Source organism: Uranotaenia lowii, chromosome 2 (genome assembly GCF_029784155.1).
Source record: "Uranotaenia lowii strain MFRU-FL chromosome 2, ASM2978415v1, whole genome shotgun sequence".
In the NCBI taxonomy this organism is placed as follows: Eukaryota; Metazoa; Arthropoda; class Insecta; order Diptera; family Culicidae; genus Uranotaenia; species Uranotaenia lowii.
This window is the reverse complement of record NC_073692.1, coordinates 316,828,933-316,973,111: the sequence shown is the minus strand read 5'-3', so window position 1 is coordinate 316,973,111 and position 144,179 is coordinate 316,828,933. Positions and strand designations below refer to the sequence as shown.

Sequence of the window (144,179 nt, the reverse complement as noted above, 5' to 3'; positions counted from 1 at the left end):
ACGAATCCGACGCATCTTACTACTATTCTCAGGTTGAGACTAGCGAAGCAGATGTGTCCGAAAACGAAGTTGGTGACGTGATAATTATGGCGCTCCCCCCACAATAATCTTCAAATCCACCCGAGTCACAGGTGTTGAGGCGCAGTGGTCGGGAGCGCGCATTGCCAGGCGAGTTGCGGGATTACATTCTTCCAAGAAAAGTTTTTCCTTCCATAACTTCCACAGGTGCATCCCGAATTCCGGTCAAAAACGACGGTCAACCCAGCAAGGCAACGTGTGCTGAGCCAGGCACAGGTGACGTTCAACAGGGATTGAAAGCTAGTCGGTGTTCCAATCCAACTCAAGCTGCTGATCCGCGAAGTCCATCCGAGGCGTTGCGTGGGCCAGACGCAGACGAGTAGCGTGCAGCCATGAACGAGGAGTACCGATCGCAGATGGACAACCAAACGTGGGAGCTCGTTTAATTACCACCGGGGAAGAAGGCCATTGGTTGTAAATGGATATTCAAAACCAAAACGGACGAGAAGGGCAACGTTGTGCGGCACAAGGCTAGGATCGTCGCTCAAGGTTTCACCCAGAAATTTGGACTCGACTACGATGAGGTGTTCGCGCCGGTGGCGAAACAAGCTACATTCCGTACGCTTCTAACCGTGGCTCATCGTCGAAATGCAATCGTTAAGCATGTCGATGTCAAGACAGCCTATCTCAACGGCGAACTCGAGGAGACCATCTACATGCGCCAACCCGAATGTTTTTCCAGCGGCGATGCTGGGACGGTGCGTCGTTTGAGGAGGAGCCTTTACGGATAGAAACAATCCGCCCGTGTTTGGAACCGGAAGGTGGATTCTGTTTCCAAGTCCATGGGATTCCAGCAATCGAAAGCTGATTCCTGCTTGTACCTGCGACAGAAAGAAAAATCATTAACTTATATTCTTATTTATGTTGATGACATGATAATTGTAACGCCCGACGAGCTCGAATTCATGTCCATTTTCAAGCTGTTGGAAGAAAATTTTGCGGTGACTAGCCTCGGCGACATTCACCACTTCTTGGGCATTGAAATCGAGAGAGGAGAAAGCGGATACAAGTTGAACCAAGGTACCTACATCCGCAAGCTGGCCGAACGATTCAACTTGGTGAACCCAAGCGAGACGAAGCGAGTTCTGCGGTATCTTCAATCAACATCCGACTACGAGCTGAATCTGGGTTCTACAGCAGGCGATTTGACAATGTTCGTGGATGGAGACTGGGCAGGTGATACCCGGGACCGAAAATCCAATTTTGGCCATGCGATACTTTTCGGTGGAGGCGTTATTACCTGGGGATCCCGGAAACAAATCTGTGTGTCTCTCAGCTCTACCGAAGCAGTATTTGTCGCACTTGCTGAAGGCTGCCAGGAATTGATTTGGGTACGTAAACTGATAGCTGAAATCGGAGAAGACGGTTCACGACCAACCACGGTTTTTGAGGACAACCAAAGCTGTCTCAAGATGGTGCAGAGTGACCGGATTGAACGACGAAGCAAACACATCGAAACACGGTACTTCTTTGTTCGAGATTTGCATCAAAAAGGTGTTATCGATCTGAAGTATTGTCCAACGGAGGAAATGCTCGCTGACGTCCTGACGAAACCACTTCAGCGAGTACGACTTGAAAAGTTGCAAACTATGATGGGCTTACTTCCAGGATAATTCGAGGAGGGGTGTTAGACGCAGTAGGCGAATTACCTTATAAGCGATCATAGCAATCTGTATAATTAGTTTGAAATAAATCTCTCTCTTTAACTGTAACTTCCAAGCTGACAAGACGTGTTCTTTTTACGGCTCCCAATATCCAATAGAGACAAAAGTAATTTTGATTAAAAAGGTTTAAAATACAACTCAAGCTACATTTTCAAAATTTTATCCGAAAAACCTTTCGTTATTATTTATTGGCCTTAAATACGTTGAGTCACAAAAATGGTGTTAAATATATAGTGTTTTACCCTATATCTTCAAAAATATCATAAATACATTCTCATGAATAAAAGAATATTCAAAAACTAATGCAAATTTAAACAAATTCTTTTATCTGTAACTCACGATGTGTAAAAATAGAGAAATTCAAAAAGTTATCAATTGCTTGAATAAAATTTAATCCACTTTCAGCAGTTTGCGGAAATTTCTTTAGTTACCAAGTCCTGCTAACCCTCATCTGTCCCTGAAAGTTTAACTAGTCACAGTCCCTGAAGTGTCAATTTGACACTCCTGACTAAAACCAATTCACCTACAACACTTCAGTTTTCCGTTATTCAAAGTCTAAGAGAAAAAAATCCGAAAAACATGCTTCCAAAAGGGTATATTTTTATGAATTTTTTTAAGATCATGACCACGAAAAATGTAAAGTATAAAAACTGTACTTTTCAATCAATGAACCGTCAAAATCGTTTAAATCACACCAGATAAATTTTCAAATGAGAATTACACAGATAGTTGACGTAATTTGGCAGATTTTTGCATTTTTAGATTGTCAAAATAAGAAACACAGAATTTTTAACGAATTTTCAAAACTAGCTGAACTTTTTGTCAATTTGCAATTTCACAGATTGTCTTGCACTAAAATTCAACTTTGCACTGGATTTTGAGTATATTAACTCAAATTTTCCGAGAAATTCAATTTCATACCGATTCTAGTGGTGTAATTACATAAGCGCTGCAATACTATACAAAAATATGAAAAAAAAAAATGAAATTTATGCATAAGCTTATGTAATTGAAAAAATGAATGGATACTGCAATCTTTTCGGTTTTAAGTAACTCTTGAAATTCAGTCGTCTAACATTTCATCCAAATTTTTAGATCTGAATACTGAACTCTGAAGAGGAGAAAACACCGTGAATTTGCCACTTAAAAATGTCTAATTCTGAATTCTGAATCTGAGTTTTAGTTTCATTACTTAGTATGTTCGACATAATTTTCTTTCAAATAAATCAAACTGACATTCCCCTATGCTGAAAGGGTCCCTAGCTAGCTTAACGGGGTCAACGAAACTTCAACTATCACTCTTTTCAAGCAAGCTTAGACAGCTTAGCCAAAAGGAGTTCCGAAAACACTCATGCAAAGATGAGTTGCGGGGTAATTCCTTTTTAAGCGTTTTTTTTTTTAGTTCCTTCCTTTTATTTCTCTGGTCTTGTAGCTATCCCTTTGTAAGCGATTCATAACGAACCATCTGACTCGTTTAAGCCGACTAAATTGTAAGATTAGGTATTTCGCAGTATAAACATTTGGTATTTGGACAGTATAAACACAATTTAAGAGCAAATTCAAATTTTATTTAGCTTTTATTTATGCTCTGTAGGGGAGAACGAGGATACTTTATCCCTGAAGATACTTGATTCCTTCGCTATATTTCAAAACCGAAATGACTTACAAATATCAAATATTCTAGAAAAATGTGCCAAATAGAACAAAACAACAATGCTGTAATCTCAACAAATTTTTAAAATATTATTTTTCGTGTTATTGAACTTTGTTTGAAAAATTTAACAAAATGAGTTATGTAGATCTTCTTTATCACTTTAAAATGTTTCCCACACGAAAAACTTATAATAAAAGTATTTATTCCAGTATGTCAATTTTTAGAATATAATATAAACTTCTTAATGCCATATTTTCAAAGCAATTGTATACTCTCGTTTAAAAAAAAAAAGTTTTCCAAAATGTTTGTCCTGGGTTTAATTGATTCCTAAAGCATAACTAATATTTATCTAATGAATTATGTTAATCCGGTAAATACCTGTTAAATAGGTCTCAAAATAGTATATAGGCAATAGGGTAGTAGAAATACTTTTAGAATTTACTTTGTCTGATACTTACAAACTGTGAAATGAGAACTTATTTGGCAAAAAATAGTCAACGGACCTTTTATCTTTGGATTTTGTTAGATTTTTGCCTAGGGTCAGGCAGGGTTTCCTGAATTAAGGATCAAGTCTCCTTTATGTATGTATGTATGTATGTATGGGTCCCCCATCGGTAGCAAGGTCCAGCCTATGTCTGTGTGGCTTGGCCTTCGAATTACTTCTAGGGCTTCCACGGCCGATGGTTCGTCGAGAGAAGGCATCCAACTTTCAGAGACCTACAATGGTTGGCAATCCACTCCGCTTGCAATAGTCTCTTCAGATTAACCCCAGATGCATTCCCTCTGAAATATTTAGTGCATTTAGTTATTTATACAATTAAACACATCTTACCTGTCGGTAGCTTAAGGGGGGGTAGGGTCTAACGGGTATAAAAAAAACACCATTTTCACGATTTTTTTCTAGAGCTATCGTTTAAACAAATGTATTCAACATTTTTGCATTATACAAAGCATTGTGTAACTAATAAAAATCCCGTCAAGCTAGCTCAGTAGCAAGAAACTCCTCGAACTGGGTCTCAGAGTCGGCTTACTACTGGGTAATCGGAGGACCTACGCGAACAAACTTTACACAAAATACTATCACAGTTCTTTCACATAAATTAATACAAAAAGCTGAACTTTACTAGGGAAAAACTTTATTAAATTAATTGCAAAAGAACTAGACTTTAAACTTGCAAATTTTATTTTTAGCGATTTGTGTTTGATTCTAGTGTGGGTGTGGGTGTGGGAACAGAATTCTTGGGTAACGTACCGGTACTATTATTTTGCTGGTGCTGCTGTTGAAGTCGTCTGCGTTGTCCGCTCGTAGCGAACCCTCGGTGTGTCTGTTGCAACTGGTAGGTGACCTCAGGTGGGTATTCTTGGGTGATGATAGGTCCGCAGCCTCAATACCTTGCTGGGACACGTGGCTGAAGCTGATCCTTCGAGTTTCGCTACCTGGCTCTATTGGTGGTTGGAGCAGAATCAGGTAACTACAGGCGTCTTCTCTCGTTGGCACAATCGGTTCGGTCCAGGATCTGGCCAGAGTGACCGAACCGAGAGAGGAATGTTCTCCTTAATGCTTATGGCCCGCAGGCCAGAGAACTCGATGCTCCTTTTACTGTGAGACGTAGCAGATACAAGTATCTACTAGGCCGAAGCGTGTGTTGTCCTCAGAAAATCCAAGGATAAAATACTAGGGATTTTTACAGGTTTTCCCTCAAAAAGCCACTTCCGGTTTCACAATTAACTCGGTAAATGCTCCTGTGATGTTCAACACACGCACGCCTGCACTCGAATCCTCTTTCCGGACACAGCGCTCTTTTTCGCCTTCTTTCTGGCTTTTCGCCTTTTCGCATCTGGGGCGAGGCGAGATGTCCAGTCGGTAGTCGACTTTACGCCGAAGGCGAGATGTTTCATCGATAGTCGACATCACGGCGAAGGCGAGGCGAATACCCACTAAGAATGGACTGTTATCTTACCCCACCCCCATCATAAGTGTTATACATTTATAGATTTACATAATTTAAACAACAAAATTAAAATATACAAAAATAATTAAAAGAAAAACAAAATAAGAATCGTGACAGTAAGCACAAACAATTAAAGCAAATTGCACCCGTTAAAAAAAACAAAGAGATTTTGTAACTGAACGGTTACAATTGTTAAAAGAACATTTAGTAATTTTTTCGTAGAAAAATATTGAAAAATGAGCCGGTGACGGAGCACTTTTGAGGATGCCTTTAGAAAACAGGATTTGCGGTGGACACTGTATCTCAGCACAGAATCATCTGAAGTAAAAAAATCAGAGCAAAATATTTTGAATAGATGTTTTCTGGACCCCAACGTTTTTATTTAACTTAAAAAAAATTTATGAAATTTTTGTGGCTGTTTGAAGTAAAAACTACGATTTTTCACGAAAAAATCCGCCATTTTTTACCTGTAAAATCTCCCCAAAGTAAAAAAAACGAAGAAGAAAAACGTTGGGGTCTGGTATTTTATATGTAGAAAATATGTTCCAAATTTGAAAAGAATCGGATAAGTAGTTTTCAAATGACGTCCACGGACTTTTAAAATGTGCTTTCGAGAAAAACGCGTTTGAAGTTTCTGCTCTTGCTTTCTTGCAGTATTAGATAGGAGGAGATAAAGGCCTACAATTTTGTAAAAATGTAAAAATGTCCCGATTTTCAAAGAGTAGGTAGTATAACATGTTTTGTATCCGCTGCAATAGATAAATAATATCCGTTCGGTCTGGTCGAATCCCGACCATATAATTATCAGAACAGTCTACTATTCCTCTGTTTCATGTGTACCTTTATTGACAGATTGTTAAATTAAAAATTTGTATGAAATAAATAAATGAAAAAATGTATGCCTACTAATTTTGCCATTTCCTCCCAGTGTACTTAATTTCTAAATCTGCCAGCATTGCATGCAAGACATTTTAGTAAAGACTCAAACCACAATCTTGAATGACGCGCGAACTCTACAAGCTCAACGTGCTTTGCTATTTGCATTCAAGCAGGCGGTTTTCCTCTCTCAAGCAAACTCTCCACACGTATTCAACAGCTGGCTGTCTGTCATCGTTCTGGGTTCCATCTTCTTATCGCCGACTTTTGAACCATGTCGTAGCGTATTAAATCTTTAATTTTACATTATTGTTAGCTAATTTACTTAACTAGTGCTAGCACAAAGTTCCTAAGGTAGTGATATTAAACTTAATTTTCATATTGGTAAGTTAGAACACTATATAAAAACCAGCCTTTGAAGGCTCCAGAATAACCATCATTTACCTGTTTTCAACGTTCTTTTATTGTTTTCTTCCAGTGATTTTCCCAACGTTTGTTCGTTTAGATCCAGAAAGATAAGTAGCATTGTTTTGGATACCGAAATATCTGACTGATACAAAATGGTGCGTGGAAAGTCATCGCGGAACGGTAACACCAAAAGAAACCGAACCAGCTTCCAGGAGGAGAAAATCAATGTCAAAATTCGGGAACTGGACATATTGGGTAACGTATGCATATCAATTTGTTTTTTTTTTAATAGTCCTGTTCTAATTTAAAATCCTTTAAAATAAAGTTTTCTGTGAAGTTTATTTTACAGTTAAATTAAAAAAAATACGATCTTAAAATAAACTTGTTGCATATAACCGCTCAATGGCAATTTCAAATAGTAGTTTGCTAACTACTCCTAAAAAGAATAATAACTGACTATTTGCCGAAGGAAGTTATATGCATGCTCATTAGACTAGTTCACTTTTCGGCTTTTTTCGCTGATCGCAACGCCACTTACAGGGTTTGATCCTCATTCATTTTCAAGTACTCTGGCCAAATTTCAGCTCATTTGAGTAAGTTTCCAGCGTGCGCTAGGAGTTTTATTGAAAAAAGTCCATTTTTCAGGAAAATTTTCGTAGATGTGTTCTAGCAAGCTGTTGTTAATATAAAATGATAATTTTATAGTGCTCGGTGATTGGTATGACAAGCATTCGTATGGACCTGTTTTAGATAATTGACTAAATCAAACCGAAAAAATTTAAAAATTCATAAACTACCAACTTTTACAGAAAATTTACTTACAAGTTGAGAGCTTAAAATCAGTAGTAAATAGAAAAAAAATATTTTCGATATAAACTTTTCATAAAAAGGTAGCCTTATTTATAACCTTTAATTTGATGTATAACACTTAATGATCGCAAAACTGCTAGCCAAGTTATTCAAATATCTATGCAACAAATTTGATTTGATAAAATATTTTTCATTCAAGTTTGCTCCACACCAACTTGTGCACAAGCAAGGATATTTTATTCAATCAAGTACCCCATGACGGGGCCAGGAGTTAAAAAAAGCGCGCGCTTTGATCAAGTTGTAAGCAAGTCCTCTTGATGCCACGTTTTGCAGGTTGCATGATGCTAAAACTTGAATGGAGACAACATTATGATTCAAAGAATGTGATGTGAATGTTTGAATATCTTTGCTTGTACTGTTGCGATAATTAAGTGTTATACATCAAATTAAAGGTTATAAATAAGGCTATCTTTTTATGAAAAGTTAATATCGAAAATATTTTTTTTCTATTTACTACTGATTTTAAGCTTTCAACTTGTAAGTAAATTTTCTGTAAAAGTTGGCAGTTTATGAATTTTTAAATTTTTTCGGTTTGATTTAGTCAATTATCTAAAACAGGTCCATACGAATGCTTGTCATACCAATCACCGAGCACTATAAAATTATCATTTTATATTAACAACAGCTTGCTAGAATACATCTACGAAAATTTTCCAGAAAAATGGACTTTTTTCAATAAAACTCCTAGCGCACGCTGGAAACTTACTCAAATGAGCTCAAATTCGGCCAGAGTTCTTGAAAATGAATGAGGATCAAACCCTGTAAGTGGCGTTGTGATCAGCGAAAAAAGCCGAAAAGTGAACTAGTCTAATGCTCATAGATTGGATTAACATAAAATTGAAATAAAAAAAAAATCGAAATTAAAATTAATATAGATCAAATCGCTCACAGATGTCGCTATTTAAGAAAACCGAGCAACAAAGACAATAAATCTCAAGATTTACAATTGCAAAGATGCGCGATTTCACTTAATATTTTATCCTTCTCATCATGACACAAAATAGTAATGTAATGCTTAATTCAACCTGATGAAAGTATATAAAAGCATGTAACAATTTAACCTAAATTTGAAATAAACGTTGATTTAAACCTGATTTCAAATCTCACGCAATCAGCCGACAGCTCATTGACTCGGCTGGAATCGGAACTGACGGATATGATGGACAGCCTTACCCAGTCGATTCGAACCACCATAAATCGCATACCGAAACGTATACTACAGATGCGGATGTCCGATCTGCGTTTGATCGGGGTAAGCACGATCGAAGAATTGGAAAAATTGGGGTTGGCCGAAACCGCACCCCTAGATATGATGAACAGTTACCTTAGCCAAACAAGCCAATTTTCCAATAGTTTCGATCCAACAGCACCACCAGAGAAAAACAAAGGCAAAAAGTGGTCCAAAACGGATGAAGGTAATCTACGTTTAAATTCTATCTTAATTAAGAAAATGATTATTTCGATTATTTACAGGCTACAGCACCGAGGATAGCGCAATAAGCAGCATTCCTTCAGAAACCCTATCACTTGCCCCTAAACAAACTCGTCCATACGGTCCTTTAGCTTCGGCTATAAAGAATCGACGTCGCAGTAAATCGCTGGTTTCGTCACACACAACGCCGGCCAAAAACCAGTCCACGCTGTTGGGAATAAAGACCAAGAAAACCTTCGGCAATGCGGCGCAAAGTTTGTTTAGTGAAAATCTTCGTAGTTCTCGCTCCAAGCATCGCACCCCCAACCCGGCCGCGACAGCCAGTCGCCTTCAAACGGTGAGCACTGATCGTGGTCTCAGTATGATTACCCTCAAAGTTCAACCCAACACTCCGATGGCCATCATGCGTCGGGCTCGCATTGGCGAAAGTATCTATTCGGTTACGGGCAGCCCGGTCATCACCAGCGTCATGGCCGGAGACATGGCAAACGTCAACATTCCGATTGCTGATGGGTTCCTCTCGATTCGTCCCACCGAGATGGAATGCGTGGACACAGCCATGCTGAAGAAGATCGACTCCGACACGCTGGAGCATCTCAAGAAACTGCAGATGAATCTCAACAAAATAATGGAGGTTGCGGAGGCTCACAACTTTCAGAAGTTGTAGAAATATTGTGATTCTTTCACACTTGTTGCTTATACAAAATATGATGATTGCTCAATTTTAATTAGATTTATGAAATTTTTGTAAAAAAAGACTGAATGGTAATAAACACTGATCTTTTGAAAAAATAATGAAATTCGTTTCTTTGACTTATGGATGACGAAAATTGTTAACAATTTTCATATCACCTCGCCCTTAATCGAATTCGACCCGGTTTGTTAGGCGAAATAGTTGGATAGCCCTTTACTTTCTTCTTTCTTAGTTTCTTATTTTGCATTACCTTTTTCCTATTTCTGAGAACCTCTGGCTCTTACTTGACTTATCATATCTTTTCATGTCTTTTCGGATTATTCAAACGAACAGCACAGTTTTTATCAGGTGTGATTCAATCACGATAATATACTCGGTGTATTTCTTATACTCATTACAAATATTATGTCTTAGGGCGAAAGATCGAAAATTGTTTGCATGTCAACGACTTGTTGTAGGTACAATTTCTCTCAGTGTTCAGCTTAAATAGCAACACATGTGCTATTGGGTTTTTTGTGTTTTTTCACGTGATTTGTTCCATTCAGTTCGTGCTCTTCTTTATTACTAGGGTTTTGATTATGTCAGAAAATATAGAGAAAAAATGCCTGGTGTCCCTCCTAGCTAGACATTCAAACACACGAATCAGGAATTGTAAAACATACATACATCATACACGCCCAAGTATATACCTTCGATGTAACGACATTGAAATTGTTTCAAACAATCCACACTTCAGATTTTATCCGTTTTATTAACAATATAGTTGATTGTGAACCCAATTAATTGTTATTTCAATGAAAATATTTAATGCTCCAATCGCACATCACGATTAGAACCTTACTGCGGCAATACATTCTGAACAAGTTGTTTATTATTATTAATAAGTTTGTTTTTACTCTGTGTGAATGTAATGTATATCTGTAGATAGTTTATGTGCTAAAACCTAATAAAAACCATCAACTGCAAATCAAAATTAAACAACGATCTTAACTTTGTGGCATTAGTGAATCAGTAAAACCTTTCCACGGATAACGACGGCACGCGATATTGTCAAAGGAGCGTCGCTTAGAGAATTAGAACAAAATCGGACGCAACAAGAGTGTCTGGGTGGGACCGGTTTCAACAACAACAAACCGAAATACTTTCTCTCCTGAAACAGCACATTTTTACACATCCAACGGCTCTATGCCATGCTCGGCTTTCTGATGCCGTATTAGACCACTACCGCTAAGGAAAGTGGCATCACATAGATGACACTGCAAAACTCGAACGTCTCCATGCGTGTTCCGATGAGCCTTAAGACTGTCGGATCGTGTAAAGCTCTTCCCACAAACCTCACATTCGTACGGCCGCTCGCCGGTGTGCGTTCGCAGATGAATTTTAAGTGATTTTGGCCAGGCAAACTCTTTGCGACATATGTGGCAGCGATGCTTGGACTTGGGATCGCCGGAATCTGCCACGCTCGTTCCCCCTGCGCTTGCTCGAGATGTACCGTCTTCGTTTTCGTAGCTGTTGTTGTTTTCACCCTCCTCATCGCCGTCCTCGTTATCCTGATCGGATTCCTCCTTAATGTCTCGATGCTCTTTCTCTTGTTCATTGTCCTGATCCTCCTGGTCATCGTTATTCTGGTCTTCCTCGTTCCTGAATTTAAAAAAAATTTGATTACATATCAGTTTCTGTTTTTTAACAATTGTTCAATAAAAATAAGAATGATTTCAATATCATTAAAAAACATAAAATAGCATTAAGGGCGATACGAGTTTGCATGAAGCCGGCAGAAATCTTCGTTGCTGCCATTCCTACATCCACAGAGCCCTCAAGCAAGAAGGTATCGGTTATCGCAAAAAATCTTCCCAGAGAACACGGGAAGTCGGTGCAGCGAATAGTCATCTTTTTCCAACTTGTTGCGTAAATAACAACCTATTGTACTACTCATCACTTAAGTAAGGCCCATTTTATTGAATCTTCGTTAATTGACAATCTATTTCTTATTCTTCAATTTAGACTTACCCATCCTGTTCCTCCTCTTCTTCGTCCTCCTCTTCATCGTCGTCATCCGAATCTTCCTCTTTTACCATCACTTCAATGACCTTAAAACAAAACAACCAGTCGTCAATAAATTATAATTTTCCAATTTTAAGCAATCAATCGCAAGGAACAGAAAATTCCGGAAACGATTCCTTTACCACCACCGCTCACCTGTTCATCTCCACTTTCATCATCCTCCTCGTCTTCGTCATCGTCATCAACGTCTCCCGTTTGGTGTTTCGGTGGAGGTTCTTCGTCGTCTTCCTCTTCCTCATCCTCTTCTTCCGGACCAACATCTTCGATTTTCAACTCTTGTTCATGTTTCACAAATGGCAGTGGTCCGTTGACTTCGCCATCCGACTGCATATGTTGATAATCCCTTTCACCTTCCTCATCGGAATAAGCTTCTCCGGAATAATTGCCACCAACTCCCATAAATTGCTGCTGATAGCTGCTCATGAAAGCCTGCTGCCGGTGTATTTTTTCGTGTGTTTTAAGATAATCGGACCGAATAAAAGCCATACTGCACATGCTGCATTTATATGGCTTTTCACCAGTGTGCAATCGAAGATGCATCTTCAGAGTTACCGCCGTAACAAAGGTTTTGTCGCAATCTGTGCATTTGTATCGACCGTCGTCTGTCTTTTGGAAATCCATCCTCTCGATAATGGCATTCGTTAGTGGAGATATAGGGGATTTCGTTTTAGCTAGACGCGACGCGAGGCTCATATCTGTCGTTTCCTCCTCTTCCTCCACCGGGGGATCTCCATTGGCTTCAGCCAACGCTTGCCGGTGCCGTTTGGATTTGAAATGTTCCTTAAGATAATCGACTCGATTGAACGATCGATCACAAATGTCACAGAAGAAAGGTTTCTCCTCGGTATGGGTGAGGGCATGCTTCCGCAGAGAATCGCTTTGACTGAACACTTGTTCACAAATCTTACAAACGTACTGCCCGTCACCAGCTTCGACGAAATGATAATTTTCTGGCAAGAGACCTGCTCGACCAATCGTTGGCTTTTGTGGGCTCTGACTGGTCGAATCGCTACTGTCTGAAGTGGCCAAAGAAGGGGCTAGTGAATTTCTACCCACCCCCATGAAAGAACCACCGGGAAACATTGCCAACGGGGTATCCTTCCAGTGGATTTTCATATGTCGCTCTAGATAGTCTGACCGTATGAATGATTCAGGACAGTTTGGGCATTTGTAAGGTTTTTCATTGGTGTGTATTCGATAGTGAATCCGAACCGTTTGCTGATGTGAAAAGACACGCTCACAAGCTGTGCACATGAATTTACCATCATCGGTACGAATGCAATACTCTGGCGGTTGATCTGATGGTGGTTTGCGTTCTTCGGGTGGTTTGAGCAATGAGATTCCTGTCGACTGAGGCCTGGCGCTCAAGGGTTTCAACAGTGATATCGAGGAACCCTTGGCCGTCACCGAACTAGAGCTGCTGGTAGAAGCGATGGGAGCACTAGCGGCAACAAAGGACGGTGCGTTAAATGATAGATTGTTCACATCGATGGCTCCAGGAGCTTCCGGGTCTTCGCCATTTCCCTCGACGTGTTTTCTCAGATGGTTTTTCAGGTAATCCGAACGTATGAACGCTAGACTGCATAGCGGACATTTAAGCGGAGTTATTCCTTAAATAAAAATTATATTTCATTGATTTTCTCAGGTTTTTGTTTTTTTTAATAAACCATCTTAAGAGTAATAAAAACAACCCTATCTTACCTGCGTGCGTCCTCAAGTGCACCGTCAGGCTGGTCTCCTGCGAAAAGTTCATCTCACAACCAGGGCACTGCCAACGGCCTTCTTCGTTACGAGTTACCTCGGCCATGAGAGCCGCCAGCAAACCCCGCTGTTCGTCGCTATCTGGCTGACCCGAAGAAGATAACTGTGCCTTTCGTTGCTGGCCAGCAGTGGATCGTTGGCCAGCATCCGTATCACCGGACGATTGACTGCCAGCACCATCATCGTCTTCTTCATCGCTAGAATTCCGATGTGTATTTGGATTTGATGGTGTCAAATCTTGCAGGTTCTTGAGTGTGAGACGTGGTCTTTTGGGTTCCTCACCATCACCATTTTGGTGGAAGTCAAGATTTTTTAGGTGATTCGAACGATGGCATTGAAGGAAATCTTGACGAATGAATGACTTGGAACAGAGATCGCATTGGAATGGTTTCTCTCCAAGATGACGTTTCAAGTGGGCACGAAGCTGTTCTTGAGCCATGTAGGATTCGTCACAATATGTGCATGAATATTTGCCATTCTCGTCCGTGTCCTGGAATGAATCCGCATCCGAAGGGTATTCCAATTTTGGAATCAGCAGCGAACCTCTGGAATCAGCCTCGGTGCCGTGCTCCGATCGAATGTGGCGGAAAAGGCCACGATTGGTGGCAAAAACTCCCGAACAGGCAGTACAGGTGAATACTTGTTCTGTTGTCTGATGCGATTTGATAATATGATACTTGAGATAGTCGGAGCGCACGAATGACCTGTCGCATAGTTCACATTTGTACGGCTTATCGTTTGTGTGAGTTCGCAAGTGCACCGTCAACGATTTGAGCCAGGTGAACGTTTTGTTACAGTATTGGCATCGATACATTTGTTGCTGAGTTCGTTCCGCAGTTTTGGACAGAATGGATTCCGCTGCAGCCATAACGTCTTCGTCGTCGTCGTATCCATGTCCTAGATTGAAGAGAAAAAACCGGGCTGTTTATTGCGAATTTACTCTTTACTCTTTACTTTTTACTCTTTACTATTTACTCTCTACTCTCTTCTCTTTACTCCTTACTCTTTACTCTTACTTTTAACTCTTTACTCTTTGCTCTTTACTCTTTCTCTTTACTCTTTACTCTTTGCACTTTACTCTTTGCTCTGTACTATTTAGTCTTCACTCTTTACTCTGCACTATTTACTCTTTACTCTTTATTCTGTAGTCTTTAGTCTATAGTCTATAGTCTTTAGTCTTAAGTCTTAAGTCTTTAGTCTTTAGTCTTTAGTCTTTAGTCTTTAGTCTTCAGTCTTTAGTCTTTAGTCTCTAGTCTCTAGCCTTTATTCTTTAGTCTTTAGTCTTTATTCTTTAGTCTTTAGTCTTTACTCTTTACTCTTTACTCTTTACTCTGTACTCTTTAGTCTTCACTCTTTACTCTGTACTATTTACTCTTTACTCTATAGTCTTTAGTCTTTAGTCTTTAGTCTGTAGTCTGTAGTCTGTAGTCTTTAGTCTTAAGTCTTTAGTCTTTAGTCTTTAGTCTTTAGTCTTTTGTCTTCAGTCTTTAGTCTTTAGTCTTTAGTCTTTAGTTTTTAGCCTTCAGTCTTCACTCTTTACTCTTTACTTTTTGCTCTTTACTTTTTACTTTTTACTCTTCACTCTTTACTCTATAATCTTTACTCTATAATCTTTACTCTATAATCTTTACTCTTTACTCTTCACTCTTCACTCTCACTTTTTTGTCAAGTGTGGTTATTACTCTAATGTTGTCCGTTTTAATCAAAAACTTTTTACAATTATCGAGCACTCCTTACGTCATTTGTTTTACTTTTTTTTTAGTTTTTCATGTTTCAGCCAGGTAGTCGAATTAGCTAGCCTTACTTTTATTAATTTTTTTTTTTTATGTTCAGCTTTCAAAAATCTTGTATATTTTCCGTTTGTTTGGTTATTTTTATTCTAATTTGTACCCTTAGAGCCAAAGGGCTATTAATGCATAAAAGCTGATTTAGGAAAACACGCTTCAAACATTTCATTTTGCACGTTTTTACTTAAAAAAAAACATTAACACATCGATTTAATACGTTGGCTTTCTATGATGTTCCCCATTTTTTCCAAACGGTGGTTCGGAAATACCGTCGATAAGTATTTTTTTTTTATTAAAAATTATTCAAAAATATTAAACTTTGTATACCTATACAATTTTTAAAGTGCAGAAAGTTACCCTTACATCTCCCAGCTAAGTTAAATTATTTAAGATTTAGGAGAGAGTCATAGATGTTGTTCCAAATGAGTCTTCTTAAACATTCCTGATCCTGATTCAAGTTAAGGTTTGGAATTTTTTTGACGACACATTTGAAACAATAAGACGTTACAAGCTTGAGATTTATTTTTTTTATAATTTGGAATGGCGTTGCAAATACTTCTTTCAGATTAACGAGTGTAGTTTCCTTATTTTGTTGTCAATACTTTATGTTGATAAAAGTATTATTAACGTGAGCTATTGACTATACATTATGATTGGCTGAAGTGCGAGAACAAAAATACAAAAAGTCAAATCTTAATCGATTGAATTACATGCAACAAGATTATTTCACAAATCAAATTACCATCCAAAACTAACAAATTCATTTACTCTAATTATTTGTGGTATGAAGGCAGAGATTAATGTTCATGCAATATTTAATTGTAAATTTTGTGGTACGACCAGAAAAGTTTGCGTTTATAACTTATTTTACTTGTGCAAGAGTCATTTTAAGTAAAGTTTTTTTATTTAAATTATAAAGAGATGAACCAGCTGAAAGCTGAAAATCTCTATAATAGAAATAAAAAAAAAATTAAATTATAGATAACCTGATATTGAATCTTTGACTAATAATATACTCAACAAAAATCTTTACAGCAGTATGTTCTAATTAAGAATTCGATGCTCTTTTTCGCGGCTATTTATTTTATTTAAATTGACGTAGGAGTACGAAAGAAAATAAAATATTTAAGCAAAAATAACATTATCGTGCTCAATACAATAATTTAAGAAATGAATAAATTCCATAACTTTTAACATATTTTTGTAACATACATATTTAGAGACAATAACATGTGTTGCTTACAACAACAAAAAAATATAATTCAAAATTTCAAAAAAAATATTTGGATCAATAATTTAATGTTGTAAATTATGCTACCCAGCTATCCGAATGCCATAACAAAAGGAGAACTATTTATTTAACAGGTTGTATTTTGATTAGAAGTTGATAACTTCGCACCGAACTAGCCAAACACAAACGCAAACACAGAAAAACAAAAAAAAAAGCTCACCCGATACACCAGCCATCGCTCTTGCCCGACCGAGAACGCCAGCCATTTCCGGTGGGCAATCCATCGAATCGTCATCGTCATCATCGCCCGACGCCATACTGGTTAGGAAATTGATGTGATCCTCGTCGATTCCGACCACGATTTCCTGATCCGATGCGTTTCCGTCAGTGCCATTGTTTTCGTACGGCTGCTGATGGTCCGCCGATTCCATGTCGATTTTTTCACGTTTTATCTCCACTTCGTTCATTGTAGCTCGATTTTTCAAGTTCCGTTTGCTTCCTGCGATTACGTATTGCTGCCCGTAATTAACCACGACGAGTGAAAATTCCGTCCTCGGATGTCAGATTTTTTTCTCCTCCTTCCCTTTCGTGTCGCTGCTGCTGACGTTCTACACTCAAGAGGGCGTTCTCGATGACGGCTGCTCGTAAGATTGCTTAATCACTTGCCCCGTGACGACTTCCTCGGGGCAGAAAAATACCAAAAACCCTTATCGACACCAATATAAAGCTCGAAAGTAATCCTCGATTCGCCACTTCCGGTTTTGGCAGAACGCAGAATCCGGTTTTTCACCACGGGTAGATATCGATACTCTTCAAAATGGTTACTGCGATGATTCGCTCCAACTCGCTAACCCACAAAACCAAACCAGTAAACTGCGACGGACCGACCAGACCAATCGACCATCAACCAACAAGCAGCAGGCGAAAAATGTGGTCCACCGTGTTTGCTCGTCGTCGTGTCATTCCGCCTTCGTTCCGTCACTTCACGACGCGATACGAAACTCGTCTTTCTTGCTGGTTTTCTCGCTCTGTTACGGGTATACGGATTCTACTCAGATGGGTTGGTGTGCGGGGAATACGGCACACACCACCGCACGGACCACTTTCGTTGTTGATTTTGGCAGCATCGAAGACGGAACAAAAACAACCGATGCTGGATAAATATAGCGAAAGGACAGTGCAGAAATATATGCAATCATTGAATGGATACTTTTTTTTATCACAAAACGCTTTCGTTTAAACAAATTTGACACAGCCCTCACTTTCTTACAAGACTAATTCTCAATAATTATAAGAAGAAATGAGTTTCATTAAATATGTCATATTTTGTATTCAATATTTATCTATCGCAAATAATAGGGAAAAAAATTAAAATGAAAATTTAAATATTTAAATTTAAATTTAAATTTAAATTTAAATTTAAATTTAAATTTAAATTTAAATTTAAATTTAAATTTAAATTTAAATTTAAATATTTAATATTTAAGGGTTGGTACTGTATTTTAACAAAGCATAATTACACAGTTACCTATACATTCAAAAATGCAATTCGATCTGAGAAAAAAGATGCATTTTGTTGCGAATCTTGCTCATTTTAAAAGAACGAAAAAAAAAATTATACTCAGCCGAAAATCACAGAAGCAAAACTTAAAAGTTGCAATTAAAATCTTCAAGATAGTTTAACATACCAAACTTTAAATTCTAAAATAAATCACGCAGAGAACAAAAAATAAATAAGAATCTTATTTAATCTTGATTTAATCAAAAGTTATAAAAATATCTAAAAAAAAATATGCCCTTGCGTAGGATAATTCTATAAAAAATACGACTGCAAAAGAAGAAAGAAAACACAAACACCACGAAAGTGGAAGATGGAAAAAGGAAACAACGACGAATGAAGAGCACAAAACGAACGGATGAAAACATACTGTCAAAATACCAAAACAAATCGCAGACCAGGAGCCCGTCGCAAAATGTACCTTACTCACGGTAAATTTGGAAAACTCAAACACTTGCCAGTAAAATTCCAATTTGGGTTTCGGGATGATGGTTTCTGTTTTAATCGTTTTAATCATCAAAGACTGAAAATCTAGAGTTTGTTTTGATGAACCAATCGTTTGTTTCGTATGAACCAATATAAACAAAACAGAGTTATCGACTGCAAATGATTGATGAAAGCTTCGTTCAACGGTTGGTAAAAATCGGTTCAACTGGTTTCTGTAAACTGGTAAATGTTCAACGAGCCAATGTTTTGATCGAAACTAGTCGTTGTTCAATGGAGCAAGTAGAAACTAGTCGAAACCAATCCAGCTCGGCATTAGGATTCGTTTCGACCTGGTAGAAATCGATCGAAGTCAAGAGACAGGTGATCAAATGTCAATCCATTTCTACTTGTTTCGACCCGTTTCGACTAGACTTCATTGAACAGACATGAAGATTCATTCTACACAGCAAAAAATATCTGGTGTCTGCATGCGCTTTAGGTAATCTCCATGTTTACCTACTACCCATTTTTCAAAAATGTGTTCCAAAATAATTTTGGAAACACAAATTGTTATTTTATCGTTTTATCGTGTAACATATGTGAAAATTTATTCACACACACAAAGCAAGCGCTCGTAACCGCATAAAACGCACACTACTTCAACAGTGGAAAACTGTCAAAACGAAAAAATCCGCTTTATTTGCTGTTTGGTTTGAATCGGCGGAGGCGCAGCTTTTGTTCGCTGAAATTTGAAGAGTAACGGATTCCTGGTTTTTAAGAGCGTTTTTACAAAACGGTGGAAAAAACAATTATTATATCCCGAAAAAAGGTTCAGTATAATTGAAAAATGACTCGCACCAAAGCCAAACGAATGGTCAGTAAGAAACGCGGCTCTGCCGACGAGAAAATGCGCCTGGAAGGCAAGATCCGGGATTTCGACGTTACAGGTAAGCCTTTTAGTAGGGCGTGTTTAAATAGTCATCTCAAAATTTATTCAAACTTTGAACAATCTTATTTATTTTGAATATTTAATATCGATTCTTTTCAGCCGAATGTGAACTAACTAGCTTCGAATTGAAGTTTCGCGAGCAGATGGATAAAATTCAGCAGGTGATTGATGCGCTGAAGAATCGAATTCCTAAGAAAATCCTCGGAATGACCGTCAGTATGGTCAGAGAATATGTAAGTTAGATTTTTTCTTAATTGTTGAGTATTTATGGAACATACCCTTAGCACTGAACAATACTTTTATACCTATATCTTTCAAAAAAAATTTATGATACAGAAAAACGATTTTCAAAGCGTTAGGAGTAAGTTTAAAGAATGAAAATATTTTTTTAGAACGAAGAAGTCGAGAAAAACGAGACATCCTTCTGTGGAGATCGAACGGCTTTGTTGGCGCACAACTTCAGCGTTCTTTTGGAGAAATCGGCGCGCAAAAAGTCCAAAGATGATGGTAAGCTTATAAACATCTATCTTCTTTGATATCATTGTTTAAGTAACTACCAAGAAATCATTGAATCGTAATAACTACCCTACATTACAATAACAATTTAAAACTAAGCGGTGACATGGGTGTTCTTTGTCAAACCGCCCCAGTGTTTCCGAATGCTTATTGGTTTCTAACACGGTGTTTGTGTGCATCATTATATGCTTCATTTTCTCTCTTCCATACGCACTGGTAAACGTTGAATAATTGCACACTGGTGGCTGGTTTCTGTCCGAAAATGCGTGCATTCGTCGATGATTACCTACTCCAGGTTACCTTACAGAGGAAAGCGAAAACTGCGAACGTCTCTCAACGTTGTCCACCTCGAAACGCATAGGACCGCTAATGTCTGCCAAGTTTCGACGCCGTAGCAAATCGACCGGATGCACCAACACATCGGTCATCAATCGGTCACTTTTTCAAACCACCGGTACGATCGATCGTTCCGTGCTGGGCAAAACTTTGACCACAATCGGAACCATGGGTTCTAAGGATCGTGCATCGAGGTGATTATGCTAAAAATCATTTATTCGATTTAATAAAACGACTAACGATTTTTTCTTTAATACCAGATCTAAACTTAAAACAGCGATGCCAAACCGACCGAAAGCGATAAGTGTGGACCGCATTTACGGTGCAATTACTCCAAAAGTACAACCCAACACTCCGATGGCCATCATCCGACACGCCAAACTCGGCGAACCTGTGTACTCGATTACTGGAAGTCCCGTTATCACTGCTAAGTAAGAACTCTTTTGTTCGAATACTTTTCAACATACTAAAGTTTTTCTTCTTTTCCCAACAACAGCATTCTGGAATCAACCGCCAACGTTAACATCCCGGTTGCCAACGGGATGCTGTCGATTCGACCAACCGAGCTCGAGAATGTTGATCCTAATCTGGTGAGCAAGATCGATCCGCACGTTATGGTCGAACTGAAACAGCTGCAGGAGAACCTGAATCTCATCATGCGTACGCTCAAACTGTAGTTTGATTTCGACTCAGTTGATTCGCGTATCGATATGTTTATTTGTAATTCTTCTTTTCAACAGTGATTTTATGTAGGGTCCTGGAACCTTTTTTCCAGGTAGTCTATTTGTAGAGGACTTTCGATAATTCAACGAATGTAGTGAACCTGTTAATAAGGGTAGTTTGTTCCTCTTTTAATTTGGAATAATTTTACAATAAATGGAAAAAAGCTATCAAAACAGTTAATCATTTATCATACCGATGCTCGCAGAACTCATTTCAAACCTAAAGAATTTGACGAAAATCCGTAAGGGAACATCCATAAATGACGTAGCATTTGGGGGGGAGCGAGGGGGTTTGACTTAAAGCTTAAAGCGGGCCACAGACTACACAACATTTGTACGTTTGTGTTCGCGTGAAAAATGTTTGTATAGTGTATGGGCGAGCATAGATCAAACAATCGTGGAATCATCGAATTTGTACAGGTCATTTGTGTAGTCTATGGCCCGCTTAAGGCTGTTGACATAGTGCCCGCGAACGCAAAGCGAACTGCAGCAGATGGAAATTTGTCCCGCCGCTCGAGCGTTCGCCAATTCAATCTCACTATGGAAAAAAATTGTGCGACGCATCCTACGCGACCCGACAAAGTAGATGAAAATGTAGAGTAAAATTTGCATTCAATGTTCTATAGGGTACTCGGCAAGAAAACGCCTGAACTTATGCTTTCAACTAATATACCTCAAGGCGATATTAAACGCCCTTTTATAGGCAACAGATACAAGAGTAATAAAAACAGACAAAATATCAATAAGGTATAACGGGGTAAGTGGGGAGAGGCAGTTTTTCGTTCAACTTTAATGATCATTTAAAACCAATTGTGATAAAACTTGGCTGGCTCATTGTGATGCAAAACACGTTGTTTACAAATGCTGAAGTCAAACAAATGGTTTCTCAAGAAATTTTCAACACCCCTTAGTTCTGAAAAAATATATAATTAAATGATAATTCAAAATGTATGTTGGGGTAGCAGTGAAAAGGCGTCCTGAGTTCAAATCATTTGTGAGATTTTGCTAGGTATGAGTTCTTGTTTTGGTGTATATAGCGTGTGGAAATTTAAAAATTGATCGATTTTGAGTAAAGTCGATCATTGATAACCGATGAATCAACAAATCTCCATGGAAAACAAAAACTGATTTTGAATCTTCTTATCATCCTCCATTTATTTAAGGTTATAGATTTTGCCTATAGATATTCTAGTTTCGGAGACACAACGCTTTAAAAAAATATTTTCTATATAAAAAAAATGATTTAGATATATAATTACAACTTTTTCTGACATCACCGACACCAGTCAAGAAAGTCTTCGAGTATTTGATATTGAAGATTTTAATTATTTAAGAATTGTGTTAATTACCATGAAAATAGTAGGGGAGAGTGGGGTATCGTGGACCATGGGGAAACGTGGGCCACTTTTAATATCTCAGATGTGTGTAGAGATAAAAATCTCAAACCAACTGTCATCGTTGTCGCTTTGCATGAGCATATATTTCTATATGTTGTTGACAGAAATACGCATAATATGCTTCTTTTATTTATCAAGATAAAAAAGTTAGAAAAATTTACTTACATAATTAAAAAACCACCCGCTAATTTAATCGATGGGGAACCTAAAGTGCATAAAAAAAATATGCTCATACGCTTATGATCTTAGTTCTGTCATGATCTTTCACGTGGAAAAGGAATTTTTGATGAAACATCAATAAGTCACACAAACGCAACCAATTTGCAAATCATAGTTTGTGTGGAATCGTGGGCCACACATCTTGAACCACCTATATTTTAATATTTTTATACACATTCAGAAATAAAAATACGTTTTTCCTATCTGTAAAGTTTTCTTATGCCAAATGAAGAGTTATGAAAAATATTTTGTCCATCCTATATAAGAAATTTTGCCAAAACGTTCGCGAGCCAGGTTTTGGAATCTATTCGATCACACACAGCTCTCTTTTTTATTTCATCATCTGAAATTGCTTTAAAATAACGAAATGAATTAGGAAATCACAGTTTTGGGTCAACTCATAAACTTTGCATGTTATTTGGTCAATTTGGATTTGGTGGCCCACGATTCCACACCATTTTTCAAAATCAAAAAAATATTGCCTTTTTTTCAAACAGTCAGAATTTGGGGAAAATAACTTATTAAAAATTAAAAAAAAATACCTTATGATACCTTGAAAATGTAGAAAACCATACCATTTTTTATTTTCATTCTATCTTTCATAATAAAGAAGTTATGGAACAACGAAAAAAAGTGGCCCATGCTTCCCCACTCTCCCATATATTATTTTCATGTTTACTTCCAATTTTTGTTTTTAAATTTAACCGAAAGAATTTGAAAAAAAAAAATTTACAACTCCTAATTTTCTAACATATCCTGTCTCATATCCTAGAAAGGTTCGTTAAAATGAACTTAAATGTAACACAAATTAATTTAAATCAAATACATTAAATATGTTAGATTAGAGAGTTTTAAAACAAACTATGAAAATAAATAAACAATATCACAAATATTTACCAAATTTCAAAAATAAAATTTTTAAGGAGTTTTTTCTTAAACCATCATTTATTATGCATCTTATAACGTATTTTGGCGTCGAAACACGTTCTAACTAGTGGGTATCCTAGTACGTTTTCGTGAATCGGATTTACTCTACGATAATTCGAAAAGATCGACACAAATGTTCTAGAAAAATGTGCTAAGGCATGGATCATCCAAAATCTGGGCACATTAAAAAGGGTCTATCTCGGAGCTATGTAAACGAAATAAAAATGTTTTGTACTCAATATGTATGGTTTTTATTGCACTTTAAATGAAAAATAATAAAAAAATATTCCGATGTTGTTTTGATGAAATTTCGAACTTTTCGTTGAGTACCATTCATCGTAGTTTGGACGTTTTTCAGGCACTCCTCTTTGTACATTTTGGAGTCCATGGTCTTGTTTTTCAAAAAACTGGGGTTTTTCGTCCGCAGTTGCAAATACCTTGCGAGATCGAACACTTTCTTGCAAATTTATTGGCAAAAACGAATTTAAACTTGGCGGGGATATCACCCAGGAAGCTGCCCAAAATCTATCTTAACGTACGTTTCGTCATCCATGAGGATGCATCCGTCGTACTTCGTTAGAACCTTGTTGTATAACTTCCAGGCACGTCCTTTGGCTACTACAATGCTACAATGTTCGTATTAGTTGCTTACTGGCCCGTTAAGATCGTATTCCTTCGTGCAGACGAATCCTTTTGATGGTGCACCGGTCGGCATTGAATTCCCTGGCGATGTGATAGTCCAAATGCCCTGGGTTTACCTTGATCGTTCTCAACACCTTCAAATGCAGTTTCCGATCCTTAGTTCCATTATGACGCTTGGTATCAACATGCCGATCGAGAGTATGCATCTCACGAAAACGTTTAAGAACAATGCACACGGTCGATTTGACCATTTTTATTAACGATATTGCGATTCTTGAACCCAACAATGTCGAATTTTTGACGTGGGTGTCCAAAATTGATTTTCGTCTCGCGGCTTCTATCACGTGTAACTTTTTTTGAAACAAAACGAATCGCAATGAAATTTTCGGCACTGATAGAGGAAACATTCCAAAACAAAGTAATGTCAAAACATTCCAGATCCGACAACGCGCTATGGTATAATAAAGCGCTATGGTATAATAAACAGTGCGTCCAGATTTTGGATGATCCATGTTTTAAATAGTACAAAACAACAATGTTGTTAACTCAACAAATTTTAAAAATTTAAATTTTTGAGTTATTGAACTTCGATTGAAAAATTTAACAAAATGTGACTAGCAGATCTTTAAAAATAGTAATAAAAATATTTCTTCCAATATGTCAATCGTTAGATTATAACGTGAACTTCATAATGCCATATTTTCAAAGTAAGTAGTCAATGCTCAATTTTTTTTTAGAAAAAGTATTCCAAAATGTATGTTATGGGTTCAATTGGTCCCTCGACTCCAAAAAGATATATTTTTCTTCTGAATGAATCGTGATCATTGCTAAACACGATAATAATAATATTTTCCAATAACTAGGGTAACGGACCTATTTTGGACCGCTTTAGGAAGTGGCTATGCTATTTTCTGGAATAAAAAAGCATATGTTACAATTTTCGATTGTTTCATCCGTTCATTACGAAGATCAAGGCTTTTTCTATCGAGAAATATCGTCGTTTGTTGCAATGTTACAAGATTTAAGCCTAAAAACATGTTTCTTTCATCATTACTCAGGTCAGTATTTTGGACCACCAGGTTTCTATTTTGGACCACCCTTTGGACCTATTTTGGACCACCCTTAAACTAAATAAGTTTTTTTTCTAAATTTTGCTATATTTCGACAGCGATTGATGCGCAATTATGCGAATTATTCAGATAATTTTGTCTTTTCTTGTTGTTATAGACTAGTCAAGTTTTGTTTGTTCGATAAGAATAGAGTAAAAACAGTAAAATTCCTCTGTTATATAGTGTGTTCCAAATGTTATGAAAATTCTGACAGCACACTTAAATCTCGACGAAATTTGTTCTGCAGTGTTCAATACTGGCCAGTTGGCTTATCATTAGGCTCAATTTTCAGAACGCAAATCTTCTTCAGGCGACCCAATTATAAGTTGAGAAAGTCTGAAATCATGAACTTCGCGACATCAATTGATGCATTTTGACTTCCAAAACCTTAGTGGATTTGGTTCGGCTTCAGTTCTGTAGATAGATTCAAAAAGATAAAAATGTGCGAGATTCATGCTATCTTTTAAGCCATCTAAAAGCCAGATTTTTTTTCACAAAATTTCAGTTTTAAGTTTGATACCTACTTTGTTCTAGGATAAAATTTATCGTTTTAGTAATTTTCCAAGTTTTTATAAATTGCATAACCACAGGGGCTGAAAAACTAGATATTAGCTTGTAAAATTCACACAATTCAACCACCTTTTCCCAAGTTTTGAAACATATATAGCTATAATTGAATATATTAGTTGAGAAAATTGTTCTAATATTAACTGAGATATTTCAACTGTACAAAAATTAATCTCGTTGCGTATTTGCGGATTTGTTGTCGTTTTTTCCAAACCCCTCCTTTAGACGGGCTTTATGTTTCGTTTCTTCTACCTTCCCAAGTTTTTTTTCCAGGAAAATCATTACTGAATGCACTTATTTTAATCGCAATCCTAAATGGTTGAAACTTTTAGAACTTTCAATAATTTTTCATGAAGCATAAAAACAATGACTTAATAAAAAATTGGTGCAAGTCCAAGTTTTCATATTTTGAGGCTTTTTAAAGATGTAGCTTTTAACAACTGCTTATCAAACAGTTGCAATTGATGTAGATTGTTAGATTAACGTGATTCAAAGCATAGTGCACAAAAAGTAGGTTAAAACTATGATTGGCTTGGTTTTATGCCGACTAAAGTGAATCCCGTCTAAAGGCGGGTTTGGGCTTTGGCGAGTTGATTAAATAAAATCATGCCTTAATTTCAAATTTAATTCAGTGAGTGATTCAAATAGTGTGCATAATTCTTTCATATCGTCGTAGAACGTCTAATAACGTTCATGAAAATTTAAGAGCAAGTTTAATACCCAGGTTATGTTGAGTGGTCCAAAACAAGTCCCTAAGGAATAAAGTGGGACCTATTTTCGACATGGGTCATATTGCTATTAAAACCAGTTATTTTGTTTTTCGATCTTGCAATACAGACCCCGTTCGATTTTGGCAACACGCGCGTACATTTTGTGTTGTCAAAATCGAATGTTGCCAAAATCGAACGGTTTTTTTTCTCCACTTTTTTATCAGTTATTTTTACAAAATAACTAATATTATTATTAAAAACGTTACTTTTAGTCAATTTCGGACCATTTCTAGTAATTTTTGATGTTTTTTCATCATGTTTTTGATGCATTTTGCACTTATCTTGTTTTGTTTATAATGTTTGTTTTCATTTGTGATATTTGCTGTTTTTTTCATTCTTCATCATTTTTTAGTTGTTTTTAGTCATTTTCAGTCTTTTGTTTGAATTTGTTTTTTAACTTTTTGAATTTTTCAACTTTTTGCCATTTTTTAGTACTTAATTAATTTTTTAAAAAACTTTTGTTTTTATTGTTGCATTTTATCACCATTTCAGAACACAAAAACGTATTAGTGGTATTTGTCTGATTTAAATTGGTCCTGTTATAACGAAAACTAAATTGTAATGCTGTTTCTAAAAACCGTTCGATTTTGGCACATGTGCCAAAATCGGATGTTGCCAAAATCGAATGTTGCCAAAATCGAATGTTGCCAAAAACGAACGGGGTCTGTATAGTTTTCACGTGTTTTATCATAGCTGTGAACATGTTTGTATTTGTAAAATTCATCTCAGCTATGCAGCAAACCTCTTGAAAGTTGACTCCAATAATGGTACGTCCTTCTGAAATGGCCTTGATTCGGTCCAACTGTAAAAAATGAAAACTTTTTTTTTCAATTTTCTCTCCGTTAACAGCGTACTTAAATAAAATTTCAGATGTGATTAGAATCATAACAAGTAGCTTTAAATAGATTTGTTCAAAATTTTTATGAATAACATGATTTATGAGAAAAATATTGGCAAAAAGCTACAAGGTGGTCCAAAATATGTACCCGGTCCAAAATAAGTCCGTTACCCTAATCTTTATCCAGACATTACCTGATAAAAGAACTAAAATGTTTTTATCTAAAGCATGGGTGGCCAAACAACGGCGCGCGGGCCACATGTGGCCCGCGGCTGTCTTTTTGTGGCCCGCGAAGCTTTTTCCAGAATGACCACATTCAAATCTATTTAAGAGTTGAGGCTTTTGATGGTTACTGTACTATTTTGAGATGTAGTTTTTCAAAATCTGTCTCAATCATTCAAGAGTTCGAAACTCAAATCGGAATATAACCTGTATATTTTTTAAATTTTACAATGTTTGGATTGTTTAACACATGAACAGTCATTTCGATTAACAGATATTTACTGCGATGAATAATTCTTATTTGATTACTTTGCCATTATTCTAAAAACGATAAGAGCTCCTAAATGGGTGCATGACACTAGTTTGAATTTTGACACCTTTTAAGGCTTCATGGAAAGAACTTGAACTTTTATTATCATTTTGCTGCCAGACATGCTGAGAACAGTAGCGTCAATTACCAGGGGGCTCAATTGAGCCTTTTGGTGTGGGGAAGTGTGGTGGGCCGCTACAAAAAAATAATAATATAATAATAAAAAAAAATGTAAAATTTAGTACGAAGTTATACCGAAAATCAAAACATATTTATTAACGAATTGAACTATTCATTTGTCAAAGTGTAGTATTTTAGGCAGTTTAGAAGGAAGAATTCTCTTGACATTTGTTAGCTTCCATTGAAACCAACAAAATTTTTACTGTAAATATTACGGGAAAATCGATACTTTTATGGCAATTTGCGCAAGATGTCTTCAGGTTTTCACTCAGTTTTAAAATTTGCTCGTTTTTTGCAGACGATACTATTTTATATTTTTTGTAGCTTGTTTATTATTTTTCACATAGATTTTTATTGCTAACATTTTTTAAATATTTCATTTGAAGAGCTGTTAATTTTCAATGCTTTTTGATGTGCCATGTTTTAATATCTGCTGAAAAAAAAGTAATGTGGATTTCAAATATGGTTTTTGTAACGGAAAAATGTTAAGTCGAATACACTGAAATATTAATTTTGAAAGTTGCGAAATATCATGTGTTTTAAAGTCGCAAAAATAAACCTATTTTGTAATTTTACGGAAATTTTAGGAAGCTTGCCACACAACCGTCAGACTATAAAATTTTCCCCATATCGATGATACATTAGCAAATGTTCGAAACTATTGAAAATCTTTGTTATTATTCTGTTAAAACTGTTAAAACAATTATTCTATTATAGATGAATATATTAAAAATCTTCTGTCATTGTCAAAATTAGATCTTTGATTTATTTTTTAAAATTGTGTTTCAACCATGATTTTTAAACTAGTGCGAATTGTTAAAAAAAACAATGCTAAAAAAAAACAACTTTTCAAATTTGATTAAAAGATTGAAAAAACATTAGAATCAATGAAAGGAAGAACGTTAGCCATGAATATCATGATTTTTTTCAAAAATAATAAAACGTAGCTTTTTTGACTTTGCCGGAAAGAAAAGATTGCGTTTTTTTAGTTCCGATACCTCTATCTTCAGTTTCATTTTCAATCTTCAATTTTTTGATTCTGTTTGGATAGTGTCAAAATTTGAAAAAAAAAGAAGTATTCTTTGGATGTTTCTATAGCCGCGGAGACTGTTTGAAAACCCAATTTTATAGTACGCATTTGATTTGAAACTGCATTTTGAATTACTAAAGATAGTTCAGTTTATAAACTATGATGATGGTGTGGTTGAAATAAGTTTCTGAACAATTTGGTTTGAAAAGAATAAATGATCGTTCATTTTTGTGCAACGCTGTCGATTAAACTACGACATCTGCAATGGGCATTCTTGAAGCAGTACGCACATGTTAAAAGTGAGTTGGAATTTTTTCAAGACGTTTGCAGTCAATACATATTATCACATCATTCTGTTTGTTTTTTTTTAAGTAAGAGTTGGACAACTCAACAGGATACAGAAGTCAAAAATATTTGTTTTGGTTTAAAAAATTATAAAACCATGAAAAAAATCTAACGCACTGTGGAATTAGACATTTCTGCAACAAATTCACCTACCAGAAGTTTCAACCATAAATTAAAAACTTTTAAAATTGACCTAACCCTGCTCTATGTAATATATATCGATATTTAATTTGGTCAGGATGAACACAAATGTTATTTTAGTCGTAAAATGTTTCTAATTTAATTATGAAAATAATATGGGCTGAGAAACTAGCTCTCGAAAAATATTAAATTAGTTTTCCAATCAATCCAAGAAGAACCAGTAGAAACCTGTACCGAATCATCACTGAAAACCAGGGGGGGGAACCAGTGATTATGGAACTCGAAACAATCGAGTTTCGTTCGATTCGACCTACTTTGGCATTACCGATCTTGAACGAGCTCGATTCGAATGGAACGTTTTCGAGAGTACCGAGGTACTAGATCTTCGAGTACTAAAACGTCAATTTTGGCATTATGAATCATTGTGTTCGAGCATTTTTTTACTCGAAACGAAAACAAAAGTCTCGACAGCTATATAGTTTTCGACCGTTTGGATAATTTCGTGAAAACAAGTTAGTTTGCAAAAAATTCCAATTTTAAAAGTATTGGTTGTGGTTTTCATCTAATACGTTAGTAAATATGTTGTTGTTTAGTGTATTTTTACCCTATCTCATCCATTTATTTTTGCTTTAGGACTATGGAATCGCCACGACAAACTATGAGTGTCAATAACAATCAAATTGAATTTATGACGGATTTCATGGAGGAGAATCCAAATCTCGCAAAAGGACTGTGTGGTAGGATGAAGTTGATATTGTAAAAATATTTAAATTTTTAAATTATTAATAACGATTAAAATTGTAAGCCTTTTGAATGGCGAGTTGAATCATCCTAATAATAGCAAATCTTACATCTGGTTGTGTTAGTGGAACACATGCTGTGCAGTTTTGTGGCTGTTCGAGGAGTGTTGGAAAACATTCGTTAAGGGCATCCGCAGCAATCGCAAGCAAAGTGAAAATGCTCGCGAGTTTAATCACTTCTATACCGCACCGGGGGTTAGTATCAAGGTGAGCAAAATAGGGCCGTTGCCGTCGGGACCGACAAAATCACCAAATTTGCTCACTAGAAAGGGGCGAGAGCAAACATGCACTGAAAAAATTCTACCGTTTTAAGCAGAATTAAACAAACGACGTTGTTTACTCGATTCTGAATCAATGCGAAGTGGCCAGTAATATGGCTCGGTATGACGGAAGCGAACCACTTTGACATACATACACGAGCCGAGGGCTTCAACGGAGTTGTTAAAAATCGCATCTTGGGCAGAAACTTTTTTTTATTGCACAAAAACTAATTCCATGAAATATTTCCGAAAAGCCCTTCAAGTCCGACGATTGCTTGCTGAGGATTTAATGGAGTAATAATAATCGAGACCAGTGCGCTGTGCAGGATTTTTGTATCCAACCGGCCAATATGGGTGGCATTCCAGTACTGTCCTACCGATTCGGCTTTCGAAACGAGGTCTCTCAATAAGTTTACAACTAATGGGACCCAGTTTTTCGGAGCAGCAACTATTTCAGTCAGCACGTTGGATAGAAAAAAGTTGGTGGTTTTTTTTAGAAAAGTATGATTTTAATAGAAATATAATAAATAAATAAAGTTGAATTTTAGTTGAACTGTTTAGTTTGTTGAATTTTGTTTTTCGGGTCCATGTGTTAGGAAATATAAGTGCCCGGCGTTTTGAAAGCAAAATCGAGCTTAATTCGAAAATACATTCTTATCTGAATTTATTTTATTCAATCAAATCGTCCTACAATTCAATAAGTTTTTAATCACAATCCAGCAAACGGGTGACACGGAATTTGAAACACCGTAAGGGAAACTCAACGCTTTGCCGAAAGGATCAAAGTTGAATCGGTCGCCGAAAACAACCACCACCGGTTGAAAGCGGTGTCCTATAGATATGATGACGAGGCCAAGCGAAGCAAACATTTTGCTAACTGCTAAGAAGTTCTTGCTGTATCCGTCATCGGACCCGATTGCTGGTCGTCTAAGCTGCTTGGCCTTAAGGCATTTGCTGCTGCTGTACGGCATGTTCAACCAGGATGTAGAGCAAAAAAAACTGACGACTCTGAAAATTTACTCGGTCAGTATTAATTTAAGATTAAGATTTTCTTCAAAAGTTTTCTCAGTGCAATGCTAAATTTGAAAATATAATTATGCTACCGCCCGGTGCGCGAAAGAGTGTGTATCCTAAAACCGGTCCGCTGAAATGAGCAAAACCGGGCCGCGTATACTCACTTATTGGTGCGTTTGCTCTAAAAGCAACTGTACCAATACAGCAATACGAATGCTTTCGTTAAATTGGATCGTGGAGTCAGTTTTGCAACGAACTTTGGAGAATAAGCACGCATTCTCAAGTCGTACCGCGTACTTATTGAATGGGGAGTAATGGCTACGACAATGGCGCAGCTTATATTTTGCTCCCGATACCAGTGTAATTTAGTTTAGTGATAAATTCAGTTGGTGATAAAAGTTTGAATTGAAGAAAAATATAGTGCTTCTACGGTAATGAAAATGTTTTTTACGGAAAGTGCAGATCAATATGGTGATTTTAAACAGGTGATTCGGATACAAAATGAGGAAAGTGATGGAAGATTTCGGATAAATTTTTTTTGCTTAGATGGAACACTGTAAAATATTGAAACGAATAATAAACTAAGTCGTATGGAAGGCTACGCAATAAAAATGTTGAAAAAAGTTTAGTCTAGTAAGTCGTGCGGAAGGCCACGCAATGTGAATGTTTTGGAAATTGAAAGAAAGGTTATCATACAGTAAGTCGTGCGGAAGGCCACGCAATTGGTTTTAATTCAAAATATGATGAAAAAATAACGAAAACATCATTGAAAAGAATGATGGAGAAAAGTCGTGCGGAAGGCCACGCAGTAAATTTAAATATGAAAATCAATTGAATATGATTGACAGAAATGAGAAAATAAGCCGTGCGGAAGGCCACGCTTTGATACAAAATTTTAAATTTACGGAAAGTAAAGATGGCGGTTCGCCTTGATTTTATTAAGAGAGGAATCTAAAAAAAAATAAGTTTGAAAGCTAGTGAAATTCTAGCGCATATAATTATATTCGACCAATAAAAATGTATTAGGCACGTTGTAGAAATGACTTTCAAATAAATAAGAAAAGCGGATAAAATTTAAACAGAAAATCAAAAAAACATAAAACGAATTTGAAAGACGAAAGAAATTTGAAGGGTTATCTAAAAAAAACACTTGAGGGATCATGACAGTTAGAGACGCTGATCAACACTTTCGAAACGAATTTAGTTTTGTTTTATTAAGCTTGTATTAAATGAGTTAAAATGGTGGGACGGAAGGCACTTAGTTTAAAATTATGGGACGTGAGGAAACCAGTTTAAAAATAAACGGGACGGAAGGACCCAAACTTAAAATTAAAAAAAAAAATAAATAAATAAAAGGACGGAAGGAAACAAGTTGAAAAATTAATGGGACGGAAAATATTAGAACAATATAATCAAAGGGGGAAATGAAGGAAACGCAAGGACATAACTAAAACAAAAATCTTCAAAGTATATAGGACGGAAGGACTCTGCGGTACAATAATGAATAACACTGAATCAAAGCATGAATTACAATAATGAATGAGATGGAAGAACTCAAGTAGAAAGAAAATGGGATGGAAGGACCATGAAAAAAAAAAGAAATTCAAATAAATTGAAAGAGCTAAAAAGTATGATAAGGAAGGACCCAAAATTAAATAAATTTCAAATAAATAGAAGAGCTCAAAAAGTATGGTAAAGAAAGATATAAATTAAAAAAAAAAAGAGAAAGACGGAAGAGCCCACACTGCAAAATGCTTAGGACGAAAGGACTCAAGGGGGAAAACGAAAGGAACAGAAGGACCTAGGTTAAAAAAAAAGGATCTAAAAAAAACAAAAAATATATCGCAGAAGAATTCAAGTAGAAAAATTAAAATAGACCAGAAGGATTAAAACTCAAAAAAATCCGGTCGGCAGGATCAAAATTTTAAAATAAATCCAGTCGGAAGGGCCCAAGTACAACCCAAAAAAAAGCGGAACGACCCAAGTGGAAAATGGTCTGATTTACAAATAAAAAATAAAATAATAATGAGACGGGAGGAAGTGAAATGAAAAAAAAAATTAAAGGAAAGGCAACAGAAATTTGACGGTGTGTAACGTGATGGATCATGACAATAAGGAACGATAAGCAAAACTTTCAAAAGAAAGTGAGTCTGAATTTATTAAGCTTGTGTTCAGTATTCTATAACTCTTTAATCGGCAGAACAATATTCAATTTTTTTTACATTTTTATTCATCGACATTTTCGGGATGGATCACTCTTTTCAAGTTTATCAAAATGGCAGAACAGGCAGTCGTGTTAATACACTGATAATGACTATAATAATGGTCTTTCCATTTCCACTCCGATAGTAGTTTAGAAGGATTAAAAAAAAAATTGATAGAGAATAAACAACTATAAATTCCAAAACATAAAAAGAAAAAGTATTGATAAGTAGCATAAGAGTAGAGCAGCAGGCGAATGTGGTAGGATGAAGTTGATATTGTAAAAATATTTAAATTTTTAAATTATTAATAACGATTAAAATTGTAAGCCTTTTGAATGGCGAATTGAATCATCCTAATAATAGCAAATCTTACATCTGGTTGTGTTAGTGGAACACATGCTGTGCAGTTTTGTGGCTGTTCGAGGAGTGTTGGAAAACATTCGTTAAAAGCAACTGTACCAATACAGCAATACGAATGCTTTCGTTAAATTGGATCGTGGAGTCAGTTTTGCAACGAACTTTGGAGAATAAGCACGCATTCTCAAGTCGTACCGCGTACTTATTGAATGGGGAGTAATGGCTACGACAGACTGTTAAAAACCAATAACGCTAAAAGGACTTCCCACAGATTATGGGAAGAGTTGAAAAATGGACTTAACGAGCGAGGTCCTCCTGCGCAGGGAGTTACAGAGTGGAAAAAAGTAAGTTAATTCATAACAGTGCCTGGTTTTCTAAATTTTGAAAGTATTATAATTTATGGTGCGTTTTTTCAAGATTACCGTTAAAAGTTATAAAAATATTATAAACAAAATCGATTATTGTGTCTTTGGTTTTCAACTGTACAAATAGTATACATTTTTTTTATTACTTAGGTGTGGGCTGATTATAAGTACAAACTTCGCTACAACATAACCAGCGCAAACAAAACGGGAGGCGGTCCAAATAAAACCAAACAGTTGAACTTATATGAATAAAGTGTGGTGAGATCTGCCGGCTTAAGTTCCGCTGTTGCTGGTATTGCGTCGGCAAAATCGTTTGGTTGCCGGAAGAGGCGTCTTCCGTCGTTAGATGAAATATCGGAACCCTCCATGGAAGCTCGATCGAATCATGAAAATGAAGTTTTTGTTAATGAATATATGGCAGAAGAGTTGGGCGGCTTTCCTTCAGCTTCGGAGGAGACTGGACGTGTACGTGACATGGATACTGGAACTGGAACTAGGACAAGTAAGCGGATTAATGGAAAGAAGGATAAACTAGAACTTTTTCGAAGATACGTTGAAGCGAAGGAAGAATCGAACCAAACGCAAAAAGCTCTGTTACAAATCAAGCAAGAAAGCTTGGAAATCAAAAAACAAATGCTTGAATTGGAGTTGAAAAAAATTGATTCCATCCAATCCAATCCAAGTATTCGAACTGAAAGGAATTAATACATTATTTGTTGTTCTTATTAATGAATATACATTTTTATTTCTGCGTAAAATATTGTCCCTGCAGTCAACAAAACTAGCATTCTTCATTTTAGTCAAGCAAAGAGTCTCTGATTGCGTCACGAATTCTTTGGGCCTTTCTTTCTAATACACGATCATTTCGCATTTCAGCTGTTACTGATAATTGGTCCGCGGGTAATAACATATAATCTAAATCAAATGCTACATTATAAGCTATACACATGTTTTGTAACGCACAACACACATTTATAATTGCTGTGATCTTCTTCGGACTGTATCGAAGCTTACGATCGGACGATACACACCTCCAGCGAGATTTTAATACACCAATTCTTCTTTCTACCGAGCATCTGGCAGGGGAATGTATACTGTTGAACTTTTCTTCCCCTGAACCATAATTAGCATTTCGGTATGGTGTTAACAGCCAAGGTGCTAAGCAATATCCACTATCACCTGAAATTCAAATGACTTCAATAAAATTTCCACGTTAACTGAGATGTAAGCTTACCTAATAATCTAGATTCTCTATTCCGGAAGTTTTCTTCGAAAAACTCTCGTTCTGCACTCATGTCCCACACAAATGAGTAGTGAGAAGCTCCACCGAAACGGGGATTTATGGCCAGAATGCGATAGTTATGGTCGGTTATCTGTGTGTTGAAAAATATTATTCATGGACAAAAAGTTTTCAAAAACTAAAAAGTGTTATAGTTACTTACTATCATGGCGTTTTATCCCGCAGCTGACGTCTCTGGGGTGCAAGCATACAATCATCGTCACTGTTGCTTCCGTAGAAAAAAATGTCGAGTTTCTTTTTTAAGCACTATCTTCGTAAAGTAATATTAATCGAAAAAAAAAATGTTCGGCGTTTAAAATAAATTCAGCAAATTAAACTTTTGTTTTTGTTAACAAACTCCAAAATTTGACACTTCGTTTCGAGATGATCTACTACCCGGTTTACTCGAAATCTAGTACGTTAGAATTTAGAACTCGAACGAGATACGTAATACCGATTCTAATTCGATTCGAGTTAAAACTCGAAACGAGTATCTCGAATCGAACTGGATTCATAATTTCACCCCAGTATTCATTGATTTGCTCTGAATACTTATTTGAAAAAAAAATTATGGTGTGGCCCGCCAGCCTATCTCATCTTCACAATTTGGACCGCCTGTTAAAAATGTTGGCAGTTGGCCACCCATGGTCTAAAGCAGGGGTGAGCAACGCGCGGCCCGCGGGCCGCATGTGGCCCTCGAGACCCTTTTGTGCGGCCCGCGAAGCTTTTTTCAAATTTTAATGCCTTAACTTTTCTCTACAATGGATTGTTAGAATAATTTATATGAATTAATCAAATTTGTGCTTATCTGCACTTGCCCCGAAATCATTCAGATTCTAAACTTTTTTCTGGAATTTTATGTTTATTATGTTCTGTTCAAGGCGATCTATTAGCGTAACGTAATTTTGGAGTACTTTTTATTTAGGATACATTTGACTTTATTATTTAACTCCTAACCTAACACTTTGAAAAGCTAAATCCATTAAAGTGAGTCGGAAGAGCTGCCAATTTTCGGAAGCTACTCATGATCAAAGGAATTTCGAAGTGCGATAGTGAAGTGTTATGCGTTTCAAGATAAAATATAGTGAAAAAACATGCTCAGCAGATAGTTTTTTAAAAATTATTCTTTCCAATTCGACAAAAAGGCTTGATCTGCTAGTATTCAAATACTAACAAAAAAACTTAAACTAAAACCTTGAGAAATATTTCTTATTTCTTTAAATTCACGGAAACTAAGAAAGTTTTATGATTAAGCTTGGGTAAACGATTTTAGATTTTTAATTAACATGAATCAGCCGGCATCAAAGTTACCGACAAAATTTGGGGCTTTTTTGCGACTCAAGTGAAGTGACTCACGAAATTTCACGTCTTCGTCCTGACTCCAGGAAATGCTTCAGAAAAGAAATTCGTTTATAGATGAGCTCTGAAGACCAATAACAGTTTATCCAAACGAAAATTTAGAGACTAGAGAGGCTATTTAAGCCAGAAAAACGATATGAAATTTCGTAAGCCACGTCACTCGAGTCGCAGAACAAGCCCCATTATTAGTTCTAGGTAAAAACAATAGATATTTGAAATTCTGTGATTCGACCCAAAAGGTCTTTGACGATTATCTGCGATGGTTTTTCAGAAATTTGATTGAAAATTTATAACAAACATAGATAAATTAAGTTATTTCACATATAATTCGCATTCCACATTACCAAAGTCATATCATATCTTTAGAATTCCTATCCCAATGATATCTACAAAGATTAAAATTTATAAAATTCTGGATAAAAATCTAGAATGAAGAATGTAGTTCTGAAGAAAGTTGTTAAAAAATATGTGAAATTGAACATTTTTCTGTTATTTCAACAACCTTGATCAACTTCTCAATGTAATGATCCAATACAGAACTTCAATTTGAAAAACAGGCAGGATTTTTACCGTTTGTAGGAAAAAAACTTTGAGGACAAGTTTTACTTGTGGAAAAAAAGAGAGTCAATTAGCGATTCAACGACAAACGCTAAAAAGACGGCGATTTCCTTGAATATATATTTTTTTCACTTATTATTAGGGGAGAGGCGGGCTATATGCGCATATTAAGGAAAACCCTAATTTTCTCCCATATTCCGATAGATAGGAGTCTGAAAACTATATGCACATGAGCGGACATCTGTTTTCTATACGTTAGAGCATTTTTTCTGTTAAAATCTCTTACAGTTTTTGTGAAAATAATTTTATAATAAAAGAAGTCAAAATAGCCGATTTCCGAAACCGGCGGGCTAAATGCGCATATTTATGTTTTAAGCTATATTTCATTTACACTTGCAATATTTTGAAATTATTTAATTGAAAATGGTAGAAACGGATGTTAAGCATACGTCAAGGCTGAAATTTTGGTGAAATTTTTTATATCACTAGTTCTTTTGCATGAAACATAATTAAGTATGCCATATTGCCATATTTCATGGTAATATTTTGTTTATATTGTATTTCTATCAGATCAGTATGAAGTTCTTCTTTTTTCGCTGTAAGATCGTGATTTGAGCGTAGATTTAATGTTTAAATGAAAGAAAGTAAAAAATTTATATGAACAATCTATTTTTCTTGATATAGGCATTTAACCTGCCTTGATATGGGCATTCAGAACCTGGCTATTATTCCAATATCTTATCATTTACAACTTTGCCAAAAGCTTCAATTTGTTGAATTTCCGATTTCCAGATGAATGAGAAAGAAAAACTATTAAAATTTTTGTTCACAGAATCTGTACGCACAATAATTAAAGTTCAATATATTATAACAAAACTGACAAAAATCTTGTTTGAATTTTTAAATTTTTTCGACTTTATATAACAATTTAATATTTTATGCCATGTGTTAAAAGCGTATTACCCTCAAACTGCACTGATTAGATATGATGAATCTTTAGCCATATCGTCAATCGGCTGTATGCGCATATTACCCAACATGCGCATTTAGGAACACTTCCCCCTACCGTGGTAAACTCCAGAAGATTTTTAATGGAGCCGCTGACAAATAGTACCGTAGGTTTTAACAAGAATGTTGTAAGAATGAATGTTCGCCAAAAAGTACTAATGAAAAAATTGAGAAAATTTAAAAATGACAAAGATGTAGTAATGTACCTTTTCAATATTGGGCATTAAAAAAGTCGTGTTGAATTTCTGTTAAACACGTGAATGCCCTTTTTCAGATTTGTTTTCGCAAAAACTTTGTAGTTCTAAAACATTACGTGAAGCTCTGCTAATAACTGAAAAAATGTCATTTTAAGTGCGGCCCGCCGACAAGATTTCAAATTTAAATTGGCCCGTTGGTTCAAAAGGTTGCTCACCCCTGGTCTAAAGATTTGAATATAGCGCCTGTAAGTATGCAATGACTATAGGGTAGAACACAACTTTAAGAATTCTCTTTGTCTGACACTGTGAAATGAAAACTAATATGACTAAAAATTAGTCAACGGACTTTTTATCTTTGGATTTTGCTTGAAAATTAATCTTTCCAAAGAGAACAAAAAAGCTAAACAAGTGCATTGCTGTATTTTTCAAAAAAAAATCCATTCTTATCTTAAAGCTGACCATAAATCTATCGATAACAGGGAGCGTGAGATTACACATTTCGGAACCCCAAAACGCTGTCCATCCTTGTCTACATCGTACGTATACTGTAAATATCGGCGAGCGACATCGGAAACACACTCAGTCAGCAGGTCGCAAATCATTCAACGACATTTTTCTATTCTATTTCTAAATATTCAGGGTGGTTCAGATTTTTTTGTCTTTTTTAAGATGAGAATTTTCGATCCAGCATAATAAAGCTCGAACAACGCTATCTGCTACGGTCGATATTTCCGACCCTCCGACCGGTCCCTTCAAACCTCTTCCTGAACCAACGAACGGCGGTACAGATAACAACATCTTTCATACTTCCGCCAACCATCAACAGTGCAAACACGCAAAGCCCAAAAATGAAAGCGTAATTCGGCAGCACGCCCCGCCCAAAAGGAAAATAAAACAAATAGTCGGTGTCGGCCGAGCGAAATTGCTGTGTCAAGAATGGTTCTCCGAGAGCTGGTTCGTCCCGCGGAATCGCTGCTGGATCAGCTGGCCGTGATAGTGAAACTTCCGGCCGCAACTATCTACATCATAACCAAGGGAATCTTCCTGATTGTCAGTACGCTAACGAGTAAGTGACACCCCCGTTTTTTAATGGCCGAGGACACATTCGACATACCGTCGAGGTCAAATTTATTTATTTTCACACACAATCTTTTCTGCAGAATTCGGTCGGATGATCAATCAGTGAAGCGGTACCCGGAGAAATGTGAATGTTGTTGTATCAATTATCAATCATCTTCCAGTCAATCGGACGCTTGGTTTTTGGATCGATGGTTTTTCCCCTTTACCCCATGTTAGCATATTGTGAGTGTGATGTGACACGCGTAGAGCGCAGCGTTTATCGGTGGTATGATAGAATTCGTTCAGAGCTTATGATAAATTATTTTTCTAATAATATGCCAAAATAATCTGTTAAGATTTACATACAGTGGTTTTTGAAAATACATTTTTTTTAATTAACAGATATCACAAGGGTTTTTTTTTTTCTAAAAAAAATATTAACTGCACGAAGCTCGCCCGGATGAAAAACTCTATAGGTTGTTATCAAAATTCGTATGGTTGACTCTTCCATATCACAGATTATTGGTTTAACCCATAATTTTGCTTAACCAACATCGATAACAACGAACAAACTAGCTTTTCTGCAAAGTTGATTTTAATGTACAGGATTTCTCAACTGCTTATCGCTTAAATAATTCAACAGCTGGTAGATTTTGCTATTTTTTCCTAAAAGTCTACATTATACAATCTGAAATTTAGTTCTCAAATATCACTGATGTTTGACTAGATCTCGAGTTTTGTTCAGCCAACATTTATTTCTAATATGATCAAATAATCAGAAAGTAGAAGAAAAAACGGAAGAAAGAGGCATTTGTAGTGCTTTTGCGGTAAATGTTGACCAACAGGAAAGGAAAATTGATTTATTTTTAATTTTTTTTTTCATTAACAGTGATGAATGTTACCCTGAAAAATGTTAGCTCATTTTTTAAGCTTAATATTTTTTTTATCTTTACTCTAATCGAAATGCGGTCTTTGGATGCAATATTTGTCATAATTTAAGATTTATTTTTTTTATGAAAAACTGGTGTTTCATGCTCCGTTGGGTCGCTCAACGGACGCCTCTCATGGTGCGATCTGGCCCAAATTTGGCATGAGACCTTGTACAAGGATCAATTTTATCTAGCTGCGCACATCATTTCACAGGTTTAAAATTTCCCATACAAATTTGGAGCACTCTAATGCACAACGATTAAAAAACAATTCCTCAATTTCCTTCTTTTATTTTATTACACACACTCATTTCAATTTTTTTTGTAATGTATCAATTCTACATGAATTAAAAGCAATTTGCGTAAAACTTAGTGGCGCTTCTATTTTTCCGCCCACCACAATATGTTTTATTAGTTTTTGGGTGCATAATATTCCAGGATTTAAACATTTAAAAATACAGGTATTCAGGAAATAAAACTGTGCATTACGAAATTTTCCAAAATATCTAACCCCGAAGAAAAAAATATTTTGCGCACGATTTGGCCACCGTATTTTGCAAACGTTGCCAGTGGGTAGCTTTTCTTCCTTGTACAAATGAAGTCATGCCGATTTATAAGTCAGCAATACGAACCAGTCAGAAAAATTTCACCTTTTTTTATTACTTCCTCTATTCATATTTTCGGATTGAGCTTGAAAAAAATTCTCACATTCCTCTCAATTCATAGAATAAATCATCTTCACTTTTATTCAAATTTTAGCTCACTATTGGATCCTTTAGGACTTCTTAAACGATTTACCATGTGACCTTGGGTCGAATAGTTGATTTATAAATAGGTAGCTGTTCGTACGCGTCTGTTCTCCATGTCAGGGGCGGCGTGCGGAGTGCAACAACGTCCTGGTGGTGTTCGGGACCCAAAACAGCAACATCACGACGGTCCTCCTGCGAGATAGTGGGGTTAGCTGCGGGCCTTGCGAGCCCGTGACTACAAAAAAACATAAGCAACGAACAACGAACAACAAATTTCGGATGGAAATCGGCAAAGACCCACGCGACGAAAAGGGACTAGCGATTGGAAACTTAGAACATGGAACTGCCGATCTCTAAATTTTGTGGGCAGTACCCACGTGCTCTCCAACGAATTGAAGAGCCGCAAATTCGACATCGTAGCACTGCAGGAGGTATGCTGGAAGGGCTTCACGGAACGAACGTACCCAGATGGTCGTGCCATTTACCAGAGCTGCGGCAACACACATGAGCTTGGAACAGCTTTTATAGTGATGGGAAAGATGCAAAAGCGCGTGATCGGGTGGTGGCCGATCAACTCAAAAATGTGCCGGTTGAGAATCAAGGGCCGGTTCTTCAACATCAGCATCATCAACGTGCACAGCCCTCACCTCGGAAGTACCGGTGACGACAAAGACAAATTTTACGCGCAGCTGGAGCGTGAATACGACCGTTGCCCAAAATATGCTATCAAGATCGTCATCGGGGATTTTAACGCTCAGGTCGGCCAGGAGGAGGAATTTAAACCGACAATTGGAAGGTTCAGTGCGCACCAGCTGACCAACGAAAACGGCCTCAGACTGGTAGATTTCGCCGCCTCTAAACGAATGGCCGTACGTTGTACCTTTTCCAGCACCGCCTCCCACACAAGTACACCAGGAGATCACCGTACCAAACGCAATCACAGATCGACCACGTTTTGATTGACAGCCGGCACTTCTCGGACATCATCGACGTCAGATCCTGTCGAAGCGCCAACATCGAGTCGGATCACTATCTGGTGATGGTAAAGATGCGCCCAAAACTCTCCGTAGTGAACAACACACGAAACCGGCGCCCGCCTCGATTAAATATCGCACGACTGAAGCAACCTGAGGTCGCGGCAGACTACGCGCAATCGGTCGAAGCAGCGCTGCCGGCAGAGGGCGAGCTTGACGAAGCCCCTCTCGAGGACTGTTGGGATACCATCAAGACAGCCATCAACAGTGCTGCGGAGAACGTCATCGGCTATGTGGAGCGAACTCGACGGAACGACTGGTTCGACGAGGAGTGTAGGAGGGTGATGGACGAAGAGAATGCCGCGCGGGCGGCAGTAGTGCAAAGACGCACCCGTCGAAATGTGGAAAATCACCGACAGCGGAAGAGGCAGCGAGTCCGAATTTTCCAGGAGAAAAAGCGCCGCCTGGAGGAGGAGGAGCTCGAGGAGCTGGAACAGCTGAATAGAAACAAGTCGGCTGGGAAGGATGGCATCGCAGCTGAACTCATCAAAATGGGCCCGGACAAGTTGGCCTACACCGGTTGATAGTCCGGATCTGGGACATAGAACAGCTACCGGAGGAGTGGAAGGAGGGGGTAATATGTCCCATCTACAAGAAGGGCGACAAATTGGACTGTGAGAACTACCGAGCGATCACAGTCTTCAATGCCGCCTACAAAGTGTGTACTCCGAGACCGACCGAATCCGCTGGTCCAATAATAACAAGGTCACGATCGACGGCGACGAGCTGGAGATAGTCGAAGACTTTGTCTATCTCGGCTCACTGGTGACCGCAGATAATGACACCAGCCGTAAGATCCGGCGGCGAATTATCAGCGGAAGTCGTGCCTACTTGGACTCCACAAGCAACTGCGGTCGAGAAGACTTAGCCCTCGCACGAAGTGTAACCTGTATATGACGCTCATTAGACCGGTTGTTCTCTACGGGCACGAGACATGGATATTGCTCGAGGAGGACCTGCGTACACTCGGAGTATTCGAGCGACGAGTGTTAAGAACTATCTTTGGCTCCGTACAGGAGAACGGAGTGTGGAGGCGAAGGATGAACCACGAGCTCGCGCGACTCTACGGCGAACCCAGTATCCAGAAGGTGGTGAAGGCTGGCCGGATACGCTGGGCGAGAATGCCGGACGACTGTCCTGCAAAACAGGTGTTCGCTACGAATCCGGTAGGAATAAGACGAGCGGGGGCGCAAGGAGCGAGGTGGTTAGACCAAGTGGAGCGTGATCTGGCGAACGTGGGGTACCCGAGAAATTGGAGAACGGTTGCCATGGACCGAGTGAATTTTAGGAATTATGTTCGTCAAGTTATGTCGTGAGACGGTATACTATGTTCATAAATAGGTAGCTGTTTTTGGGTCTCCCACTTGGACTTTACTGGATTTTTCTCGGTTCTGCCCAAAAAAATTTGTCAATGAACTTTAGTATTGGACGCTATCTTAAAAACCACTTGACAGATTGTCACCAAATTTTCTACACGTACACATTACATTGCTGGTAGTTCACTGAAAATTTCATCAATTTCCAACCATGCATTCAAAAGTTATTCACAAAACGAAGTGTTGCCTTTTTGTTCGAATACATTTGTTAGTTGTTATATTTCAAGTTTTCTTTCCGATTTTCTAGTTATGATTTCTTTTCATAGATTTGTAGAAATTGAATCAGTACGATTGAAGTAATGTTAAAATTTGTTATCCCTCCCTATTGCCCCCATCTTAATCCGGCCTTGGTCTGTCTGTCTGCCTGTTCCCTATAGACTCGAAAAATACTTAACCGATTTACGTGAAACCTGACAGGTTGGGGTATTGGAGGCTGGGGAAGGTTCTTATTATGGTTTGAGACCCCTCCCTCTCCCTAGAAGGGGGCAGCAGGTCTCTCGAATAAAAGTAATAAGTCTACATAACTCGAGAACTGATCGTGCAAATGGAACCAAATTTGGCATGGGAGTAAATTTGGGTGCGAGGAATGTTTCTATGATGGTTTAGTACCCCTCTTTTCCTCCTGTAGGGAGATAAGAAGGGGGTAGGGGGGAGGGGGTGTCTCACATTTTTTTCATTACTCGAGAACTAATCAAGCAAATGAAACCATATTTGGTATGTAAGGGTATTTCAATACAAGAAATGTTTCTATGGTTATTTGAGACACCTCCATTCTTCCATCAGGGAGGATGGAAAGAGGGGTTGGGGAGCTTCCATAAAATTATTATACTTAACTCATGAACTTATCGAGCAAATGGAACCAAATCTGGCATGGGAAGGTATTTGAATACGGCAAATGATAGTATGATAAATTGAGGCCCCTCCTTTCTTCCAGCGGGGAGATATAAATGGGGAAAAGGGGCTTCCTACAAATTTAGCATTACTTGAAAATTAATCGCGCAATTAAAATTAAATTAAGCATCAAAAGATATTTGAGAACAAGAAATATTTGCATGAATGTTAAGTACTCACCCCTCCATCCAATGGAGAGATAGAAAGGTTAAAGGACGCTCTTACATGCTTTTGCGTAACTCACTAACCAGTTAACCAAGCAAATGGAACCAAATTTGTACAAGAATTGGATCAACGAAATTTGATTCAACCCAGTGAAAAATTTGGCAACCCCACTCGTGTTCCATTATAATGGTATACCTGTCAAACGGTTTAGAACTGCGTCAAATTGGAACCAATTCTCATCAGTTTTGGAGCAATCCTTATACCAGTTCTAAAAAAAGTTGAGTCGGAACTCATCCCGAACAGGAGGGAAAAACTAAATTATATCAAGATGAGATATTTTGATACTAATTTTTTCCTATCTAAATGAGTTATTTTTCAGTAATCGTAGGATGTTAAAATATCTCAAATTATATCAAAAAATGTATGCGATCATAGCTAAATTATATCAATTTTAGATATGCTCCTTTCAAGATTATATCTCGTTCAGATAGCATAGTTTGATATCGGGCAGAGCAAAACCTATCAAAATTATAACTAATCAAGATATGAGTGCTTCGAGAAAAATTTCTAGTGGAATATCAATAAACCACATTATATGCTAAAACCATGCTCCATTTTTGGTTTCCCGAAAATTGGATTCAATTTTATGGATCTGTTGAGCGAAACTCATTAATGCACGGTTTGGGCCGTTGACTTCGATGTCCGTGTTTCATAAAAAGTTGCACGTATATCAAAATAAGATATAATCATTTTATTTTAGGACAATCCGAAAAAAATCTTTATCATTGAAAATGAGTTCAACCCCATTCAAGTCTGTCAATCAGAATAAGATATAATTCAGATTGGAGAAACTTAACATCTAAATTTTTCAGTACTTAAATAATTATAACTGAATCAGATGTAAATATCTTGGTGAGATACGTTTGAGTTATTATTTTGATATGCTCTCCTAATCGGGATGGTATAATGGACCACGAATGCGGTTGTTTTGGTCGGAATTTTGATCTTAACCGGCTGTTTTAACCACTGATTCAGATGCTCTTAGTATGCTGAAACTGCCCAACTTTGATAGACGATATTAACAAAAACGATGTAAGCGAATAGCTCAAAACGCATCAGTAGTAAGCTAGTATACCAAACTTAAGCTTGGCTTAGAACTGTTGCACTCAGTTTGAGCGCAAATATTGTGTGTAGGTGAACAGCTGAAAACAGCTGCACGCGCTTGTTTCGGTTCAAACACGTGCGATTCTTCAAACGGTAAATTGGTCAGTGAACTTTTATCCATATCGAAATACCTAATAGTGTTCAGCTGTTTTTCGAGCATTCCTACTTTGGATAAATTGTTGACGGCAATTGTTGTCCCTCCAATAGACAGATAAGAAGCATGCGCATTGGACCCACATTGCTCGAATATCATTTACATGCTAGCCGTGGGCAAAAATGTCAAAGTTAGATCAACCTTCCCGTAGAATGTCGGTGTCGTCCGCCTGGACTTATTAGTTTCTGTGTTTTCTCGTCAGCTAAAGATAGCCTTCTTGTAAGGGACTGTCGTTTGTCGTTTGTTGGCCACATTCTTCCGAAACCACATAATAGTTTATGGCTCCAGAAGGCAACCATAGTGGAAAGAAAAGGTTCAAATAGTGACGACGCTCAATACACCCCTTAGCAGTGAGTATATGCTAAGTGACGACATAACAAGGCTAGAGGGCAGCAGAAAAAAATTAATCAATAATCGCGTTAGTGAAAAGTGCTCGCTGACAAGTGCAAAACAAACGAAAATTGCTTATTACACGGGGAATTCATAGTTTAAAATCCATTCGACAAGATGCAAATAGAGGATATCGTCATTATGCGTTTTTAAATTGTTTTAGAAGCTACCCGAGTGATGTGATCGAAGCAACCTAGTTGAAACCACGCACGCAATCCATCATCTAGCGTGCAGAGGCGTTAATAAATTAGTGCTGCAAGTTTTCCGCAGTCCCAGCTCAGTGGTGTTAACCTAATTTTTGTGAATCACGAAGCCTACTGCTACTAAATATTTCATTGTCTGCGGTTGATCAAATTAAACCATTCTGTTTTTGAAACAAAAGTAGAAAAAACATCTGAAGCAAACAAGGATTACCCGAACAGCGCGAAGCGTAACATAAGGTAAGATTCGGATGAAGTTTTTCACACTGCCCATTTGCTAATTTTTCCACAAGAAAACTTCTATCCCACAATATAAAAAAAAACTTGTTAGCCCTCCTCAAACAACCACTTGAAACATAACGTGTGTTCATTTGCAAAAAGAAAGATATGTGGTGGCGTAGATGTTCCAAGCATTCAACCGCCCCCACCTCCCAATTCTTTGTGTGATAGGCTTTTCAGTCGTTTCGCAAAGTAAAAAAAAAACAATATGAAGAAAGTGAAATGAATGCACCGGGGCAAGGGAAAAATAACTTTTCAACCACAGCTGTGTGAATCGGTATGTGGACTTATGATGCTATTAACCAGCTAGGGTTATCAGAGGAATGCTTCGGTTGGTTGGGCCAATAAGAAGAAATAGATTGGTGTTTATACATATGGTAATTTTAAATGATTTTTCTGTAAAACAGTTACTTTTGGATACATTTATTTTTCGAAAAAATCAATAAATGTTAAGCAACAAACCCATTTATACTTTCACGAGAGCTAAAAATAGAATGATTGACTTCAAACTTCCCCATGTTTTCATCCTGTGTCGATTTGAGTAAAAACGAACTCGCGACTTTTGAGTAAAATAAAAATTTATGAAATTTTTTGATATTTACTAACATTTCGTAAAAAACCTTAGTCGACTTTTTGCCTTTCTTACAGAAAGGTATAGTTATCGGTCGATTTGGGAGATCCTTAATTATGGGTCTTAGATATACCTTTATAGGTACCTATCGAATCAGCTCGACGAGTTCAGACGATGTCAGTGTATTTGTATGTATTGGTGTGATTTTTTTATAAACTTTGTCACTACGTTTTTGCGAAACTGGGAAGTACAATAAAAATGATTTTTGTCTTAAAAAATTTGATTTTTTTCCCTCTTCAATGTATAAAAGAAAGAAAAAAAAACAAAATAGTTTGAAAAATAAATTTTCATAGTAATTATCATCAAATCATCACTCCAAAAAACGTGTCAATTAGGCTTGCTAGCCACAACCAGCAATCACTAAAATCAAGATTATCGTATATATGACGTCATATACACGATGGGCGCGCTCGCTACACGATGGGCGCACTCCACTCCCACTCATGACGTCTTCATGACGACAAAACGAGCGGGAAGATGGAGAAGGAGAGATTGAAAATTTGTAAAATATTTAATTTCTGTACCAGTTCAGTGTTAACCGAACCGGTTTCAAAAATTTTAGAGCCGAAGCACTAAAACCATATCGCGATAATACGGAGTTTTAAAAGGGGTATAACCCCGAACTTGTCATACTAAACCGATGGTTGTAGGGTTAAACACCGCATTTTTCTGCAGCGATGGCTGGCTTCGATACGTCGAAGAAAGCGTGAATCTAGCAACAAACGAACGTAACATTTCATAAAGGCGAAACTATCAGTTAGCTCGAAAAAAAAAACGCTTTTGAAACTTCGGAACATCTAATCAAATCCTATTTAAAAAATCTTGGCTATCTATTACCCCTACCCAGATAAAAAAATCCTATTTTAAATAGGCGTAATTTCGCGTTCAAACGAAAATTCATCAACAAAAAGTTTCACCCAATTTAATTTTATCGACATTTTTTGTACAGACGCGCTAATTTCAAAATGTTGAATTCCCTGGACTTTATAGTATTTCTGATTTTAAACTTAATTTAAAAAAATCTGGTCCAATAGTGAGTTTCAGAATTCAGATTTAAATTCAAAAATTCAGATGCAATCCAGCGCTAGACGATTTTCAAAACAAATTTACAAAACCGACATAATGGACAAAAATGTCAAAATAGTCAATTACTACAAAAATGACATAATTGTTTAAATTTTCTTAAATTACAAAGTGGACCAAATTTACATAATTGACAAAATTGATAAAAATTACAAAATAGACAACATTCACAAACTTTTATCAAGTTTTAACTAACCTGACAAATTTCGCAAATATGGGAAAAGTTGACAAAAATTGACCAATTTTGAATGGATTGACATAAATGATAACATTTACAAAATTGACAAAACTGGATAGATAAAATGAATATAAATCATAAAACTGAAAAAGTTTTCAAAATATGCGAAATTGACAGAATCAATCAATAATTTACAAAACTGACATAATTTTCAAAAATTTCAAAATAGCCTATTATTACAAAAATGACATAATTGTTAAAATCTTAAAAATTACAATTTGGACCAAATTTGCATAGTTGACAAAATTGATAAGAAATACAAAAAAAAAAACTAAAATTACAACATTCATAAGCTTGATAAATTTTACAAACCTGACAAATTTTGAAAATATGGCAAAAAATGTGCCCTTTTCAAAAATCTTCACGGTACAACTTGGGTGCGAAGTGCACGCAAGTTTTTGCACTTACTTGCACACAACTTTTGGACGCAAGTTTAAAACGCACCCATTTAAACTCACCGCACTCAAAGTGTAGGGTGCAAGTTCGAGCACGTGCTCGAATCCAGGTGTGAACCCATGTGCGCGCATCCATGTTCAGAAGTCAGGAAAAGGAATCAAATGCAGAAAGTGTAAGCGCTTTAGCATCTTGGGTAACTTTTTTGTTTCAATTCCAATCGTGATGCTGTCTTGGGGTAAAATATTTGCCTTGATTTAGGCTTTGCGAAAACTACTTAAAACCCTTGAACCTCTTGAAAGTCAGGACAAGTCCTGAAAAATCAGTTCACCTGGCACCTCCGACGTGCATTACAATTGTTCAGTTGTTGTTGTTGTTTCTCTTGTGCTTAGAGGTGCCAAGTATCCTGATTTATCAGGATTTGTCCTGATTTTCGAGAGACCGGTTTAATTTTTTTTAAACTCTGGATTGTTCTCATTTTGATGAAAACCTCTAAAATTTAATCTAATTTGTAGTTAAACTATGGGAAAATCTAAAAAATTCGTTATAAAATAGTTGAACTCTTTTAACAGATGGTAATCTTTGATAATATTTAAATGGCGTTTTTTTTTTCAACATGAACTGAAGGCAAGCCAAAAAGCTGCGTACTGTTGTTGCCTAAATCATGGCGTTTACAGCACCTGCTACTGCTTGATGAGTTGATCCCAGTATCACATTATTTTTTTTCCAATAAGATTCTTTTTTCCCTACCCAGCATGAGAGCAGCAGTGGTATCAATTTTTTCAAAAGGGCGTGCGGCCAAATGTTAACAAATCGAATTGTCAGCTGGGTGAAAAAGTACCGTTTAAAGACCTACATTTTAATCCTAATTACTTTCAACGCGATTTTCTCTTTCGCCCTTTGCTAAAATAAATCAACATAGAAATCTTTTCTTTTCTATTTCTTAGCATACCTTTCAGGGGCATTATTACTAGTATACATTTAAAGGGCAATTGGGTTGAGCTAGTAATTAAGAAATTTTATGTTTGGCTTGCATAAAAAGTGATCCGCAATTCACAGCAATTCACTGTTATCGAGCGCACACATAATATTTTAATACATTTTGATGATTATTGATTTACATTTTACATTTTCGTTATTTTTGTCGTTTCTGTCATTTTTATCAGTTTTGTCAATTTTGTCAGTTTTTTTTTTCAAAATTTCTGTTTCATCAATATTGACAATATTTTTTATCAATTTTGTCAATTTTGTTAATTCAGTTTTGTCAATTTTGTCAATGTGGCCAAAATGGACAATTTGGACAGTTTTTTTTTCTGTTTCATCAATTTGACCTAATTGACAAAATTGAAATAAATCGACAAAGTTGACAAAATAGAAAAATTGGCATAATTGGAAAAATTGAGATAATTGCAAAAAATTGACCAAATTGGCAGAACTTGTAGGTCAAATTGATGAAACAGAAAAATCTGTGTCTGTGTTGAGTAAACAAAATTGATAAAACATATTGTCAATATTGATGAAACAGAAAATTGAAAAAAATTATTAAACAAAATTGCCAAAAAAAAAAAATTTTGGAAAAATTAACAAAATTGACATAAATGACAGAAATGACAAAAATGACGGAAATGTAAAATGTAAATCAATAATCATCAAAATGCATTAAAATATTATATGTGCGCTCGATAACAGTGAAATTGCTGTTTGAATCACGGATCGCTTTTTTTATAAGCCAAACATTACAATTTTTGGTAACTAGATCAACCCAATTGTCCCTTAAACGTATACCAGTAAGGATGCCCCTGATAGGTATGCTAAACACTTTGAGTTCTATGTTGATTCATTTTTGTAAAGGGCGAAAGCTGTTTCGAGAAAATCGCGTTGAAAGTAATTAGGTTTAAAATGTAGGTCTTCAAACGGTACTTTTTCACCCAGCTGACAATTCGATTTGTTAACATTTGGCCGCACGCCATTAACATTTGGCCGCAAATTTACAAAAATAACTAAATTGAGAAAAGTCCAAATCGACCATTTCGACTAAATTCTCAAAATTTACAAAATTGGAAACAGTTGACCAACTTGAATAAATTAACTATACGACAAAAAATGCAAAAAAAATCTATGTAGACCAATTTGCGAATTTGACAAAATTACAAAATTGTCCAAATTTAGACAATTGACAAAATTGACTAAACTGACTAAGTTTACTAATTTTTCTAAATTGACTACCTAGGCTTAATTGACAAAATAGCCTAAATTGACTAAATTCACAAAATTGACAAGACTATCCAAATGGACAAGATTGACAAAATTTAAAAAATTTACAAAATTAACAAAATTTACAAATTTTACAAAATTTACAAAATTTACAAAATTTACAAAATTTACAAATTTTACAAAATTTACAAAATTTACAAAATTTACAAAATTTACAAAATTTACAAAATTTACAAAATTTACAAAATTTACAAAATTTACAAAATTTACAAAATTTACAAAATTTACAAAATTTATAAAATTCACAAAATTTATAAAATTCACAAAATTTACATAATTTACAAAATTTACAAAATTAACAAAATTTACAAAATTTACAAAATTTACAAAATTTACAAAATTTACAAAATTTACAAAATTTACAAAATTTACAAAATTTACAAAATTTACAAAATTTGCAAAATTTACAAAATTTACAAAATTTACAAAGTTTACAAAATTTACAAAATTTTCAAAATTTTTAAAATTTACCAAATTTATAAAATTGACAAAATTGACAAAATTGACAAAATGGATAAAATTGACAAAACTATCAGAATAGACAAAAATGATAAAATAGACATAATTGACAAAATGACAGAATTGAAAATATTAACATTTCAAAGTTGTCAAAATGTTAAATATCTATAGTTAATTCGATCGATTACTCTAAACTACGTTGATTCATCGTATTTTAGTCTAGCAGTTGAAAATCTACTTTTTTTTATAATTTTTTCGCTTCCTTTACTTGAGAGGTTGAATTATTTGAAACACATGGTTAGGCATCTTTTTTGAAAATATATACTCTTCATTTTTAGAGCTCTTCTATTTTATAGATATAAGATCATAATGTCATAGAAACGGGATAATACAAGATATTCCAGAATTCAATCATTCAAAAATTTTCAATTAGTTTACAATTATGTAATTATTTAAGTGAAAATTATAATTATTTAAAAATACTTTTGTCCTATTAAAAATTTTGAATCTTAATTTCTTAAATTCATTTAGGATTTACTACGTTCGAAATTCTTAAATCATTACTCAGAATTTATAAATCTATCATTAATTTATTACTTTGTGTCATGTGTATCCAAATATAATTTATAGACTGTAAGAAAGGCTACAATCCACTGTTAAGTGTATTAAATCGGGTTTTTTTTACTGATTATGTGTACAACAATCTAGAATAAAAAATTTAAGTCGCATATTGGTCCCACGATCCAAATTTATTGTCATTTTGGAAAATATAGGTACAGACGTTTTTTAAAACACGATCGAAGATTTAGTGTTGTCAAAATCGAACGTTACCCAAATCAAACGATTTATTCTAGCGCTTTTTATCGCTATTTTAAACTACTCAAAATTATTGTAAAACTATTGTTAGATTTGATCAGATAGATTGTTAGATTTATGTAGATACGATTTTAACATTGCTGCTGTGATTCAATAAAAACTTTAAATTTCAAGTAATTTTCTTTCTTTTTTCTCTTTTATGTTTCAAAATAATGACAAAGTTTTGTTCAGATTTGCCATTTTTTACATTTTTTTTCAAAAACTGTCCTGAATTTCCCGACCGTATGAATACGTGTGGTAGAAAGTATGGTATGCTTAAGGTTAAAGATCATCGTTGTTTTTAACAACTATTTTGAAGAAATCCTGCTAAAATTCAATCTTCAAGATTATACAAGCAATTTCAAATTGCTAAACTGTTTCGACATGTTTTGTCCCTGATTTTACAAGAACCCAGTCTCTTTTGTGATAAACGCCCTAGAAGCGACAAGTCATCTGATGTCTTTTCAGTTATTCAGTTATTCAGTTATATTTTGAAAATCAGATAGACCCCTTTATCAAAAAGATCTTGTTATGCATCATCCGGATGAACTAATACCACTATTCGGTAAATCTCTACTTAAAACTAATATAAATAATCCAAACTGATAAATTTAAGGCTAACATAATGTATCACTATAATTTTGATTAATTTTAAATAAAAGCTTAAAATAAAAAATTGACAAAAAACCGTGTGTTTATGTTGCCAAAACGAAAAACGAGCATGCCTTTATTTCACCTGCAATAAATAGGTAAGCGCCTTTTAAAGAGTAATACAATCTTGACTTTGAACCACCATGACCATATTTCTGATTAAGTAGATCGTGGAAAGTTATCTTTGTTACCAAAACCGATATTATAATGTTGGCAATTTTCGAATCAATTTTCACTTCTTCCATGAACAGTTACATAGGCATCTATATAACCTGTTCTTTTTAGCAGAATTGTAACAGTTAATTAAACGAAGAAGCTTCAATCAAACTGCTTTCAAATAAGCGAAAATTTTCGATCCATTTTAACAATGCTTTTCAGTAGAAGTCTCAAGGTGCTGAAACTATTTCTCATAAGCAAACATGCTCACATTACACTTTTCAAAAATGGTCGGGTAAAACGGACACTACGTAGAAAAGGTATATTTTGCCGCAAAAATGAATGATGTTTTTTTGTTTTTATTTATAATTTTTCGTATTAAATCATAACTTTTGAAAATACATCCCAAAATCTTTAAAATGATAAGCTAAATTTACAATCTTTGAATCTGCTCAAGAGTCTTTGATAATGAGAGTTTTGATGACTTGATTTGAAAAAGGTTTTTTTTACAGAAGCCTTCAACTTAAAAGAAAACTTGTAAAATGCTCAAATCAAATAAGCTAAATCTACCAGCAAATTCAAAGATTTCAACGATTCATGAAAATAAGTCAATTTTGAAAAAAAGATTTATATTATGCGCTTTAATTTGATTCTTGCAAACTCGATTTTTATTTGAAATTTAAACTTAAAATAGTGCTATATAAAAATGACAAACAATTCACCTTGAAAAAAACAAGAATTCTTAGCAAATTTCTGTACAGGAGATTACATGTTTAATTATCAGTAAATATTTTTTCGTAAAAAAACAACTCCACAATAAAAATATTTAAAAGACTAAAAAAAATCAAAAATAAGGAGTTTTTATAAAACAAAACGTTGAGAATAAACTGAAATTCCCATTTATATATCATTTTCAGTTTAACTGTGTAATTTGTGATTTAATTATAAACTTTAAAATTTTAAATTAAATTTACAATCAAATTTGTGGTCTGCGATCTTTCCCTGTTTGAATTAATTAATGAAATAGTCATCTAAATATTTTGATCCTGATTGAAAATTATAAACAAATTGAATCTGAATTTGAAATAAAAATTCGAATTATTAATCTTGAATGTAAAATTCAAATTTAAAATTTTTGTTTTAATTTGAACTCATTATTTCAATTTCATTTCAATTAAAAAATTCGAATCAAAATATGATTTTCAAATGATGAAACTGTTTTTTTTATTTTAATATTATTATAGTATTTCTTTAACACACGTATTATATGACAATGCACTTCAATAAATTAATTCGAGTATTAAATTTTTATGTAACTAAGGAACATTTCTTGTCAGATAGATGCGGTTTTTTTAACGTCTCTAATAAAAAAAAATAGCGCTTGTTGAACACTTTATTTGAGAATAAACAAACTATCATTGATTTGTAATTCTTACAGATTTTTTAAAAGAATCTTTGTGAATCATAAACCAGGTAGTTATTTGTGATCTTGAAAAAAAAAACAAATTCTTCATACATCAATTTTTATATGAAAAAACCGCTAATTGCTTTGCTGGCATTAGGCAAACAAAATATGTATCCATGAAGTATTTGCATTTGAATGAAGAAAAAAAACTTTGAACATGGTAAGTTTCCTCCTTATTTCATCACGTAGCTCAAATGCTGAAATGTATAGTAGGGGAGAGTGGGGTAACGTGGGCCATGGGGAAACGTGGGCCACTTTGAATACCTCAGATGTGTGTTGAGATAAAAATCTCAATCCAACTGTCATCGTCATCACTTCGCTCAGGCATATTTTTCTATACGTTGTTGACATAAATACGCATGATATGCTTCTTTTATTTATCAAACAAAAAAAAGTTCAAAAAATATACTTACAAAATTTAAAAAGGACTAGCTGATTGCATCGATGGAGAACCTGAACTTCATAACAAAAATATGCTCATACGCTAATGGTTTGAGTTTTGTCATGTTCTTCCACGTTGAAAATGAATTTTTGATGAAACAACAAAATCATTTAAACGCAACCAATTTGCAAATCATAGCTTGTGGGGAATCGTGGGCCACACGTCTTGGGCCATCTATATTATCTATATTATCTATATTATCTATATCTATCTATATTATCTTTTTTCAGTACCTACAAACAAATAATTGGAACTAAAAAAATAAACCGTGATGATAAAATCAATAGCTTCACGGGAAGAGTTTCGTTTCTTCGTCCCAGCAGTGGACGCTCTGTTTGTGTACACATTATTTGCTCTCCTTTGATGCCGTTCCGAGTGGCTAACGAAACGTTGAACACATCTTCGGAATACTGATGATGTTTGGCAATAGCAGCGGAATGGTTGGCTGATTGAGGCATCCCACTATAGACATACTTATACTTATTGAACACTACTAGCAGATAGGAGATAAGCTACAGAAAAGAGCAAAAGAGCATTATCTGTTTAGTTTTTCAACACGTTTTCTGATGGACGTTTTCCCATTTTTGAGGTGCTAATTTGTTATCGCACAATTATGAACAACTTTTCGTTAGAGAATAGTCTCTGGAGCCACCATGGATTATAATCGAAACAAAATTTTACAAATGTCCTAAAATGAAATTAAATAAATTATTTTTATTTTGTTTACTCCTTTTCAAAGGGTAGGATTCAAGTGAAAAATTATCAGAAATGGAAGCTGCACATCTCTGAAGCCACTTTAACAGCGCCACTTTAGTTTGTAATTCATTTCATTTTTTTCTCTAAGTATTGAATCAATGGTTAATGCGGTTTTGCGCTTCAACCGTGTTATGTTTTATGATACGGAGTCTCTGGAGCCACCGCGAAAAAAATTATATTTTCGTTTAATGTTTTCAAACGGTTTGCAACTGTTGTTTCCCATCGTTTCCATTTTTACATTCAATTCCTAATTATTAACCCAATATAGCTTGGGTAAAACGAACAAAAACAAAAAATGTAATTTTTATCAACGAGTAAGTAAAACTTAACTTAGATTTCAAATATTTTACACAAAAGTCTAGATTAACATAAAATCTTTCATGATAAAACTTGGTTTGATGACTCGTACTCAAATAAATGAGACTTGGTGCAAAGCAAATCTCAAAAAATCTGTTCATTTGATTACCACCAGGTCTCGTAACTTTACGCTGCCGCTGTTTTTCTTTTACGGGCAGCCAGCTTGTTTTGCTCACAATTTACAGCCAAATAAAAGTTTGCCGGCTGTGGAGCAGAGGTAGAAAAAAAACCATCCAAAAATCAATATTTCCCAAATTCCACGAATGACAAAGTCTCTCCACTTGGCTGCTGTGTGTATTTGGTACAAATGCTTCGGAATGAAACTGTCAAGGTCATCAGCTGGATCATATCTCTAATTTGATAAGTACTATTGGTTCACTTAAATCACAAAACACAATAAATCGAAAATTTTATTTAAATATTGTTTTATTCTGATTTTTCTGGTGATTCGATATTTTTGTTGAAAGGATCTAGCCCCTGGTCGACATTTAAAGCACCACAGCATAGCGCGATGAAGCATATCATTCAGGAGAAATTATCGACATCTAGAATAGAAAAAAAACAAACAAACACGATGACCCCCGATTGGGGGGGTGGGATGCTTTGCATTTCCTTTTTCAAGAGCCTTTGATCGATCGAAGGCTTTGTTGATTTGATGAACGATTATGGTCATACAAAGGCAAAATAAGTACAGAAGTGGTGTTTCTAACCTAAGGTCGAAAATGACACGTGTTGTGTGTTTAAAAAATTGTTCCGTTTTCACCAAAAGCGTATGTTGGTCTAAAATGAGCCGAAATATATCACAGGAATTAATTTTTTTTTAAGAATTACGTAATGTTCACAGTGTGACTCGAATTATGAGAAAAAATGAGTCATCTTTTAAAATCAAACTTTAGGTCTTAAAGTCTAATTTTTAATTAGCAAATTGATTTCCTTTCCCGCTCTGTTAACTAAAGACCACTAACTTCTGAATTTTAAATTTCGTGATATATATTCAATTACCAGTTTCGCTTACGACAGAATGAATTAGGCCGGAACAAATTTCAAATCCTTCTTTTGTCACTCGAAGTTGGTTCAATGCAAGGGGGGGACAATAAAAATAATGCAAAAAACTAATAAAATGAAATAAATTGCATCGAAGCTTGTATGCAATAAAATTGCATACTATATCATTGCACAAAATCTATTAGTCAAGTAATTTTTTATCGAAAAGTTCAATAAAATAAAGCATATAAAAGTTGATAAGACTCCCATCTTGCACAATTTGTTTTGTGCTCTTGCAATCTTTCGGATATTTGATAAATTTTCCGAAATTTCCTTAAAATACTTCAAACTCAAATCGAAATACTTGCAATGCTGCGATGCTGCGCGCATTAGCAAAAGTAATCATCCCAAATTCATCGGCTTTTCCTCGGCAATGAAAAGGTTTTTCCGAAGGTTCGAGTCAGCCTTAGTCACGGCCTCTTTTTTCAACCAGCCACCATCGGAGACGGTAACAAAGTCAGCGACCCTTGTCTTGAAGCCAGTGTCAACGTCCTGTATGACCATAGCCAGAGGTCTAGAGAGGCCAGAGTCAGTTTTAGTCAGAAGCACTTTTGAATGTCTAAGTTTTTCAAAGTCTAGGCAATCGAAAACAGTCCACTATTTGTAATGTTGTTTGAATGAGTGTGGTTTTATAATTTAATCAAAGAAATATCTAATGCTATCGATCCATGCCATCAGAGGCGATCCTGAACACACTTAATCTCAAATGTGAAAGGGATTCGGAGACATTGTATTCTGAAGAAGCATTAAAAATTGTTTTTTTTATCAAATATTTTTTTCGCTTACCAATCGATTGCTTATAAAGCTTAGTTCTTTTAGAAATGGGACACTTTCATTTGCTAATAGCTCGTTAACTAGTTATTGGATATTAAAAATTTTGACAGCATTTTGTTGCCTGTAAAAAGTACTATTCGACCTATTTTTTTCAAAATTTAAAATTTACGCGTTTTTGAGATATGTACGATGTAAGAGAAAAAGAAAAAAATAATTTTGCACAGTTTCCTTTAAAGTTCGTCATTATCAAATTGATAGCTGACAAAACCGTTGATTATTCAAAGAATTACTGAGTTTTTGTGGTGGATAAGTATGCAAACACTGTCAATAATGTCCACAAAGTTCAAATCAAGCATTGTAGTGAAGAAAATGATCGGCAACAACGGTTAAGGATCATCAGGGAAGTCAAGTCTCATACCAGCATTTTTAATTTTCAATAAACGAAAAACTAAGGGTAGACCGCTGAAATATCCAAAACAATTTTCTCCGATAAGCTGAAAGTGTTGCCTAGTGATGACTCATAGAAATCCAACCTCAAACAACCATTTTTTGATAGTTCCAAAGCTCTTAAGCTGTAAAACCGGTACCGAAAAAAAAACGTTCAAAAATGTGGTCAAAAATAATCAAATTTGTTCATTTCGAAACAACTGTATCCACTTAAATGCTTCCAGTTTCCAGTTTCCAGAGAAGTATTGGACCAAAAATTATCAGAAATTGAAGAAGGAGGGTGAAGCCACCTAAAATATAGATTTTACGAAGTATAAGTTGGAGAAACTGATCAATACCATGACTGAAAAAAGTGTGCGCCGGCCAATGGGAGATACCAAGAATAAAGTAGAAATTTCTTTAACAAAAAACGGTAAATATTTTTTTTCAAATTTTTTCATGAAATATCATAACATTACCTTCATTTTCTTCATAGAAAGTATTTGGTTCAAAAGAATGGTTTTTGAGATACAGGCATTCGTAACTGTCCCATTTCTAAAAGAACTAAGCTTTATATGTCGATTTTATTAAAATTTAAATCAAGACCAATATTTTATTTGACCTAAGACCGTACCACGATTACAATTATAATAAAAAAAAATATTTCGGTTCAAAGATTGCATTATGGCCGCAAATTGTCGTTTACAAGAATTGAGAACATTACATTCATAGCGTTTTGAATCTTTAGTACCCTTTCCTTCTTCCATTGGGGTGATAGAAAGAGAAAGGAGGCTCCTCCAGAGTTGTTTAAACAAATCGAAAACTATTCAAACAAATGGAGCCAAATTTGGCATGGAAGGATATTTGAATACAAGAAATATTTATATGATTATTTTAGACCCCATTATTTTTCCATTAGAAAGCTAGGAAGAGGCGCTGCTATACAATTTTTATTGCATAACTCGAAAACTATTCTAGCAAATGGAACCAAAGTAGGCATAAAAGGGTTTATTAGTACGAAAAAGATTTCTATTGTACTTCTCCCTATTCTAAGCAGTAAGTTATGCCAAGGAAAAATAGAGGGAGAGGGCTTTCATACAAGTTTTTTTTGCCTGCCTAAATAGAGAACTTTTCTAATGAAAGGTACCCTATTTTATAAGAGAGGTTGTATTCGATCGAATATTTGGCATAGCTCGAAAATTTATCGAAAAAAGAGCCAAATGTAGCCTGTTACGTTACTAATGACAAGAACACAAATTTATAGATCAAGTTTAAGTAAATCATGAGATAATCTTTGTATCGCAATTCGAAATACAGCTGTAGCTTTTATTTTATGGTGGATGATTCTAAATTAGGTTGAAATTTTATTTGAATTGAAAAATGATTCAGGATGCATAAAAAAATCAAAATTTAAATAACTTATCAGTTTTTTTTCGAAAGGCACTTTTATGAAAAGCACACCGAGTCAGCTAATAAACAATAAAATTGAAAAAAAAAATCATTTCCACTAACTACGAATTTCAATGTGTAAATTTAAATGTGTTTGATTTATCCAATAATGTTAGCGAAAAAAAAAATACATACCTGTATTAAAATGAATCACCAAAAAGTCAATCACTGAAAAAACTAAATGCTTTTTTTAAATGCATCTGGATTAAGAATTTGAAAATTCAAAAGTCGGATCAAAAAAAAAACCAGAGAGAAAGATTGTAATTTAAGTGCAAATCTATAAAATCAAAGTCCCCGAAGCTCTTCTTTTACTAAAATTAGATTCAAAATTTCCAATAACCGTTCATAATTGTCAAAAAACAATGAATGCTTTTCCCGAATCACGATTGCGTCAAACACTTCAAAAAAATATCCAGGTTTCCATAATCAAATTATGTTTGATTGATTACAAAATAGGGTGGTCTAACCGGTTTTACCGAAACCGGTAAAACCGGTAAAACCGTCCATTTTCTCAATACCGGAATACCGACTTTTGGGACGGTAAAAAACCGGTATTACCGGTAAATTTTCCATCATAATTTGGCATTGTTCTAAAATTGAAACACCTAAATGTTTTATTTTTACCAAATATTTATGAGTACAAATACTCAAATTTTGTTCAAACAGCTTCAAAATCCAAGCTCAATAAACCTTACTGCAAAGTTTATGTGAGATTTGATTATTGCTAGAACTTGTCGATGGAACTTTATGAATTAAAGTTCTTTCCATGAAATTTCACACATTTCAGTTCAGCTATCGAACTAAGCTCCACAATATTTAAAAACTGTACGAATTTACAATGACTGAAAACAAGATACAGCTACAAGAAATTTAAGTTTGCTTCACAATAATCACTGAATTTTTCATTGAAAAGCTGAAAATTGATAAAACTTGCAAAAATGTTATATCTATATACGGGCCAAGTTTATAAAAATCGTTCTCAGCGGTGCCAGGCTTTCACAAACTTTAAATTTGAAACGAAAAATATGGAAACCTGATTAGAAGCTTCCTAGTTTGTTTCAAAACATAAAATGTTTCAACAGAGTCAGCATTTGAACACGTGCTTATATCAATTCTAACTTCAGTTCTAACGAAACTTTCAACAGAGTCAGCATTTAAACACAGGTTAGACTGTTTGTATATTTTTTTTTGTCAATATTATCAAGGTGATTGATGGAACTCTGTTGTTTTTATTTTTAACGCTGTTGAAGTATTTTCTTTTTCCAGACAAAGCAGTATCAAAGTTTTTATAAATTTGCAACAGTATTGTAGCAACAAAAAGTGTATGAATCAGCTCCAAACCACTAAATTTTTGTTGAATTTTGACTGTTTTTTCATGGATTTTTATTTCGAATTGTTCGTTTTATTTTTGGGAGCGCAAACTCAATGCGATCACGACCTAGGTTGCGGGGAAAACATCCGTTTTTTAGAAAACAATAACCTGTAATTCTGTGAGTTAACCGAATATTTTGTGAAAGTGTTTTGAGTTTTGTTTATTTATTAGTTAAGTGATTGTTTTGACGAAAAATCTTTTTGTATACTAATTTCATATCATATTCATTACAGGCTATATAAATTTTTAATAAATCTGTAAAATCTGTTCTAAAATAGGAATACTGTTTATAGAAGGACAAAAAATCGTTGAAAATAATATGAAACATCTAGAATTTCCGTAACCTCTCATCAAAATTATAATAACAAAATGAAGATGATAATTATTATGATGATCATGAGGATGATGGATTTATGGCACAGGAATAATTTAAAGGCACAACACCATTTTTTTTCATAAGAAATATTGCTGAATCTATTGCGTTATGAATTCTGAGCATTTTATGCCATTACTACTGCAATAAGACGAAACCTTTTCATGAATTCGATATACTTTGAAAAATATCGGTTTTACCGGTTTTATCGGTTTTATGAATTACCAATACCGAAATACCGGAATTGTGAAAAACCGGTAAATCCGACCACCCTATTACAAAAGCATATTTTAAATTTTGACTATCTAGAAGTTTGATTATCTAGAGGGAAGTAAAAAAAGTTTAACTTAAAAATTTCTAGTTGAACCTCAAACTGATAAAAAAAATTAAATTCTGAATTATTATATCTCGCATATTTTTTGTATTTTTCACAGCAAAAAAAACTCTTAAAAGAAAAAAAAAACTTCTTCAGAAAACAAAAAGATTGAAAGATTTGTTTGAAAGATTTTAACTTCCCAAAATCGTATATTTTGTCAGATTTTGTCTATCATCTCTTGGTTTGGTAAAATGACATTTTAAAATTCCAAAATGAATCAGTTTTATTAATTAGCTTCATTTAATCAAAGATTCAGATTTCTGTTAGATATTTTAATGTCAGATAAACATAACTTAAGTAAAATGAATTTCTACAATTTTTAGGAATTTGTATAAATAATACTTCAACTGCATAACTTAAATTACCATCACAACAAAAAAATCAATGAGTACCTATTTGATATTGAAGACTTTAATTTATTTAACAACTTTAATCAAGACTTTAAAACGATTGGACTTATGCTTTAAAAATATTTAAGGATTAATTCGGTTTGAAACTTCTATAAAACTTTGTCACAAATCTCGTATTTTGCTGTAACTGCCCAAATTTTTTGAATCAATTTTTAACCTATTTTCAAAAGTTATCTAAAAATCAAGAACTCATCATAAAAACAGTTCGCATATTTGAAACCAACGCTCTCAAATTAGTAAAACTTAGCTCTTAAATTCTTCGTACCTCGGAAAAAAGTAATCTTATTTACCTTGTATTTTACACTACAATTTATGAAAACAAACCACGAACATAAAGTGTAAGTGACACAAAAATGACATTACTTATTGTGCACACTTGAGCTTCGTGCTGTACTGGCTGAACGGGAGGCACGCGTCCACTCTCGCCGACGATCGTTAGTAGACTGGCTGCCGCACACGACACGACAGCTCGGCCGTCATGTCTGTGCGTGTGGTGAGGATCATGGAGGGAGAATAACGACTCGGAAGGCCTATCGGTCGAGAGAGTGTGGCGAATCGCACTTATCGGCTACACATCTCCCCTCTACACCAGAATAAGTTAAGACAAAACAACCCTTTCAATTTTTGTTTAAGCTTTCTGCCAATCTATCCACTTCTGAATATTCAAACCAATGGGTCGCGAGTACTAAAAACTAGCATTGCAATGCAATCATTACAGAGCTATTTTTACAAGGGATGTAAATCGAGAGAGAGTTCTTTGCATTTGGAGTGGTAATGATCAAAGTTCCACAACTGCTTCACAAATTACCAAAATTTGCAAAAATTTGCTCATTTTCACTCTCTCTGAGCACTGAGTTCACTCATTTTAACTCGAACCTGCTAATTTTCTGTAACAAATTGCCACAAATTACCACAAATTCAATCATGGGCTGCACAATTTGTGTGATCATTGACGTATTTTCTCCCTTCATCTCAGTTCCCCGTATTATTATCTTGTTTAACATTCACAAAGCCCCGGCTTCAGATAACCTAACACATCAAGCAGGTTAATCTTAATAAACGTCGTTACGAATTGAAAAGGATTTTTTGTATGTTTTCAAGGTCCTTCCTTTTTCCTTCATTTGGAGTTTGAAGAGCTTCGCCAGTTACAAGACGGAGAAATGTATCTAGTGAGGTTCCGCCAATCGAGTACGGAGTCGTTTGACGCCTTCAGATGGTCCTTCCAATCCATCGTAAATTCTTAAAGTGAACCTTCAGAATACTATTCATGTTGGTCCTCCCGATCGATTATAAATACTAAAAGTGAACCTTCAGAACACTCTTCATGTTGGTCCTCCCGATCCAACGTTAAAACATAAAGTGAACCTTCAGAACACTCTTCTTGTTGGTCCTCCGGATCCAACGTTAAAACATAAAGTGAACCTTCAGAACACTCTTCATGTCGGTCCCCCTGATCCAACGTTAAAACATAAAGTGTACCTTCAGAACACTCTTCATGTTGGTCCTCCCGATCCAACGTTAAAACATAAAGTGAATCTTCAGAACGCTCTTCATGTTGGTCCTCCCGATCCAACGTTAAAACATAAAGTGAACCTTCAGAACACTCTTCATGTTGGTCCTCCCGATCCAACGTTAAAACATAAAGTGAACCTTCAGAACACTCTTCATGTTGGTCCTCCCGATCCAACGTTAAAACATAAAGTGAACCTTCAGAACACTCTTCATGTTGGTCCTCCCGATCCAACGTAAATTCTTAAAGTGAACCTTCAGAACACTCTTCATGTCGGTCCCCCTGATCCAACGTTAAAACATAAAGTGTACCTTCAGAACACTCTTCATGTTGGTCCTCCCGATCCAACGTTAATACATAAAGTGAACCTTCAGAACACTCATCTTGTTGGTCCTCCCGATCCAACGTAACATAAAGTGAACCTTTGAACAATCTTCCAATTTGCATAAGTTTTATGAAACATAATTATGATATTTTTTCCACAAAGTCATTGCTATAATAACTCTTCGTTCATATTAAACCATTCTTTCCAATTTCTAATACAAAATTTTATCATATTTTCTGGTAAACAATTGTTGGATAATTTGAAGATTATGAAATATGATGCTACATTCAATATTTACCGTTTTTTTGTCAACATAAAATTCATATTGAGAGAATTTTAAAACTGCTTTATGATTCCCTCCCCATATTAAACAGATTATTAACAGACATGAAAAAGTCGCGAATCCTCGAAAACTAGCAAGAATAAGCTATTCCCCACAAGTATCCTTTCGTTCCACAACTTTCAATATAAAAATCAACTTTGATATTGTGAACTATTATATTACGATTCTTGAAATTTGCTGATCGATTCAATCTCGTTAGACAGCCAGACAACAACCAAACTTTTGATGAAAGTCTAACATGCAAAAAAACCAGAACGTTTGCTTCCGATAAACTCAACAAATAAACAGCATTCATGAGGAACATCAGATGACGCCCATTTCCTAGAATTCAATTCAGTTCGTGTGGCAGCCAAACATATTTCTCAGAAAATTCATCGGAACGATGCTGAAAGTTGAGGAACAAAGGGAAAGAACCCGAGCGAGAGGGAAGTATGAGGTAATGTCCGCTCAGTTTCTCAGGCAATGAGTTTGTTTGAGTATGTGCGCTAACTTCCCGGAACATAAAGTTGAATTCGCAGAAAAAAAGAAAAAGAATCATAGCAATCATTCCAGATGAATGAGTGCTAGTGAGAGAAGCGAGGGGCGAGGAGACCCCTGAGATTCTTACGTACATATGTATGTGTAAAATCCACTGCCTTCAACTCCCAACGGTTTTCGATGAAAAGGATTGAATTAAAGAGCAAACGAATGCCATGTTTACTGTTTAAGCTGCAAGCAAACAAGCCATCATTCTTTTTTCTTTATGGTTTTCCTCACATACAAAAAATCTGACACGCAGTTCATTTGACTTATCACGCCATTTCGATGACAAAATTTCCGATTTCATATTACTAAAACTTTTGTTTCTTTCTTCATGTTTCTTTCACTACACTTAACAACAACAATTGAAAAAAATACTCACAAAACAACCTTTTTATTCTCCCGTTCAGCCAGACTAAAAAATCTGCTGGCAAGATTCGCCATTGTGCACACTTGAGCTTCGTGCTGTACTGGCTGAACGGGAGGCACGCGTCCACTCTCGCCGACGATCGTTAGTAGACTGGCTGCCGCACACGACACGACAGCTCGGCCGTCATGTCCGTGCTGTGCGTGTGGTGAGGATCATGGAGGGAGAATAACGACTCGGAAGCAGCGTTGCCACATTTAAATCTGTATTTTTGAGCCAAAAAATCTTTTTAATCTGTATAAAATCTCAAAAATCTGTATTGAAATCTGTATCAAAAATTTTCATTCCGGATACTTACGCTGAACTACGGTGACCTTTTTATAATGCGTAGCGCTTTCATTTGGACCACGCTGCTCATTACTGCGGGCTACCATTTGTGCGACATGTCAAACGACGTGTTAAACCTGATATTTTGTATACGCGATCCGTTTTTGGTTTAACTTTGTCCGATTAATTGTAACGGACAAAATACATGTTCGCTCTGTGTGAAAAATAAGGTCATGCAAAGTTTTAGGCCGATATACTGCCGTTCTAAGCAAGATTGTCCCATGTGGAAAAACGTGCAAACGAGAAAAACGCAATTGAAATATCAGCTATATTTTCAATTTTTCTCTCAAACTCAAAATTCACCGACAGTTTTTTTCTTAGTGAATAGTTCAAGTTAATCATTTCACAATGTTTTCTGCCAAAAAATTACATTTCCTACAAAAAAAAACAGCAAATTAGAGCCAAAAATGCTCCGTGTGACACTTTTGCGTAGAATCAGAACGCATGCCGATGCTAGTTCTACGAAAAACTGTCACACGGCTACAATTTTTCTATCATTTTAAAAGCTTGCGTAGTTTATTTTTTTTCCCAAAAACTCATGCTAAACAGTAATTTGATAAATACCATCCTCTTTGTCTATAAAAATGTATAGTTGAGTATGGATCCTGTAAGTAGTGCCTACCGAAAGGGTTTAGTGAAAATTTCTCTGAATAAAACACTCAAGGCTTCTCGCTCCTCCTCTGCCCTCTATTTCAGTGTTCTTTTCAGTGAATAACATTAAATTCAACAGTTTGAACTCATCTGAAGACAATTTTTTGATAAAATTTAAATTTTTCATAGAATTTTTTCTAGTGTGACATTCTTGCGTAGAACTATCAACATAGAGACAACCACTTTGATGAAAATTTCGTATAAGTTCAGAACAAAGTTTACTTGTTTGTGTTTTTATTTCAAAGTTAACACTAAAAGAGACCGTTTCCAGCAAAAAAGTGAAAATGACCCAAAAGTCACATGGGACATTCTTGCTTAGAACGGCAGTATATTCCGTTAAAGATAACGATCTGTATGCTTCTGGGGTTTAACAATCAGTTGGAATTTGAACATTGTGTCAATAGTCTTTACCAATAAAAGTTCCATTTCCTTTAATGCAATGACCAATTTTGGTAAATGATTCTTAAAAACAGGTTTAAAACTTTCTTCAACCCTTTGCATGTTGTTTTGCATTGTAACGGTTCCGAACGCTAATCTGGAAGTTTTTTTTTCTTATTTGAAAGCGTGATAATTGAAGGATGATTGAATCATCAAAGTAGATTATTATTGATTGACTCGAAGTGTTATCAAAATATCTTGGAATAGCTCTGATTTTCTGAAAATCTGTATGAAATCTGTATGAATTTCCAATTATCTGTAATCTGTATATACAGATTCTGTGTTACAAAAATTCCAAAAAATCTGTATACTTACAGAAAAATCTGTATATGTGGTAACGCTGCTCGGAAGGCCTATCGGTCGAGAGAGTGTGGCGAATCGCACTTATCGGCTACACACTTATGATATAAAAAAAAGGTTCAAAATATTTTTATGATTTTTCTCTTCCCGTCTGCTATTGAAGCTGGTTAACTGTAAGATGAAAATTCAGTTTCTTTAAAAAATATCTAAATTTATCCTCAAACCAAATAAGCTTCTTGAAATCAAATTGCCAAAAATAATAGCAAAAAATTAAAATTTATCGGTTCATATCTAGGTTATGCAAACTTGATTAATCTTTATTTATGATTATTGTTTGAAATTTCGGCTTTGGATTTCAAAACGGCTTTTCATTTCCAATTTCTTATGATTATCCCTCTAGATCCCAAATTTTTGTTCGCTAATATATTTGCAAAAGTGTTATTTTGCTCTACGAAAAACCATATTGATGGAAAATATTTGATTTATCAAATATTTATTTTAAGGCAGGTTTTTATTTCATTATTTTCAACCAACTTCTGTTTATTTTATTATATTTTTCAATCAATCCTTGTTGCCCTTTAGGCTACATATTTATAGTTTTTTTTCAGATAGGAAAACTATATGAAACTGTTTTCTGAAACTACCAAAATGATGAGTTTTCGTACAATGGTCATTTTAAGGCCATTTTTGCTTCTCCCATCTATAGCGAATGCAACGAGCATGTCATCATAACGGAATCTTAGAACAACATATATTAAATCATTTAGTGGAAAATATTGTAAACATACTATGCGGTGCGGTGTATGGAAATTTTAGCAAACCCCGCCTAAAGGCACTTAGGGGTTTTCATTAAACGTTTCATTCGTTTAAACAAGTGAGAATATTTTGAAAAACTGTAGCAGAATTCTCAACTTGGAATGGATTTTCGAGGTTTTGGCATTATTTTCAAGTCTAGATTATACCCTTGAATAACCTTAATCAACCATCAAAATTAGATTACGAATTTTAAATTTTGAGTGTAGAGTAGAATATCTCGTTTGCTTCAGGGGAGAGGGGGGGGGGGGTTTAACCCCCAACCTTCAAAATATATAACATACTTACTTAAAAACATGTGGAATGCTGTTTTCAATAGATAAGATGGTGGTAAAAGCTGAAAGTCTCTGAAAATAAATGGAGAAACAACAGCTTCGAACAGTTAAACTGTGACCTTGCAAGAGGACGAGAAGAAGATATTGACAAAAGCAAAGCTGTATCTGGCATCCCCGTACGAACGTTATTGGAAAAAGACTTCTAATTAGGTACCCAAGCACCATCCTCTGTGATGGGGGCGGCAAGCCATTATCAGACAGAATGCCCTGTAGCTTGAATCGTTGGTTTTGTTATGTACACAAAATATCTTCGGTCCCAGGGATCATCCGAACCGAACCATTAGAAGACTCTGCAGGGAAAGTAGAAAGCAACAAAAACAATAAACCCACAGATAGGGAGTGAAAAAAAGCAACAGCATACGCAATCTTTCGCTTTGTTGAAGCTGCGCGACGGATGGTTTGGAAAACATTAGAAAAAATTAGAATTTATAACTTTATCGGTCTGTCGATGGTTGCTTTTAATGAGCGCGCACCCCTTGGAGAGCAATTTGTGCTCTGAATTGTATTAATAGGTTCAACAATTATTTCCTTCTTTTTCTATGAAACCAAAATTAGCGGTTTTCAAATCGATAGATTTTTTGTTGAATTTTTGAAACGAGACGAAACGACCGTTTTTGTGAATATTTTTGCATCTTTCTTTCTTCAAAGATTTAACTAAAGACTCTTATATAAGTTTCTATTTCTTTGCCTTTCAGTTCCCAAAATGCCGATCGTGAACATTTTAAAGCGTGCCTCAAGCTACATCCTGGGCAGTGACGAGGACACCGAAGAGGGCAACGAACTGGTGTACGAGGATAACGAGGTCCTCTTCTGTAAAAACAACATTTGTGTCCATCCGCCAGCGGTTGTTCGTCAGGAATCGGACATCCTTCACTATCCCGGTTATCTCACCGTCACGACAAAAACCTTCATAGATCAGTATAACAATGCCAAGCGACCGACCCTGTTTCTCACTTGGATTCCTAACTCGACGTTGAGGAAATGTCCCTCGACGGTTGAAAACGGTGGATTTTTTCGAGGTGGCAGTTTGAGTGAAACCAAATTGAAACAGCACCAGCAACAGGAACAGCAAAAGCTAGAACTACAACAAAAAGCTGCCGAAAAGGTAGATGTGGTTCCGATTCCAGAGAAACCAATCAGCGAAAATCCATTCTTAGCCACCCTAAAGCTGGCCAACACAAATCCGTTCCTGGAACCGTACAACGAATCCATCGCACAGGCATCGAGCGACAGTAAGTCCATGAACTGTTCCGACTACTCCGAAACCATCAGTATCAGCTCGAGTTCAGACAAGGCCAGTCTTTGCAACAGCACCGAATACAATCGTGACGATGTCCACGATGATGAGGACGACGAAGGTGTCATCACATCCGAAACTCACCACTCGTCCAGTATCATTGAGGAAACGGCCGAAGATCGCGAACTCAAGACGGAACTACAACCACTGATCGAGTCGGAAGAATCAGCCAAACCGGCTACCATGATCAAGGTTCTCCCGTCGCAGACTTCGCTGACCTCGGTCAATATCACCATCGCCAGCCCACACATCCAGAACGTTGACATTTCACCACCGGAATCGGCACTGCCACACAACGAACGGTTCATGCGATCCCTTTCGATTTCGTCACAGGACGAAAACAATCCCAACTGGATGTCGCCGGAGCTGTTGGCTTACAAACACAATCTGGCGTTTCCGGAAAGTGCATCCGCTTCGCCGATCGTCAGCAGGAAGACGCCGCTCAAGTGTAGACGGTAAGAATTGCACGCTTTTTGTATTAACCCTAACCCATGGGCAGAACGCTGCGAGCTGATTTAAGAACATTTGAGACATCAAAGTTATTTGAAGTCCGCTCAAAAGATAAGTGGACCGAGGGTTCTACCTCATGGTTCGTGGAACAACCTATGGCATATTGAACAAAAAAAGCTTTTAAATTTTCTCTATTTTTTTAGATTAACGTGTGTTTGAGATATTTACGATGTAAAAAGACATGGTAAAAATAATGTTGCACAATCGCCTCGGAAATTCTTCATTGTCGACTTGAAAACTCATGAACTGTTGATTTTTTCTAATTTTTTTTTTGGCCCAAATGGTTAAGAAATATAAGGAGCCACTCTAGGATGATCATGAAGTTCAAACCAAGCATTGGAGTAGAGCTCTTGATTTCAACTATGGTGAAAATTCTATGGTTATGGGGGTTAACTGAATGCAGACCCCTTAACTATGCAGTAAATCCGTTTCCGGCAGGCAAAAAGTGTTGCCTGACTAGTAGACACCAAGTAAATACCTAATAGTTCCATAGATCCCAATTTGTGCAACCGGTTTTTACGCAATGTGACAAGATGTGTTCTGATGGACCAGGAAATTTATGTTAAAACCGAATTTAAGAGGTCAAATTCTTCGAGATGCCTACTCATGATAAAGTTCTAACCAGATTCCAGTTGGTTTTTCCAGGTGAATTTGTGTAAAAACTCGTATTTTATTTACAGTCCATACGTAAAAGCCCGCACCTTGCCCTTAACCCCGGCCATAAGATTCTGCACAACCTGTGAATCAACCGTTTTTTGTATGTAAACCCATACTTTCTTCAGTTCCTAGACTGTCTTCACTACCTTAGGTCGTTTAAGAAGGTGCTGCTTTATAATCGTCCAGTACTTCTCGATGAGGCGGAGCTCCGAAGTGTTGGGATGGTTGGACATTTTCGGCACGAAATTGACCTTATTGTCTGCATGCCACTTCAACACGTTGTTACGTAGTGGATATTTTACCTCTTTAAACCTTGATAGTCGCGAATATTACTACCAGCACTTTTGCGCCATCTGAGAATGTAGATGTGCTAGCAGCCAAGATACTTTGCCCGGACCCGGACCCGGACCCGGACCCCAGGGGGGGGGGGGGGGGGGGAGCAATTTGTTTTCGCGCTCTACAGAGGGAAGAAGCAAACTGGCAATATCGTTGGGAATATAGGTCGGCTCTTTGAAAAATCAATTCCATCGCATTTCAATCCCAAAGATCTCAAAGGAATCAATAAAGTACAACGACTTTCCAACGAATTGTGAACTACGTCTTCCGGGTGTCCAAACATAGGCCGTCGGATTGCCTCTTCAGTCGGACAGGGGGTTAGTTTTGAGCCAATACACTTCCGTCGACTTTCGAGACTCTTTCCAAGGTTTCCGATTTTGGAATTCGCACGGTACTTTGATACAACCACGACGTTCGATTCTACCACGACGCTTATCATAAATCCTATACTTCGACAGTAATCTTTAAACCACGACTACGTTTGCGACATCCGTCTTACAACCAGGTTCCAGGATTAGAGAGCTGGCTCATGTCTTGCCAGCTTTCAGGAAAACTTTTCCTACCGCCCTTCTTCTGAGATTTTTCCTCAAACCCAATGTCCAGATAATGCAAAAAAGACGCGCGAGAAGTTTAAGCATTTTTTTGGTGGTCGTAGTCGACCATCCCTTAGTTAGCCATTGCGCTTCAAGGACGCCCTCTCGATCTTAGGTCAAAAAGCGTCGCTTACACTGAGTAAATCTAGATCTTCAAAGAGTTTCACTAAAATTACTAACGATATTGCCAATAAGCTTCGGGAGCATTTGTTGCCACGCAACAATGTCCTTGGAGTGGTGGCATGAGGCCAAATCTTCTCCTTCTGCTTCTCGTCGCGATAAGGGGTCTTTTGTACCTTGAACGTTCGAAGCTCAGTCTTAGTTTTGGCCTTCTGGACAAAACTTCGGCTTAGGTTCAGCTTCTTAGCCACATCCCGAACGGAGGCGTTCGGGTTTCGGTTGAAGGAACTACGCGGTTGTGATTTTTGGTGTTGTACGAAATGCTTTTTTCTTCACTTCTGGGCTTCCGATCGATGGTCAATCGTTCCTCGAACCGCTTAATCAATCGCAACACCGTGGAATTCGCGATTCCCAACGTTTTTGCGATGGAACGATGCGAAAGGTCGTTGTTCTCGTGATCAATGCGCAAGATTTTATCACGCACGAGCTGTTCTTTCAACTTCATTTCCGCGAATTATGATCACAGGACTTTAAAACTTGCAGGATGTAAACAATGCACTATGGACTAAATCCACCCAAATTTTCATTAAATTCTACCCAACGGTTAAAAAGTTAGAGCAATTTAATAGTGTGGCAATTTCATCGTGGACACCCTTTAAAATGGGAAAAAATAAACAAACAGAAAACCTCTGTTGCTTTTTTCGCAAAACACAATATTACTTGAAGCTTTGATAATTGATTGAAAACCTTTATTTCAAAATATTTTGTTTTAGTTTCGAAGCTTCATTCACGGACGAGTGTTTAGCCAAAACGGACGTCTTCATAGTTTGCTCTCAAAAAGTTAAGTTTTTGTCTTGCGATAGTCTCTCAGACTATTGCCTTCCATTCTTTTTATAAACGGAATCTTTCTTCGGGAAGATAAAAATGGCGAATTCTATTAGAAAGAATACGGTAAAATTGGGTTTGGGACCAACCAGTAAGGTGCCTTCGCACTTAGAATTCGCAATTTTTGAAACATTCATAGCCAGTTCCCCAATGAAGCTAAAGTGAATATTTATACCGGCGTACGTGGTGTTCATATGGAGATATCGAAGGAGATACCAGCAAATATCTTCATAGGTCACTTTAAGGCTCGTATTTTCTATGAAGGCCTCAAAAACAAGTGTTTCTTCTGCAAGGAAGACGGCCACATGAAGTCCAATTGTCCACAACTGGCTTTGATCAAAAATTCACAACCCGATCAGTCCAACTTCCCAATCCTTGGAAGGCCAAAAATAACCGATCGTCGATTGGTCAACCCCGAGCACATCGAAAATGACGACCCTGAAATCCAGCATATACTCTACTCAAGCCACCGGTGAAAGTTCGGATGCACAATACCCATCGTCTATTACACAATCTTCATCACCTACTTCGCTGTTCAAAACGCCGATCTTGAAATCATCAAAACAATCATTATCAAGCGACACCCCGAAGTCCGAAGCCGACCACAACAGACGAGAAGACGACGATTGACATCACCCGACAAGCAGCCGATAGAATTAAAACGAGATCATCATCAAATGTTCCAATTCCGATGGAAGATGAAACTACCGAGCAAGATCGTCGTCTCACCGGAAAACGCACGAAGCAGGACTCTCCGGAAAGCTCCGAGCACGAAAACATCATTCCTCAAATCACCGAGGATGACAAAGAGAGACCAGCTGGCGATGTTCACCCGTACTTACCAGCTGGTGGTCAGGTCCCGGCAACGATCAGATCCCTGCAACGTTACACGATTTGTCTATGTATCGTGTGACCAACATCTTTTAACTAAGTGTTGGTGAATCTCGTTGTTAAGCTTTTTTTCCTCAGATTTAAGCTTTTTTTGCCTTGAGAGCATAGGAGATGAAAGCTCAAATCTGAAGAAAAAATCTTAAATCTGTCAAAAAAGGGGAAATCTGAGAGATGTGTTCCATACGGTTTGTAGAACATTGCCGGGAAGTGACTTTAGGACGAAAAGCAATGCACAATGGGGAAAAAAGTGTACAAACCGCGAAGAAATTCAATATCTTTCGTGCTACATGACCAAAATCTATGGAAATATACTTTCCTTTTGTGAAAATTTCCGGAAAATCGATTGGACATAGTTTCAAACTCCGTACAAGCTTACGAAAGGAGATATAGTGCCTTTTTAACCCCTAATTCCCCTATATTTTGTAAACATTCCAGAAAAACATTGATTCGAACCAAAGAATTTTGAACGAAAACAGACCTATCGTGTGTAATTTTTTCTGAGGAATCGAATAAAGGCTGTTCTGGCCACCGCACGCTTCAGAAAATGGAGTAATGGCTGTTTTTACCCTCAATTCCCCTATATTTTTCGATTATTTCAGAAAAAAGCAAATTCGAACTTGAAAATTTTGAACCAAATGGGTTGTATCTTGTGTGATTTTTTGCGAGAAATCGAATGAATGCTGTTTGAGCCCCCGCACGTTTTGGAAAATGGAGTTATGGCTGTTTTACCCTAAATTCCCCTCAATTTTTCAAATTGTTAAGAAAATCCATGTTCGGACTTGAAAATTTTGAATCTTTTGGGACGTATCTTGTGTACTTTTTTCCGAGGAATCCAATAAAGGCTGTTTGAGCCACCGCACGCTTCGGAAAATGAAGTTATGGCTGTTTTTACCCTCAATTCCCCTACATTTTTCAATAATTTAAGAAAAAAGCATGTTCGGACTTGAAAAATTTGAACCAAATGGAATGAATCCTATGTGATTTTTTCCGAGGAATTCAACGAAGCCTATTTGAGCCACCGCACGGATAAGGAACAGGAGTTATGGCTGTTTTACTCTCAATTGCCCAACATTTTTGAAATAGCTCAAAAAAAGCATGTTGAGACCAGATAATTATGAACCAAAAGTAAAGTATTTTGTGGAGTTTTTTCCGAGGAATCGAATAAAGGCTGTTTGAGCCGCCGCACGCTTCGGAAAATGAAGTTATGGCTGTTTTACCTTCAATTCCCCTTCATTTTTCAAATTGTTAAGAAAACGCATGTTCGGACTTGAAAATTTTGAATCTTTTGGGACGTATCTTGTGTGATTTTTTCTGAGGAATCCAATGGAGCCTATTTGAGCCACCGCACGCTTTGGAAAAAGAAGTTATGGCTGTTTTTACCCTCAATTCCCCTACAGTTTTCAATGGTTTCAGAAAAAATCATGTTCAGACTTGAAAATTTTGAACCAAATGGGTTATATCTTATGTAATTTTTTCCAAGGAATCCAACGAAGCCTATTTGAGCCACCGCACGAATTGGAAACAGAAGTTATGGCTGTTTTACCCTCAATTTCCCTACATTTTTCAAATAGCTCAGATAAAGCACGTTCGGACTTGAAAATTTTGAACCAAATGGAACGTATCATGTGTGATTTTTTTCGGGAAATGCAACGAAGCCTATTTGGCACACCGCACACATCGGAAACAGGAGTTATGGCTGTTTTACCCTCAATTCCCTTTCATTTTTTCAAAAATTTCAGAAAAACCATGATCGGATTTGAAAATTTTGAACTAAACGAGACTTATCTTATGCATTTTTTTCCGAGGAATCCAATGAAGCCTGTTTGAGCCACTGCACGCTTTGAAATAGTGAGTTATGGCTGTTTTTACCCTCGATTCCCCTACATTTTTCAATGATTTTAGAGAAATTTAGGGGAATTGAGGGTAAAAACAGCCATAACTCACTATTTCAAAGCGTGCAGTGGCTCAAACAGGCTTCATTGGATTCCTCGGAAAAAAATGCATAAGATAAGTCTCGTTTAGTTCAAAATTTTCAAATCCGATCATGGTTTTTCTGAAATTTTTGAAAAAATGAAAGGGAATTGAGGGTAAAACAGCCATAACTCCTGTTTCCGATGTGTGCGGTGTGCCAAATAGGCTTCGTTGCATTCCCCGAAAAAAATCACACATGATACGTTCCATTTGGTTCAAAATTTTCAAGTCCGAACGTGCTTTATCTGAGCTATTTGAAAAATGTAGGGAAATTGAGGGTAAAACAGCCATAACTTCTGTTTCCAATTCGTGCGGTGGCTCAGATAGGCTTCGTTGGATTCCTTGGAAAAAATTACATAAGATATAACCCATTTGGTTCAAAATTTTCAAGTCTGAACATGATTTTTTCTGAAACCATTAAAAACTGTAGGGGAATTGAGGGTAAAAACAGCCATAACTCCATTTTCCAAGGCGTGCGGTGGCTCAAACAGGCTCCATTGGATTCCTCAGAAAAAATCACACAAGATACGTCCCAAAAGATTCAAAATTTTCAAGTCCGAACATGCGTTTTCTTAACAATTTAAAAATGTAGGGGAATTGAAGGTAAAACAGCCATAACTTCATTTTCCGAAGCGTGCGGCGGCTCAAACAGCCTTCATTCGATTCCTCGGAAAAAACTCCACAAAATACTTTACTTTTGGTTCATAATTATCTGGTCTCAACATGCTTTTTTTGAGCTATTTCAAAAATGTTGGGCAATTGAGAGTAAAACAGCCATAACTCCTGTTCCTTATCCGTGCGGTGGCTCAATTAGGCTTCGTTGAATTCCTCGGAAAAAATCACATAGGATTCATTCCATTTGGTTCAAATTTTTCAAGTCCGAACATGCTTTTTTCTTAAATTATTGAAAAATGTAGGGGAATTGAGGGTAAAAACAGCCATAACTTCATTTTCCGAAGCGTGCGGTGGCTCAAACAGCCTTTATTGGATTCCTCGGAAAAAATTACACAAGATACGTCCCAAAAGATTCAAAATTTTCAAGTTCGAACATGCTTTTTCTTTACAATTTGAAAAATTGACGGGAATTTAGGGTAAAACAGCCATAACTCCATTTTCCAAAACGTGCGGGGGCTCAAACAGCGTTCATTCGATTTCTCGGAAAAAATCACACAAAATACAACCCATTTGGTTCAAAATTTTCAAGTTCGAATTTGCTTTTTTCTGAAATAATCGAAAAATATAGGGGAATTGAGGGTAAAAACAGCCATAACTCCATTTTCTGAAGCGTGCGGAGGCCCGAACAGCCTTCATTCGATTCCTCAGACAAAATTACACACGATAGGTCTGTTTTCGTTCAAAATTCTCTGGTTCGAATCAGTGTTTTTCTGGAATGTTTACAAAATATAGGGGAATTAGGGGTTAAAAAGGCACTATATCTACGTTCGTAAACTTGTGCGGCGTTTGAAACTACGTCCAATCGATTCTCCGGAAATTTTCACAAAAGGAAAGTATATTTCCATTGATTTTGGTCATGTAGCACGAAAGATATTGAATTTCTTCGCGGTTTGTACACTTTTTTCCCCATTGTGCAATGTATCAAATTTTATTACAGCTTCAGCAGCTCCCTGAACACGTTCGTCGTCATAGGGCCCTTATTCGGATAACGGGTGTATTTCCTGGGAGGTCCCGTCACATCAAAAACGTGTGACGCTCTCTTACTCAAGTAAGCCGCTCAGTTTAGCCTAAGGATGCAAATGTTGAAGTTCTCCCTCCTAACTTTTTCACTCCGAGAATTTGTTTGAGCCGAAATGAGCGTGGCGACGAACGTGTTAAAACTATGATTTTTATCACCTGCCAAAAACACCATTTACAAATCATCTAAGTTAAGTTTTGGAATTATTTGGGGAAGATCAGTAAACTCCCAACGCTGGTGCGTTGGAAACTATTCAAAATTCCCTGTTTAGCAGTTTTAATTCTCTGGAGCCACCAATATTGAACGAGGGTTCAAAGATGTTTTGAACTGAAAAAACATACATAAAATTTGTTTCATCTATATCTCATACCTTACAGATTCTCCGTCGATCTGAGCCAAATGCGAGCTTTGCGATTGTTCTTCAATGACGAAAATTGCACCTCCGGGCAGCTGGTGATTGCATCCAGAGAATCTCAGTACAAGATCCTTCACTTTCACCATGGAGGGCTAGACCACCTGGCACAGGTTCTGCATCAATGGCACTGTCTACTGCACAACATCAAATTGGCACCAGGTATTTGGATTAAATTTTATAAAATCAACAATATAATAAAAATATTTGAATTCCGCTAGGTCAAGATGAACCAAACCTGCCCTATCGGCAGTTCATGGTGTGTCGACCTGAGGTTCGCAAGGCCGAACTCCACCCGGAAGAGGGCAAGGTGAACAAAATTACTACTGACTATTTCTACGGAACATTGCTCAACGAGAAGGGTCAGATCGAGGACGATCTTCAGCTGAGGAAGTGTGTATTTTTCGGGGGCTTGGAGAAGAGTCTTCGTAAAACGGTGTGGCCATTCTTGCTACACTGCTACAGTACTAATTCAACCTTCGAGGATCGTGCAGCCCTGGCCGAGATTCGTCGGCAAGAGTACGAGGAGATCACCAGACGGCGACTGTACTCGATGTCTCCGGAGGCACAGGCTCAGTTCTGGCGCACCGTACAATGTGTCATCGAAAAGGACGTCATCCGAACCGATCGGGGCAATCCGTTTTTCGCCGGGGAAGATAACCCGAACATTGATACAATGAAGAGCATCCTGCTGAATTATGCTTTCTACAACCCGGGAATGTCGTAAGTAGTTGATCGAAATGTTTATTTTGGAGGTGGGCTAATTTAGTTTTTAATTTTAGCTACACACAAGGCATGAGCGACCTGCTGGCTCCAGTTTTGTGCGAGATCAAGAACGAAGCGGAAACATTCTGGTGCTTCGTTGGTCTGATGCAGAGGGCCATCTTTGTGTGCACACCGACCGACAACGACATTGACCGGAATTTGGTGAGTTGACTTTGACTTTGGCATGGATTTGTTTATAGTAGACTTGAGGAAACGGAGCTTATCCAGGAGCTCAATATTGAAGATTTTGCATAGAGATCTGGATCACTTGATGGAGAGATTGAACCTAGGTTAAAATTAAAGCCAAAAAACATTTAGTAGTTCTTTCATTTAAGGTTTGTTGCGTTTGGAACTCAGTGTTATAGGCTTCTAGAAATCAGGCCTGAGGCTGGCCTGGAGTGTAAACATACATGGACATTTTAAAATATTAAAAAATGATTTTGTTAAATTTTCATCAAAAGTTCAATAACTAAAAAATAGATTTTTTTAAATTTTCCAAGGTTTGGCTATATTCGGCTTTTTTTTTCTAGAACATTAGATTAATGTTCATGTTAAGATTCCAGTTACAAGATATTGTTAAGGGGTCATGTCAGCCCAGGGATCAAATCTACTCACTCTCCCCTATTTATTGGATAGGGAAATTTATAGCGGTTCTAGTGAAATTATCACTTAGGCGTTACAACTGCGAACTGGAAATCATTAATGCAAACGCGGAGCTACAATGACATATACATACAAAAACCGATGTAAAAGAGTTAAATATGCTTGTGAATTAGGAAATATTAGTCAAATAAGACTCACCGGCTAGATTGAATTCCTTTCCTTTCCACTGCTTATCTGCGGGGAGCCCGCGATTGAGTGACCTTTTTGAGCCTCTGGAAATCAAGCTCTAAGTTTTGTTTTTTGTTAGGGGTACATTTTTTCAATCGCTGCACCGAAACAACTGTGGAATAACCCAGGTGGAGTATCTAAGAGCTGGATTATTCTCATATAGTTTCATTGTTGTCGTTTTCTCGGTTTTCTTTCGGGATCGCACGATCGCACCAGAAACAAACACATTTCAAGACATCACGTAACGGTGGAACATGGACCCCTATTGAGCAAATTCGACCACCTGAGTTTTGTTCCCCATTTCATGCCTTTCTTCCACGATGGTATTTGCTCCCAAAATTTTGAAAGAATACGTATCAGTGGACATTAGACTGAGTCGATTTGGGGTCATTTTCGAATTTCTCAAACCCTGGGGTCTTAAAAGTTTCGTTTTGTCCTGACACTCATCCATGATTTTTTGCCGAATTTTTAAGTAACGTTTACATGAGTAAATTTGGACTTTTAGGTTTGTATGGGAAAATTTAAAATTTTGTACTGAAAAACGAACATGGTTTTGCCTTTCTTACAGAAAGGTATAGTTATCGGTCGATTTGGGAGATCCTTAATTATGGGTCTTAGACCTATCGAATCAGCTCGACGAGTTCAGACGATGTCAGTGTATTTGTATGTATTGGTGTGATTTTTTTATAAACTTTGTCACTACGTTTTTGCGAAACTGGGAAGTACAATAAAAATGATTTTTGTCTTAAAAAATTTGATTTTTTTCCCTTTTCAATGTATAAAAGAAAGAAAAAAAAACAAAATAGTTTGAAAAATAAATTTTCATAGTAATTATCATCAAATCATCACTCCAAAAAACGTGTCAATTAGGCTTGCTAGCCACAACCAGCAATCACTAAAATCAAGATTATCGTATATATGACGTCATATACACGATGGGCGCGCTCGCTACACGATGGGCGCACTCCACTCCCACTCATGACGTCTTCATGACGACAAAACGAGCGGGAAGAAGGAGAAGGAGAGATTGAAAATTTGTAAAATATTTAATTTCTGTACCAGTTCAGTGTTAACCGAACCGGTTTCAAAAATTTTAGAGCCGAAGCACTAAAACCATATCGCGATAATACGGAGTTTTAAAAGGGGTATAACCCCGAACTTGTCATATTTTTTTTTTAAATTTAATGTAATTTTTATTCAGTCATTTTTGTTTAACAATTGATGTTTACAATTTAAGGGATTCAGCTACAGGCTTTTCATCATCTTTTTTTAATTTAATGTAATTTTTATTCAGTCATTTTTGTTTAACAATTGATGTTTACAATTTAAGGGATTCAGCTACAGGCTTTTCATCTTCGGTTACAATTTTTAAAGTACAGTTTTTGTTTGATTTTAGTTTTCAATTGATTGCTTTTACAATTTGAACCTAAAAGCAATCAATTGAAAACTAAAATCAAACAAAAACTGTACTTTAAAATGTACTTACGAACTTGTCATACTAAACCGATGGTTGTAGGGTTAAACACCGCATTTTTCTGCAGCGATGGCTGGCTTCGATACGTCGAAGAAAGCGTGAATCTAGCAACAAACGAACGTAACATTTCATAAAGGCGAAACTATCAGTTAGCTCGAAAAAAAAAACGCTTTTGAAACTTCGGAACATCTAATCAAATCCTATTTAAAAAATCTTGGCTATCTATTACCCCTACCCGGATAAAAAAATCCTATTTTAAATAGGCGTAATTTCGCGTTCAAACGAAAATTCATCAACAAAAAGTTTCACCCAATTTAATTTTATCGACATTTTTTGTACAGACGCGCTAATTTCAAAATGTTGAATTCCCTGGACTTTATAGTATTTCTGATTTTAAACTTAATTTAAAAAAATCTGGTCCAATAGTGAGTTTCAGAATTCAGATTTAAATTCAAAAATTCAGATGCAATCCAGCGCTAGACGATTTTCAAAACAAATTTACAAAACCGACATAATGGACAAAAATGTCAAAATAGTCAATTACTACAAAAATGACATAATTGTTTAAATTTTCTTAAATTACAAAGTGGACCAAATTTACATAATTGACAAAATTGATAAAAATTACAAAATAGACAACATTCACAAACTTTTATCAAGTTTTAACTAACCTGACAAATTTCGCAAATATGGGAAAAGTTGACAAAAATTGACCAATTTTGAATGGATTGACATAAATGATAACATTTACAAAATTGACAAAACTGGATAGATAAAATGAATATAAATCATAAAACTGAAAAAGTTTTCAAAATATGCAAAATTGACAGAATCAATCAATAATTTACAAAACTGACATAATTTTCAATAATTTCAAAATAGCCTATTATTACAAAAATGACATAATTGTTAAAATCTTAAAAATTACAATTTGGACCAAATTTGCATAGTTGACAAAATTGATAAGAAATACAAAAAAAAAACTAAAATTACAACATTCATAAGCTTGATAAATTTTACAAACCTGACAAATTTTGAAAATATGGCAAAAAATGTGCCCTTTTCAAAAATCTTCACGGTACAACTTGGGTGCGAAGTGCACGCAAGTTTTTGCACTTACTTGCACACAACTTTTGGACGCAAGTTTAAAACGCACCCATTTAAACTCACCGCACTCAAAGTGTAGGGTGCAAGTTCGAGCACGTGCTCGAATCCAGGTGTGAACCCATGTGCGCGCATCCATGTTCAGAAGTCAGGAAAAGGAATCAAATGCAGAAAGTGTAAGCGCTTTAGCATCTTGGGTAACTTTTTTGTTTCAATTCCAATCGTGATGCTGTCTTGGGGTAAAATATTTGCCTTGATTTAGGCTTTGCGAAAACTACTTAAAACCCTTGAACCTCTTGAAAGTCAGGACAAGTCCTGAAAAATCAGTTCACCTGGCACCTCCGACGTGCATTACAATTGTTCAGTTGTTGTTGTTGTTTCTCTTGTGCTTAGAGGTGCCAAGTATCCTGATTTATCAGGATTTGTCCTGATTTTCGAGAGACCGGTTTAATTTTTTTTAAACTCTGGATTGTTCTCATTTTGATGAAAACCTCTAAAATTTAATCTAATTTGTAGTTAAACTATGGGAAAATCTAAAAAATTCGTTATAAAATAGTTGAACTCTTTTAACAGATGGTAATCTTTGATAATATTTAAATGGCGTTTTTTTTTTTCAACATGAACTGAAGGCAAGCCAAAAAGCTGCGTACTGTTGTTGCCTAAATCATGGCGTTTACAGCACCTGCTACTGCTTGATGAGTTGATCCCAGTATCACATTATTTTTTTTCCAATAAGATTCTTTTTTCCCTACCCAGCATGAGAGCAGCAGTGGTATCAATTTTTTCAAAAGGGCGTGCGGCCAAATGTTAACAAATCGAATTGTCAGCTGGGTGAAAAAGTACCGTTTAAAGACCTACATTTTAATCCTAATTACTTTCAACGCGATTTTCTCTTTCGCCCTTTGCTAAAATAAATCAACATAGAAATCTTTTCTTTTCTATTTCTTAGCATACCTTTCAGGGGCATTATTACTAGTATACATTTAAAGGGCAATTGGGTTGAGCTAGTAATTAAGAAATTTTATGTTTGGCTTGCATAAAAAGTGATCCGCAATTCACAGCAATTCACTGTTATCGAGCGCACACATAATATTTTAATACATTTTGATGATTATTGATTTACATTTTACATTTTCGTTATTTTTGTCGTTTCTGTCATTTTTATCAGTTTTGTCAATTTTGTCAGTTTTTTTTCAAAATTTCTGTTTCATCAATATTGACAATATTTTTTATCAATTTTGTCAATTTTGTTAATTCAGTTTTGTCAATTTTGTCAATGTGGCCAAAATGGACAATTTGGACAGTTTTTTTTTTCTGTTTCATCAATTTGACCTAATTGACAAAATTGAAATAAATCGACAAAGTTGACAAAATAGAAAAATTGGCATAATTGAAAAAATTGAGATAATTGCAAAAAATTGACCAAATTGGCAGAACTTGTAGGTCAAATTGATGAAACAGAAAAATCTGTGTCTGTGTTGAGTAAACAAAATTGATAAAACATATTGTCAATATTGATGAAACAGAAAATTGAAAAAAATTATTAAACAAAATTGCCAAAAAAAAAAAAATTTTGGAAAAATTAACAAAATTGACATAAATGACAGAAATGACAAAAATGACGGAAATGTAAAATGTAAATCAATAATCATCAAAATGCATTAAAATATTATATGTGCGCTCGATAACAGTGAAATTGCTGTTTGAATCACGGATCGCTTTTTTTATAAGCCAAACATTAAAATTTTTGGTAACTAGATCAACCCAATTGTCCCTTAAACGTATACCAGTAAGGATGCCCCTGATAGGTATGCTAAACACTTTGAGTTCTATGTTGATTCATTTTTGTAAAGGGCGAAAGCTGTTTCGAGAAAATCGCGTTGAAAGTAATTAGGTTTAAAATGTAGGTCTTCAAACGGTACTTTTTCACCCAGCTGACAATTCGATTTGTTAACATTTGGCCGCACGCCCTTTTGAAAAAATTGATACCACTGCTGCTCTCATGCTGGGTAGGGAAAATAGAATCTTATTGGAAAAAAATACAAGTACAAGTTTTTGTATCATTCAATTCCACTTGCTGTTCCAAATTTTCTTTGCCTATGAATTAACTGACATATAATCGTTTTTCAATTCTATTGGATAATTTCATCATCATTACAATTAGTAATCTATTTGTTATAACTTTCATTTGATAGTATTTCTTATAAAGTTTAATACTGACAACATCAATTAAAAAATGAGAAAAATGAAAAAGTTTACAAAATAGACAAAATTTACAAAAATAACTAAATTGAGAAAAGTCCAAATCGACCATTTCGACTAAATTCTCAAAATTTACAAAATTGGAAACAGTTGACCAACTTGAATAAATTAACTATACGACAAAAAATGCAAAAAAAATCTATGTAGACCAATTTGCGAATTTGACAAAATTACAAAATTGTCCAAATTTAGACAATTGACAAAATTGACTAAACTGACTAAGTTTACTAATTTTTCTAAATTGACTACCTAGGCTTAATTGAAAAAATAGCCTAAATTGACTAAATTCACAAAATTGACAAGACTATCCAAATGGACAAGATTGACAAAATTTAAAAAATTTACAAAATTAACAAAATTTACAAATTTTACAAAATTTACAAAATTTACAAAATTTACAAAATTTACAAAATTTACAAAATTTACAAAATTTACAAAATTTACAAAATTTACAAAATTTACAAAATTTACAAAATTTACAAAATTTACAAAATTTACAAAATTTATAAAATTCACAAGATTTATAAAATTCACAAAATTTACATAATTTACAAAATTTACAAAATTAACAAAATTTACAAAATTTACAAAATTTACAAAATTTACTAAATTTACAAAATTTACAAAATTTACAAAATTTACAAAATTTACAAAATTTGCAAAATTTACAAAATTTACAAAATTTACAAAGTTTACAAAATTTACAAAATTTTCAAAATTTTTAAAATTTACCAAATTTATAAAATTGACAAAATTGACAAAATTGACAAAATGGATAAAATTGACAAAACTATCAGAATAGACAAAAATGATAAAATAGACATAATTGACAAAATGACAGAATTGAAAATATTAACATTTCAAAGTTGTCAAAATGTTAAATATCTATAGTTAATTCGATCGATTACTCTAAACTACGTTGATTCATCGTATTTTAGTCTAGCAGTTGAAAATCTACTTTTTTTATAATTTTTTCGCTTCCTTTACTTGAGAGGTTGAATTATTTGAAACACATGGTTAGGCATCTTTTTTGAAAATATATACTCTTCATTTTTAGAGCTCTTCTATTTTATAGATATAAGATCATAATGTCATAGAAACGGGATAATACAAGATATTCCAGAATTCAATCATTCAAAAATTTTCAATTAGTTTACAATTATGTAATTATTTAAGTGAAAATTATAATTATTTAAAAATACTTTTGTCCTATTAAAAATTTTGAATCTTAATTTCTTAAATTCATTTAGGATTTACTACGTTCGAAATTCTTAAATCATTACTCAGAATTTATAAATCTATCATTAATTTATTACTTTGTGTCATGTGTATCCAAATATAATTTATAGACTGTAAGAAAGGCTACAATCCACTGTTAAGTGTATTAAATCGGGTTTTTCTTTTTACTCTGGTACCAAGCCATTCAACCCTTTATGTGCCAATTTATGAATTTCTTAAAGTAAATTTTCCGCTTAACAACATTGCCGAAGACCGTAACTTATTATCTCTCCAGACAACGAAGTTATAACCAATTTAATGAAGGTATGTCTTTTGGCATTGAAGACATTTCAAATAAACCCGCAACACTGCTGGGTACAAACGAGAGATTGTTTGACTGATTTGCTCATAGATGTTTTCTTTCAAATTTTATCATACTAGTTTCTTCGGAGCGATTGTTGTTTACATTAGGAGCCATCTTTTGATGGTTTCTATAAATAAAAATAACTATGCTTGAAGGGCTGGCATTCAATTGATTGCAAGCGCATCAACATTTCACATAGAGTTGGAACAGCAAAACAACGAACCCCACACTCAGTATTAAAAACACCTATATTAGAATCGTTGTTGCTCGGCCTGTTCTTGACCGATATTCATAAATAGGATATCAAAATGAAGATAAAAGATTCGTTTATCATTTTGTTAAACAAAATTTGAAAACCAAATCAAGAGGTCTTATGAAAAGTTGCTTCAACTGAACGCCTTTTGCTGAATCATATTCCCCCGGGTAACCATAAAAACATAAATATACAATAATTCAAATATCAGATATTTCATGTATTTAAATTAAAAACGAATTCCTTTAATGTAATTTTTTTATTATTAGAAACTCAAATCTTTTTTCGATCGAAACTCTGGCATTTGTTTTCGGCCAGCTTGTTGGGCGATAATGTATTTTTATTGCGTTTTTTGAACGAAAAAACTTCATCTGCTGCTTCAGACACCATTTTAACACATCTTTCGACACCTTGGCCGTGGCAAGGCCAATTAGGGACTTCCATCGGCTGGAGTTTAAAAGCTTCAATTTCTTCAAATTTCAAATCACATGACAGTATCGGTTCAAATACACGATCCTTCCAACTAATAAAATCGATCCAATTTGTTGCGTTTATGTTTATATTCGGTGATTCTCGCGTTCAGACTGATTTATCGCCAAATGACTTGTTTTTCTTTTAAATTTGCTTAGATATTTGGAACAAAATAAATAATAATTATAGGTGCAATTCTGTTTAAACATATTTTGGAATCAAGATTAATTTGAAAAAAGTGCACTTAATTTCATAAGCCTTTTTGTTTGAAAAACGCCATGAATACATTATCGCCCAACAAGCTGGCCGAAAACAAATGCCAGAGTTTAGATCGAAAAAAAAGATTTGAGTTTCTAATAATAAAAAGATACATTATAGGTATTCGCTTTTAATTTAAATACATTAAATATCCGATATTTGAATTATTGCATATGTATTTATGGTTACCCGGGGGAATATGATTCAGCAAAAGGCGTTCAGTTGAAGCAACTTTTCTTAAGACCTCATGATTTGGTTCTCAAATTTTGTTTAACAAAATGCTAAACGAATCTTTTATCTTCATTTTGATATCCTATTTATGAATATCGGTTAAGAACAGGCCGAGCGACAACGATTCTTATATAGGGTTCGTTGTTTTGCTGTTCCAACTCTATGTGAAATGTTGATGCGCTTGCAATCAATTGAATGCCAGCCCTTCAAGCATAGTTATTTTTATTTATAGAAACCATCAAAAGATGGCTCCTAATGTAAACAACAATCGCACCGAAGAAACTAGTATGATAACATTTGAAAGAAAACATCTACGAGCAAATCAGTCAAACAATCTTTCGTTTGTACCCAGCAGTGTTGCGGGTTTATTTGAAATGCCTTCAATACCATAAGACATACCTTCATTAAATTGGTTATAACTTCGTTGTCTGGAGAGATAATAAGTTACGGTCTTCGGCAATGTTGTTAAGCGGAAAATTTACTTTAAGAAATTCATAAATTGGCACATAAAGGGTTGAATGGCTCGGTACCAGAGTAAAAAGAAAAACCATGTTCGTTTTTCAGTACAAAATTTTAAATTTTCCCATACAAACCTAAAAGTCTAAATTTACTCATATAAACGTTACTTAAAAATTCGGCAAAAAATCATGGATGAGTTTTAGGACAAAACGAAACTTTTAAGACCCCAGGGTTTGAGAAATTCGAAAATGACCCCAAATCGACTCAGTCTAGTGGACATTACGTTTTGATTCTTCTAATTTCACTCCCTTTTTCCCGTCAAACTCGATTCCGAACTAAACAAGAACAAAATTTGTCCTTGAAAAAAAAACGAATCTCTTTTCACATCTTTCTCATTTTTTAGGGGGTAGGTACTACGCAACCAAGAAGTCGTTTTTTTTTCAACTATACCTTTAAAAATTTTTCATTTCAGGAATTGCATACCTTTTGGCGTTTATAAGTTCCTAATTGGATATCTTGTGCCAGTATAAGCTTGGTTTATGGCTAAGTGGCTCCAGAGAGTCATAAAAACTTCTACTGAATCGATCAAACCAGGGAGCAGCATTTTCTGACCACTGTTACTAATACTGATTTTTGGAAGAATTTGGCACCCTGAATTTAAATTTTTTGTTAGATTCCATATATAACACCTAGTTTAGGGATATGACGTATGGAATTTTGAGTTAAATTAAATAAAAAACAAAACTGATTTTAAATCCATTCATTACTCTTCATTCAAATATTGATTCAGATTTTGGCAATGTATTCATGTTTCAGAGATGCAATGTCTTTAAAAAAAATCTACAATGCTTATAGAATTCAATATCTAGACAAATTTATAACTTTTTTTCTTGTAGGAGATTTTTTGTTTATGTCATGAAAAAAATCATAAAACCCCTTTAATTCAAAATTGCTTTTAAATTTCGTAGAATTTGCCTTTTTTTTTGACAAATCGAGGAAAAAGAAACAAAATAATATATGTAATTTTATCTTGGAAGTTACTTGAGATGTTCGAGCCTGGTGCTCAAATTTTCATTTTTAACAAATTTTCAAATGAATATTCCTCAACTCTCAAAACTCAACCTTTAAGACTAAGAAAACAAAAGCCAATGAAAAAATATATCATATTTGGAAAGAGCGCAAAAAACTATGAAAGTAGTTAGATTGTTAAAATCAGATATCTTCGTTGTAAAATAAATAAAAAGGTTATCCAAGAATCCTGTTCCGAAGTTCCAAAATTCTGATAAATTGAAACATCAAGCGGTCGTAATCGAAAATATTCTTCAAAACAATCAACTACGTTGCATAGAGTTTGGTGTTTATTGATTCTAAATACATAATACTCGAAAAAACTAGTTTCGTCGAGGCTCCAGAGAGTAAGTAGAGGTCACGAAAACGGGTTGTGAATGATGATCTCGTTTCGTTTTTCAAGCATTTGTTTTAATTTGGCAATCGAAATTAATTTTTTTTTGTTTCGATTATAGTCGTTTTACCATCATTATGGCATTCGCGACTTTATCAGCGTTGCAGTTGGCGGATCGTTATTGAAAAACTTATCCGGTACAACTGTGTTCGATGTTTACTCTTGGGCTCGAACTCACGGACATCGACTCGGGAGACAACAAACTTGCCAACTGAGCTATATAACAAGCCCAATCGAAATTAATGATTCTGACGATCGTCTTACAACGGTTTGTTTTTTTTTAATATACAAAACGTCTTTTTGGAGTTTTGTTTTTGTCTGTTTCAGATTTCCGGCACTAAATTTTGATAAGAATGAATGGTTTAACCATGAAATAAATCATGCTGTCATAAACAGAAATTTGGCCTATAATTCTTGGAAGAATCTCAAGTCTGTCGAAGATAGAAATGAGTACAAAACCCTACCAAATAAAGTGAACATGATGATTATTTAAGGCAAAAATTGCACGTGAAAAAAATCGCTTCAATCTAGATTTACCTGCCAGGTTATTTAGGAATAACTTGAAGAAGTTTTGATTGAAAAAAATCTGCAGGAAAGGCTGTATCGAACTTCTCTGCTGCCGAATTAAATAGTTATTTCTCTTCTAATTTTACTCATCGCGAAGTCGAGAATTGCATTGCCCTTCTAGCTCACGAGGATTTGAATTTAAATCTATTGAAGACTACGAAATCATGAAAGCTAAATCGAATGCTCTAGGAGTGGATGAAATACCAATCCGTCTAATTAAAATTCAATTCAAAATTTATTCTACCTGCACTTAGTCACATTTTCAAAACCATTATAAAAACTTCAAAATTTCCATACCAATAATGGAAAAAATCTAAAGTAATTCCAATCCCAAAAAAAAAGCGAAAGCTCTTGACTTGGGCGACTGGAGACCTATTAGTATACTGAGTTCAACTTCAAATTTTTTTGAAAAACTAATCAAACCACAAATTACACTGTACCGAAATCAAAACAATATGTTATATGAATTTCAATCTGGATTTCGCTCATCTCACAGCACAGAAATTGCACTCATGAAAGTACATAACGATATTGCGTATAGCTTAGACAAAAAAGGAATCGCTAAACTGTTGATAATACATTTTGCAAAAGCCTTTGATCGTGTTTAACATACTGAATCCTCAATAATAGCGTTATTCAGTTTGTAGATTACGCCGAAAACCTTGGTGTTGTTTTTGACAAAGATCTAACGTAGCATCAACATGTTAATGCTCAATGCGGCAAGATTACTGACAAGACCTTACACAGCAAAAATTATTTCCTGTAAAATTAGGCAAATGTCCTGTAACAAGAAGGAGCAGGACATTTACCGTAATTTTACAGGTCGAAAACATGATTAAGTGACATTTAATTTTTAGTGTACAACTTTTTTACAGGACATTTGCTGTAATAATAAATGAATCTTCGTTAACTTTCAAGGAAAACAATTTAAAATTACAGGTTTTGTTAATTACTTACTTACTTACTTAATGATCCCGCGCCGATCCTCCGGTGCATAGTGTGGTAGGCCACGACCACACAACCAATCAGAAGCTACTAGAATGTCACAGCATTCTATCGTCACGCTAGGAGTACCTGCTGGTATAAATACCACCCCTTGTGTGTTCTGGGAACACGAAGCAGGTAGACGAGTGCCACAAGCTCATCAACCTGAAACAGGACACACAAATGATTGAGAAGAAGGACCCCTCAATCAACGCTGTGTCCCTCCATCCAAAACCACCCGAGAAGAAGACGAAAAAGGTTCCGAAGACGCCCTGCTGGCTCTGCGGGGACTTCCATTACGTCCGTGAGTGCCCGTTCCAGAATTCCACCTGCGGAAAATGCAAACGCAGGGGCCACAAGAAAGGTTACTGTGCTTCAGCGGATTCCAGGAAGAAACCAACCAACGAGCATCATCCCAACATTTGGAAGATGACAGGTGTCACTCTGGTGCAGAAAGTGGACGTTTCCAAGAGGCGCAAGTTTGCTGATGTTCATCTGAACGGTGTCAACGTCAAGCTCCAGCTGGACTGTGCTTCTGACATCACCATCATCTCTACGCAAACTTGGAAAACCATCGGAAAGCCAACAATCAACCAGACGAACATCGTTGCGACCAGTGCATCCGGAAATATGCTCGACGTTTTGGGTGAATTCAGCGCACGAGTAACCATCCGGAACGTCTCAAAACGAGCATGCATCTACGTCACCAACCATCCAGATCTGAACGTCCTTGGCATCGACCTCATCGATACATTCAACCTTTGGTCGATTCCCTTCGATTCACTGGTCGGGTCCACTTCGAACTTCCCTATGCAACCAACATTCGTCGCTGGGGATCAAGTCAAGGCGAAAATTCGACAAAAGAGTTCGGTCAAATGGATACCTGGTAGAATCATCGAACTCAAAAACGGAGGGAAGTACACCGTACTGCTGGACAACGGTCGACTCATCAGATCTCACACCAATCAACTGAAGGCCTGGTTCATCGATGCAGCAGCACCGGTTCCAACACCAAATCTTCCATTGTCGGTGTTGTTGGATGATTTCGTTTGAGCTCGTACGATCTTTCTTAAAAAAGGGAGATGTGGTAGGCCACGACCACACAACCAATCAGAAGCTACTAGAATGTCACAGCATTCTATCATCACGCCAGGAGTACCGTAAACTGGGGGAACTTTGATCACTTTTTTCATTCATTTTTGAATATTTTGGTAGGGGATGATTTTTCGTAATATATAAAATTTTTAAAACCCTTACTGAGGTGAGGAGTACCAAACATGATCATTGATTGTTGTAAATTCAAAAGACATTGGTGGTAATAATTGAATGTTTGTTACTGTGGTGAGTAATGACTATAACCTATCGAAAAACTATGAACTGATATAATGACTTTAACAGGACAACACTATTCGAAGAGAGAACAATGGTCTGAGGGATTCAGAGAAAAAGCGTTGAAGTGAAGAGTCGGTGATTGATCGGGAGCCTTTTACTATTTGCGTCTTTTATAATAAATAGAATACATTTGTTACAACCTAAGTGTAATCCGGAATATTTGTACGTTGTGAACGGAGGGTACCACATATTGGCGACGAGTGTTGGAAGTCGGAAAATCAGGTAAGAACCAAATAAATATTAGGCCAATTTTTTCAAAGACGCTTCGGGAAGTTAGGTTAGGTGCGAAAAAAAAAGCACCAGGAAGATGAAAAAGTTGATTCGTTACAAATGCTTGTTATGAGTGATATTCTGCGTTACCTGTATTGGATTCTATTGGAATGATATAAAAGTGGCCAGTACAAGGGTACTGTGCAGAGCACTAGGCTGACAGAAGTCTGCAGTGGCGGTTTTAACCTGTGAATGTTGGCTGGTATATGAGATACCATGCAGGGACAGGACATTTCCTGTGTGTGAACTAGGACGGATCGTCTGGTAGATCCTTTTGGCCGGTATTCTATACCGTGCAGGGAGCGAAGTTTCGCGAACTTAACAATTATGGAAATTGCTTTTGGCCGATACATCTGGGTATCGTGCAGGGAGCGAAGTTTCGCGAAATAAACAATCTTGAGAATTGTTTTGGCCGATACATCTGGGTATCGTGCAGGGAGCGATGGTTCGCGAAGTAAACAATAAGGATTGTTTGGATCAGGTCCGCAGAATATCTCTAAGAAAGTTTTGACAAATCCCGAATCTATAGAAATAATTTGTTTCAAATTGATTGGCTAGCAAGTGTTCAAGAGGAAGTTAAAGATAAATTCGAACAGTTGACAAGTTTATACTATTTTTTCATTTATTTCAGCTTAAAATTCTGAAAACTGTCAAGAGAGAAATAAGAGATATTTCAAAATGGATAGATGGGATCTGCCTCCATTTATTTTCAAGGGCCTCCCGCAAACAGAAGTTCGCGAAAAATGGGTCCGTTATAAGCGACAGTTTGATTACATGGCTCTGGCAAATGCTACCACAAATAAAATTCGTTTGAAGAACATTTTCCTTTCGCGAGCGGGGCCAGATGTGCAAGAGGTTTTTAGTAGTATTCCGGGTGCCGATGTGGAAGAACGCCTGGGTGTCGATCCGTTCCAAGTGATGATCCAAAAGTTGGATCAATATTTCGCACCCAAAGAACACGAGGCTTATCAAAGATTACAGTTTTGGATGCTAAAACCAAAGGAGAAAGACGAATCGTTTGACAAATTTTTGCTTAGAACCGCTGAGATGACTAATATGTGTAATTTTGGAAACAGTTTGCAAGAGAGTAGAGAAATTAGCGTAATCGACAAACTGATCCAAACCGCAGCCCCAGATTTACGCGAGAAGATACTGCAGCAGGAAAATTTGAATATTTACATAATAACAAAACTTATAAATGCTCACGAGGCAGTAAAATTCCAATCTCAACAATTCACCGCGGCGTCCACCAACCAATCGAGTGAATTAGTGGTAAACAGGATCCAAGGTTTGTCGCGAAACGTATATCGACCAAATTTTCGAAATGAGTATCAAAACACACCTCGCGGCACGCTTGGCACCTCGTTTCGTAACTCTTACCGAGATGATTTAATCGCTTGTGGTAAATGTGGCTACAAAGATCAGCGACACCCGGATCGCAGGTGCCCAGCTTTAGATAGAAATTGCCTTAAGTGTGGCAAACAAGGACATTTCTTAATGTTCTGTCCTGACAGATATAGGTCACGGAAGCGCCAGGTGCCACACCAGGGTAACAATTTTCGAAACAATAGATTCAAGCGTCCAGCAATTAATGCTGTTGATACCGAAGAGAACGATGAATCAGGTATTCTTATTTTTACTATATTTGACTGTTTGTTGAGGAGATTTTAATCAATATGGTAATTCTTCTTCTTAGGTAATTTTCTGAACTATATTTCTAATAGTAAAGCTGGAGAGGAACTTCTATGGGTAACGATCGGTGGAGTGATGGTGCAAGTACTAATTGATTCTGGTTGCCAATACAATATCATTGACGATACGACTTGGAATAAAATGCTAGCAGAAGGAGTTGAACATGAAGAGCAACACAACAAAGACAAAACATTCAGAGTTTATGGCAAACATTTCCGACCACTTGTTACCCGAACCGTTTTTGAGGCTGTCATATCAATTGAAGACGACGCGAGACGAATTCAAAAAACAGCAACATTTTATGTTATAAACGAAGGATCCCAACCACTTCTTGGTCGCGCCACTGCCAAAGAGCTAGGAGTTTTAGTGTTAGGGTTGCCCAGTTCACGAGAAATGTTTGATGTCTGTCAGCTAACTTGTAGCAAACAAGTATTCCCGAAAATAAGAGGTATCCAACTAAGAATTTCCATCGATCCATCAGTAACTCCAGTTTGTCAAAGCGTTCGACGACCACCACTAGCTTTGTTGACTAAAATTGAAGAAAAGCTACATGCGTTGCTAGCATCCGATATTATAGAACCTGTGCAGGAATACAGTCCATGGGTATCTCCGCTAGTTACTATCCTCAAGGATAATGGAGATCTCCGCCTATGCGTTGACATGCGCAGAGCAAACATGGCCATCAAGCGAGAAGCGCATCCTATGCCAACGTTCGATGATTTTCTTCCACGGCTTAAGAAGGCTCGTGTCTTTAGTCGGTTGGATATCAAAGAATCATTTTATCAAATGGAATTACACAAAGATTCGCGTCATATCACAACTTTTATTACGCATTTGGGCATTTTTCGGTTTAAAAGGTTAATGTTCGGCATTTCGTGCGCACCGGAAATGTTCCAAAAAGGTTTGGAACAGATTTTAGTAACTTGCAACAATACGATAAACTTTATAGATGATATCCTTATTTTCGGGGAAAATTTATCAGAACACGACAAGGAACTTGATAAAACGCTAGCAACGTTGAGAACAGCAGGAGTTCTACTGAACCACGAAAAGTGTGTAGTCAGCTTACCTTCTCGGGCGCACCTTCGAACTGGAAACTGACCATAAGCCCCTAGAAACAATCTTTAAACCAAATTCACGACCGTGTGCCAGAATTGAACGGTGGTTACTGAGGTTGCAATCCTTTTCGTTCAAAGTTGTGTACCGTAAGGGCTGCAACAACATCGCAGATTCACTTTCGAGATTGTCTCAGAACGATTGTACCACAGATTTCGACAGAGACAGCCCTTTTCTAATTCTTGCGATTAAAGAGTCAGCGGCGATCGATACAAGTGAACTTGATAAAGCTTCGCGAGAGGATCAAGAACTACAGGCTGTGAAAACATGCCTCATAAGTAACAATTGGAATAATCCTTTGGCAAAGCCTTACGAAATTTTCAAAACCGAAATAGGTTTCACCGGAGATACATTAATTCGCAGAAGTAAATTAATTGTTCCAAAAGCTCTTCGAATTAGAATGCTAGACCTTGCTCACGAAGGCCATCCAGGGGAGAGCGTAATGAAACGCAGATTACGCGACCGGGTTTGGTGGCCCGGGATGGATCGTGAAATCGAGAAACATGTATCCTCGTGTGAAGGTTGTAGACTAGTGAGCTGCCCAAACAGACCCGAACCCATGGGGAGAAGGCCTCTTCCAGCCGGTCCTTGGATCGACGTTGCGTTAGACTTCATGGGTCCACTGCCTAGTGGCGAATATTTGTTAGTTATCATAGACTACTTCAGCCGCTACAAGGAAATAGAAATAATGAAACATATAACTGCTGAGGACACCATAAGTCGGTTGCGGAAAATTTTTACCAGGTTGGGATACCCAGTGACAATAACTCTCGACAACGCAAAGCAGTTTCTTAGCAATACTTTTGAGAATTATTGTAAAAAGAATAAAATTCATCTTAACTATTCCACACCTTATTGGCCCCAGGAAAATGGACTGGTGGAACGACAAAACCGTTCGCTATTAAAGCGACTTCAAATCAGTCACGCACTTGGACGAAATTGGAAACACGACTTAGAAGATTATTTGCTTATGTATTATACTACCCCCCATTCAGTGACACAGAAAACGCCAACAGAGTTATGCTACGGGCGAACTATTCGATCGAAAATACCATGTTTAATCGATTTAGAAACTGGGATAGCAGATGAAGAAGTTCAAGAAAAGGACATGAGGTCAAAATTGCGTGGAAAAGGAAAAGAGGATATGAAACGACGAGCGAGGGTTTCAGAAATTCAAGTCGGTGATACGGTTCTTATGAAAAACTTTTGTACGTCTCGGTGGTCGAGTGGTTAGCGTGGTAAGACGGTAATCGCTGGTCCACTGATGGCATGGGTTCGATTCCCATCTCGGTACTGGGTATTAAATGTTAATCTTAAGTTGTCCATGTCATTTATTCAGTCTGTAAGCCCAAATCGGCTAAGACGGTGTGTGTCTTTTTAAAAACTTGCTTCCCGGAAATAAGCTGACTACCAATTTTAACCCTAGTCAATACACTGTGTCTGGTAAAAGTGGTTCGCGTGTTGAGATAAAGAACAAGGCTACAGGAAAAGTGTATGAAAGAAACTCTAGCCACTTAAAGCGGATTGTTGACCCTGAACTCGTTTCGTCAAATGATATAGCACCAGATGAAAGTAGTTCAAGCTCTTCGTCCATACCCCCAACAGTTATTACCAATGACGAGATAGACAAGAACATATGCTCTAATTTCAGGAGCCGGAGAAATGTAAAACCTCCTACTAGGTTTCAAGACTACGTTGTTGGGAATTTGGATAGCAATTGAAAGGAGTTATGTTTTTATCTATAAAGAAAAGGAGATGTGGTGAGTAATGACTATAACCTATCGAAAAACTATGAACTGATATAATGACTTTAACAGGACAACACTATTCGAAGAGAGAACAATGGTCTGAGGGATTCAGAGAAAAAGCGTTGAAGTGAAGAGTCGGTGATTGATCGGGAGCCTTTTACTATTTGCGTCTTTTATAATAAATAGAATACATTTGTTACAACCTAAGTGTAATCCGGAATATTTGTACGTTGTGAACGGAGGGTACCACAGTTACAAAACCAGATTTCGAGTTTCGGGGTAACTTTGATCACTATGGTTTTTAAGTACCGCAACATCTCAAAAATTTTTGTTATGGTGCCAATAAGCACACAAAGCATAAACATTAATAACAGTAATTTTTGTTAGGGCTATACTGAGTTTTTCAACGTTTTTTTCAAAAACATTTATAGTCAAAAGATGGACCATGTTGCTGCATACATCTAGGGGTAAAAATTATAAACATTTCTCAATTTTTTTTTTGCCTTAAAAACAAATAAAATTTTACCTTCATGCAATTCCCAAGGCCCTCGCACTGTTCTCATGTATTTTTTTTTTCTTCAAATTGAACCATTTGATAGGGTTTAAGCCATTTTTACTAAACGGGATTTCTCATGGATATACACCGTTTTTTTTTTCAATATAAAAACATTATCACCAAATGACCTTAAAAATAACACTTAAACAAAACCTAAACAAAGAAAAAAGTTGAACTTTCACATTAAACAACCCATTTGCTCCTAAATGCTTGAATTTGATCAGGAGAGATGTTTGTTTGTGAGCCTTCGAAAAACCAGATATTTTAAGTTTTTAAAATTACATTATTAGGAATATCAAAAATCTTCTAATAAAAACCAAATCTAGCTTATTCGTAACTAAATTTATAGGCTTTCAAACGTAGTAAACAGTTTTCAGATATTTTAACTTTTTGCTTAGTTAATGATGATTATCTGCAAAAATTTCATGTTGATCAAAGTTACCCCAGTGATCAAAGTACCCCCAGTTTACGGCTATGTGGTTTATCTATAGGTGCGGACAAGACTACCGTTGCACGAGTGTGAGAATCAATTTTTTCAATGTTTTGATTGCTACGTCACAAACGTTCAAGTGCGTCTCGACGTTGGAGTCGCCTTGCCACGACAGTTTTCATACGTGCTCGATGGTATGATCTCGAGCATCGATTGGAAGTTATAATCAGAATGTGCTCAAAGTCAAATCACATGTTTGGTATCCTTCCATGCAAAAGCGGTTAGACAATTTTCAAATGATTTAAGAAATCTAACACATCTTGTACTGTTTGTACATTTTGAGTCGTTCAATTACGAAATTCGTTCGAAATTCCGAGATACTAGCACTATTCTCTAAATCAAACTATTAGATCTTTGAACTGAACCTGAATACAGTATGTGAAATCTTGATTTGAGTTTCAAATCTGATATGCAAAACCTGAAATGCGCAATTTTAAAAACCTGAGCTCTTAATCGAAATGTGATCATGATTTTTGCACAGTTTATTGGCATCTGACTTTTTATAAATCAACTTTTTTATGAACTCACAATAAAATTTAAATCTGAATTTTTGAAACAAAAGCTTTTTATAAAAAAGATAAAAAAGTTTTTTTTTAGTAACTGAAAAATAACAATGATTCTGAACGGTATTCCTCTAACTCCTCAACGAATTCTGTTCTTCCAGCATTTTCTATAGGGACTTTTTACCCATCATTGCCGGTGGTGTCGATTTCAGGAAACGTTTTTCTGGACAAAATTTTGGGAGCAAACGAATCCTTCGGCAGCTGAATCCGTTAAACTACTTCGAGAACCCGAAAAATGAATTTGACAACTGAAATCTGAACCGCATCGGGACTAATTTTGTATTCACAACACGACGGCATCTCGAAAATTTATAGTAACATTCTATCATGGTAACGTCAATAACAAACATTCTGGGACGTTGCTACAGTTTCATCGATACGTTGAATTTTGCCACCGCGACGGCGTCGTGTTACGTCACAATCGTTCATAAACAACTGTATGAATACAACGAACTAACACTAAAGTTTTTAGTTGACCCCACCTATAGATAAACCACATAGAGTTTACGGTACCTGCTGGTATAAATACCACCCCTTGTGTGAAAGCTCTGTCATTCGGTTGTCACACTTGCTTGAATAAACATCAATCTAGTTTAGTCTCAAGTCTTTTATTCTTCTGGGAACCCGACACATAGGGCCGTGGTAAAAGACCTCCACTGTTGACGATCCGGAGCCAGCGCACAGTGGTCCAAAAGGGCTAAAAGTGGAACTTTTTTCGTAGCGCCTCTGTCTTTCATCTTATCTCTTAAGTGTCTTCAGAACATTTGCTTCTTCAAACATGCTTCATAACTTGAAAGCATCAAAAGTTAGTCAAAGTCCACTATAAAAAAATTGAAAATTCTAACTTTTTTATTCCAATAGATAGAGCTTTACTTTATACTACAAAGTTGTAGAATACGTGAAAATATGAAACTTTGTTGAATGCATCAAAACTCTATCTCTTTTCAGATCAGAGTTAAAAAGGTTTTATTTTGAAAGTTATATAAAAGTTAGTTTTTTAAACTTAACTATAGTTAGATGAGGATTTACATAAATTAGATGTTCTGAACATTTGTTGAGGCATTTGAATCATATGTTTTGCACAAGATTTCAACTTTCTACGACGTTTTCTAACCAAGTTATTGCAACTTTAAGTTTTATTTTTATTCAACTTCACGAGCGTTTATTGCAAAAACGTGCAAGTGGATTTTTAAAACTAATAAACCACATTGAAGCTTGAACTAAGTGCATCAAATTGGTGTTGGTTCCATTTGTCTCCACGCGCTCGTATTTGAACACAACAAGCATATATTTGATGTGTTTCACGTATTTCCATACGAAAAATGGAAAAATTGATTTCCAGGCTACGCAGATGCTGCGCAAAACGAAGGCAGAAGGCAGTTGAAAATAATTTTTGTATGGAAACACGCAAAACACATCAAACGTATGCTTGTTGTGTTCAAATACGAGCGCGTGGAGACAAATGAAACCAACACCAATTTGTTGCGCTTAGTTCAAGCTTCAATGTGGTTTATTAGTTTTAAAAATCCACTTGCACGTTTTTGCAATAAACGCTCGTGAAGTTGAGTAAAAATAAAACTTAAAGTTGCAATAACTTGATTAGAAAACGTCGTAGAAAGTTGAAATCTTGTGCAAAACATGTGATTCAAATGCTTCAACAAATGTTCAGAACATCTTATTCATGTAAATCCTCATCTAACTATAGTTATGTTTAAAAAACTAACTTTTAAATAACTTTCAAAATAAAACCTTTATAACTCTGCTCTGAAAAGAGATAGAGTTTTGATGCATTCAACAATGTTTCATATTTTCACGTATTCTACAACTTTGTAGTATAAAGTAAAGCTCTATCTATTGTAATAAAAAAGTTAGAATTTTCAATTTTCTTATAGTGGACTTTGACTAACTTTTGATGCTTTCAAGTTATGAAGCATGTTTGAAGAAGCAAATGTTCTGAAGACACTTAAGAGATAAGATGAAAGACAGAGGCGCTACGAAAAAAGTTCCACTTTTAGCCCTTTCGGACCACAGTGCAGCGTCTTCACCTGGTCTCAGTCAAGATTCTCGTCGACTGTTCGGATTTCAGCGGCTAGGCTTCGCCGCCACGAATTTCTGGGTCTGTCTCTTCTTCGATGATCTTCTGGATTCCAATCTAGCGCCTCTCTGCAAATCTCGTCTTCATCTCTTCGCAGCGTATGCCCAATCCATCTCCACTTACGTTCCCGAATCTCGATTTCCTGTAATTTGTAATTTGTTAATTACAGGTGATTTATTTTGGTTGCAGTTTTCAGTGACACGTAATAGTCAAATTTTTTTTTCTGTGTACAACTACAACTAAACTAGATTCAGCTACAAATTAAAACTTTTTAAGACCTATGTTTATCCTTTGTTTATTTACAGTGATTTCGTTTATTTGAACGCATTTGATAGATCTGTAAATAAGTTGCGCGTAGCCCTCAACTCCTGTGTGCGATACATATATCTTCAATTTATCACGTTATTCTCGAGTTTCCCATCTTCAAAAAGTTCTCATTGGTTGTTAATTCGAAAATTTCTATAAATACGATCATCCGGGCAAATTTTGTCAACACTCGAAAATTCCTCAATAAAAATCAAGAAAAAAAAGAAAAAATATCATCAAAACTCATCCATAGATTTTGAACCGTATTTTAGGTTTCCAAAAAACCGGGCAAAATTCGGGCATTTTACAATGAAATCCGGGCAACCGTGCCGGGCCGGACTGTTCTCAAATTGAATATTAAATATCCAGGCAAACCCGGATAAAATCGGGCAATTTGGCAACCTTATGTTAGAGGCATTGTAAATTGGAATAATCTTCCAGTTAATTTAAAACTAATCAACAAGAAATCAGAGTTTAAAAGAAGTCTGCTAGAAGAATATATGGAGTAAAACGACATGATTTAAATTAGAATTGCGAAAATGGAACGATTTGCATATTAGTTTAAAAAACAACAAACATCCACCACATTTTAACATTTGAAAAGATTTCAATCTTACGTTACATAAATAAAACAAAGTTATAAAGTTAAAGTGAAATTTACAAGCATTTTAAAATGCGTTTCATTGATCTAGAAAAAATAAAATAAATGGAAAATCAAAAGATAAAATTTAGTGCCGAAAACCTTAACAAGAAAAAAATCAATTTCCAAAAAGTCTCTCTGTATTTACATCGAATGCTTGAAAAATGATACGAAATCATTATTCACAACTTGTTTTCACGATCTCCACTTGCTCTCTGGAGCCACGACGAAACTATGTTATTTCGAGTACGATTTAGGATCAATAATCACCAAACTGTTTAAAGCTGTTTAAAAGAAAAGTTTCGTCGATCGTACCGCTTAATGTTTCAATTTATCACAATTTTAAGATCCAGAGACTAGATTGACAGATCTAGCTAAGTTTTCAAACTTATTTTCTCAATCTTATTTTTTCGGAAAGTTTTCTCGGATAACCTTTTGTTTATTTTTTAACGAAGAAATCTTGTTTTAACGGACCAACTACTGACATAATTTTAACTAATTAATGAAATGCAGACATGTGTAAAAATATCAGTAAGGAGCGCTCTAATCTCTGGAGCCACTATTTTAGATTTTCAAGTGGTTTTTAATCAATGTTTTGTTTCTTTGTTCAATTTTCCAGTGTTATCTGAGGGAATTGATACGACTGATGGTTCCTAGCTTCTACAAGCACCTCCAAAAGCACACCGACGCAATGGAATTACTGTTCTGCCACCGTTGGATCCTATTGTAAGTAACGCAAGTTTTTCCATATCTTTAACTGGACATTTAAAATTTCTTCCTCCAAATAAATTAGATGCTTCAAACGAGAATTCACCGAAGCCGTCGCCATCCGAATGTGGGAAGCGTGCTGGTCCAACTATCTGACCGACTACTTCCATCTGTTCCTGTGCCTGGCAATAATCGCCGTCTATGCGGACGACGTCATCGCCCAGGATCTGCGAACCGACGAAATGTTGCTGCACTTCAGTTCACTCGGTGAGTTTAGGACTACCATTTAATGTGAATAAAATTACTGATCTTTTTTTTTATTTAAATTTCATACAGCGATGTACATGGATGGTCAGTTGATTCTGCACAAGGCCCGCGGATTGCTGCATCAGTTCCGTCAGTTCCCGAAAATCCCCTGTACCCTGTCAGGATTGTGCAAGCGATGCGGCCCCGGAATGTGGGACTCGGGCCATCACCCGTCGATCGAGTGTATAGGACACTTGGACCACGAAACGTGTGCGTTGGCAATGGATTGAAGATGTTATCGAACGGACACCACCAGCTAGGAGATGGATTACGAGGCTGCACCAGTTATGATCTGATATACATGTAAACCAAGCTTTATTATGTTTAGTTTTAGCGTTACATAAAATAGCAAATAATGTGATTATTAAGCGAAAAATAGCTTTCTTTTAAAGGTATAGTTATATTTATTGCTTACGAAATAAGAGCGTATATAGCTGGTAAGGGAAATATTTTACCTTCACGGAGAACATTCCAATTCGAGTCTGCTTAATTACTATATTAGTAAAGATGATTATTTATCGTTCACTAATTAAACAGATGTTTATCTTCAGTATAGAGGGCGATCGAGAAATATCTTGCAATGCAATCAATCAAAAACAGACAAACACATTATCGCTACTCCTGAAGGAACAATAACTATAATGTAATTAATTGAGCTATGCTTACACGCCGCTAGGTAGCATCCTTAACAGCAAATAAATACTAAGGTCACAATCAAAATTGAACACTATCCTCGGATTAAAATCTTAATAACAAAAACACAAACAGACAAACAGCAATCAAAAGTGCTTACCTTTGGCATAGCTGACAGTGTATTTTAAGTTTGCGCAAAACCGAACAAAAAATCCAATTACACGAACAACAACCCAAAGCTAATGACAGAAATTATACAATAGTCTGGTAGAGCAGCAAATAAATACCTATAAACGATACAGTAAACCAAAAAAAACGACATATTATAGTAGAGGTATATTCCAGAGAAAAAAACCAAACCCTTAAAGAGCAACGGTAAATTTTATCAGAAAAATTTAAAAAGAAAGTTTATACTTACCATATTGTTGGATGTTACTTCTTGACATGTATTTACACATAGACACACGAGAAAAGTAAAATTTTATAACCATTATGTGCTATATAATCTGTAACGGATTCTGTCGTCGTTGGTGGGTCATCAGAAAAGATTGCTTACACCGTATATTAGTTTTTTTTTAGAGAAAAATCTTAGAAACCGCTGATTGAGCTAGAACAAAAAATAAATAAAAAGGACGAAGACATAGTATATGCGAGACTAAATTTGGTGATTTGATTACCAACTATTATAAATATGAACAGAAATATTTCGCCATATCATTATAAATTTCTTATAATTTAAAATATTTACAGCACTGACATCTGGTGATTGATCTCTTTATCGAGCGTAGGTACCTACTAATATTTTCGTTTGGGGATACTTTCATTAGGTTCTTGGAAACAAATTTCCAAGGAATTTACAATATTTACTTTTTTCAAAAATTGAATCACCAAATACATCTCGAAAGTGGTTTCAGTTACCTTAATATCTTTCGAAAACAGCTTAGCTCAACGCGACGACTTTGGAGAAAAACAAAAACACACTACCTATTTATCGGTTCAGAATAGAATCTATAGAAGCCAAGGCTTAAGCTCTAGACAAATGAACTATCTTTGTAGACAAATGCTTATTTCTAAAAGTCCATCACAAACCTTCAACACATACACACACAATAGCAAAAACACAAAACTACAAGCAAAAACAAATTAACAGAAAAACCAACTTATGACGATCGAATTGTAATATTAAATTGATTCCCAAAGATAACGAAACTACTGAATATAGCAGAAGCAGATAGGAGATGGGACAACACGATGTGGAAAATCTCAATTTTACTAGAATATCAAACAAATAAAAATTCTATGCTCTGTGAACGATTTTCTGTTGTCAAAATGGGAACGCCGTAGATGGTTAACTTGTATAAATGAAAGCGGAAGTGTTATCTATATAATAAGAAATGGAGAGTTGTCTCACGTTATGGTACTGTATAAAGGAAAACAAGAAGCTTCAAATAAAGTCTACCAGACACAAACATAATAAATAAATGGACCTTTCTCTAAAAGAAATAACCCCGAGTGTACTTTAGTTTTTTTTTATTTATTCATCATTGTTTTCAAACGCAACGCCATTTTTCCTGTACAGAGTGTGTACATTAAAGTAAATACATTAGCATAGGATAGAATGTGTATTTGCGTAAGACCACACTCACTTGTGTACGGTATAGGGTTCAGCAATTCAAATTCATGGATACACCCGAGCTCACCTAATTTTGTTTTATGTGGTCACATAAATCAAAAGTTATCAATATTTTTAAATTGTTTCTTACTAATATTCAGTTGTAAAATAAGGATTCACTTCAGAACGTTCGAAAGGATCATAAACGTCTAAGGTTTTGTTCGAAAAGTTTCGAAATCAGACCAAACCAAATCTTGGTAAATTCAAACAGGCCAATTCAGTTGGAGATGCGGTTTGCACTCTATTGATGGAATACTGTATCTCTCGAGAATAAATAACTCAAGCATTCTTCGCTTTCATTCTTTACGGTGTTTACGATCCTTTTTCTTCTTTTTGCTAGATTTGGATTTCTTGCTCTTCTTCTTTTTCTTCGCTGCTCCTGAATCATCCGAATCGGAGCTAGCGGATCGCTTCGAGCGTTTGCGATCCTTCTTATGCTTTCGCTTCTTGCGTTTTTTAGTTGTTTCTTCTTCAGATTCGCTGCTGGAATCCGATGAAGACGACTCCGAATCGGACGAGCTGGAGTCAGAAGAACTTGCAACTTTGGCATGTTTCTCTTGTTTGTTTTTCTTCACCGGTACTAGTGCTTCCATAACTTTATCTGTGACGTCTTCAACGATCCTCTTGCGGCCTTCTTCTCTTCTAGTAGATGACAATTCTTGGCGCCTGTCTCTTTCGACTACCGGAGATGCATTTCTATGGCGACGTTCAGGCTCCAGTTCTGCCTTTTTGCGGTCAATATAGCTAACAGACCTCTCGGGACTCTTCCTTGAGCGTCCTTCATCTTTTCGAGTCCGTTCATCAAATTCTTTATTATCTCGTCTACGTTCCTTGTCCCGATCACGTTCACGGTCCTTGTCTCTTCTGCCAGGTGAAACTGGCCTTTCATTCCTACCTTTATCGCGACTCCGTTCACTACTTTTTGGAGCCGTCTGTTCTCTACTCCTCTCCCTAATACTACTGCTTGCACCGCCGTCACGGCCTGATCGGCTATCCTTGCCCCGATCTTTGCGGTCAGCATCTCGTCTCTTTTCCGTAGAGGATTCTCTCACTGCTACCACAACTCGACGACCACTTTCAACTCTCCGACTGCTGGTAGACCTGCTATCGTCACGTTCATTCTTTACATTCTTGCCTCCCCGTTCACCCTCTCTTGATCGGCTTCGGGTTCGTTTTCTACTAGCAATGGAATCTCCACTCTTAGAACCACCCAATGAGGCCAACGCGGAACTAGTAGCTTTGACTTTTCGCACTGGTGGCGGCGTTCGGGACCGTGAATACGATGTGGTAGAATTACTGCTACCACGAATGTCCAGAACTTTGCTGCCCAAACGTTCCTTGATCGATGCTCGAATCGGAGAGGATCGGCTTTTGGACACTTCAGAGACCGCATCAGCACAAAGTCCATCACTTCCGTTGTTACCGGGCTCCGGTTTAATTTCAACCGAGCGTTCCGCGTGATCGGCGTTAGTCGGCACAGTAACCTGCAAAGCAAAAAGCCAATAATGATTTGCAAAAAGAGATTTTCTTAACGGATTTATCCTGAATTATGATTCCAATATTAATTAATTCATTTGGAGGAATTTTTGTATTAGCCATCCTATTAATTTTGTATAGGACTGTAAAAAAAAGTGTTGTGTACATATTTGAAAAAATAAACGTTAAAAACAGAGTGCACAGATCAAAGCAAGCACTACATAAACGAGCGCCAGCTAGACTTGTCCGAAAATTTGACAATATGTTTGTCGATTTCATGTTGGCTTTCAATACAGCACTGCTGAGTCTTATGCTACGTTATCTCGCTCAAAGTTTAATACAATGTGTCCGAATTGATTGCCACTGGAGCTGTACAATGTTGCTGTGCTCATTTATCATATTGATGAGTGCACTACTAATGAATACGAAGCTTGTTCATCGAGAAGAACGACAACCAGTGTGAGTAATTATTTCAAATTTAAATACTATTCTCCATAAAATTCTTCTTAAACTAACATCTTCAGGTCAACTGTACATGTCCATATTTCGATGGAAACAAGCAGCCGGGAAACTCCACAAATTTCAAGCCACAGAGACATTGAAGAGTAATCAACAGTCCCGATAAGATTTAAGTAATTCCATTCAATTTATATTTTGATAGAAATGTAATGTTTATTAAGAACCAGCCTTACCTGAAACCGTTTGAAGTCTTCTTTCTCGGATTTGATGTCAAGTGATACTTTGTCGTCGTCCATGGGTTCATTTGCGTACAACTTTTGTCGGTCGACGCTGATCTTCTTGATCTCAATCGGACGAATAGCATTGATAGCCCGTGTAAAGATTGCATTTTCAGCGCGTTTCAACACTTCGTTCGTAACCTTGTTAGAAGAATCATACTCCTGCTTAAGGGCCACACCCGGATGAAGCTCGTCGACTAAATGCTTCCGATCAGAACTGGAAATGATCGCCGATTCTTCATCCAACTCCCACTTGGACAGCTCCGGTATTCCAATAAACATGCCACTCTTGGGTGGCGAAGTAGTTTCACCTTCCTCTAGTTCACCCTCGAAATCGAGGTTTGCGTGCAGATCCAGAATCGAATCGGATCTTTTGATTTCCTCCGAAAGATGATCATCGGCTGCAACTCCACTGCTGTTGACCATGTCAGCTTCTTCCTCTCCAAGATTTTCTAAAATAGACTTCTCTAGCTGATCTTCTTCGTACTTGTCCGGAATGTCCGAATAGAGATCATGACCGGCGTCATCATGGCTGGTATCAACCGTTTGATGTTGGTTCGGTTCTTCTTCTCCTTCTTCCTGATTATGACTGCTGGAGGGTTCTTCTTGGTAAGAATAATTTGCTCCCTCGGAATTGGATTTGCTAATGTCTAAGGAACGGTGATCTGCCAAAACGAGGGTGTCATCCAACTCGACACCTCCAAACTCTTGAGTTGTGTCGACTTCCGGCTGTCGTTGATGATGAGGCGAAATCGCAAATTCTTCCCGTTCGTCCCCCTGCCTTGGGGTTATTGGTTGTTGGGAACTATCGGCTTCCTCTTTTTCAACCGTTTTTCTTTCCTTTTTGCGCTCTTTGGATTTTTCCTTATCCTTTTCCTTTCGATCCTTCTTGTGCTTCTTCTTCTCTCCATCTTTATCCTTCTTTCGCTTCTTCTTTTCCTTATCTTTTTTCTTCTCTTTCTTGTCCTCTTCGCTGGAATCCCGCTGTTTGCGTTTAGATTCCTTTTCCTTTTCCCGTTCTTTTTCTAACAAGCGCCTTTCCTTCGCCGCTTCACTTCGTTTCTTGTCCTTGTCATGGTGTTCACCTCTTTTGGGTTTCTCTTTTTCATGCCGTTCCCCTCTGTAATGATCCTCGGAATCCTCTTTCGAGGGTTTCTTCTTACCAGCGCTCAGTGGTTCTTTTTCTCGCGAGTGAGATCTAGCCAAATGATGGTGTCGATCATCATGAATGATAGGAGTGTGGGCCCGCTCTTGATCTCGATTCTTCGGAGTGTTGTGATAATCGTACTCTTCTGAAGGATCAGCCGCAGCAATCGGCACAACAACACCCGAGGGTCCTCGATATTCCGTGTCCTGCTTACCCGACCAACTGTCCTGCTCTTCGAAACCCGGTGGCGGAGGTTCAGAACTGGTCGCGGGAGCCGACTTACTCGCCGCAATTGGTTGTGGCTGACCTTCATAGTACGACTCCACAGGTTTTCCAGCATGACCCATGTAGGCATTACCATGCGGTGCATCCCTAGGCGGATATCTGCAACGAAAACATTCAAAGAAATAACCAAAAGGAAGAAAATATTCGTTAGATTACATTGTACAAAACGTTAAAGTAGCGAAAAAAAATCACATAAATAAGACCGACAAAAATCCAGAGCGAGCCGAAAAACACACTTGAACCAAGATTTTCTATTGTTTCAACAAATAAAATACGAAATCGAGTGTAGACCCATTTTAGTTTGATATGCAGTGGAATTGATACTATTTTAGTTATTGAATTAGGCTTCAGTATTACCTTTGATGGTGACTTCTTTTGGTAACAGCTTCTTTCCTCGATCCAAAATTTAGACCAATGATCTGATTTTTTTTTTCAGTAGAGACCCAGGACAACCCACTGAAATTTATCCGACGTTTCGATGGTTCCGAAAATGTATTTTTGATAGGTGTTGATTATAAAAAAGTTGTTCGATTTTTTTTAAACTGAGAATTGAGCTGATATAATCTTAATCTTATTTAAAAGTTTGCCCTAAACAACATTGGAATAACTGTTGATATTAAATATGATAGGATGCGCTTATTAATTTTAAAACTTCCTTGCTGCCTTCTCGATATGCGAAATCGGCTAGACAATACAATTTATATCAGACGACATAAAAAAACTACAAGTGAAGATTACTAGTATAGTTCAGATCAATCCTAAAATCAACTCGAGTAACATAGTGAAAATGTTTCGAGCGCAATTCAATACAGCACTTCACGAAGATTTCTGAAACAAGGCCTGATTTTCGAAGATCAGACACGAATTCTGTACGAGGATTCAGAGATGAACGGTGGAACGCGTGTAAAACTTTGGACAGCAAAATTTGTCATATGCAAGATAGTCAATCAACTGATCGCATCACAGCCTGTGAATTAAAATAGCCTTGACATCAGATGAAGCTCAACGTAAAAAGCGAACAGGACATACTTGGAGCTACTTCGAATAATTGATCAACCAAACCATAATGCTTCCTCCTTTCAGCAATGTTTAACCCCTAATCCCCGTCCCAGATTTTTCTACCCGTTAGATTTGACGACTCTGACTAAAAACGCTATAACTCTCTAATAACCAAATTTATAATTTTGGAAACCTCGTAATGTAACTCAAATATAATTCTCAGGCAATATTCAGCTATAATACCGTACCCTGGGTTCCCATGGGTCACGGCGGCGGTGTGCATGCTTGTGATAATGATGGTTTACTATCATTGTCCTGAGAGGGTCGTTGCACACATCTTGTCAAGCATGGATCATAATATGACTCAAATTAGAAGGCGTGATGGACACCTTTATTTAAATTAAATTAGCGGTAGGTTCAATGGTGTTCCAATTTTTCATGATCCATGCTGATAAGATGAATGGGAGTTGAAACACTTGCCCTCCCTTCCGTTGAACAATGGGAAAATTTTGTAGTGAAAATATCACATTTTGCCGATTTTTTTTTGTGATACTTTTCAATAGGGCATGATCTGTTTGTTAAGGTAGTTAGCTAGTTTAGTTTCATAGAATTAGGATGTTTCAAGTATTGCTAGGTTAGGTATCGGTAATGGTATTCGCCTCCCCAATGCTCTAGAAAGTGTGCATTTGCGGTTTATGAATTTCGTTGGCTTATTCTTAAATCAAGCATTTTACAAGAACTAGGGGCTCATTGGATGGGAATGCTGTTTTGACAAATATGATATTTCAGTTTGTAATACACTTTCGACATTTGTTTTTATTTATTTATTTACTTTTGGTAGATCTATACATTTTTCGGTTAGGATTGAAATTCATAAATCAAAGTTTAAAATAGAAAATATGATTTCGATAAGCAAGAATGAGTAGATAGTTCAGATAATTTATTTCGGGCATTTAAAAACAGGCACACGGTTTATTTGAATTGAACCCCTATCGTGTAGATTAAGTATTAAAGTTTGTTTGAGAAGTTGACCACAATTAGTGATAAGGTTTTAAAAAACAGCACTGTTATTTTCCTGTTCCGTTGATAAGTTGACGATATTAAAATAAGCTTAAATGCTATTTAAGCTTATAGTTCATGGTTGAGACACCTTTTCTAGATTCTGTTTTTATGATATCCTAATTGAGTTATCGAATAACCGTGTAGTCGCGTAGAATCAATAACTTGAATATATTTTTCACTTAGCAAATCTATAATTATTTCTAAATCAAACTAGGAAGAATCCAAATTTATGGAAACGAGTAAGGTAGATGACAGGTAGGGAAATTTCAACTACGGTAAGATAGTGAACCCTTCTGACAATGATATCGAGGCGTTAGCATATGATATCATATTATTTGATACCATACTGCTTTTGCTCGGTTGAATTGAAGGTTGGGTTAACTCGAAGTTCATATGGGGCCCACCAACCGTCCTAGTCCGTCGAGCACTATCTTATCGCTTCCCCTAAACTGGTGCTTCAGAACCCTCGGGCTCTGTTGCCGCTATCCTTTTCTAAGCTATACTACTCTCATTTAAAATTTTCCTCTTCTGTCCCCCGTTCTGTTTTTCCTTTCCGGGTCAGCCAGGCGCTCATAAACCCATAAACAAAAAAAAAAAAAAAAAATATTCAGCTATAATAATAAATTTTCACGTTATTCAAAGTCATAAGAAAAATAAAAATTTAAAAAAACATGCTTCGAGGGAAAGATGGTAGATCAGCTACCAAATGCTAAAAAAAAAATCCCTTAGTGCCTTAGTAAGCTGAAGTTGGAAGCTATATGTTGCACATAAGGATATTTTTCTTTGATTTTTTTTCTGAGATCATGCCAACAAAAAATGTAAAAAATTGTTTTAAAAACCGTACTTTTCAATCAATCAGTCAACCGCCAACATTGTTTCATTGACAGAAAAATTTCAAAGAGTGCAGTGGATTCTAAAGTTGACGTAATTTGACACATTTTGGCAGCTTTGGAATCTCAAAATACGAAACACAGATTTTTTGCAGAATTTTCAAGAGTACCTGTTTTTTAAACTTTATGTCAGTTAGCAATTTCTCAGATTTTCTTACATTTAAAATTAACTTTGCACTGGATTTTGGGTATATCAACCTTTTCCTTCCCATGATAGCACAGGTGATCCACAACTTTGTACAGCTCGCATTTGAACTGGACGTCTTGGATCCAGTGCTCAAAACTGTTGACATGCTTGGATGAAAGTGAAATAATTTTCCATTCACTGTTTTTATGAAATTCGTATAGGCTAACATCATTTTATTTCATCGTCTTTCGAAACACGTGGGGGGGGGGAGAGTTTTTCCTCTCATTCATGCCGTACTGCGGTCAACACGGTATAAATATATAAGGTAGGCTACTACCCAGTAAGCGCGTCCTCTCAGAAATCGACAGAGCATGCAAAAAATAACACGAGTAAACAACTCGTTCGAATGTAAACATGTGACGTCATTACTATCTGCGTATAGCGTGCCAGGCAAAAAGTTTTGCGCGCGTAAGATAATGCTGCATACACCGAGGCGAGGCGAGTTGTGTAAAACTCGTACTTTTCAATCAATTTACTGTTCCTGTTACAGTAAAAAATTTTGAAACTCGTTCGAATGTAAACATGTGACGTCATTACTATCTGCGTATAGCGTGCCAGGCAAAAAGTTTTGCGCGCGTAAGATAATGCTGCATACACCGAGGCGAGGCGAGTTGTGTAAAACTCGTACTTTTCAATCAATTTACTGTTCCTGTTACAGTAAAAAATTTTGAAAAAGTGAATTGAAAAGTGGACGTAATTTGTCACATTTTGGCATCTTTAGATTTTTGCAATACAAAATACATAATTTTAGACGACTTTTCAAACGTAGCCGTTTTTCGAACTTTTTATCAGTTTGGATTTTCTGAGACAATTCCTACACCTAAATTTGACTAAATTTTGAATACATTAACGTAAGGTTTAGACAATAAAACTATATCCAAAAGAAAGCGAATTTTATACCGGTTCTAGTGATGTAACTGCATTGGCGGTACAATGCTTGACAAAAATATGATAAATAAAACAATGAAGTAGTTTCTGAATTTGGAAAAGTCAGCGCAAATTCTTGCTTGGCAGACGGGCGCAGTGGGTGGTGCACCGCCAATGCAATTACATCACTAAAACCGGCATAAAATTTGCTTTCTTTTGCATATAGTTTTATTGCCTAAACCTTATGTTAACGTACTCAAAATCCAGTGCAAAGCTGAATTTTGGTGTAGGGATTGTCTCAGAAAATCCAGATTCATAAAAAGTTCGAAAAACAACTACATTTGAAAAGCCGTCAAAAATTATGTATTTAGTATTTTAAAAATCTGAGGATGCCAAAATGTGACAAATTATGTCAACTTTCTAATTTATTTTTTCAAAATTTTCTACTGTAACAGGAACAGCTTTGGCGGTAGATTGATTGAAAAGTACGTGTTTTACACAAATTTTTTACATTTTTTGTGCCCATGATCTCCGAATTAAAAAAAAAATTCCATATATGCAACATATAGCTTATAATTTCAGCTTTCCCAGACACTAAGTAAATTTTTTTTTCGAGTACTTAATAACTGATTTACAGCCTTTTTCCTGAAGCATGTTTTTTCATAAAAAAAATTCTTGTACTGTAAATAACTTTAAAGTTTTTGATGGTAGCTGAAAATTGTCTGAGAAACATATTTGAGTTGAGTTATAAGCTTTTCAAAACTGTAAATTTTGTAGAAATCGGTTGAGAAACAAGGGAGTTTTAGCGAAAACGGTGTTTGCCGTCATTTGACCGCTCGCGGTATGAATAGGTATATACAAAGTGTCGGTATGTTTAGTGTTAACTCATCAACAATAACTGCAGCACTGCCAAGGGGTCCGTTACCATTGGCTTGGAACAGGTTTGGCTCATCTTACTCCCATCCAACGGTTCAAAACAAATAAATAATCCTGAAAAGGCACCGTAGTAACCTACTCGTGATTTCAAATTTGCCGAGCTCCATACTCCGGCTGGCTTAAACCCACAATCCATTGTACCTATATCAGTTTTTCGATCGTTTGATGCCACATCCAACCCCTCATTCAACCCATGTAATAGAGTTAAGCTATTATATTTTTAATAATTTATTTCATCGATCATTATAACGAATTACAGCACCATCAATGTAACAGAATTGATAAAGGATACTAATCTTCGAGCAGCTACTTTAGAAAATTTGTTGGTCCCAGTTTAAGCCATGACTCAGAGGACGTACAGAAAACCAGAAAAACACCTTTTTCGAGCCACCCATACTGCTTTCAATGGTAAATACCAACGAAAAACATTTCACAATTTTTTCAGCCTCATATTCGATAAAATCTGACGAAGTACACAGTTTACAACACCTTTTTCCTTAAATCTTCTGTTTCCAACTTTCGGCGGACTTTCGCAAAAAAAACAGCGACAGATCTGGGGGAAAATTCACTACCATGATGGCTTATTTCTCTGACTTCAGTTGCTTACCCACGCTGGGGGATTTACAGATACGCTTGCCAGATTTACGGATTTCTTCGTAGATCTACGGATTTTAAGCATTTCTACGGAGCTACAAATCGATGCTCAAAATCTACGGGTTTTCAGCATTTCCTACGGTTTTTCTACGGATTATCCAATATATTCAAGGGATTCTGCGGATAAATGAAAATTCTACTTGACAACCATCAAGTTTGATTTTGCCAAAACCACAGTACATTTTTTTAATTTTCTACAAATCTACGGACTTGAGCGGTTTTCAATCTGGTAACGCTGGACAGCGTCAAAAAAAAATCAAAGCCTACTTACGAAAAAGAAAATAGTACCACTATGTGTTTTGCTTATTAAATATGAATGAATGAAAATTGTCAAAATTTTCTTCTACAATTTGTTTTAAATCATTCAACGGATATATCAAGCATCAATTTGCTTCTTTCGAATGAAGCAATTGGCGTTGAGGACCAAAATTATGAAAAAGTGCGAAATAAGAATAGTACCACTTAAGTTTTTCTACAAATATAAAGAAAATTTCTGAAAATTTAGAATGCTTCTACAAATTATTTGAATAGATAATCGTATTTTTTTGGAGTTTTCTTGAATTCCAAAGATTTTAAAGGGGTTTAAGAGATTTTCCTCTAGCAGTAAGGAATTTGAATGATACACAGATTCTAGGCTGAAATTCAATGCAAAACTGAACTTGAAATATAGACATGTCTGTGCAACAGCAGTTTGCCCTTCCGGAAATCACCCACCGATGGGGTAGCGCCACTTAACCTGATATGCGGCTTATACGCTGAGCTGTCGCGACCTGACTGGGTGCGCTAAGCCAGTTTGCCCGCCTCAGAGGATTGAGAAGTCGTGCCGACGTATATGTGTATTTGTGCCTCACACAATGTCCAAAGAATTTTTTTCAACTACGTGAAAACAAATTTGAAAACTGGGAATTTTCTTTCAAAAATGCACCTTGACGAACATGTGGGTGATAACTCGGAGCAAATTTGCAATCCCTTTGCTAATTTCTTTCAAGAAATTTATACGACATTTAATGAAGAAGATCGTGATCGCGATTATTTTACATTTTTCCCAGAATTCTCAAGTGACATTAGCATTAATCAAGTTCATGTGCAGGATATTCTGCAAGGACTAAAAAATCTAGACGCTTCGAAAGGTAAAGGACCAGACGGAATTCCTCTAGTATTCACAGGGCTGGTAGCGGTTTGACTATGAAAAAGTAGTGACTTTAGTGACCAAAACTTGAAAAAAAGGACCGAAAAAAGTGACCAAATAGTGACTATGTAGAACGAAAAACGTAACTTTGAAGTACAAAAAATGTGACCAAATCAGGCCCGAGCGAAGGATCCGTCCATGGGAGGGTGGGTTTCGAAATTCAAATTTAGATAAAAATAATAACAAATAATACCAAAAATAAAAAATTGAAAAGGAAAGGGTTTTCTAACACCATTTGTCACTCATGTTCAACACACGAACTAAAAAAATGACTGATAAACCCAATTTTGGAAACATATTACAATGAATGTTTCAAATTTTCGATAAGTCAAGAAAGTAAGAATTAAATTAGTTTCAAAAGAATTCCTTAGCACATTTAAAATTAAAAAAATATGAATTATAAAATAATTGTCCATTCTTGTACAAAACTTACCATGAATAGATGTTAGGAAAATGATAATAATTGTTAATTTTTATTCATCTAAATTTGGAATTCTTTTCTTCATTTTCAACTAGAAGTTTAGTGAGAAATTCCGCTGTAATTTTTTAATTTAAACAAAAAATATTTAATCACGATTTAAAATGTGAATTACCGATTACTGAATAAAAAATGAATTTTGAACAGAATTTATTCAATGTTCGATGGTTTAATTTAATTTGATAAAAAGAAGAATATATTTATAATTATTTTAAAAGTGCCAGTTATATAAGCCAGACATAAAACCTTTAATAAAGTAAAATCCTCCAGTTATCAAAATTTCATTTTTGAAGCTTAAATAATAACTTCATGTTCAACTACACTGACAAAGAAATGTTAGAAAATGAGTAATAACGTGAATGATAAAAAATGATGAAAAATTGAAAATAATGAGTTCAAAACTTTTGTTATTAATATTGAAAGCACAAATCAAATACAATAAGTTAGTTAACACTGCGTATTAAAATTTATTTTTAAAGTTGCTACTTAGAACAATTTTTCAAACCTTTTAGATTAATTTAAAAATCATGATCGATCCAAAATGTATGATTTCATATAAAAAATATTAATCAAAAGTTTTTAAATTTTCAATCGCTGGTTTTTAAGCTTTAAATTACAAGCTCTGAGTTTTTTGTCACTTTTGATTAAAATATTGGGTCCTAGAAAAAGAACAGAAGGTTGAAATTATGTTTTATTATTAAAAATTTGGAGTTAAAGGCTTATGGTTGAAGAACACGAAAATTCAGAATTTAAAAACAAGGAAACAATTTTAAAAAATATGTCTTAAAAATTTGAAAAGTTTGATTAAAAAATCCGGCAAGTTGATTAGAAAATTGAAAAAAAAAACTGTACAATAAAATTCGGTAAATTTATTTGAAAATTGAAAAAACAATATGGAAACAAAAAATATTAGTTTTTAAAAACATTTCAGGAAGAATTTTTTCAATAAATATGTTTCACCATAACCATTTTGGTGCTTATTTTTTTTAAACTATTGATTTGGTAAATAGTGTCCTAAACTAGAAATTTTGTCAAATTCAGCTGAACACATTTAGTTTTGGTGATAAAGAGTTTATTACTAGTAAAATCAAACATTGATAGATAACTGATTATGGGAAAATATCATTACAAGTATTTTTGACATTACAGCAGAAAGTGTAAAAAAACTTGATTCATATAAAACTTTTATTTTTAAATAATATGTTTTTGATTTGAGTTTTTGTAAAAAAAAAGTGCAGAAACTTCTCTAAAGATTTTTACTTATTTTCAAAAGTCATTTCAATAACAAAAGCTGATAGAAATATAAATAGTGACTTTTGGTGATAAAAGTGACCATTTTTCAGAAAATAGTGACTTTAGTGACCAAATGATGAAAAAAGTGACTTTTAGTGACTGACCCAAAAAAAAGTGACCAAGTCACTAAAAAGTGACTCGCTACCAGCCCTCTATTCATGAAAAGTTTGGCAATGGAACTGACAGCTCCATTGTTTTGGCTTTTTAATATGTCATTGGAATCAGGAAATTTTCCTAAAATTTGGAAAAGCTCATCTTTAGTGCCCATATTCAAATCTGGTCGAAAGCCTGACATACGAAATTATCGCGGAATAGCCATAATCTCTTGCATTCCCAAGCTTTTTGAAGCAATGATAAACGAAAAATTATTTTCCAAAATTAAGAACTAGAGATGTACCGAATAGTGGTATTCGGCGAACGGCCGAATACCGAATATTGACCTTTTCAACTATTCGGCCAAACGAATATTCGGTCGAATATTTTATTGAGTTTTAAATGATAAAAACAAAAGCGTTTACTTCAATTTCCTTCTTTTTCCGTATTGATTCCCCTCTTGTTTTTGAGTCGATTATTTTCAACCAGATGATATTATCAGATGATATATTATGAGATTTTTCCAAGTTGAGGTCTTCCTGGTTTTTAAAATGTCACCATCACCAATGACTGACAGGACAATACATCAGATGACTTGTCGCTTCTAGGACGTTTATCACCAAAAAGAGTGTGTTCCAATGAAATCTGGGACAAAAGATGTCAAAACAGGTGCCAATCAATATTAAATTGCTTATTTGATATCGAATTAGATGAAGGTCGAATTTGATCAAGATACCTTAAAATAATTGTTAAAACAAGATGATCTTTAACCTTAAGCATACCATACTTTCAACTACGCATATCCACACGGTCAGGCATTCAGGACGATTTTTGAAAAACAATTTTAAAAAAGGGCAAAATTTATGCTCGTTTTGAAATTTTTCAAAAATTGTTAATACCTAAAATATTTCAAAATGAAATTTTAGTTTATCGATTTAGCAAATAATTGAAACAAACACGATCGAAATTCTAGAAGTTTTAAATAATATCTGGACATCCCGACCAGATTTAAGTTATCTCGAATCTCTATAGGATTTCTGGGTAAGCCTGGATATATCAAGAAAATCTAGAAAAAAAAACCATAATCAAGGTATAAAGCGATACTCGTCAGCATTCTCCTGTACTATCTACTGTGATAAATACTCGGATACACCTAATATGTTAAGCTGAATCCATATAATTTCGATGTTTATGTAGCTTTTACAATATTTGTTATGGATATTTTATAAATTATGCAAAATCATTTGAAAAAATTTACAAGTTTGTTATTCTATAATTTTTTATAATAGATATTCGGCCTATTCGGCCGGATACTTAGCTCAACTATTCGGTGAGCCGAATATTCGGCCTAACGGTTTTTTGGCGGTATTCGGCCGACCGAATATTCGGTACATCTCTATTAAGAACCAAATAACTGACAGGCAACATGGTTTTCTCTGAGGCCGTTCAACCTCAACTAACTTAATTGAATTTATAGACTTTTCATTGAATGCAATGGATAATAGCAACCAATGTTTGGAAAATCGCTCAAGAAAAGCAATCAGGATTGGTTTCTAGCTAGAATACTGATATCTCCGAGTGCTTCGATACGCACGTGGTGGAGGTACCCATTGAATATATGTCGAAAATCAACACTATCTTGATACAAGAAAATATACCATGCCCCATCGGAGGCTACCGTTGCTATTCGGCTCGTGGCTAATCGACGGTGATCGACATACTTGGTGATACATTTTGAACGTCACTCTCTTAATCATTCCCGAACGTCTATCCTAGCATCATTGTTGATTATGTTCGTTATTAATAGACGACCATGGATGTTTCAGAAGGAAAAATCTGAAGAAATACCAGGACCACATGTTCAAAAAAGCCTAACACATGCTGGACAGTTCATTGCGGTTACTTAGTAATGATTTTGTTCTTCTACGCAAAGCAAAAAACTAAAAATCATATTATGTATAACCTTTACACATCCCTCAGAACTGATACATATCTTTTGTGATCCTAGAAGGTTAAAAACCATCAAGGAAGGCAATCACCATCTAGACGTTCGTTGCTGATAGTCTGCGTCCTTCTTTACCACATCATGTTTTGCGGGAATGTATCAAATACAGCAGCGTCGTTGTCATGCATGATTGTTTACATGATTTGGTTGGAGAGGAAAAATTGACTGATTCGATTTTTTGGCTCTGAATGCAGTAAAGCATGGCTGAAAGCAAATGATTGATTTTCGAAACATTAGCCCGAACCTTTAGCTGTGCTGAATAGGGGTGGCAATGAGCAAACAAATATTAGAATTTTGTATGATGGTAATGCGCAAAATAGCTTAGAATGCGAAATAGGATTGTACGAAAGAACATCCACCGCCATGTGGAGTCATTGGGAATACCGATACGCTAAGTAAAAAAGCGACAATCAATGAACAAGTTCTACATAATACAAAAACCGCGACGACCCACTTTTCATCACGTTCAATATTCATGCAATATTTAAATTTTTGATTCTGGATTACAAATATGTGACAACCAAATCTAATGTTCTGAGTTGGTTGTACCTCTGTCCGCGGTTTTCACATCAGCGGTAATAGTGTTTGGCTGTTTCAGGCGCGGTCCCATGTGGGGGGAGGGGGGAACGGGGTGATGTTGATTGGGGGACCATTGTTAAATACCACCGCTCGAATTTCTATTAAAAGAACTTTTCTTAATAAATGTGCTTTTAAATTTTCGAAATTTCCCACTCCGTGGGGGTGATCATTCAACTTTAAATTTAATTTATCACTTAAAAGGCTGAACATTAAAAAAAAGTCGGTCCACCAAACTCAAGCAGCTGTCACTTGCGATTCTCTAGACTGAATTATACCAAATAACCTTTGTTTATAAGTAACTCAACAAAATAAAAGTGTGTTGTTGAGTGTTGATTTTGAATTTGCTATTAATGAAATGTAGGGACAACTTTTTTTTTGCTTTCTTACAGAAAGGCATAGCGAACGGTCATAATTAATGGTCCAAGACCCCACTTTATATATACCAATAGACTCAGCTCGATGAGTTACGAAGATATCCGTGTAATTGTATGTTTCAATTGAAATGTTCTAACCACGTGTTCTCCTATTCTGGGTTTTACGATTTTGATGAATATAGTTTAAAAAAAATTGGATTTTTTTCCATTTACCGTTCATGTCAGAAAATTTACTCGCCTCCGGCGGAATTTAATCATAAATCACTCAAGGCCCAAGACATTTTATTTTAAGACGTTTCCAAATTAATATTAATTATTAACTGTAAATTTCTAATTTTATTTGAATAGACCATCTGTATTGAAACTCAAATCTTGACACAAAATATGGGTTGTTTTAAGAAGTAGTTTTTATTAAGAAGTGTAACCAACCAAATTCAGAATTTGAAGCTAACAAAATTCATTCGTCGAATACATATTTTACATGTCAACAAATAAGTAGAAATGTGACAAGCGTTTAATACTTACGATAGTCATCAGAATTAGCCAAAAACTGTAACTTCAATTTTACTATTTATCACTTTGATTATAAAAAAAAAGTCATTACATTTTCTCTGCTAATTAAAAATTTTCTTCAAGAAACAAATATTAACTTCAATTTTGTTTTGTGTTTCTTGTTCTTCTAATGCTCAATTCCACAGTCAAAAGGTTTTTTTATGAATAACACAAGGCCACAAAATTCACATATTTCCGAAGTGGAAAGAACTTTATAGCTAATTTTTCATTAAATTTATTAAATTCAAATATGCAGTTATTGTTTTTTTTTATCAGCTTTTTTTTAATATAACTTTTAAATGCGTGAAATCATATAAAAAAAATCGGAATTTTTTAGACAATTTAAACTTTAAAAAATAAAAGGTTTAAGTTTAATTATCAAGCTTTCTAAGACGGCAAGTTATTTTGACTTCTGCGAAAAAAGTAAGACAAGTTTTCTGTTTAATAAGGGAGTTTCAACAAATTTAAAAAAAAAGTTTCTGCAAAATTTAAATTTTGGATATTTATAAAGCAAAAATAAAATAGTTCAGCAGGCTTCAACAAATAAGTTTAATTAAATGAAACCTTGGTATTGTTATGATATTTGACGAATTTTAAAACTGTTTAATTTATTATTATTTTTAGATTATTCATCATCATCATAATCAAAATATTTTTCCTTCTTAGTCAAATGAAGTAATCGAATTCAAAGCCAGTTTCCGTTCATTAGATATCAATTATTGATTTCACTCAACACTTATTCATTTTTAAACTTATAAACTCTCTATCACCAAAACTACACAGTAAACGAAAATTACCGAGTTCGGTAATTTTTTTACCGAAATCCTAACATGTGTAAATCGTTATACTGTTCGGTAATTTTTTCGGTAAAAAATAAACGAATTTCGGTAAATGAAGAATCGATTTACCGATGTTGGTTTATTTTTTACCGAAAAAATTACCGAACAGTTTAACGATTTACACATGTTAGGATTTCGGTAAAAAAATTACCGAACTCGGTAATTTTCGATTGACAAAATCTGTGTAAAAATATAGAAACTTCAGGAAATTCGAAATTAATAAAAGGCATCATTTTTAAAAAACTTCCTCGAATTTTATTGTATAGTTTTAAGAAATTTTCGAATAAATTGTGAGAGAACGATTTTAATTTTTTAAGAAATTTTTAATAAGTTTGTGTTTTTTTTTTCAATTCTGAATTTTAGTTTTCTGAAAACAAAATATTCATCAATTTTTATTATGAAAAACTGATTTTTGAGCTATTGTCTTTGTCAGGACTCAGTATTTTAATTAGCAGCGGAAAAATATTTAGTGCTCGAAATATTAAACTATCTGTTATGCATTTTAAAGTTTATAAACCTTTCACTTATTCTTATTTTTTCAATCATCTTTTCTGAATCGATCATGATTTTTTAGTTAATCTATGAAAAGTTTTAAAAAATGATCACAAGTAGCAACTTTAAAGCGAAATTTCAATTTTTTTGAAATGCTTTATTTTTTAAATTTTTTTCTACAAAACATGGAGTTACATAATTTTGAAATTTTTTTAATGACCCACCGGATTTTTGTGCATTTTTGGTGTTGTTATTATTTTTAGCTAAATTTCAATTTCGTGGGCCACCAAATCCAAATTGACCAAATAACATGCAAAGCTTATGAGTTGACCCAAAACTGTGATTTCCTAATTCATTTCGATATTTAAAAGCAATTTCAGATGATGAATTAAAAAGAGAACTGTGTATGATCGCATAGATTCCAAAACCTGGCTCGCGAACGTTTTTTCAAAATTTCTTATATAGGATGGACAAAATACTTTTCATAACTCTTCATTTGGCATAAGAAAACTTTGCAGATAGGTAAAACGTATTTTAAGTTCTGAATGTGTATAAAAACATAAAAATATAGGTGATTCAAGATGAGTGGCCCATGATTCCCCACAAGCTATGATTTGCAAATTGGTTGCGTTTGTGTGACTTATTGATGTTTCACCAAAAATTCCTTTCCCACGTGACCAAGATCATGACAAAACTAAGATCATAAACGTATGAGCATATTTTTATTATGCACTTTAGGTTCCCCATCGATGGAATTAGCAGGTGTAATTTTAATTATGTAAGAAAAATTTTCTAACTTTTTTTAGCTTGATAAATAAAAGAAGCATATGATGCGTATTTCAGTCAACAACATATAGGAATATATGCTCACGCAAAGCGACGACGATGACAGTTGGTTTGAGATTTTTATCTCAACACGCATCTGAGATATTAAAAGTGGCCCACGTTTCCCCATGGCCCACAATACCCCACTATCCCCTACTAAAAGTTTAAATCAATTTTGCCTCGATTTCCTCCAGCAAAAAAAAAATGCTGAAAAGCCTAGAAATCCAATTTTTGGTTGTAAACTAGCAAACATTCTCCATCTTGCTGATTTTTCCAGCACTTGATCTTCATTTCTGAAAAAACCAGCAATCGATCTGTCAAACTCGAATTTGTTTTTGTTTTTGCTCATTTTTTTTCGTCGCGCGCGAAATGTGTTTGTCTCCATATTTCCAGCGATGAAGCATTTAAACCAAAGGTAATTTTTTTTTTCGAAAAAACAAAAAAAAATCGATAAAGAAACTAATTATTTTTATTTCAGATGAAGCATGATAACAATATCTGGCGAACAGCGGTCAACTCACTGGCAGATATTAATTAATTTGGTTATAAAAATTTGAATAAATATTGCTCAAGAATAAATATTGCTTTTTATAAATATGACTACCACGGGGGTTTAAAATTGAAATTCAATTTGAAATCTAAAAAAATCTGATGGAGTTTAAAAAAAATGCTGATTTCCAGCAATTGAGGTAGCTGGTTTCCAGTAACTGAGATTGCTGGAATTCCAGTAATTTAGATTGCTGGATTTTCCAGCAATCAAAATTGCTGGAAATTTTGCTGGAAACCCGACGGGACAAAAACAGCAAAATTTTGCTGGTTTCCAGCAAAATAAAATTTGCTGTGTAGATAGCACATGTAAATTTTTCGTTTCTTATAAAAATAGGAAGCAAACGATGTTTCTAATTGTAAGAATGAATATTCGAGAAAAAAACAAATCGTTTAAAAAAAATTACATGTTTCCAGTTTAATCAAGACTTAGTGATGTACCTATTCAATTTCGGTTGATATTATCAACCTTGTATTTAAAAAAAGGTGTTAAAGTTTTGTTTTCTTCAAACGCATGAACTCGTCCCATTTTCCCTCTTTCAGTAATGTTTTCGTCAATAATTTGTCGTTATAAAATAACCTTAAACTCTGCTAATTATTAATAAATATTATTTTGAGTGCAAACGCCGAAAATATTTCAAATTCAAATTGGCCCGTTGCTTTAAAAGGTTGCTCACCTCTGCTCCAACCTATTGTAACACAGAAATTCTAAGGCGAGGAAAAAATTGCCAAAGGTGAAATTTTCACAAAGCCACATAAACTGTGTCCAGGAAGACAAAAAAATAATCGCTTCTGGCTCCAACTGCCTTTTTTTGGTTTCGGGGATGAAAACATACGAGCCGATTAAGTGTACAAATGAAATGTATTTGACACATTCCACCGTGACGTGAAATCGCTTTTCCGGACTTTTCTGCACTGTTATCGATCTAGAAGTCAACCAATTTACTTGAAAATGAAAAAAATTGTAGCAAACGGTCGCAAATTGAATTTCCTTCAAAATGAATACAATTTGGTCATTTTAAAATTTAAGTTGTTTTTGTTGTGACTAATTACTTTTGTGACGTGAATTCACGCTAGAATTTACCATTTCGGACTTTAGTACATACATCCTTGAATTCCTGTTCTCTCTGTGGAAATAGAATATCGGTGTCTTCGAATGAGTTGTAAAGAAAATAATGACCCACAATTTGCTGTACAGAGCTTCTCGATTGAACAACAACGAACGAAGTTATGCTGATTTGAAGTTGTGACGTGAATTCACTCAGTTCAATAAGAACAGGGTAGTTGACTGAATTCACGTCACGAAATATAAAGTTATACTTTGGCTATACTGAACCATTGTTTGGAGTCTTCAAATTTTATGTAGACTTTCAAAAACGATATTTTGTTGTTCCGACTTTTACAATCATAATTTTTTAGTATCTGCACCTATTTTTTTCCTTATTTTGATTGGCACTTGAAAAGCAACATATTGAGGGATCATATGTTAAAATAGGTAACTACTGTCTTTATTTAAAGATTCATCAAAAAAATTTTTTAATTTTTTTTTTCAATCTTTTTGCATTTTTATTTGAAAATAATGAACTTATCAAAAAAAATCAACTAAATTATGCTCGATTTGTCAAAATCCGACCATCTGGAGGGTCAAAACAGCTTTCAGAGCACATTTTCATGTACAATTTAACGAAAAATCAAATTTTGTGACGTGAATTCACTCATTCGCGCTGTTGCAACTCAGCTAGATTCCGACCAAATTCTATAAATTTTAGTGTTTCAGAATCGTCTTATCATTTTTGAAGAAAATCTCATTTTTTTATTTAAAAAAAAGTCAGAGTTTTCTCGTAAAATTAAAAACTTCCCTTTTTTTGTGACGTGAATTCACTCATTTGCGACTGTTTTTGTTCGCTTTTCAAACCAACTATATTGGATATAAAAAAATTCTTTTTTCTACAAAATGAAGCCGTGTTTTTTGGCTTCTGAACATACTAAAAATATTTCCAAAAAAAAAACCATCCATACATTAAAATTAATGATTTTGTAAAAGTTGTCAAAAACACCACTTTTTTCAACAAAAAAACTGATTTTCAAAATCATCTAACACATGTGTAAAAAAAACTTTTTTCTCTTTTTTCGTTGGTTTCGTGTGATTTGAATTTTCAAAATTATAGACAATTTTGAGATTTTTTGATACGCGAACGGATAAAAATCACTTTTGAGCGGTACAAGCGCGTGGAATGTGTCATTTGTCTATTTGTCTTGAAGATTTTTAAGTACCGTCAAATGGAATGAACACGTTTAATTTTGCTGTCCACGTTTCGAAGCTTCAATTCGAAATACTCAACTTAGTACTTTTTACAACGACTGCAGAGATTTAATTTTAATCATATCAGCAATATATTTTTTAGAGCCAATCTCCATACTTATAAGAACGAAACTGTATGGTAAAAAAAAATTTTAATAACCTGGATTTTAATTTTTCCAAATGTCTTTAAAAAACATAGATTGGAAAATACAAAAAGACGGATTTACTTGAATATAAATTTCCACAATTATCCATGATGCATAAAGAAAATCTTACAAGCTGAAAAAAGTGTAATCCATATCGATCCCATTAATTCAATAGCATTTTATGCTATAGCCAGATGTTAAAATCCTTAGGATAAAATTAAAAAAATACGCGCTGTTGTTTAAAAATAAAGGAATCTTTCGAAATTTTCGGAACCATCAAAGAGTGAATGATATTAAGGGAATGTTTTCGGATAGCAGCAAGCAGCGACGAGTGACGATCGGTACTCCAGCAGCCGGTTGTAGTGATTATTGTGCAAGTTGAATCCGCACTAGATTAGATCAGATTTAATTTAGAAGAACTGGAACATACTTATTTTGAAAGTAAAATTTTTAATACAAAAAAAATTACAAAGATTGGATTGTCGAATTCAACTTGCACAAAACTGCTCCTCGAAGATCTTGGTCCCACGATGGTTGTGACGCTCTCCAGCTGTGATCCGGCTCGCTCGGCTTCCGGTTGGTTTCCTGAACATCGTCGTTGGTAAGTTTTTAGCTGCCAATTTCTAATCATGTATGTATGCAGCAGTACAAACAGTTGCAAAATTAGTAAACTTTCAATAAAAATTGCTCGAATTTCGGCACGTTTATTGCTGATTTTCTTTTGTGTGGAATACAGAGTGCTTCAGACACAAATGATCTTACAAAAATGAATATGTTTATCACAGATTGTTTGGCACTGTAATCAATATTCAATAATATTCCAACGTTCTGAAGATCCGGATAGGCTCCTTTCCTTTTAGTTTGGTTATAATATAATCTCAGGTCGGTGAAGCATTTTTTTCCATATCCGCCAAAAGTTTTCTCATCAACAACGGGAACAGCGATGTCCGAGGGTTTACAACAGATAACAGCAATCGATATGTTTACGATTTTAGGTTTTCACAAATTGTACTTAGCTTAGCATTTGTACATCGTTTTTGTAGATTACTTTTTTTTTGAAAAAAAAATCACGTTTTTATCACAATTTAATCAGTTGAGTTTCAAGATCCATTCAAAATGAAAAGAGCTTTTACATCATTATCAATCGTTACCTGAACGATACAATTTTAAAACAGATGTTCAGTTTAGACATATTTCACTTCATTAAAATTTAAATTTCAGGTACATACATTCTACTTTTCGTGCGTTTAAGAGCAATAGAAATCAGATTCTCTCGGTAGAGTTGGTTCTTTGGTTTGAACAACGTCTTGTTTGTCATATGTTATAATTCGCGATTTCTGCCACCTCTCACGAAAAATTAAAAACTGTTATAACTTACTGCGACATTTTACAAACATGAAACCTGTTTTTGACAATAGATTGTTTACAATTTATTTGGTATTCCAGCTGAAATTTGCGATGATTTCACTCGTTATATCAACCTTTTTGTTTCTTATAACTAATTATATAAATTTAACTCGTAGATGGGTTATTGTATCTAATTCAAGTCGACAAACTGAATATGTTAAATAATTGATATTTTATTTGACAAATTTAAGAATTTTTAGATAAAAGATGTATTGAACGTCACTGATTTTTTTATTACCTCGTTTTTTATACTAATTTACTCCACGCTACATAAAATCGCACATAATCAAAATCGGTTCCAATTCAATTTCTCATGGTGAAAATTAAAGCTCAATTCTAGGGATAGATTCCATAAATTTCTTTTTTTTTTTCAATAATTCTTCACAATTTTGTTACGGTTCGAAAGTAATATTTTGATGAACAACAAGCTTATCTTTTGTTTATTCGGGTTAAGGGCTTAAGAGGTTCGAACGAAATGTCTGGAAGCATAACACCTTTACTAAAATTGGCAATACTACGGTATTACTAATTTTTTAATGTACCTATAATAGCTTAGCCTAGCCTAGGATAGTTAAAAAATGGCAAATAATAATAATAATAATATTTTGAAGAAAATGCCACTCCAAATGAATTGGCTAGTACAAAGTATTCGCATAACAAAACGTTTCCGTTGCATTTTCTACACAAGGGACTCATATGAATAGGAGGCAGTATGTTTCCTTTTCCGAATACGGTCTTTGAATGGCATGATGTAGCTTTGTAATATTGCGACATTTCTTTTTGAGCATGTATTGGATTATTAAAGAACAAGCTAACAGTTTAAGATCGGTTATTGTTTATCAACAATCTTCATTTTGTCGTGAGGCGGAAATCAAGCTAAGCTAAGCTAAGCTATTCTTCATTTTGTCGTGAGGCGGATATAAAACTTTACTTTATTATCTATTATCTATAAGTGAAAGTTCGCCCTTTAGGCTTGAACAATATTTTGAAAATGACTTGATCACGTGATTTATAACATTAACAAACAAAACGTTTTACAATATTCAAAGATATAATAACAACAACAGATATGTATCACAATTTGGAAGTTTAAATTTTTACAATAAATCAGTCTTTTCGAAAAATTATATACGAAAATGTCGTTGTACAATTATGTCAGTTTCAAATATTTTAATGAATATAAAAGATCGGAGCAGAATAATGTAATAAATGGAAAATGAAAACAAAATTCATTGATTAGGTGATTGAATCAATATTTGAAAAACGCCTTAAATTAATATTTTGAGAAGGTTGGAAACATACAAAGATGATTTTTTTTAATTTGGATTACGCTTTCAAATATATTTGAAATCTTTTTTTTTTTAATTTATATTTTTTTTAACTCGGAAGCGTTTACTCAAACATTTTTATGTTGAAATAATCATAAATTAAAAATTGAAAAAGGAATGCTCCTATCTGACAAAATAAATTTTGTAAAGCGACGACGTAATAATTTTTCGATTACAATTCTTTCTACTTATAACTAAAAATAAAAAATTTTCAATAAATAATCATGCGCACATCACATGAATGCATGTTCATACCATTCGTATGGCTGAACACTAATATTTCTTATTCAAAAAGGTATTCAAAAAGGTTTAATGATCCCAACTATAATTTTATAATCATATTTATAGTTTTGCATTCTTACAGTTGGGTGGTAACCGTTAAAAAAATACACATTTGTCATCAGACTAGAGCAATAAAACGACTCGAAGCCGTAGTATTTGCTTTTCATGAATCGGTTTAACCAGTTCATCAATAACCCCCCGCAATCGATTGACCCACATACTCTTAACAGTAACGGTAGACAATAGATAAATGTAAAAACAGACAAAGGAGAATAGTAGAGCACAGTACCTGCTTGGGACCGGCACAACATTCGGCGGAAGTGACTGTTGTGACGGGGGCCCATAATGTCCAGCCTGCGGAACCGCTCCGTGATGACCGACAGCTGCAGCGCCCACTGCCGTGGGATCATGATGATGTTGATGATAGTCGTTCGGGCCACCAGCAGCAACCATGGGATGTCCGTACTGATCGAGCTGCGGCGCCGAGGCCATTTGCGGCGGAACACCAGAAGCACCGCGGTCGTAACCGGAGCGCGGATAGTGAGACGACTGGTAGCCGGATTGGTCACCTCCCCGGTTACCACCTCGACCACCGCCACGGGACCCGCCACGATAGCCTCCCCCGCGACCTCGGTATCCGCTGAAAGGCAAAACAGGAAAGTTGATTTCAGTTTTTTTTTTGTCTGAATGGTATCATTAAGATTGTAAAACTTTGGTAAACAAATTTACCTTGAATAATGCCCTCCGTATCCGGGAGATCGTTCACGGTCTTTGAAATCACCACCGCCGCGATGATCATCTCGACGATCTTCGCGTCGATCTTTGCTGTGTTTGCCGTGTCTGTGAGAAGTGTTAACACTATTGGTTAGTTGTAAGATTGATATCTGTTAAAGAGGAAACTTGAAAACTTACCGTCGATCTTCGAATGATTTTGACCGGGAACGACTACCTCGCCGCTCTCTATAAGGACTACGCGAGCCGCGTCGTTTCGGCGACTTGCCCCTTTTCGTTACTGGCGATCGTGACTTTGATCTGTGTTAAACAAGGAAGAATATTAGAATTGTTTAAAACAAAAAAAACAAAAGATCAAACTAACCTTGAGCCACTAGTACTGTAAGAGCTGGAACGGTTGCGACGCCGTCCTGCGTTAGCCTCACCACCAGCTCGATCACGTTCCCTATCCCGGTCTCTGTCGCCGCGTTCCCGGCCCCTTTCTCCACGGTCACGTTCACCGTGCCGTTCATCTGTGTGTTTTTCTTCCGGTGAACGACGACGATCTGGCGATCGAGCCCTTGGTGAACGTCGTCTGTCTCGTTCCGGGGAACGTCCCCGTCGGTTGCTACTGGAGTTGCTACCAGAGTTATCGAAGGAGCGAGAGCGGCGACCGCGATCTCCTCCATGTGGTGATCTGTGTCGATTAGCTGCTGCCTTGGCTTCTTGTTCCTTTCGACGTTCTTTTTCACGCATGATTCGGTTAAACTCTTTAAGGGGATCATCGATGACACGAGGCGGAAATCTGTATAAGAAATTAACAATTTATACATAGGATTTAAAGATTTGCAATAGTAGCTTACCCATGCCCAACATTCGGCATTCCAGGATAGCCTCCAGGACCCATTGGGGGCATGTGACGTGGTCTCATGTGCGGCGGATGAGGTTGATATCCACCTCGAGGCGGATACATCATTCTAGGCCGTTCACCATGATACATGCCGCCATGGTGTTCGTATGGACGCTGTTGATGAAAGCCTGGTTGCATTCCGTAGCCTCCGGGGTACGGATGAGGCGGAGCTCCATGCGGAATTGGCCCTGGGTAGTGTCCTGCAGGAGCTGGATGTGGCTGTCCCATATATCCTGGATGCGGTTGCATCGGTGCCAATGGCTGTTGTTGCGGTGGATGATGAGTATGTGTAGGCAAAGGGAGCATGCCGCCACGAGGTTCCCTGTTAGGGTGATACTCGGGGGAACGTTGCTCGTACTCGTGTTTTGCAGCCTCTCGATTCGGTGGAGCTCCAGTAGCATAGTTTTCTTTGTCCTCCGTTTTCGGAGTACGATCTCCTGGTTCTTCATGCGAACGCTCATGATCGCGGGCTCCCCCGCTTATATTACCTCCTTCACGACCTTCTCGGCCATCTCGACCGTCACCACGGCCATCTCTTCCTTCTCGTCCATCTCTACCCTCGCGACCATCTCGTCCTCCATCGCGACCATCTCGTCCTCCTTCGCGCCCTTCTCGACCATCGCGGCCTTCTCGACCACCATCGTGACCATCACGGCTGCCGTACGGATGTCGATCATGTTCCCTGTGACCACCACTTCCCGTCGGGGGAGTATCGTGCCGGTAGTGATACGGAGGAAGCGGATGTCCATTAAAATGGCCCCAGAGAGCCCCTCGTCTCTGCACTGTAGCAGGCGGGACCGTAACCGTTATGTTATCCTCATAATCGGATTCATTATCAAAAACTAGAAATAAAAATTTTTTAAAATACAAACAACCAAAACATTTCATTTCACCATCAAGCCGAGGACAACAAATCTTACCTTTTTCCTCTGCACCCGGTGAGCCAATATCGCCATGCTGAGACACTTCCTCGTAACTCTCGTGTAGATTGTCACTTTGATCGTTTGATTCATCTTTCTCATCTTCCGCTGCCTTCTGATGTTGCTGATGATGCTCTTCCGACGCGTTCTCCTCATCGATTTGCGATGTCGAAGAAACGGTTGTTATAGCGCTTCCCACAGACACAGAAGCTGCTTCACTCGACTCCGTTGGTTTTTGTTGCTTGTTGGATGAAGCCGCTGATAAAAAAAACATTCCAATTTTAAACCTTCGATCACTTCATAAAACTACCATCGGCTTCCTTTACCTTTCTTAGCTGTTTTAATGTATCCGGTTTCGTTGCGGAATGCGTTGACCGAATTGCGCAGGAATCGATTGGGGATCAGGGACCCGGGTGAGGAGCCCTTCTCTTTGCAATCCGGACACTCGTTGTCTTCCGACTCGAGCAGCGCGGTACGAACGCATTCGTCACAAAACGAACTACCGCAGCAGGGAATCATCACCGCATCGGTGAACAGATCCTTGCAAATCCCACATATCAGATCCTCCGGGATGGTTTGCTTCTCTTCTGGCGGCATCTGCGGAATCTGTACCACTGGATTGTTTTCCGGGTCCTTGTCTCGCTCGATGAATGAACGGGGAATGCCAGAAACTCGTTTCGTTTCCAGGAGCTCTTTCGGCTGTTGGCAGGAAGGAAACAGAATTATAAAAGAAATTCTCATTTGCAATTTATCGGTTACTTACCAAAGGTCCTAGAGGGCAATTTTTGATCCAATGCCCTGGTTTATTACAGCGATAACACTTGTAGCTGGCCGGTACTTCGCCAGTTTGAGAGGCACCACGAATCTTTTGATAGCTATGAGGAATTAGAAAACACAAATTAGTCCCAGTTGGATCAGTCAACGAACAGGTAACGGTAATGTAGGTAAACTTTCATTAAATGTACCTATACCTAGTTGTTTCCTAAAGTTATGTGAGGTAAATATAATTGTTTTTATTTTTCGAATAAATTTCTGAAGCTAATTTTGATTGAGTTTTAACATATTTTCACAATAACGTAATTTGAATGGATTGAATAATATACCTTTGCTTAAATCTGTTCCAAAGGAAAGCATTAACACAGTGTGGATAGGAAAGTATTAATAAAATGTTTCGATGTAATTTTAAGAGCAAAATCTTTTCTATTTTTCAAATGGATATGATGGACCATACACAAGTGGGTATTAATGGATTGATAAAACCAGAAAAAAACGCTCTTACTTGGTAGGATCGTACTCGGCTGTGCTCTGGAACATCATCTCTTGGATTTTATCTTCTTCGGTTCCGGTCATAGTAGACAGATCGACGTTGGCCTGAACGACCGATGCCGCCGACTCATGGATTACCCCCTTACGGGACGAGGACGAAACCACCTCGCCAGAAGCAATGCTGGGTATTCCACCCTTCGGTTCCCAATTCTTCTTCGGGGCATTCTTCAGCGGTATCCGAGCGATGGTTAGAGATGTGTTCTTAGGGATGAGCGTTGAATCTTCGCCATATTCTGGAATCGACAATAAACAGAAATTGCATCACGGATACTCAAGATCAATTTTTTCAATTTCCAACTTACCTTCCTTGGTTTGGGCATTGGTGATCTGCAAATCGAAGTCCATCGTCTTCCCCAGCCGTTTCTGGTGGATGATGGCTTTCTTCAAATCTGCCACCGAAATGTGTAACCCATCGAAGGTGATGGTGTCGAAATCGAGGGCACTCTTAAATTTGTAGTGAACCGACATCTTTCAGGATTGATTTAGTGCTGCTATTCTAAAATAAAATGATATAGAACTTAAAATGTTGGTTGAAATTTTATGAGAATTGGCATCATCCTTCGAGTGCCGTGGCGCCGTTTCGTGTCGTTCTGAAAAACTAACGACATTGTTTCGAATTTCAAGCGTTAGGGTCCAATGCATGGTTTAAGTAGACCCTACAATACTTATAGAAATAAGTTTGAACAAAGCATACAAAAATGATCATTCTGATCGATTTTAAGGGCCCAGTACAAAAAGTACATATTTTGTGGGAAATAGAGGGAAAACACAAAACAGAAAACAAGAGAGAGAAAAAAGAGAAGGTAGTTTGAAAAAAAAACTATACACAAAGGTCGAATCAGATAGACTCAACGCAAACGATTTGTATAGATGTTTGTCGATGAATGGGGCTTTTCGAACTATGAGGCTGGTTGAATCGAAATAAATTCAGCATAGTACATAGCTTTAAAAGTTCGCAAAACCATGAAAAGCCACCAAAGATCTGATCCTTGTTTAAGTTACGCTTAGGTCAGGGCCCGTACGATTTATCAAGTTTTAGTTTTACAAATTTCTACCGTTCTAGTGTTCATTTTAATGTTGCATAAAATCAAATAATGTTACAAGATCGCATCGAAACATGTTGTTTTCAATTTGTCAATGTATTTTTTTTCTAATAAAAGCTTCTCTGTCGCAAGACCGCAAGTTATGAAATTTATTTTTGTTATTCTGCGTACATTTTTCAAGCTTGTTTTATCCCGATTACTTTGTATGACTTCAGACAGACAAAGACTATCATTTCTTCAGTAAGCTTTGTCTTCAGAATAATTGCTTAGTGCTTGATTGGGCAGATTTCAATTAATTCATTCACTTGTGACCGTGAAATTGTATTTCCTTGACATTAGCTATGATTTTATATCCATGGGCTGACGGTCAATCAAAAAGAACAATTACAATAATTACATTTACTTCACTCTACTGTATAAAGCACCCAGAACAACTCTATACTTTTTATGTGTTAGCTTGCCTTGGTGATAAGATCCTATTAAAAATTGATACGCGTAATGCGCTTACCTCCAATAACATACAAAGCATAAAAAGACAATGAAACATAATGGGTAGTTCCCACAGACTGATAAGCAATTATATAATCGGAATTCTACTTACATGTTTTCTAGTGCGTATCCCCAAATTGTGATACTTCCAAAAGGGGGTTTCCAAGCTTGTAAGAGGTTATGATGGGTGTTCCCAAAATGAAAATCTATCTCACATCAAAACTCACGTAAATACGTGGATCATAGCACTTCAATTGTAGATAATGAAATCTTCGATTTTATTTGTGAGCCAAACAAGCGTTGCTCCCCACCCGTAAGCGGAATGAAAAATTTCTCCTCAATCAATCCAGGTTTTCGTCCACCATATTGCGGAACGAAAAAACCCCGATTGAAATTCACATCACTGATGATATCGTAGCGACAAACTTACGCAGCGATTTTCTCGTGTAGTTCCGACCGGAAACGAATCAATTTTATGCACAATATACTCACGGTTAAGGCGGCAGCAATCTTCACTGCATTTCGATCGTGAAATTCACCAATTAAATGCACTTTTTCGCAAAAAACTATTGAAACACTCCCGCACCCGACCGAACTCGCACGATTGTTGTAATTTCACTTTTACCGAGCGCGACGGACGAGATGGCGGCTGCACGCACACACTCGCGTTTTACGTTTTTGAAGTTTGTGGCAGTGTTGCCATGAGGTTTTTTATTTTACTCGTATGGTGCTATTTCCTGCCGCCTGAGGGCAGTTTGGTCGTTAAAAGGACATTAACTAATACCGTATTTGTTTTCACCACCCGAAAGTGTTGCACCTTCCAAGCTGAAAACGAGCATGAATCGAGTTTTGCACCCACCTTTGTTGGTGTACGTGAAATCGGCAGTGTCAACAGAAAACATCAAGCTGTCAAAAATCCATTACAGCTGGTATTTGTTTTCGTTTGACTTCGAAAATTGAAATGAAATTTATTTTAGTTGATCATTGTCTTTTAAATAATATGAAAATTTTAGCATGAATTTATATATTGTGTTGAATTGTGAAGATTTCAGATTTATTTTGCTTGGTAGATTCTCCTCTGGCTCTGATGATAACTGCAATACCGGCTGATTCTGGGCGGTCTATTCTTGCTGCTGCTGCTAGACTGCAGTTACCCCAGCTTGAAGGTTCCGGTATTTTGAACGTTTATTCCTCGCAAATCTCATCTTCGTTCGAGTACCTATTTCCGTTTTCAGATGACAAAAAAAAAATTCTTGGAAGTCAAAATGGCGAACTCGGATCGCGGAAGTCGGGGGAGAAAGTTTTGCTAACAGACCGAAACGAACAAAATTCAAGCTCCCAATGCGGGTGTAGTCTCGAACTACCGTTTTTGAAGGGCAACGGGTGGAAATCTGGGACTTGGCGCAACCTTTAGTGTCCGTCCAACACTTTATTTAATATTTTCCACACCGTTAAAATAATCCACACTTCGACTGTCCGTGACTATCTCGTCCTCTTCCCGTGCTGTCAGTCCCTCCCTCTTCATATTGTACGTCCAAGGTATGTCAAATACTAAGGTATGTTATACCGCAGACAATGCACGCTTTATAAAAGATAGAACCCTACATCCCTACTTTTCATTAAATAAAAAATAAAAAGCGGAATAAATACATCAGCAAGTCAATCGGTTTGACTTTACACACAAACTTGTACAAATCAGTTTTTATCATGATCGCTACTCCGTTAACTGATTCGGTTCATATTCCTAAATTCGGGAAATCCAGAGCTCTATTCAAATTCTAAAAACCTTATGGTTACATTGATACGCATCCTTGATGACTTGTTTCGAGTAGAGATTACCGTGAGTCCTCCTAGACGTTTCACATGGCCTACAACATCTTTCAACATCCACCTTACTGCTACAACTATCTATCCTTTAATGATCGACGTACTATCTCTTGCTACCTCTCCCCTTTTTCATAATTCAAAAGCCTTCATTTGTTAAATAAAAATCAACGTTAAAAAAAATTTTGTTTACCCATAGAAATAATAAGTGGAGAAGTCTATCTTGGTCATTCGTTTCCAAAACTTATCTTATTATTTTATCCTTAACATTTTCCTAATATGTTTATCTTTAACTTTACTTTCAAACCCGTAAAAAAGGTGTTCATTGATTTGACATTTGATCAGATACAGGTTAACAATGAACGATCTTTCGATTCTCCAGCTCATTCCCTACCACCATTCTGATCATATTCTAATTAAACTACAAATTCACTGTCATTAACTGAACTTTTTGGTCAGATATTCCATAGAATTCAATCATAAATACCATCCATGGGGATTTATATATTAAATTAAATTTAATGAATGAAGTTTCTCTCTCGTTTCTTGAAATTCTGATAGCTGAAATATAGCAAATATTTCACAATAACATTTCTATTTATGACAAAATTAAACTCAATTTCATTCAACTATAACTCCACATTTCATATTTGAAGTCTGGGAACTTGACATTTCTATTTTCTCAATTTTTTTTGAGATCTTCGTAACTCTTACCCACTAGCAACTATCTATAATTTACAATAGGACAGAACGTTTCAAAAGATGAAGAATTGTACATTGTTATTAAATATTTTGATTAATTTTATCGCCTCTTTGATCTGATCATTCGCCTAATTAACAATCTAACTTCCATCACAGCATCTTTCGCTACTTTCTTTATTTTCTTCTCCGGGTCCAATGTTGGACCCCACGAATCAAATATAATGCACACAACGCTAGGTAGCACTGCTCATTACAGCGCTTTACTTATTTTGCTGTAATTATCAAATACTTCGTTTTGGAGCATTTCTGTGCAACATTTTACAAATCTTTTTTTTTTTATTTTATTTTCTGCTTCACTTCGGGCCAATTCGACTAAATAATAGTTCTCAAACCGAGGCTCTACAATTTACAAACTTTCCTAGTTTTACTAATTTAAAACCAAGCTCTATTTAGCTCCTTGCTAAGTCTTACATTCATCTCTTTGCTCCCATTCCCAGAGATAAAGCTCAATGCTATCGTCACACCTGCTTCAAACTTACTTAGCTGGGCTCTCTGCTTAGTCTAACTCTCATATCTGTGCTCCCTGCGCTAGAGTCATCCGTAGCTGACTGCAACTTTAAAAGTTATGTCTGTTATACATTATATAAACCCTACTAAGCTCAATGTCAAGTTTATCTAATCTCTCGGCGCACTGCTCTAGAATTATCATACTTAGCTCCCTACTAAGTTTTAACACCCCACTCTAGGCTCCCATCACTAGAGTCGAACATAGCCTCCTGCTAATGTTCCATCACTCCTCTCTAGGCTCGCAGCACTAGAGTTGAACATAGCCTCCTGCTTATGTTCCATCACTCCACTCTAGGCTCTCAGCACTAGAATTGAACATAGCCTCCAGCTAATGTTCCATCACTCCACTCTAGGCTCCCAGCACTAGAGTTGAACATAGCCTCCAGCTAATGTTCGATCACTCCACTCTAGGCTCCCAGCACTAGAGTCGAACATAGTCTCGTGCTAATGTTCTATCACTCCACTCTAGGCTCCCAGCACTAGAGTTGAACATAGCCTCCTGCTAATGTTCAGACTCTCCACTCTAGGCACCCAGCACTAGAGTTGAATTCCCTTCCAATATCAAATACCTCATTTTCTGTTCGCAGAGCACACCCTTCACTTATATTGCTTCTTCTAACAAAAAGGCCTTAATCTTACCAAAATAAGCCGTATCCTACTTTTAGGCGAAATAACACGTTCCGGTGTTTCTACCGACGTACCAAGACCAAATACAAATCGATCATTCCAACTTCTCTTAAAGAAATCGATCTACTATCAGCAACTTGAAAATTCATTTTTAAAAATTTTAAAATCATATATTTGGTAGTTTCCTTCTTTTTAACACACTCAACTGATTTGATGCTTTTTACACAGAAACGGTTATTGAATCATCGGGCCCTTTTGAATAATTTAATTTATGCTTCTGCTTTTTATGATCTCATAGCTTCGCAAGACCCGTCAAACTAACCCAGAATATTGTCTTTAGTACCGATCCACATAAAATCTCCAAACTAAACGTTCCGTATCACTTAGCTGAAGTAATCACTCCATTTTGATAAAATAAAACTAAAAACATGTTAATTAACTCTCATTCCTGTTGCATCAACCAAGTAAACACCAATAATACAAACCATGCTACGTCTTGGGCAAGTAACGCAAATGAAAACAAGGTTCAGAATTGATCAGATTTAAAACACGTCCCTCTGTAGTTCCACAAAAAAAAATACAGGAAGAAAATCAAAATTTAAGCGCTATAGTCTCCTAAACAGCTAATCAATTGGAGAAAATAACAGAACATCGCCGATCTGCCAGGAGGATCAGGAGAAACAAGATGCGTTCTCTAGCGTAGACAAAAACAACAAAAAAACAGCGAACAACCACAAAATTTACTAGTAAACAAAACCTTTCCTAGTCCGAGCCATGCTACACGGTTTGATGCTATATATTGCAATACATTTCTCCGCGAATCCTGCATATCATTACACTCCTCAAACCAACCTGGAAAAACGTTACGAGTTTTCGGCATATCCACCCACTGGGCAACCGCCTGCAATAGTAACCATCATGATACCGCCCGGCGATTTGAGGTATCGTCCCCCTCAGGCCAATTGAACACAAAACACAACAATATGATAAACAACAACATTGTCAACATGAACATAACCATACTATCGCTCAATCCTCTACTAATTTCTCTTTCTCTTCATCATTTTACCCCCTTCTCTAGCTACAAAACATTCACATCTTTTCGGCAGCCATTTTTGCTTTCGTTTTTTCGAGAACAAATTGTTCCAAGAACAACCAAATTCTTTGGACAACCAGCACAAAATTATAAGGAAAACGTACCTCAACTATTCCTGGTTCGTTCTCCCGCTCGTCGCCAATTTTAGTGTCCGTCCAACACTTTATTTAATATTTTCCACACCGTTAAAATAATCCACACTTCGACTGTCCGTGACTATCTCGTCCTCTTCCCGTGCTGTCAGTCCCTCCCTCTTCATATTGTACGTCCAAGGTATGTCAAATACTAAGGTATGTTATACCGCAGACAATGCACGCTTTATAAAAGATAGAACCCTACACAACCGAGCATCGTCGCCCTAAGGCACAGCTCGAAGCTGGCTTGTAGCAGAGTAGCTTCGATGCAGCTGAACGCTTCTTGCTGTGGAGACCAACTTATAGGACCCTCCCGAACAAGAAATCTTTTCGGTTTGGGCGATTCCACCAAATCTTTGGGTTGGCCTTTTTGCACTCGAATTTGCTGCTCTTTTTCGGCATCGCCTGGAACCGATTGCAGCAAGCCTTCTGGGCACATTTCTTCTTGGGAGCGTTGTTTGCTTTGGAACGTGCCATCCAGGTGAAATTCTCCGCCTCTGTTGGAAACGGCACTGGTATTGAGTCCGGAACAAGTTTCCGTTCTTCGGGATAATAAAGAGAAAAGCTCAAACGCAATTTTGCGGTATAGAAATAAACCAACCAGCTGATATTTGTTTACATCGGGAAGCACGTGCTGTCAAAATTCATGATAGTATTGGTGAGAGCGCAAGCAACACCGAATATTTTCAGAGTGTTCCACCGTCCACTTTATGGTGCACTACCAGTGGGCTACTCTTCGTGAAAACGAGCATGAAAACAGCAAAAAGTGCACTACCGGTAGTGCCCCGGTGCACCACCACTTGAAAACAAATTCTCTATAAATTCAATGCGTTGTTCACAGACAACAGGCAAAGTTTTTCAATTTGAGGGGACATAAAATTGAAAAAAACTGCATCTCTTTTATCTCAAGTTTATTTGAGCAGTTGGTTGTTGAATACCTCCGATGTGATATTTAATATAAATATTTGAATCCAACCCGCATACTAAAAAACTATATCTTAAACAGTATATACGATTCATCTACAGCTTCAGAAAAAGTGATTTTCAGTGTAAACGTAGCTGTTCTATTAAACTTTACTTCGACGAAAAATTTGAACGATAAAAACGAAACATGAACCTTTATGTGAAAAAGTGATGATATCTGTAAAGGTGATAGAATGGTATGAACGATTTCCTTTAATTTTTCTGTAATCGTAAAAATGATCTCGAACCGTTAACCCTACCGTTCATGACTGATGACAAACTTGCGTCAAAAAAGAGCGAAACGCTGGTCAGAGATGCCAGGTAGTTTTGCAAAACATCAATGCGTACTTATGAGAATATCTCTTATATTTTTTTTGTATGTTCTGATACGACTCTGTAGAGTTTCGAAGACATTAATTTATCTTGGAGATATGCACATACATCATACTAAACGAGGTTTTTTGCGAATCCATCTGGACTTAATAACAATTAGAGTTAAATTGTTATTTTTGTATGAATAGGACGCGTCTTAAGCAACCTTATTCAACATTAGTCGCAAACAAATACAATTTCCTACATAATCACATTATTCTTCATCTTATATAAGGTAAAACAACGAGTGGTTATTTGAAATCAAGCATTCTTATTTGCATCAATAACTCATTGATGTTTCTAAAACATTCTTAAATTACTACCCATAATCAACCAGGATCATCTAAAATATTATAATATTAAAAGTTATATATTTTAAATTTCGCATCCCAATATCTGTAGGTACAAGTATTGATAAAACATTGAACCTGGCACCACTGACGCAGACGTTTAATTTTTTGGTTGTCAACAAACGTGAAGCAGGAAGAAGAAGACGAAGCACGAAAAAATCGGTGTGGTTGCGGTCCAGCAAATTTGTGCGCTATTTCGTCAGATTCGCGCGGAACTTAGTTTTCAACACAGTCCGGGAGACGGAACTAAGTTTTGTTCAGCAGTCGCAATGTTTGTGCGGCAGTTCTGTGAGGTAAGTTCGGACAATTTCTCCATTGATGTGGGTGCCGGTTTGCGGTACGCAGTGCAGTGATGTACAAGTTCATGTTACGCAACAGATTCTATCTGTAAATGATTTTTCTGCACATTTCTCTACTGTGTGTTTAATTGTACTAGTTTTTAAAATAAAGTGTAAATATTTTTCCTTTTCAGCGTTCCGTTAGTTCCAGTCAGGAACTAGACCGATCTTTGAAGCGGCTGGATGAAGATGTAAAACGCCCTGGAAGAATTTCAGGCCGAGATCTGGAAGATGTTCTAGAGGAAATGAGAATTAACCGTTTCGCTTCCAGCGCTCAATATTAACTGGTTATTCGTTGTTGCGGTATGTTAAACGCGGTTTCATAAGAATCACCTTAGCAGAAATTTTTGGATTTCTCATTGCAGGTAACCTAGTTCCAGAAGAGCTTCCCGAGGTGCGTATAGCTCTGGTTCAGGAGATATGGAAAACGTAGAACAGCTTGAACGTAGCAATGGACATTTCCCACTACAACGCCCTTCTTCGGGTGTATTTGGATAATGAGCACTCCTTCTCGCCAACGGAATTTCTGGCGGATCTGCAACCCAAGGGCGTTGAACCGAACCAGGTCACCTATCAGCGATTAATTTCGCGCTACTGCCAATAAGGAGCAACCAACATCCTGGAATTCCTGCGAGAGAAGCAGCTTCCAGTTAATAAATACGTTTTCAACGCTGCGTTAGGACTGCGTTGGTTATATTAAATGATATTCAATAAAATGTTGCAATTAGAAAACAATTTCCATTTTGATCCGAAAATCACCCTTATACATAAAAATATTGCGTGTGTGTGCGTGCTTTTTTCACGAACTATTCCTAAAACGGTTTGAATAATGTTGGAATAAAGTAAAGTCAAATCGTTACACAACCATTGACGTAAGCGTATAGGAATGAGAGCTCCTCGAAAAAACTATAACGATAACAATCCGATGATCTAAATACTTTTTCAGCAATCGGTTTTTAAACCATACATGGACTGCATGTGGTACAGTTCGTCCATACAAGTGTTTTAACGGTTATTAACAATTACATAACCTAACGACATATTAAAAATACTGTGAATTTGGAATTCACGATTCAACCAATGTATTTCACAGTTCGAATAATCGTTTGCTAAAGGTTTTTTTACGCTTCATCAAATCGTCATTTGACTATTTAAGAAATCGTTTGGTTATAATCCTTATTTATGCGGGAATTTCATTCTAATTATTTTTTTTAGGTTTTTGTTTATGACAATTTAATTCACTATGCACGTTCATTTGAAATGTTAAAGGAATAAGCACTGACCACACTGACATGACACTTACGGCGCGTTCGTAAACTGATTTGTTCGGGTGATGCATCGATTTTTTTGGTAGATGTCAAATAACCTCCCAATGCTTTTGCATACAGTTTGTTTAATTTACGAACGCCAGCATCGATAGAAAAAATCAATTCGATAGAAAAAATCAATTTACGAACACGCCGTTAGAACAAAACTTCAACCATTTTCTGTATAATTTTTTGTTGTCAGTTTTGGCAGGTTCACAATACCGACGGCAGGTGGCGAACCTGAAAAATTTGACAAAAAATGCCCTGTAGGAAAAATGGTCCTGTTAAGCCCGATTTTATCGTAGAAATTGCGTGTTTTATTTTTAAAGTTGGGTGGCATTTCCTAACTGGGATCACTGACCACACTGACATGACACTTAGAACAAAAATTCAACCATTTTCTGTCTAATTTTTTGTTGTTAGATTTTGCAGATTCGCAATACCGACGGCAGGTGGCGAACCTGAAAAATTTGACAAAAAATGCCCTGTAGGAAAAATGGTCCTGTTTAGCCCGATTTTATCGTAGAAATTGCGTGTTTTATTTTGAAAGTTGGGTGGCATTTCTTAACTGGGATAGCATTTCTTCAAATCGATCGATGCGCACTCTGGAATCGACATTGCGTACTGTTGGAAAAATTATCCAAAAAACGAAATCGAGTGTCCAGTCAGTATGGTCAGTGGTATTATTTTCTCATAATTTTGAAGTGAATTTTCACCTATATTGTGTTTTATTTTTTCTTGTCTTTTCAGATCAGGTCAAATTAGACAGAGTGTGCTGGCGGGCTAGCTTGTCAAGTGGAACAGCACGAAGTTCCACCGGCTGGATGCGGTAAAATG

At 36.0% G+C, this 144,179-nt stretch overlaps 6 protein-coding genes and 2 long non-coding RNA genes across 13 annotated transcripts; 6 read left to right on the top strand and 2 right to left on the bottom strand.

The window, feature by feature from the left end:
- The first annotated feature begins 6,455 nt into the window (after positions 1-6,455).
- LOC129747020 (borealin-like) lies at positions 6,456-9,709 on the top strand. The gene is made up of 4 exons (XM_055741032.1): positions 6,456-6,608; positions 6,703-6,887; positions 8,618-8,917; positions 8,976-9,709. Exons 2-4 carry the CDS (start codon positions 6,785-6,787, stop codon positions 9,599-9,601), a joined length of 1,029 nt encoding a protein of 342 aa, XP_055597007.1. The 5' UTR covers positions 6,456-6,608; positions 6,703-6,784; the 3' UTR covers positions 9,602-9,709.
- Positions 9,710-9,974: 265 nt separating this feature from the next.
- LOC129740921 (zinc finger protein 624-like) lies at positions 9,975-17,610 on the bottom strand. The gene is made up of 5 exons (XM_055732567.1): positions 16,692-17,610; positions 13,394-14,350; positions 11,828-13,302; positions 11,639-11,718; positions 9,975-11,269 (listed from the first exon to the last, which is right to left on the bottom strand). Exons 1-5 carry the CDS (start codon positions 16,936-16,938, stop codon positions 10,795-10,797), a joined length of 3,234 nt encoding a protein of 1,077 aa, XP_055588542.1. The 5' UTR covers positions 16,939-17,610; the 3' UTR covers positions 9,975-10,794.
- A 1,531-nt stretch (positions 17,611-19,141) lies between these two features.
- LOC129740925 (borealin-like) lies at positions 19,142-21,130 on the top strand. Of its 2 annotated transcripts, none has more exons than XM_055732571.1 (6): positions 19,142-19,402; positions 19,504-19,637; positions 19,797-19,911; positions 20,228-20,450; positions 20,517-20,687; positions 20,753-21,130. In XM_055732571.1, exons 1-6 carry the CDS (start codon positions 19,303-19,305, stop codon positions 20,931-20,933), a joined length of 924 nt encoding a protein of 307 aa, XP_055588546.1. In that variant the 5' UTR covers positions 19,142-19,302; the 3' UTR covers positions 20,934-21,130. The 2 variants fall into 2 exon arrangements, with proteins under 2 accessions (XP_055588546.1, XP_055588545.1); XM_055732570.1 differs by having other exon boundaries at positions 19,143-19,402; positions 20,216-20,450; positions 20,753-21,128.
- Positions 21,131-39,649: 18,519 nt separating this feature from the next.
- Positions 39,650-40,540, top strand: LOC129740926 (uncharacterized). The gene is made up of 2 exons (XR_008736391.1): positions 39,650-40,142; positions 40,237-40,540. It is a non-coding gene; the product is annotated as an uncharacterized LOC129740926 (long non-coding RNA).
- Positions 40,541-46,697: 6,157 nt separating this feature from the next.
- Positions 46,698-105,489, top strand: LOC129740922 (TBC1 domain family member 16). Its single transcript, XM_055732568.1, has 8 exons — positions 46,698-47,427; positions 70,134-71,190; positions 78,769-78,965; positions 79,025-79,526; positions 79,586-79,730; positions 102,994-103,100; positions 103,168-103,349; positions 103,419-105,489. Exons 2-8 carry the CDS (start codon positions 70,142-70,144, stop codon positions 103,616-103,618), a joined length of 2,382 nt encoding a protein of 793 aa, XP_055588543.1. The 5' UTR covers positions 46,698-47,427; positions 70,134-70,141; the 3' UTR covers positions 103,619-105,489.
- Positions 93,101-95,964, top strand: LOC129740924 (uncharacterized protein K02A2.6-like). Its single transcript, XM_055732569.1, has 3 exons — positions 93,101-93,120; positions 93,800-94,792; positions 94,865-95,964. The coding sequence occupies exons 2-3, from the start codon at positions 93,847-93,849 to the stop codon at positions 95,959-95,961; spliced, it is 2,043 nt and encodes a 680-aa protein (XP_055588544.1). The 5' UTR covers positions 93,101-93,120; positions 93,800-93,846; the 3' UTR covers positions 95,962-95,964.
- Positions 105,490-105,543: 54 nt separating the features above from the next.
- On the bottom strand, positions 105,544-135,710 carry LOC129742577 (E3 ubiquitin-protein ligase RBBP6-like). Of its 5 annotated transcripts, none has more exons than XM_055734489.1 (13): positions 135,555-135,710; positions 133,833-134,026; positions 133,484-133,763; positions 132,968-133,079; positions 132,531-132,903; positions 132,205-132,462; positions 131,238-132,126; positions 130,760-131,179; positions 130,576-130,695; positions 130,393-130,521; positions 129,953-130,303; positions 107,862-109,437; positions 105,544-107,177 (listed from the first exon to the last, which is right to left on the bottom strand). In XM_055734489.1, exons 2-13 carry the CDS (start codon positions 133,996-133,998, stop codon positions 105,990-105,992), a joined length of 5,862 nt encoding a protein of 1,953 aa, XP_055590464.1. In that variant the 5' UTR covers positions 133,999-134,026; positions 135,555-135,710; the 3' UTR covers positions 105,544-105,989. The 5 variants fall into 5 exon arrangements, with proteins under 5 accessions (XP_055590464.1, XP_055590467.1, XP_055590465.1 ...); XM_055734492.1 differs by having other exon boundaries at positions 130,393-130,503; XM_055734490.1 differs by having other exon boundaries at positions 135,175-135,682.
- Positions 135,711-141,695: 5,985 nt separating this feature from the next.
- Positions 141,696-142,703, top strand: LOC129749943 (uncharacterized). Its single transcript, XR_008738226.1, has 3 exons — positions 141,696-141,990; positions 142,170-142,338; positions 142,401-142,703. It is a non-coding gene; the product is annotated as an uncharacterized LOC129749943 (long non-coding RNA).
- The last annotated feature ends 1,476 nt before the right edge of the window (positions 142,704-144,179 follow it).

Excerpts from the sequence above, each read along its gene's own strand:
- LOC129742577 (XM_055734489.1), bottom strand. The coding sequence starts at position 133,998 with ATGTCGGTTCACTACAAATTTAAGAGTGCCCTCGATTTCGACACCATC. Across the intron at positions 130,304-130,392 it reads TACGGAGGGCATTATTCAAG|CGGATACCGAGGTCGCGGGG; the intron begins GTAAATTTGTTT and ends TTTGCCTTTCAG. Across the intron at positions 109,438-129,952 it reads GTTGTGCCGGTCCCAAGCAG|ATATCCGCCTAGGGATGCAC; the intron begins GTACTGTGCTCT and ends TTTTCGTTGCAG.
- LOC129740922 (XM_055732568.1), top strand. The coding sequence starts at position 70,142 with ATGCCGATCGTGAACATTTTAAAGCGTGCCTCAAGCTACATCCTGGGC. Across the intron at positions 71,191-78,768 it reads ACGCCGCTCAAGTGTAGACG|ATTCTCCGTCGATCTGAGCC; the intron begins GTAAGAATTGCA and ends CATACCTTACAG. Across the intron at positions 79,731-102,993 it reads ACGACATTGACCGGAATTTG|TGTTATCTGAGGGAATTGAT; the intron begins GTGAGTTGACTT and ends TCAATTTTCCAG.
- LOC129747020 (XM_055741032.1), top strand. The coding sequence starts at position 6,785 with ATGGTGCGTGGAAAGTCATCGCGGAACGGTAACACCAAAAGAAACCGA. Across the intron at positions 6,888-8,617 it reads TCGGGAACTGGACATATTGG|CCGACAGCTCATTGACTCGG; the intron begins GTAACGTATGCA and ends TCACGCAATCAG. Across the intron at positions 8,918-8,975 it reads GTGGTCCAAAACGGATGAAG|GCTACAGCACCGAGGATAGC; the intron begins GTAATCTACGTT and ends GATTATTTACAG.
- LOC129740921 (XM_055732567.1), bottom strand. The coding sequence starts at position 16,938 with ATGAACGAAGTGGAGATAAAACGTGAAAAAATCGACATGGAATCGGCG. Across the intron at positions 14,351-16,691 it reads AGCGATGGCTGGTGTATCGG|GACATGGATACGACGACGAC; the intron begins GTGAGCTTTTTT and ends TCTTCAATCTAG. Across the intron at positions 13,303-13,393 it reads GCACTTGAGGACGCACGCAG|GAATAACTCCGCTTAAATGT; the intron begins GTAAGATAGGGT and ends TTTTTATTTAAG.
- LOC129740925 (XM_055732570.1), top strand. The coding sequence starts at position 19,303 with ATGACTCGCACCAAAGCCAAACGAATGGTCAGTAAGAAACGCGGCTCT. Across the intron at positions 19,403-19,503 it reads CCGGGATTTCGACGTTACAG|CCGAATGTGAACTAACTAGC; the intron begins GTAAGCCTTTTA and ends GATTCTTTTCAG. Across the intron at positions 20,451-20,516 it reads TCTAAGGATCGTGCATCGAG|ATCTAAACTTAAAACAGCGA; the intron begins GTGATTATGCTA and ends CTTTAATACCAG.
- LOC129740924 (XM_055732569.1), top strand. The coding sequence starts at position 93,847 with ATGGATAGATGGGATCTGCCTCCATTTATTTTCAAGGGCCTCCCGCAA. Across the intron at positions 94,793-94,864 it reads CGAAGAGAACGATGAATCAG|GTAATTTTCTGAACTATATT; the intron begins GTATTCTTATTT and ends TCTTCTTCTTAG.